At 37.5% G+C, this 101126-nt stretch overlaps 1 protein-coding gene across 6 annotated transcripts; it reads left to right on the top strand.

The window, feature by feature from the left end:
- Positions 1-19122: 19122 nt before the first annotated feature.
- Positions 19123-85051, top strand: Mcf2 (MCF.2 cell line derived transforming sequence). 6 transcript variants are annotated; one of them, XM_090326797.1, is made up of 26 exons: positions 19123-19279; positions 22024-22138; positions 23187-23277; positions 38221-38340; positions 39117-39233; positions 41352-41501; positions 43482-43615; positions 44606-44720; positions 48953-49072; positions 51508-51699; positions 53788-53979; positions 55867-56017; positions 57878-57925; positions 61742-61779; positions 64508-64593; positions 66579-66645; positions 67438-67553; positions 67645-67714; positions 69713-69805; positions 71560-71652; positions 72625-72750; positions 73647-73868; positions 78035-78127; positions 79141-79219; positions 79719-79779; positions 84339-85051. In XM_090326797.1, exons 1-26 carry the CDS (start codon positions 19177-19179, stop codon positions 84397-84399), a joined length of 2853 nt encoding a protein of 950 aa, XP_090182923.1. In that variant the 5' UTR covers positions 19123-19176; the 3' UTR covers positions 84400-85051. The 6 variants fall into 6 exon arrangements, with proteins under 6 accessions (XP_090182923.1, XP_090182924.1, XP_090182925.1 ...); XM_090326798.1 differs by lacking the exon at positions 57878-57925; XM_090326799.1 differs by lacking the exons at positions 19123-19279; positions 22024-22138; positions 23187-23277 and adding an exon at positions 28969-29333.
- The last annotated feature ends 16075 nt before the right edge of the window (positions 85052-101126 follow it).

Genomic DNA, 101126 nt, shown 5'->3' with positions numbered 1-101126 from the left:
TCCGAGATCTCCAGCCAGGTCGCACAAGGCTTGAGTTCCAGGCAAGCAAAGCGTTCCCATGGTTTCCCACTTTAAGAGATCCCCTTCTTCTTTATCTGAGCTTGTGTCCTCTCTAAAGCCAGCCCATATCCCTATCCCATCCGAGATGGCCGTCTAGACAGGGCCCAAGCGAGTGGAATGAGGATGAGCAGGAGGGCGCCAGGCAACTCTTAAAGCCGGGGATGCCCGTGTCAGTGGGGGCGGGACAGAAATGACACATGTTGGCGTCACACTAGGTTGTTGGGGGACACTTTAGGATTTGTCCCTTCTTGGAGCTAGCTAAGACAGCACCCTGAGGACATCTTGTGCCGGCCCTGTGCAGTGTCCCCTACTCCCTTTACCCTCCCCCACAATTACCAGTACTCGCTGACTTGCTAAGGAACCCAGGCTCGCAGGTGGTGTGCGCAGAGTGCAAAGCTGGGTCATTCTCGCACCACGTGCGCAGACTTAGCGCAGCGTACCCTCCCCCGACAAAGGACGTCTCGGCGGCGCTTCTCCCTTTCCCCCAGCTCCGGCGTCACCTGCACCTTCTAGAAAGTAGCCGGGCGAGGGGAGGGGGTGTGAAGGCGTGGGGCCACTTGACCTGTCCGTGGCCGCTGCCCAAGTTGTTCACCCGCAACTCCGAACAAGTTTGTGGGTTCCGGGAGCGCCGCGGTGCCTCGGCTGGGGTTCGGGTGGACTCAAGCCCATTGGCCAAAGTGGCGCGGTCGCAGCCGGGCGGAGTCCTGGCGGAAGCCGGGACCCCTTGGCTGTCCCCTGGGGACCATGGCGGGGGCCAAACAGAGCCTGGCAGCGCCAAGAGTAGGAGGACTGCCCTGGTCCGGAAGCCACATGTAAGAATGGCGGCTACGCGGTTCCGACCCCACTTGAGGCTGCCCATCTCGTCGAATAGCCATTTAGTCTCAGCTGTCGCCTCCGCGCCCCCCGCCCAAAGCCCCCAGCTGGATCCAAATGGCTGCAAGCTGGCGCAGGCGATTCCGCTGCGGGTGGATATGGCCGTGGCCCTGCAACGCATCCGGATCGCTGACAAGTATGGGAAAGACTACCAGGACCTCGTGAAAGAGGCGTACTTCCCAGGTAAGTCCAAACCACTCGTGGTCTTCGAACTCGCCACTGGGCTGCCTGGTCTGGCTCTTCTCACCCGCTCCCTCCCCAGTCTCCCAGGCGAGTGCACTTTGCAGGTTGATTTACTCTTGGCCAGTGTGGTGGCCCAGACTAGAGCCTGCCTCTTGTGTCTGCCAGTTCAGGCTCCCTAGCTTTCTCCCCTGATGCCTTCGCTGATGACACAGGAATTCATGCTATCTTCCAAATCTCTATTCTGAACCCTACACCCGAGCTCCCGGAGGGGTAACAGCCCTGAAACGGTCCCTCACGTGGAAAATGGGTCCTGTCTTTTCTTTTCTTTTCCTTTCTTTCTTTCTTTCTTTCTTTCTTTCTTTCTTTCTTTCTTTCTTTCTTTCTCTCTCTCTCTCTCTCTCTCTCTCTCTCTCTCTCTCTCTCTCTCTCTCTCTCTCTCTCTCTCTTTCTCCTCTTTCCTTTCTTTTTCTTCATTCTTTTTCTTTCCTTCCTCTTTTTCTTCCTTTTCCTTCCTTCTTTCTTTTCTTTGTCCTTCCTTCCCTTCCTCCCTTTTTTCCTTCCTTCCTTCCTTCCCTTCATTTCCTGCTTGCCCTCTCTGTTCCTTTCCCTCTGCCCTTTCCTATCTTTCCGTTTGCCGTGTAGGGCCAAGTGAAAAATGCGCTGGGCTTTTGCAATCTGCGGGCTTGCCTTTCCAAGAGGGGGAGCCCAGGTCCAATCAAGCACTTTTTCTCACCAACTGTATCTTTACAACGTGGCTCCATCACTTTTCTGTCAGTCCAGATCCTTGCTACAAAGGTAGACAAGCAAAGTCACAAAACCCTAGTGACACTCGCTTCTCTTTTTCTTGTTGTTGTTGTTAAGCCCTGTGTGATTTGAAGCCTGTACATTGACCAAATGTGGGAATTGCCCAGCCCTGTAGCTGCCTTGGCAGGGATGATGCAGATTCTCTCAGGGCCCATTCTAAACTGGGTAAGGGGCATTTGCACAGTGCTATAGCTGCTGGTCTTGTGAGTCTTCTGCTCCCACAAATGTTGTGGCTTAACATGTGGTGTTTCTTGTTAATATGTTCTTTGGTATTGAATAAAGCACAGTTGGTGGCAACTTTTTCCAAGTGGGTAGCCACACACGTGTTCCAATGTGGCTCCTTCCAATTTGGAGGCTACATGCACCTCTTTGCTTAAGCTATACAAAACAAATTAATGTTTTCTTTTTCTGGTTAAGTGTTATTTTCTACATGTAATAATAAAGCGATGCGATTGTGGAGCACAAAGGCCTCTTAAGAAGAATTTAAATGCTTTTGGGAGGCTACAAAAGAACCTCATATACACTTTCTGTACAGAGCAGGCAAGTTCTTTTGTGTCTCCTTTCCTCTTAACTCTTGTCTCTTCCTGAGAGCTAGAAACATGCTCCTAAGAAGTAATGTGGCCTTGGACACACAAAAATGGAATCCAACTCAGTGTTTCACATCCCTATTGCCAGCAATTTCATGTTTCTAGAGTTCTCTGATATTTCATCCTCCTCAACATTTCTTGGCTCTTGTGTATTGGCTGCTACATCACTATGGCAATGATTCAAGCCCCTGTGACTTGCATCTTACTATGCTCAGTACTTGCCTCTATGTCCCCACAGTGTGCCTTGAAAAGAATTATTCACACAACACTGACTGACGGGCGTACACAGTATAGGGTATTTTAATTTGGTTATTTCCAAAATGGATGCTTTGCTAATTTCCCAATGCTGGTATTGAACTCCCGAGAAATCTTCTTGCTTCTTTGTTAACTGGGACCACACAGGGCCACCCTCAGCTTAAAACTATAATCTTTTTTGTTTTTGGTTGGTTGGTTGGTCATGGGGCTTAAACTCTACACCTGTTCACTTCCCCTGAGCTCTTCAGCTAAAGGCTAGCACACTGCCACTGGAGCCCCAGTGACATTTCCGTTTTTCTGGTGGTTAATTGCAGATAAAAGTCTCAGGAACTTTTGTGCCTGGGATGGCTTTGAACTGTGATCCTCGGATCTCAGCCTCCTGAGTATCTAGGATTACAGGTGTGAGCCACTGGTGTCGGGCTAAACTGTAATCTTTTTTTTTTCTAAACTGTAATCTTAAATATAAAAAACAGTTTCATATACATTCCAAATGTTCATCTATTGGGTTTGTAGAACTTTCATTGTTTTCACCAGTCCTGGGCTTGAACGCAGGGCCCGAGCACTATCCTTTGGACTTTTCTCAAGGCTAGAACTCTACCACTTGAACCACAGCACCACTTCTGGCTTTCTTCTGTGTTTGTGGTCCCAAGGAATCAAATCCCGGTTTTTGTGCCTGCTAGGCAAGCACTCTACCACTAGGCCAAACTCCTGGCCCCAAAGCTTTCATTTTCGAAACAAAACTTTCTGAAAGAACATTTATCACCTAATTTCATATGCACTTGAAGGATTTGTCTTGGGCAGACAGGAGGGGATCTTTGGCTTTGTTTAGGTATGGGGAAAATCCAACAAGAGAGGGAAGGATGAGTTATTCCATGATTTTAGGCAAGGGGTTGGGGTAAGGTCAGTAGGGAGCAGGGTATTTCCCCACAATGGAAATAAAATGTGCAAAGACAAGCAGAAAGGATGGAGTACAGTACATTTGGAGAACTGTAGATATTATTAAAATGCTTATAGACCTATCATACTAGGTACTTGGGATACAGTTGATGGGAAATCACATCGAGACTATGATTTCATGATCAGCCTTATTTAGAAACTATAAAACAGCTGACCTGACAGAGTGACACAAATTGGTCATTTTACCACTAGAAAGGCTAAGGCAAGAATATCATGAGGCCAGGCTTTATAGTGACACATTGTTTCAAACAAGTAAAAAGAAACAAACCAAATATTTCAAGATGATTGGTCTAAAATTCAGAAGGGAGAGGAGAAAAATTTGGAGAGTAATCAGCAGTCATATCATGCCAACCTTTATAAGCCTCATTAAAGAGTAAGCCAAGCTCCAAGAGACAATTAGTGCATGTTTTCTTCATATGCAGAAGATCAATCTGCAATACATTGGGACACGATACTTATACAGGACTCAAGACATTCACACACAGTGAGGTCCAAGGCACATTTTTTTCCATCATGGGGCTTGAACGCGGGGCCTGGGAACTGTGTTCTGAGCTCTTTTGCTCAAATCTCATGCTCTACCACTTTGAGCCACAGCTCTACTTCCAGTTTTTGAGTGGCTAATTACAGATGACAGTCTCATGGAGACTTTTTCTGCCCGGGCTGGCTTTGAACCATGATCCTCAAATCTCAGCCTCCTGAGATGCAAAGAATTGTATCTTTTCTTGATGAAGCCAGATTGCCTTATAATAGAATTATTTTTGTGTATGTGTGTGTGCGCGCGCGCTATCTACAGCACTGACTAAGGGACTCCTGAAGGGATGGGTTGGCCTCATGTTTCTTGGGCACTAGTTAGCAGTGGCTGTTTTTCCTCTTTGTCTTTCCGTGTGTGTCTCTCTGTGAGCTGTCACTTGTGGCTGCTGTCAATTCTTTCTACCACTCAGCCTCCTCCTCTGGCTCTGTCCAACATTGCTGTCTTTCCAATATTAAAGATGAAGATAATGAAACTTGTTAAAACTATCTGATACATAGGAATAAATACATAATGAATAGGGAGATCCTTGGGAAATCTATTCCTGTGAACGCATAAGAATTTTCCTACATGAACTCACTGATATTTAGGTTTTCTTTCTAGCTCTTACCTGTACTGTGAATGGCCAATGCAGTTAAATTGAGTTACTGGTTAAATGTATAAATTGAGCAATACAGCATACACAATTGTAATATCTTCCATCCTTATAAAACCAACCAACCAAGCCTAGACCTAGTGAGTTATGCCTATAATCTTAGTTGCAAAGAAGGATGTGATCTAGAGGATCATAGTTTCAAGGCCAGCCCTGAGAGAAAAGGTTGGGAGACTTTATCTCCAAAACAATCCACAAAAAGCTATCCAGGAGGCATGGCTGTAGTGGTAGAGCAAGAGTAGAGCAAGTTAGCTGAGTAAATATGAGGTCAAACTCTATTACTGGTAAAAGCAAAAACAATAAGAAACCAAAACCACCACCACCATCATCAACCCCAGCAAGAATGTTGAGAATTTGTCAGGAAATGAGAGTGTGTGTTATTTCTGTGTGTGTGTGTGTGTGTGTGTGTGTGTGTGTGTGTGTGTGTGTGTGTGTTCGTGTTCTTGAATTTCAAGGCACACCTGGAATTGCTTGACACCAGGAGACATTTTGTTCTTAGAAGTTACTCACAAGAATTGAAAGCATGCAGAGCACCAATGTTCGCCACCTGTAATCCCAGCTACATCAGAGGCTGAGATCTGAGGATCTCACTTCAAAGTTAGCACAAGCAGGAAAGTCCAGGAAACACTTTTCTCCAATTAATCACCAGAAAGGTGGAAATGGAGTTGTGCTGCTAGTGGTCAAGCGCTAGCCTTGAGTGTAAAAGCTCAGGGACAATGCCCAGGCCCCAAGTTTAAGCCCCAGAACCTGTCCTTTCTTGGCATCTTCTCAAACCTCCCCAACACTCAGTAAACCACGGCATCTTCTCTGCCACCACAGGGAGCCTGGGTCCATGAGGAGAAAAAGGCCATCTACCTGTTGATCATGTTCTAGAAACAGCGATGACAGGCTCCCAATGTCACAGTTCCTACTTTTCCATCATCACTCAGACCTTCCCCTCCTTATTACTTCCGACCCTCAGGAGGTGACCTTGAGGAAATGCTCAAGTGAGACTTCAGGGGTTTCTGGGGAGGGATTCAGGGCTAAGGCTTTGTGAAGGGAGTGTTCATAAGTGCAACTGAACATGAAGAGGCCCCAGGTGGCTAAGGTAGAGTGAGGGTTTGCACTTATCTATGTTAGAGTGTGTGTGTATGTGTATACACATGCGCATATGAGAGAGCCCCAGTGCAACTGGGTCTGGACCATGTAGTTCTTGCTGATTACGTATACCCTTATTCTAGTGAGACAAAGATGCCTCTGGGTGTTTTGTGGAGAATACGCTGGAGGTGACCCAAAGGTGCAAGTTATGGACTGGTGAGGATGCTGCTAGGGTTTTGCATGTCAACTGGAAGCTGAGATGTGAAGGCAAAGATGGTGTGCAATAATCCCATGCCGGATATAAGTTCAGGATAGAGCCAAAGGGGTTTGTTAATGATTTGGATGTGGAGAATAGAAAGAGAGAGTCAAGGATGAGGTGAAGATTGGGTGTCAGAAGCAGCTGATGGCAGAAAGTTTCATTAGTGGAGCTAGGGATGGCTGTAGGAGGACAAGGTTTCTCAGGAAAATCATGAGGATAGAAGTTCATTTCAGGACTTGTAACCTTTGGGCTCACTATTAGATATATATCCACAAGACACAGCCACAGTCTGAGCTTGGAATATAAATTTTAGTGTTATCTGTCTTAAAGATCCTTAAAGCCTGGATGAATTAGTATGAGATCTATCTAAAAATATCATTGTTTTTGCCCCATCAGTTAAGATTTGTGGGAGATCTGTGGCTCTTCCCCAAGGCAACATACATTTCAGGAGGGAGGAACACACAAATTACCAATAGGGCTTCCAAGTGACACATTATGGTTTGTTGTTTAAATGTCTGTGCTGTCAGCTTGGTTGACAAGTTGATTTGACTCCTGCTCCATGGCTCCCAGGCTGGAGCCAACTTAATCTCTTGGCAAGGGGGTGGAGATGTTGGGGGTGATTTTTAAACCCTTCACACATGGGAACTGTTCACTCTAAGATAAGTAGTCTTTCTTTGTGCATAGCAAATTTTGTAGTGTAGTCATGTATGGAATAACTGCAATGACTCTTTTTCAACCTCATTCTTCCTTCAGTGAACTATTAAAACAGCCACAATTGCTTTCTACTGGACAGGATTTTGATTCAATTACTTCTGTAATTTTCAACAATGATATATTTTTTTCTTTCAAATAATCATGCGTCTAATAGAAAAAAAAACAAAGACTTAGAGCAAATGGGGATGGGGAAAGATGACCATTTTATACTCAGAGAAGTTTCACACATGTAAAATAGCTCAATTTTAGCCTTCTAAGGTATCCCAGACAGTAAATATAGTAACAGTTTCATATAGTGAAATTTACTCTACGCAACAGATGATCTCTCTCTGACTTTTTGTCCAATATTTCTGTGAAATAGGAATTAATATTATTGTAATTTCTTTCATGAAAAAGTTAGCTGGTCATAATCCTAGCTAATCCAGAGCTGGTGATGAAGATTTGAGGCCAGGTTGGGGCAACAACTTTAGGAGACTCCTAGGTCACCCGGTAGAAAACTAAGGAGGGTAATGCTCACAAGGCTTCCCACCTATCAGCAAGTATAAATAGGAAGATCACAGTCCAGACCATCAAAAGCATGAAGTCAAGACCCTGCTCAAAAACTAATGAAAATAAGAAGGAGTACTGTGGCTCTGGCTCAAGACTTAGAGTTCTTGCTTAGTCAGCATGAGACCCTGAGTTCTGAGAGCAGTACAAAAAAAAGCTGTAGGAATGCAGTCTATCTATGTAAATCCAATAATGAGTAAAGCACGTGCTTAACAATCACAAGGCGCTTGGTTTCATCCTTAGAACCACCAAAATAAAAAGGAAGAAAGAAGGAAAAGGAAAGAAAGAAAAAGGGAAAGAAAAAGAAGGAAAAAAGGTGGGGGGAGAAAGTTATACTTGGAAAGTTGCTGGGAATGAATACTTTTATTTTTGCAGCAATTGATATTTACATTCATGCATTTTGTATTTGGAGAATTATGTGTGTGTGTGTGTGTGTGTGTGTGTGTGTGTGTCTGTGTCTGTCTGTCTGTCTGTCTGTCTGTCTGTCTGTCTCTCTGTCTCTCTGTCTCTGTCTCTGTCTCTGTGTGTTACTATTGGTCCTGGGCTTGATTTAGAGGCTTCCCCCCGCCTCAAAGTTAATGCTCTATCACATGAGCCACAGCTTCATTTCTGGTTTTTATTTTATTTTACTTTTTTTGTTACTGGGGATAAGAATTTCACAGACATTTTCCTGCCTAGGATGGCTTTGAGTGGCTAGGATTGCAGGTATGAGCCCAGCTCTAATCAACCTATTAAATATATGTAATTCAATGCTTTTTAGTATTATCATAGAAATTTTCACAACCACCATGATCTAGACATAGAATATGCCCATCATTCTGGAAAGAAACCTCACTAATGTGTTCTTGTAGTCACTAGTATTACAACTTGCTCTATGTATACAAGTGCCTACTGTAGATATTTCACATGAATAGAATCACAGGGTATGTGGCCTTTTACACTGTCTCTTTTACTGAGCAGAGCATTTTCAAGGTTCCTCCATCGTTCTATGGTATAACTGAACATGACTTTGTTTTGTAAATATATCATATTTTAATTATACATTCGAAGTTACTAACTACTTAGATGGTTTCTGCTTTTGGGCTCTTATAAATGATAATGTGATGAATGTTATTCCACAGGACTTTTATGTTTTCATTTCTGTTTGGTGTATGTCTAGGAGAGGACATTTTTGGCTCACAGAGGAACCATGTGCTTCATCTTTTTTTATTTTTTTTTGGCCAGCTCTGGGACTTGAACTCTGGGCCTGGGCACTGTCCCTGAGCTTATTTTTGCTCAAGGCTAGCACTCTACCACTGGTGCCACAGCTCTACCTCCAGCTCTTTGTGTGATTAATTGGAGATGAGTCTTACCGACTTTCCTGTGCAAGTTGGTGTTGAATGGCAATCCTCAGATCTCAGCCTCAGGAGTAGCTAGGATTACAGGTGTGAGCCACCAGCAGACTTGGCTAGTGTGCTTTTTAGGGACCTCCCATTCTCGTTTCCAGATGAGTCATACTGTTTTACATTCCCTTCTTCCACGTTCGAGTGTTCGACTTTCCTCCCATCCTTTCTAGTATTCCTTAATCTTTCTTTTTTAATGCTCAAATCTCATGTATGTGTATTTAACAAGATATAGTCATTTAAGAAAGATATTCTGAAAAAAGAAAGATATTCTGAGTATGGAGAGATAGGTGAATAATTGTTGCACTGCAAGGACAAGTTGAAGATTTATTGCAAGCAGTCAAGTCTTTGATGTGCTTTATGAATGCCATAATATAATACTTCCTCGTGCTTTTATGCCATTATCAGGCCTATCTGCACTGTGGTCACTGATTTAACCTGTGTCTTTTAGATTGCAGCCATCCTAATGGGTAGAAATAGTTTCTCTTTGCATTTCCAGAATGGCTGTGTTTGGGGAACCTTTTCATGTATTTATGGGCCCCCTGGATATTTTCTTTGGATAAATAGATATGAAAATTCTTTCCCTCCTTAATTTTAGACTTTTTAAGATATTGTTTTGAGGTATCTGTATTTTCTGGATTTAAAAGGGATTCTTATCAAATATTTTATTTGCAAATACCACCCATTCTTCCGTTATATGTATTTACTTTCTTTTTTCCATGGAGCTGTCCATATTCAGTTTTTTTTGTTATATCTTTAAAAAATGTTTTTATATTGGCCAGGAATTTGGCCTAGTGATAAAGTGCTTGCCTATCATGCACAGAGACCCAGGTTTGATTCCTTGGCACTACATACATTGAAAAAAGCCAGAAATGGTGCAGTGGCTCAAGTAGTAGAGTTCTATCCTTGAGAAAGCCCAGGGACAGTGCTCAGGCCCTGAGCTCAAGGCCCAGGACTGGCAAAAAATGTTTTTTTATAAAGGTGATACACAGAATGGTTATTTCTTTCTTTATAGTTCCTTCAAAGCCCAAATGTATTTTTTAATTTGATGAAGTCAAAATAATCTATTTTTGTAGTGTCTGTTGCTCGTGTGGTCTTAAATATTGGAAAAAAGTGTTTTCTAATACATAGTAACAAAGGATTACAATGATGTGGTTCTCTTAGAGTTTTAGCTTTTATACTTAAATCTCTGATCCATTTTGAATTGGATTTTGTGAATAGTGTGAGTCAGGAATTTAACTTCATCCTTTTGCTTGTATGCAACTTAACGTCTGGTGTCATTTGTTGGAAATTATGTTTTTTTGCTCACTGAATTATCTTGGCATACTGCCTTCAAGTATATTGACCCTAAATAAAAGTTTATTTCTTGAGTCTCATTATATTTCACTGGCCTATCTTTAAGTCAGTCTTTTTTTTGCCATTCCTGTGGCTTGAATTCAGGGCCTGAGCCTTGTCCTTGTGCTTTCTCAAGGCTAGAGCTCTACCACTTGAGCCACAGCACCACTTCTGGATTTTTTTTGTGTATGTGGTAGCCAGGAATCAAACCCAGGGCTTTATGCTAAGTAAGCACTCTACAACTAGGCCATGCTCCTCGCCTTTAAGTCTGTCTTGATCATTGGAAACTTGTGTAAAAATTTGAACTGAAAAAGTGTCAGTTGTTCAAGTTTATACTTTATCCAACTTGTTTTGGTTGTTCCCTGTCCCTTGCAGAATATTTTAAGATTAACTTATTAATATCTTTGTAAAATACCAGGAAACTAGCACTTTAAAGGCTGTGGAGGGGAGCAGAGGAATGAAGAGAAGAGGAGGAATATTGCAGTCACTATATTCAATGCATATCTCATGAACTTAAAATTGAAGGGAGGGTAATGGTTTCGGGGGGATGGGGGAAAAGGATGAAAGGGATGGCATGGTTCAAGATGCATTATATTCATAAACAGCTTTGTACAACTACTAACAGTTGAGAAGACGTATAAAAAGGCTGGTTAGAATTTTGCTAGGAATTATATAGAATCTGTGTTTTGTTTTTGTTCTATTGTGCTGCTGGTGATTGAACTAGGATCCTTGCTTGTATTATACATGCCCTCCATAGTTAAACTTTATTCACATTCCTGAATCTCCATTTATTTGTACAAATTACTACCTTCCATCTATGGCATTCTTACATTTAAGGTACTATAGAATTCCTTACTGTAATGATTATTTGCATTTTGTTCATCAGTGCTCATATCGGATAGTTATTTATCGTTATTTTGTCATGAATTTGGTAGAGTTATAAGATATTAATTCAGTCCTATTATAAAAATTATTCTACAGACATTTCTAGGCTAAATATAAAGTAATAAAGGAAACAAATGAAAACAAAAAATAATGAAACACCATTGACTCTGTTTCTTTAGTTTCCATGTCTAATATTTGGCAGGCAAGTCTTTGGGATTGAGATAGAGTGAACTAGAAATTATACCACACTGACCCAGAATCTGCAAAGATCTTTGCAAGGTTGAACAAGATGACAGGTAGGAGATAGGTTGTACTGGGCAAACAGACATTGCATCAGCTAGCCCTACAGTGGAATTGTATGAACTTGAGAAGAAAAAGATTTACTCATTTTAAAGTTTACATATGTTAAAGTCATCTGAGTGGGTAATTCTCTATACAACTCTTTGATCCTTTTCAAAATTGACCTCTCTTTTAGAATTATGTGTATTATATTCATTGTGTGCGATTGCTAGGGTATTTATGGAGATAATGGCGCCTTCTCCTGGGCTAGAAAAACCCGCTGTCTCCCCTCTTGCTTTTGAATCTGAAGAGAGATGAAGGAAAAGGTTTCTTTTTGGTCTCATGCTGGTGCTTGAACTCAGAGGCATAGGTATTGTTCAGAAGCTTTTAGTTTGTTTTTCTCAAGGCTAGTGCTTTACCACTGAGTCACAGCAATACTTCCAGCTCTTTGGTCATTTATTGGAGATAAGATTGTAACAGACTTTTCTTCCCAGGCTAGCTTTGAACCTTCATCCTCAGATCTCAGTCTCTTGAGTAGCTAAGCTGACAGATAAGAGTGCTGGTACCCTGCTAGCTTTAACATGAAACTTAGTTTTATTTTGCTAATACAAAAGTCTTCAAGTCTTTCATGGCATATACTTATTGCAGAATAAGGGATTCTGTAGTTTGTTCTACTGTTATCTAATGAGAATTCGTTGTGTTCTACTGTTATCTAATGAGAATTCGTTGTGTGATCATTTTAGAATTACTCTTTTTGTTTGTGCCACTTTTTTAAGTGTCAAGACAGCACTTCAGTTTGTTGTGCATGTTAAGTCATCACTGTTTACAGATGATATGAAGTATTTGTCATTCAGATTGAAAGGGAGAAATGATATCCGAGAATGCCATCTGCCTTGCAGCAGGATTTAAGACATACAGCAAAACCTAATTTTGTCTGTCCTACGCATTAGTAATAGGGATCTTTTCAAGAGATGATTACTAAAAGTATTATTGTTAAGAATTTAAGGTTAGACAAATACTGAATTTTCCTAAAAATGTCTGTTTAAGAGTTCTTGATATGGTTTGAGAAGAAACCGATTATCAGAAGAAAATGAATGATTATAAGGCTATATATGGGTAATCGTTTTCATTCTAAATGTTAGGGAACTATAGAGAGTTGATAGTGTAAACACATTTGTCTGCTTAATATACAGTATCTACAGGGAACTCAAGAAACTAATCCCCCTCAAATCCAACAAACCAATCACTAAATGGGCAAGGGAACTAAAGAGAAACTTATCAAAAGAAGAGGTTAAAATGGCAGAAAAGCATATGAAAAATGCTCATCATCCGTGGTCATAAAGGAAATGCAAATAAAAACAACCCTAAGATACCACCTTATCCCAACAAGAATGGCCAAGATTTTGAACTGAGACAATGACAGATGCTGGCAGGGTTGTGGAGAAAAAGGAACCCTACTACACTGCTGGTGGGAATGTAGACTAGTTCAGCCACTCTGGAAAGCAGTGTGAAGGTTTCTTTTCTTTTTTTTTTTTGCCAGTCCTGGGCTTGAGCTCAGGACCTGAGCACTGTCCTTGGACTTTCTCAAGGCTAGAGCTCTACCACTTGAGCCTCAGCACCACTTCCGGCTTTTTTCTATATATGTGGTACCGAGGAATCGAACCCGGGTCTTCATGCATGCTAGGCAAGCACTTTAACCACTAGGCCAAACTCCCGGCCCAGTGTGGAGGTTTCTTAAAGAACTGAAAATAGACCTTCCCTATGATCCCGCCATACCACTCCTGGGCATCTCCCCTGAACATCATAACCCAGGATATGATAAGGACACCTGCTCAGCTATGTTCATCTCTGCACTATTCACAATAGCCAGGTGATGGAAACAATCCAGATGCCCTACTGGAGATGAATGGATACAGAAAATGTGGTATATATACACAATGGAATTCTACATAGCCAACAGACAAGATAAAATAATGGCATTCGTAGGGAAGTGGATGAATCTAGAGTGAATCATGTTGAGTGAGACAAGTCAAGACCTAAGTAACAAAAGGTGCATGGTATCCTTAATATGTGCCTATTAGATCCAAACAGTATAAGAGCGAGGACTCAATATTTGCATACCCAATGCTATGGACATGGTATTCAAAATAAAAACACAACTACATAGACATAAAAATCTATGACTCTATGGACATAATGTTTTATTACATAGATAAATATGTATCTATGACATACAAACCCTCAGCCTAATTTTAATTATGTTCTAAAATGTAAGTGCCAGACATTTTATATAGAGATACCCTTTTTGAATACTTGTTTGTTAAATACATCATTTGAAATATGGTGTAAAATTCATTGTTAATAAATTCTTTAATAAAAAAGCATTTGTCCTTCACACTGGCATTTCCTACTAGACTCTGATGTGAATCCTGACAGTGCCTGGCAGTGGACTGTTGTTCCATGTGAGATTTCTGAATGAGTTATGGTAGAAATGATAGGCTCTCAGAGTCTGTCTCTTCATCTATATGATAGTGTTATAAGCCAGGTGTGGTGGCTCACACCTGTAATACTAGCCACTTAGGTGGCTGAGATCTGAGAATCTCAGTTCAAAGCTAGCCCAGGCACAAAAGACCATGAGATTCTTATCTCTCATTAACTACTAGAAAGCCAGAAGAGGCATTGTGACTCAAGGGGTAGGGCGGTAGCCTTGAGCTGAAGAGCTCAGGGACAATGCCTAGGCCCAGAGTTAAAGCCCCCCCCAACAACAACAACAACAAAAAGATATGGGTATAATATCCGCTTGGGGTATTATCTCTAAGACCAGTGTCTGGCAAATGCTAAGGGAGTATATAAATTAAGCCCATTGTTAATATGTGAATTTTTGTTCTTTAGTGTGCATGTGTGCCAGCCAGTCAGTGCTAGAGCTTGAATTCAAGGCCTAGATGCTGTTCCTGAGCTTTGATGCACAAGGCTAGTGCTCTATTACTTTGAGCCACTGCTCTACTTCCAGTTTTTTGTTGAATAGTTGGAGATAAGAGTCTCATGGACTTTCCTGCCTGGGCTGGCTTTGAACTGTGATGTTCAGATCTCAGCCTCTTGAATAGTTAGGAATACACATATGAACCACTAACACCTAGTTGCTTGTTTTATTTTTTGAGGAGAAAACCCAAACAACCAACCATGTATCCAGACCAATAAATCACCAGCCAACCAAAGGAATACTCAAATAAGTATCAAAAGCATTATATATTTAACCCATACCCAAGGATTCACAATGTGCCATGTGTATTTGCTGAGAAATATTTATAGTATCCTTGCTCTTTCATTTTTTGATTGTGAATCTTTGATTTTGCTCAGAACATCTATCCAAGAATATGATATAGTAGGTGCACAATAAATATTAGTTTGAAAAGTAAGTGCAAGATATACTTTATGGAATGTAAGGTTTACCTTTTATCAAGATGATATATGTCAGTGCTTCTTCAAGTGACACAATCAAAATAAAACAACTAATTAGATGTTTCTCCTCTCCTCCCTGTGAACTGTCTCAATATATTAGCTCAATCGCTTGTTGATTTTAAAAATTTGTATTTGAATTCTGAACTTAAGTCATCATTTAAGCAACTACATATTCTATTACGATTACCTTTAGTATTATAGAAGATATATTAGTGATATGTATATTTACAACATACGGTCACGACAGTAAGAACCTGGCTCATTCTTTCTTATCATACTTATAAAGTAGATAAATTGACAAACACTTTTCTAGCTTTCTGTTTTTTCAGTTTTGAAGCTTTTCCTATTTGATTTTTGCAAACACAAGGTTTTCCAATAGAACTCTCAAATAAAGATCTAGGGTATTTTAAAGAGCATTTGTCAGATTATCTAGTGAGTTACAGACCTTTATTCCCCCTCTGAAAGTAGACCTTTTGTGACTTCACAATTAGTAAGCAGAATGCAGAAGTTTTATTTGTGAATAATTGAACTTCCCTGTGGAGAAACTTGACAAACTTTCTATGAAATGGGTATGTGATGAACAAGAAACACCATGTAATGTGGACTTTGTCCAGTATTGATGAGCTAGCCTTGTTATATCTATCTTTACCTCTATTCCTCTCTCTATACATACATACATACATATATATATATATATATATATATATATATATATATTGCTGGTTGTAGGGCTTGAACTAAAGGTCTGGTTTCTATCCCTGAATCTTTTTCTTTTACTCAAAGCTATAACTTTCCTACTTGAATCACAACAATACTTCTCACTTTTTTGCTCGTTAATTGGACATGAGTTTCATAAACTCGATTACAGGCTGGCTTCTAGCTTCAGTTCTCAGATCTAAGCCTCTTAAGTAGCTAGAATTATAGGTGTGAGCCTGGAGCACCCAGCCTTTGGCAAGGGTGCCATTTTTGATGCCTTGGAGTAAAAGTGTTTAAAGGGTCAGCAAGAGAAACATTATAAACAAGATTTGTATTTCTGTGGAGATCTGTGTGGAAATGCAAGAGGGTCAGAGATAAAGCAGGATGGAGCTCAGTGTCACGACCTTTATTTATTTACTTTTAAACAAATCTTGATCTTGGTTTCTTCCTCTTTTCATGGCACTTGGTTTGAACTCAGGTCTACATGCCAGTCCCTCTTCGTTTCTTTGTTCTTAGCATTACGTTTACCTGGTTCTTAGTGACTGCTCAGTGACAACCCTTGTGTCTTTCCCTCAGTCTATTTCAGATCCAGAACATGATGTTTTTCTAAAAAGCCATGATACCTTTTCTTTTTTTGATAATTTTTTATTGTAATTAATAAAAGGGTTGTATGATATTTGCCAGATAGAAGGTGCATTACTTCACATACATTGATACCCTTCCACATGTCTTGGTTCCCATTACCCTCCCTCCACCTCCCCATCTTGTTTTCCCCGCTTCCCTATCCAATTTCAAATAACCAAATACAAATATATCCGATATATCAGACAGCTTTTCTTTTAACTTTCATTTCATCCCTTTTCATTAGTCTAGGATGTGAATTTATTGACCCAGTTGTGGGTGATGTCTTAGGGGTTGAATACACCCATGTGCAGTGTTCTGTTGTGCTGTGTCTTTTCTGGTCGTCTTGCTTTTCCTTTCTATGATGCCTTCTCCCTCCCCCTTACATAATACTGTCTCCTCTCTCTCTCTTTTTTCTTTTCTCTCTTTTCTCTCTCCCCCCCTTCCTCCCCTCCCCCAATCCTCTCCCTCTTCCTCCCTCTCCGTCTCCCTTTCTCTTTTTTTTGTCTTGATCATTCTCTTTCTGTAGTTCTATGGAGTTTTAATTTAACATACCCATTAATGAGGTATACTACATCTTGATCAATGTCCCCCTTTCATTGCTCTCCCCTTATGTATCTCAACCTCACCCATCCCCTCAAGTTATTTGGTTCTCTTTTTATTAGTGCTGGTCTTGGGGCTTGAACTCAGGTGCTGGGAGCTGCCCCAGAGCTTCTGTGCTCAAGGCTAGTGCTCTACCACTTAAGTCACAGCTCCACTTCCAGTTCCTTGGTGGTTAATTGGAGATAAGAATCTCATGGACTTTGCTACCTGGTCTGTTTGTGAACCACAATTCTTAGATCTCACCCTCCTGAGAAGCTAGGATTACAGGTATGTGGCACAGGCATCTGATTTTGAATGTTCTTTTAGTTAAGCCATAGACAATTCCCAGTTTGGGAGGTGTGGAGAAAGCTGTTTCTAGTCCTTTTTCTATCAGCCTTCTAGTATGTCTCCATGGCACGTGTGTGTGTGTGTGTGTGTGTGTGTGTGTGTGTGTACGTGTACGTGTACGACACTAGTTGTTATAAACATATTCTTTAATGTAACGATCAATGAGTATATTTTTCCCTGCAATACATCAAGTTTCTATGCATATGTTAATTGGAGTTTTTTTTAATTTTATGTTTTATTGTCAGGGTAATGTATAGAGGGCTTACAATTAGCATTCGCCAGATAGTAGGTGCATTACTTCTCACTCATTCATAACCCTTCTCGTGTTTTTTAAGAATTAATGTTTTTTGCCAGTCCTGGAGCTTGAACTCAGGGCCTGGACACTGTCCATGAACTTCATTTGGTCAAGGCTAGAGCGCAACCATTTGAGCAACAGCTCCTCTTCAGGTGTTTTGGTTGTTAATCGGTAAGAAGAGTCTCACACACTTTCCTGCCTGGGTTAGCTTTGAACTAGGATCTTCAGACAGGTCTCAGCTTCCTGAACAGTTAGGATTATAGTACTAAGGCATTGATGCCTAACAAGAATTAATTTTTATATTCTAACCAATTATAGGTTTCTAATTGATAGACCTATGAAAATAATAGTGTTAATTGTGGTAAAGGTCTGGTAAATAGATTCTTTGTTCCAATGCCTGGTATGACTCATAAGGACTTGTTTAATTCCCTTGAGAAGGATTGTCCTTTACAGACCACATCTATCAGGTATGATTCCATCATTCAGCGGGATGATGTGGTACCAGTTTGACACCATCAGACAAAGACTTTGAAGGTACTTTTTGTTTTATCATAAAGTGCAAGTAGAAATTATAGCATCAATAAGAAATAGGGAACCACAGGCAATAAACAACAATCCAAAATATCCTGGTTCAATGACCTGTTTTCTTTTAAAAGTTTATCCTTGTTCATGGACCAAAGACACAATGGAGTTTGACTTTTGATCTCTGTAGCGTTCACTAAATTTGAATACTTTTAAGTTAGAACTTAATATCTGAGACAATTCAAAAATATTGAACAATGCAGAGATAGTTTCATTTCTAGTGGTTAAAAATGTGTTCATATGCCACTGTTTATTGAGTACTTGCTCTTAATAGCAGCTATTTCACATTCTGTTTCTATAGAATATTTTTTCTAGTGTGTGTGTGTGTGTGTGTGTGTGTGTGCGCGCGTGTGTGTGTGTGCGCGCGCGCGTGCACCAATACCAGGAGTCGAACTCAGGGCCCCATACTTGTTCTTGCTAAGCTTTCTTGCTCATGACTGGCACTCTATGACTTGAGCCATGTCTCCAGTCTTGCCTTTTTTCTGGTTAATTGGAGGTAGATTCTCTCCAATTTTTCTGATAGTAATGGCTTTGAACCATGGTTGTCCAGATTCCATTCTCCTGAATAACTAGGATACAGGCATGAGTCACAGCATCCAACTTTGTCATAACTAATCTTTTGATGGAGAGAAACTCACAAAATTAGGACATTTTGGTTCATTGAAACTAAATAATTTGTCCATATTTGTACAATTAGTCCCTATGCAACAAGCTGTATATGAATCCACGTCTATCTGGCTCAAAAGCTCACATACTAAATCACAACACTGTACTCTATCCTCCATCTATGATGTATAACATGAGATGATTCCTACATCAGGGTTATTTTGAGGATCCAATAAGACCTGAGATCCTAGTGGTGCTAATAAAGCTTTGTAGCATGAATGACACCGGCAGGAGACAATGTGCTACAATGTCTCCAAGTGTCTTACACTACATATCTCCAATGTGTCCACCTTTTGAATGACCCCGGATATCCCAATGTTTCATTTGGCCTTGACTTTCTGGTGAGTAAAGAGAAGTTGTGCCGCAGAATTAGATTCTTAGAAGTAGGTCATTGGTTCTGGGTGCCTAGTGATATTCTTAGGAGCCTTCATTTCCTGCAGCTGAGGGCAAACAGATTTTTCTTGCAGTCTGTAGACACCAATATGCAAGAGCCCAAGTTGCTTTGGGGCTCCATTAGAGAGTTTGTGTGTGTGTCAAACTAATTTTTAACATGGATGTTGTGTCCTCTCCCTTCTCTGTCAAAGAAACCACGGGGAACCTCAAAGTAAAGGACATCGGTCATTTCTTACTGCAGGATATCGCCTTCCTTTCTGGTAAGTAAACTCTCTTATATTTAAATGGACATAACTGTATAAATTGATGAGAAGACTGCAGTTTGACCTTCTAAATAGCACTCTGTTCTCTCTCTATATAAACATTTATGTGATTATACTAGTTTGAGAGGCATTCTTTTATTTATTTAGTTATTTTTTGGTGGTATTGGGACTTGAACTCAGAGATTCGTGCTCTTGCTTTGCTTTTGCTCAAGTCTAGCATTCTACTTCTTGAGTCACCACTCCATTTCTGGCATTTTGGTGGTTAATTGGAGAAAATAAATGTCTCCTGTTTGTCTACCTACCCAGGCTAGATTCAAAACACAATCCTCAGATCTCACACTCCTCAGTAGAAGAAATAGAGGTGTGAGCCACCAGGACCTGGCTGGAGTAAAAGTTTATAATTTTGTCAGTGATAACTTCCTCTTTTAGGAACTATATATATCTTTTCATTTAATATTGTAGTTTGCTTAGATTTTATATGTTCTTTTCCTTAGAATGCTTACCAACTTCTTTACCAAACATATGCTTTTATAAATAAGAAATATATTAAATTATATATTATATATTATTTATGTAACTCAATCTATGATATGCTCTACCTATAGAGGTGCCTTGTGAATGGTGCACAAAATGTTTAGAGGTCTATAGTTTGCCTTTTGAGTCCTTGAAAACTTTTTGATAGGATGCCATCATTATCTATCAGTATCTTCAACCTGATCCTTAATTCTAGAATATCATTTAGTGAGCATTTATAGTTGTGTAATTTAGTACTTTTCAGTAGTTTCATTTAAAAGATAATTTGGAGCTGGTCACTGGTGAGTCACATCTATAATCCTAGCTATTCAGGAAGCTGAGATTTGAGAATTGCAGTTCAAAGCAGCCTGGGCAGGAAAGTTTTGAGACTCTAAAAAAAAAAAAACCCCAGAATTAAAGGTGTGTCTTAAATGGTAGAGTGCAAGCCTTGAACAAATGGGTTCAGGGACAACATCTGGGTCTTAAGTTCAAGTCCCAAGACTAACACACACAGAAAAATGATAATTTGGGAATGAGGACTATCTCTGAATTTTTTTGGTAAAATTAAGGTAAATAATTTATTTTTCTTTCCATGTACACTCAAGAATAAGAATCTTGCATTTCTTGGAAGTAGTTTTCTTTTTTTTTTTTTTGCAAGTCCTGGGCTTGAGCTCAGGGCCTGAGCACTGTCCGTGGACTTTCTCAAGGCTAGAGCTCTACCACTTGAGCCTCAGCACCACTTCCGGCTTTTTTCTATGTATGTGGTACCAACGAATCGAACCCGGGTCTTCATGCATGCTAGGCAAGCACTTTAACCACTAGGCCAAACTCCCAGCCCCAGTAGTTTTCTTAAATAAGCAACAATTACATTCAAATAAGCAACAATTACATTCACATACACAATATCCATGTAAATATTTTGTGTACATTTCTATCAAACAGTGTGAGATGTGGGGAGTAAAATTTGTGGTTATCAGTTTTGCTTCATATATTTTATAGCATTGTTAATAGGCACATAAACATTTAGGAGTATGTCCTCACTGCTAAATTGACAATATTATCGTTATCAAATGAACTCTACTGAAATTTGCTTATCCAATATTAGACGGTATTAGCAAAGTATATCATTTTCCTTTTTAAGTACAGTTGTACACTTATATTTAATGTGTTTCTCATAGGGAACATAGAGTTGGATCTTGCTTATTATCCAGTTCGACTAGCTTTGAGTTTTAGAATTATATATATATATATATATATATATATGTATATATATGCCAATCATGGGCTTGAACTCAGGGCCTGGGCATGGTCCTTGAATGGTTTACTCTTACCAGCTTACTAATTTTATTGTAAAATATCCTATTTCTTGTTTTTTTCCTTTTCTACTGTCTTTCATATTATATCTCATTTACTATTGTCATATACACCAATATATGTGTACATTTATACACATACATTTGTTTTTACATATTTTAATACCAAAAACTAATTATAAATAAATTTCATTATGTTATTTACATAGATCCATCTGCATGTGAAACTTTTAATTACTCATTTAGAATTAGGCCCATAACCCTGATATCAAAATAGTTATTTCTCAATCTTCATTTATTTTTCTACTTGAAGGATCAACTGTTTAGCCATATTTATTATACGCATTATATAATATTTTCTTCTGACTTTACTAATTCATTTTCTTCTCTTTCTATTCTTTATTTTAATTTAGAAAGCACTTTGCCACCTCTTAAACTTAGTAACATGAGTTTGGTGCCATTTTGTTTTAGATCATCATTTTGGGACAAATTATACTTAGGATAGATTTGTTGACCTAAAACCATTTTTTTTTTTTCTGGTTGGACGGTTGCTCGTGGGGCTTGAAATCTAGGCTTGGGTGCTGAGCTCTTCAGCTCAAGGCTACTGTCCTATCCCTGGGCCTGGGTGTTGTCTCCGAGCATTTCAGCTGGAGGCTACCACCCTATCCCTGAGCCACAGCCCCACTTCCAGTTTTCTAGTGGTTAATTGTAGATAAGAATTCTCAGTCTTTTGTGCCTGGGCTGGCTTTAAACTGAGGTCCTTAGATCTCAGCCTCCTGAGTAGCTAGGATTACAGGTGTGAGCCACCTGTCCTAGCTAAAACAATCTTTTAATCACCCTATTTAAGTATAAAATCTATATTCTTATTTTATTGTCTTACAAATTGTCAATTGATTATTTTTTCTATCCTTTCAGGTGGCCGTGGAAAAGACAATGCTTGGATCATTACTTTTCCAGAAAATTGCAATTTCAAATGTATACCAGAAGAAGTAATAAAGAAAGTGCTTACATATCTGACATTGATTGCAAGGTGCAGCATTTAATTATTTTTAAAATCTTTGTTTTATATCAAATACCTTTGTGAATGTCATAACACAAATGACTTAATATAGCGATTGTTGTTACTATTGTTATAGATAAGTACATTTGATTTCTAACTATATAAGAGATATAACAGAAAGCGAAGCTGAAAGCTGTGTTGCTGTAAAAATTATCCACAGTATCTATGGAAACAACAGTAGAGATCTGGAAGTAAAAGTAGATGACTGATGTCATGGAAGAGAATGTAGGCTAATGATGATGAAACATGGAAACCTTAATTTGCTTAAAAGGAAATCTTACTAGCCAAGACTGAGGATAGCTATTCTTTATTTTGTCCAAGGATAGCTAAGGACACCATTTTAAATGGTTCAATAATTATATTGGGAGATACAAGAAGAAATACATTAATACTAAAATAACTTGAAACTAGAGTACGTTATGATATATACATATCTTGGGGGTGATTTCTCCCAGGATTTAGAATCACAAATCTATTTTTTTTTCCTCTGGGTCATGGGACTTGAATCATGAGCCTGGCCACTGTCACTGAGCTTTTCAGCTCAAGGCTACCACCCTACCCCTGGGCCTTGGCGGCTTTATCCCTAAGCTCCTCAGCTCAAGGCTACTGCCGTACCCCTGGAGCCACAGCCCCACTTCCTGTTTTCTTGAATTTAATTGGAGATAAGAGTCTCAGGTCCTTTTTTGTGCTCTGGCTAGCTTTGAGCCTTGATCTCAGCCCCCTGAGTCATTTGTGTTATGACATGAAATTGCAATTTTAAAAAGCCTGAAGTGAGGCTGTGGTTCAGGTGATAGAGTGGTAGCCTTGAGCGAAATGAAGTTCAGGAACACTGCCTAGGACTTGATATCAAGCCCTAGGAATGGCATTGGAAAAAATGGACTCTGTGATGGTTTCTATATCTAAATCTGGTTTTAGTTAAGCATTAAATTGAAATAACATAAAATACTTATATATATATATGTTTATAGAGGACTTATGTTTCTAGTAAGAGAAAGTATTAACTTCTTTTATCTTGTAGGGAAAACGGGTCAGACTTACGATTTACCATTATTGTGGATCGAAGGTTAGATACATGGTCTTCTCTCAAAATCTCCCTTCAGAAAATCTCAGTAAGTCCCATGCACTGTACACTGACTTCCTGTTTTTATTTTACATTATACATACTGTTTTGATGACATATTTTTTTTTGCCAGTCCTAGGCTTGAGCTCAGGGCCTGAGCACTGTCCTTGGACTTTCTCAAGGCTAGAGCTCTACCACTTGAACCTCAGCACCACTTCCGGCTTTTTCCTATGTATGTGGTACCAAGGAATCGAACCCGGGTCTTGATGCATGATAGGCAAGCACTTGAACCACAAGGCCAAACTCCCGGCCTCGTCATATGTTATTTTAATAACAAGAGATACAATAAAAAATAATGAGATAATGAAGAAAAAAGTACAAAGACAGTTTTGGAAGAGAGAAGATAAAATCCCTACCACTAAATTTTAGTGGGAAAGAGTATATAATTAGTAAGTCGTTCAGTTGATGAGTGAGCAAAAAACTCATGGTTGTACTACATGTTGCTTTTTTTTTTTCTGTCGGTTGTGGGGCTTGAACTTTGGGCTTGGGCACTGACCCTGAACTCTTCAGCTCAAGGCTAGCACTCTATTACTGTGAACTCCACTTCTGGTTTTCTGGTGGGTAATTGGAGATAGGAGTCTCATGGACTTGCTTGCCCTTGGCTGGCTCAGGCTCAGATCTCAGCTTCTTGAGTAGCTAGGATTAGAGGTGTGAGCCTCAGTACCTGGGTCTTTTTTTAAAAAAAAAAAACTTGTATTCTTTTCTTTAGGTGACCAAACTGAATTTGAAGTTAGGGCCCTGTATTCTCATTTGGCTTTTTTATTCAACACTAATTGGTATTCTACTGATTGAGTCCACATTCAATTTTGGTTAATTAATCAGAAACAATTTCATGGACTCTTTTCTTCCCCCAGCTGACTTTGAACCACAATCTGTCTCCAGTTTATCTAGGATTACAGATATGTGCCACCAGAACCTGGCTCAAGGCATAGTTTATGTTTTTTATTTTTGTTGGTCATGGAGCTTGAACTCTGGAGCCTGGACGCTGTCATTGAGCTCTTCTACTCAAGGATAGTGCTCTACCACTAGAGCCATAGCAGCATTTCCAAGGTTTTTTTGTGGTTAGTTGGAGACAAGAATCTCACAGAGTTACCTGCTCTGGCTGGTTTTGAACTTCTATTTCTAGATCTCAGCCTCCTGAGGAGCTAAGATTATAGGTGTGAGCTAAGTGGTGCCCGGCTAAATAAGCATTTTTTTTTGCCAGTCCTGGGCTTGAGCTCAGGGCCTGAGCACTATCCTCGGACTTTCTCAAGGCTAGAGCTCTACCACTTGAGCCTCAGCACCACTTCCTGCTTTTTTCTATGTATGTGGTACGGAAGAATGGAACCCGAGTCTTCGTGCATGCTAGGCAAGCACTTTAACCACTAGGCCATACTCCCGGCCTAAATAAGCATTTTTTTATAAGTATTTTGTTGCACATATATCTAGATTTATTTTCCAAGTCTAGAGTAGCAAAGTAAGTCACCTGTGGTATGACATATCTGTCCTACTGGAATCTTGTCCTCAGCTTTCCAAGATCCTGAGAGGAAAAAAAAATTGTTTCCTAAAAACAAAACAAAAAAACACAAAAAAACGGCACATTAACAAATAAAATCATGCCCACATCCAGGATGTCTTTAGTTTTATTAGACTTACCAGGATGCAGTGACATTTCTTGATCTTTTCCTTTCATGGAAGAGGAGGGAGATGATGAGCTTTACGGACACCTGTGAGCTAACAAGGTTGCAGTTGTCTGAGAAAGTTTCATGGGGCCCACTTCTTCCAATGTATCCAAGATGGTGGGAATCACAATGACTTTTTTTTAATGATTTTAACATCATTAGCTATTTAGATTTCTTTCTTTTTAAAAATGTTTTGGCTTTTTAGCAGTTTATTTTGTAAGAACAAAACACAACTTGGCAATATGTGATATAGTGGGAAAGTAAACTTGTACTAATTTTAATGGTTTTATAAAAACTGTACATTACTTAGGGTACCAGCTGATTTTTTTGTTTTAATTTAATTTTTTATTGTTGGGGTAATGTATAGAAAGGTTACAGTTACATTTGTCAGGTAGTAGGTACATTTACTTCTCACACTTTGAAACCCCTTCTCATGTTTTTATCCCCATTTCTCTCCTCCCACCCACTCCCAAGCATCTTGTTACCCCCCTTCCCTTTAAAATTTCAAATAAACAAATAAATGTATATACAATATACCAGGTAACAAAGTCAGATACTGTAACAATATGAGATTAACTGTAAGGGCAACAAATGAGAAGAGAACTAACATAGTACATTAAGAACAACAGTCACACCAGATAAAGCCCTGTTTCCATATCCTAGAGACCCTTTCAGTTAGTTTCATCCTATTACCTTATGTTTCTAGGTTTTGAGCTATTGTGATCCTCTGCTAGAAGAGTCCTGCATGTGTACCAATTATTACAAATAAGGGTAACCATCTAGCCTATGTTCCTTTGAGTCTGGCTTACTTCACTTAATATGATTTTTTCTAAGTCTTTCCATTTCCTTACAAATGGGGCCGTGTCGTTCTTTCTGACAGCAGCATAGAATTCCATTGTGTATAAACACATCTTGTTGATCCACTCATCAACAGAGGGGCATCTGGGTTGGTTCCATATCTTTGCTATGGTAAATAGTGCTGCAATGAACATCACATATAAAAGATAACAAGGTAAAATATTGTAACAATATGAGATAACCAAAGGATGGCAAAAGAGATGAGTGATAACAGTACATTAAGGACAACAGTCACTCATTATATGGCTTTTGTTTCCTTGAACAATGTCAAGCCTATCTTTGCTCTCTCCCAGTTTTTCTTCCCCCTTCCCACCCACAAGTTGTATAGTTTTTTTAAAAATAATTTATTAACATTGATTTTTACATCATATTCCAAATGACATATTTAACAAACAAGTATTCTAGAAGGGAATCTCTATATACAATCACTGGCACTTACATTTTAGAACATAATTAAAATTAGGCTGAGGGTTTGCATGTCATAGATACATATTAATCTATGTAATAAAACATTATGTCCATAGAGTCATAGATTTTTATGTCTATGTGTTTATATTTCCAATATCATGTCCATAGCATTGGGTACGCAAATATTGAGTCCTTGCTCTTGTACTGTTTGGATCTAATAGCCACATATTAAGGATACCATGCACCTTTTGTTCCTTTGGTCTTGACTTGTCTCACTCAACATGATTTGCTCTAGATTCATCCACTTCCCTGCAAATGATTTGCATTTATTTTATGGCCAGAGATGTGGAGCATTTCTTCATGTGTCTATAGGCCATTCTTATTTCCTCTTCAGAGAAATCTCACTTTAAGCCAGCTGATTTTTTTTATACATTTTTTACATTTTCTATACAAATGGTTTGAATATAGTGCATAAACTAGGCTCCTGTCTCTTTAAAGATGTAATGTTTCTTTATTGTAAAAATATCCAAAATACTTCATTACATTATTTTATATTTGTTTCTACTTCTAGGGCTTGAACTTAGGGCCTTGGCACTGTCCCTGATTTTTTTGCTCAAGGATAGCATTCTGCCATTTGAGCCACATCTCTACTTCCTAGGTGGTTGGACTTCTCAAGTAAATATTCTTTTTTGGTTAATTTTCATCACTGTGCACTAAAAATATGCTTGGACACAAAGCTGGAGTCATAGTTACACAATCTTTTCCAGGTGGTGTCCTTTGTATCTGCTGCTTTCTAACATTTTTGCAATGGCTTGGCCACACAACTAAATTCAGTGATTTTAGAAAACTGCATAATTTCCTTTGAAAAGGACAAATCTATCCCATAGCTCCATATACCATTGAGGTCAGTGGGATAAAGAATATTAAAGGCCATTTTCCATATTGTGGCTTTTGGGATTGGTTCTTGGGCTTGTTGAATAAGTAGACTCTGTTTTATGTCAATAATCAATTCCTTTATACAAACTGTAACACTTAATGCAATAGAACATTTCTTTTCCTGCTTAGCTTTTGTTTGGGGGCCAATACTGTACTTGCTTGATTAAATTAATTTCATTGTCTATCTGGCACAGGGCACCAGTGTTTTGTTTAAGTTTCACTTTTCCATTAAGTAGGCTGCTTGAAATAGAGTTTATACTTTTGCTAAAACAGAAGTACAAGATTTAGGTCTTGACCACATCAAAGTGAGATCAATAGTAGGACAGTGACATATTTTTTAGGGAGTAGTACTCTTTTGTTTTCCCAGGACTGTTCATAATAAGTAAGCCCCAACCATGCTTAGTAAGTGTCTCAGAGCTCAAGTGTTTTTATTTTCCTAAGTGCCAGACTGAAGTGATAGGCAAGAGTCAAGGTCCACCTCTTTGTTCATGCTGAAAAGTATATTAATTCAACCAGAAGTGTTTGGAACTGTTTGAAATAAAGGTATTAATAGCAGCTAATTTCAAGAGCAAAAATTAACATTCAACAGGGATTTCTGGTGAAAGTAACCATTGTGTAGACAAGTGTAATTTTTTGTCCTTTCCTTTCTCTCCATGTATGCTTCCTCTTACTCCTTCCTTTACTCCCTCCATTCCTTCTTTTCTCCCTTCCTTCCCTTCTTCCCTTGCTCTCTCTCCCCTCTCTTCTTCCCCTCCCTTTTTGTGTTTCTAGGGAATTGAACCCAGGACATTGGATCTACCACTGAACTCTTGGCCACAGTGAGAAATATGATGATTTGAACTTAGGGCCTCTGACTTCCTAGGCAGAGACTTTACCACTCGATGCTTACTTTTGAATTTTTGTGCAGGGCTGGTCTTAAAACATGGTTCTTCCTGTGCCATCCATATATCTGGAATTGTCATGCTCAGGTTGTTGGCTAAAATGGGATGTTACCTTTTTGTCTGTGCTGTCCTTGAACTGTAGTCATTCTGATCTTTACTTACCAAATAGCTGAGTTTACAGGTATCAGCTACCATACCTGGCCAGCATCAATTTCTTGAGACAATCCTTTCCTATGTAGTTCAGTATGGCTTTGAATGTGTGATCGTTCTGCCTCTGCTTTCTAAGTGCTGAGATCACAAGCATATACCATCATGTCTAGTATATTATTTTAAGTAAGTATCTGTTATCACAAAATTCAATTTGATTGTAATTTCCAGATTCTAAAATAAATGACCTAAGTTAGGTTATACCTCTTAATTAATAAGGTAGTAGAAAAATATTGTTGATTGCAGATAATATTATACACATTAATGAGGCACTATATACATACAGTACAATGTTTGTATATGTGTGTGCATATATATTTTTCAAATTAAGGTAATTATCAGATGTATCATCTTAAAAATTTATCCTGTCTTTGAGGTGAAGAAGTTCAAAATCCTCTCTTGGAGCTGTTTGGGGAGGGCTCAGTGGGGAGGAGGTTAGTTTCAGAGAAACTCATAGCCATAGAAAGTTCACATATTCTATTCTTTTTAGATTATTATCAGAACAAAAATTCATAAACAAGTGTTTCCCCACGCTTAGATCCAGAATCAACTATAAAAAATACAGAATTTAAAATTAAAAAGTCATAGGCCTGGGGAAGTTGAAAGGAAAAAGATATCAGTTAATACTACCTTCACAAAGATTCTTAGCAGTCCACCTTAAATATCCAACTGCGCAGTGGAGAAAAAACCAGTCCCATCCAGATTTCTCTTCCTAGGAGAGGGGATTTTTTTCCCCTCCACACTTAGGACATGCCTGATCTTCTGGAGCAGTCCAGCATCAGCTAATCCACCGGGTTCAATTAGGCTAAGTAGTTGGGGAATGTGTCAACTCTGAATTACAATGAGCAGCAGGAAAGGAGCTGTCAGCTGACTAATCAGGGATAGTGGATTTTTGTGCAGCACTGCTGCAGCAGTGGTAATGGAAGCAGCTACACTAGCTTTGTTTGGTGGAGATTTCTGGCTGCCGTTTTTAAATACCACCCAAGAAACAGCTCATATTTCATCAGTGAGGCATTGACAATTGGAAAAGAAGAGTGTAAAAGATGGCAGAAGCGAATCCCCCGAGAGGCAAGATGAGGTTCAGAAGGAATGCGGTAAGGGCTCTGTCTGCAGTTCTGCCAAGCCTATTCCCAAGTTCAAGTGCAGAGATGCCGCAGCACCACGGTGCTCCAGCACATTACTGCTTGAGTGGGGCTTTTAAAGACAGATGGTGGGAATGGAGTCTTGTGTTTGCATGGATCACATTAATGTAGTTTACGGAGACTGGCCAAGGGTAATTGAAAGAAGTGGAGGAGGTAGAATATTATTCCACAATCTAAATGTCATCGAGTTTAGGAGAGAGCATTGTTAGGCATGTCATGGACTGAAGAGCGTATTAACAAATTTGAAACATTTGGCTATGTAATTTTAAATCAGGAGTTAAGATAATACCTAGTAAAAGCATTCATGCTTGCTTTGCCTGTGGTCCAGTGGAGTGTAGTGGATTCAGAAGCATGGATCTGGAGATGATTTCATCAGCACTTAGGAAACAGTCTTTGGGCATTACTATAGAAGCAAAAAAACATTTAGGCATCAGTAAATGCTGTATGATCTTTATGGCTACAATTTGTTTCTGAGTTTATACTTTAAAGGAATGAAATATTATTACCTTCATTTTCTCTTCTCTTTCCCCCTCCCCCCCTCTCAATTTGGTCAGTTGTGGGGCTTGAACTCAAGCCCTGGGTGCTGTCCCTGAGTTTTTCAGTGCTCTACCACTTCAACCACAGTGTCATTTCCAGGTTTTTGGTGGCTAATTGGAGATAAGGGTAGCAGGGAATTTAGTGTCCAGGCTGGCTTTGAACCACAATCCTGAGATCTCACCCTTCTGAGTAGCTAGGTTTACGGGTGTGCATCAGACAACATTTTTCTTTCTTTTCATGACAGTCCTGGGGTTTGAACTCAGGATCTGAGTACCTCTTGTGAGTTTTTGTGCTCAAGGTTAATGCTCTACCACTTGATTCACAACTCCATTTTAGCTTTTGGGTTTGGTTTAGTTTTGTGGACGACTCATCACCTGGGCTGGCTTCAAACCAGATCTTAGCTTTCTGAATAACTAGGACTACAAGCGTGAGTCACAGGTGCCTTTTTTTCCTTTCTATTCTTGTTGCATTAGTCATAAGGCCTGACTCTTTCTCCTTTCCTTTCTTTTCTATTTTTTGTGTCAGTGGTGGGTCTTGAACTCAGGGCCCGAGCACTATCCCTGAACTCAAGGCTAGTACTCTACCACTTTGAGCCACAACACCAACCACTTCATTTTTTTGAGTAGTTAATTTGAGATGAGAGTCTCATGGGGACTTTTCTGCCCCGGCTGGCTTTGAACCACAATCCCCAGATCTCAGGCTTGAGCGATCTGTGCCCATCTTCTTTTAAAGGAAAAGAAAGTAACTCACTTTTTATTATGAGCTGAAGTGTGGAAACCTTCCCTTCAGATAATAACTCTGCAAATACTCTTCTACAAAAAATTTCCCTCTATTCATTTATTCATGTAATAAATTACCCAGAAATGTTTTATCATGATATTTAGATATGTTTTAAAGAAATGTTGAAATAATACTAGCTAATTTACAATTAATGCCAAATTGGTCGTCTATAAAAATGTAAATAGATGGCTAAAGCCTTTTTGTTTTGCTTGAAAAACTTAATTTTATCATTAGCATAGAAAAATTGAGACATGACCCACATAAAAAGTGAGGTGGTCAAAATTTGCTGTAGTACCAAAACCTGACATTATGAATCAAAAGTAGAATAAAGAAAATGTTTCATGGTTGCTGAATGACACTGAATATGAATTGATGAGTAAATGATTTTTTAAATAAGGCCTTTAGCACACAGTATTGTTTAAAAAATTACAGCGATAGGCTGAGTGAGGCCTATAATCCTAGCTACTCAGGAGGCTGAGATCTGAGGATTGCGGTTCAAAGCCAGCTTAGGAAGGAAACTCTGAGACTTTTATCTCCAATTAACCACCAGAAAATGGAAGGGGCACTGTGGCTCAAAGTTGTAGAGCACAAGCCTTGAGCAAAAGAGCTTAGGGACAGGGCCCAAGCCCTGAGTCAAGCCTCATGATCATTCCCACCCTACCACCAACTAAATTATAGCTAATACATGACTCTATATTTGGACATAATTGTTAAAGTATCCATACATATAGTTTTCTATGGTGAGAATAGTTTTGACAGTTAATGGACAATTTGCAATGTATAAAAATGTCTGTGTATATATATTTTGGCAATATTTTGTGGAACTGCCATTAGTACTTTTGCTATGAAAGGTAATTGACTTGAGCTTTCAAAAAGTTCCTAATTCCTTTCTGCATACAGTTTTTTCCTCACTGCTAAACTTATTTTCATTTATGTAAAATTAATAAGCACAATATTATTGTGCACAGTAATAAGCATGCAAATAATTAGGGCAGCAAGGTACTCATTGAATAGACATATCTGGTATTTTGCTGAATATAAAAATAGCTTTCAGTGATTAAATAAGGAATGGAGGCTCTGCTGAGGCATCTCTGTCTAGTAGAGAAAGGACATTGTGTTCATATCATATATTGTTGGCCATGGGGCTTAAACTCTGGGCCTGGATGCCATCTCTGAGATCTTCAGCTCAAGGCTACCTCCCTACTCCTTGAGCCACAGCACCACTTTGTGTTTTCTGGCGGTTAATTGGAGATAAGAGTCTCACAGACTTTAGTGCGTGGGCTGGCTTTGAACCTTGATCCTCAGATCTCAGCCTCTTGAGTAGCTAGGATTACAGGCATGAGCCACCACACCCAGCTTCATAAGTATTTTAAAATAACTTATAGAGGAGATTTCATATGTTTGGATGTTAAGTCTGAGTTTATGTTTCTCCTATCTATCCTTGATTCTTTCCTATATTTTTTGTTGTTGGTTGTGGGTCTTGAACTATGAACTTATGTGCTATCTCAAAGCTCTTCAGCTCAAGGTTAGCACTCTGCCACTTGTACCACAGTGCCACTTCTGGTTGTCTGGTGGTTAATTGGAGATAAGAATCTGATTGACTTTACTGCCTAGGCTGGCTTTGAACCATGATCCATAGTTCTCAGACTCCTGAGTAGCTAGGATTACAGGCATGAGCTACCAGCACTCGCTTGATTTTTTTCTCTTATAAATGACTTTTCTCAAGTGTTCTGGGAAGAGATCTCCTTAAATGTACTTGGTTGGCTTAATTATGAAATCAAGAAATGTAGAGAGTGACAAGTATGCCAGATTTGAGCAGAGTGAACAGTATAACCCACCAGTAAATGGTGACAAAATGGTTTGACCTGAAAGGATTTCTGGAGTTGTACTAATCCTAGAGGCTGTGTTAGGAATAAAAGGATGGAAGTTAAAGTTCAAGGACAGTGTTAAACTTGATACTTAGTTGAAATTGCAGTGATTTTAACTCAGTTTGATAAGAGATAAATGTGACAAGAGGGACAAGCCACTAAAGGTATTGCTTGGGATTGTCTGTGCCTGAGCTCACATGACAAGCCAAGTCCTCCCACTGTACTGTTTAAGAATGAAAATGTGGCAGGGGAAGGCAAATGTGGGAGTGGCTCAGACTACTTCCACTTGAGGTCACAGAGTTTCCCCAGCATAGCCTTCACAGATAATTCTGACCATATCAATGTCAGTCATAAGTTAGCCGATCACCATTATATTCTTCTGGGATATTGTGTTATGATTGTTTCCGTTCAGTGGCCTGATGTTACAAACTGTCTTCTATATCTTGCTTCAAATATTATTGGCCCCATTTTATAGGTCAATGTCAAGTCATGGTAAAGGCAAACAATGAGTCTGTGCATTGAGGGCGTAAATGTATGGATCTCATCGTCAGTGCTTACGTTTGCTCATCTGTGAGAGGGGATAAGACCTGCCTTGCAACCATGGTATGAAAGCTCAATGTAACAGTATGTCAACGAGACTGGACATGTCTTTAAAGACTTTCCATGAAGGGTCCCCTTTTATTGTTACTGCCTTTTTTGTCCTAAATATTGAAAAGAATATAAATTAATTGTTACTGTGAGTAAGCATGGCAGTTATATGCATATATGTATATATACATAGAAATATTTTTAATTTTAAAAATATTTGTGTCAATACTAAGACTTGAACTCACAGCCTAGACACATTGTTCCTTACCTTTTTTGCTCAAAACTGGCTGGCATTGTACCACTTGAGACACAGCTCCACTTCTAGCTTTATTTTATTTATTGGTTCATTGGAGATAATAGCCTTTCTGATTTTCTACTCAGGCTGCCTCTGAACCTCCATCCTCATATCCCAGCATCTTATGTAGCTAGGATTACAGGTATGAGCCATTAGCACCCATCCATGTAAGGTATTTTGAACAATATATAACTAGATTGAATGAAGACTTACATATAGATGGATGGATTGCCTCCTTTAGCTACCTCTCAGGAAGGGTCTTAAGCAAGTTTTTTTTTATGGACTTTGATAATGAAATGACTTATCAAGTTTATGCCTATTGTGGTTGTTACTGGTCCAAGATCATGTGGCTGATAGTCATAGAGGGATAGGTGTGAGGAAAAGGGAGGGGATCTATTTTCAAAGATGGAAAGGTAATAGGAAGCTTGCTTTGTGCCAATTTCTTTGATAGACCAATGAGAGCAGCTGCACAGGCTTGAAGTAAGATGGTTGCAGCCACTATGATGTGGCTTGCATATTTTTAGTGGTGTGCCTTTAAGCAATCATATGGTGGAACTAAAAAAAATGTCTTCATGAAGCTCAAATCAGCATTGATTCATCTCTTGTGCAAAGCCTAAAAAAAAAATACCAAAAAAATAAGCAAGCAAGTAAGGCTGCCCCTTCGCTTTTTGGACAAATTCTCCTTCCCTCCCCAATGAGTTACAGTTTTAGAATGCAGAGTTTGATTTTGGGGAAAGTAGCAATTGTGCTTTTTCATGTTTATATAACCATTCAGATTACACATTCTTAAAGCAGCATACCAAAGCAGTTAGAAATGTAGTATTCTCATACAATAGGAAAGTAAAATAAGAAAAAAAGAAAAAGAAAAAAGAAAGTAAGTAGGTGTGATTTATATGTGCTGATACCATGTGCTGGTTGACAGTTCTTTTAAATCCTAGCTTGGAAGGAATGAAATTGATCAAGATGCATTATAACTCACAAATGGACTTGTTGAATTGAAACCCCTTTGTACCACTATTTAAAGATAATAGAACAAATAAACTGGATTATTTTCAGTTATACACATACATGGAAACATTTACTTAGATAAATATCTACCCATAAAGAAAAAGCACTTTCTCTTTGTACCTGTAAGTGTCACTGTGTAGTTAAATGCAAATTAATCTTGCATCTGTATAGTCTATGTGATTAAAATTTCTTAAGAATTCTCTGTACCAGCCAGGCATGTATGGCCAGCAACCACCAAAAAGGGGCATGGCTATATTATTCATATTGAATATGCATATACACATATATGAAGTGTTTTTGTTCAAAGTTTGTGCAGTGACAGAAGGCAAATGTGTTATATTTACACTCCGTAACTAAAGGCTTCACATAGACATTTGGATTTCTAGTTTTTCTTGTGAAAGCAAACATTATAAGCTTGACCCAGTTTCCCACATGACAGTATTGTTCATGAACTGAATAGTATGCACCTGCCTCTTGGATACTACCATTCCGCATAGTCCTTACCCCTTCTGATTGGTCCATCTCATTTGAAGGAAGTGTGTCAGTTGCCAGTTTTTGCCTTACTTAGGCTGTCCTTTAGTTAAACTCCACTCAGTATACATTTCCATAATCTGTCTGACACTTAGAATTGTCTCCTTTGCTTTAGATTTGGAATTTCAGCCTTGAATTTGAGCCTCCCTCCTCCCCCGCACAGTGCTTTTCTAAATACATTCTCTTGTCAGGGGGTCTACAGTCAGTTGAATCTGAGTAGTGAATTCTGTTTCTAAGAAGCTACCAGAGTTTGAAAATGTACTTAACCTTCCCAAACCTCCATGTATTGTATTTCTTTTGTAGCAGCAACAGATTTTTTAGAAATGTAGTGACTTAAACAAAAAACATATATTGTTAGGGTTTTGAAGGACAGAAGTCAATATTAGTCTCACTGGGCTGGGTTTCATCTGTAGGCTCAGAGAAGCTATTTCCTTAACACTGCACACATTCCTTCAACTGTGGCTCTGCAAACAGTCTGACTCCTCTGCTATCACATCTACTTGTCCTCTCCTCTAGACGTGGATAATCTCCTTATACTGCTCATATCTACATATATATATATATATATATATATATCCACACACACACACACACATATATATGTATATATATATATGGATGTTGTCCTTATCAAGAAGAGCACATTGCTATCATTTCTTTCCTCATGGCGGTCCTGGGCAGAGAGTATGGTAGACCTAATGACTACCACATTCTCTTTCTCACTCATTGTGAAAATAAAAACAAAATCAACTCCATGTAAGGGCTTAGCACACTATTCCTATTTCCCAGGGGGCACGATCCTTACAATAAACATTCACTAAATACAGTGTACTCATCCTTGCTTCTTCTCTTCTGTTAAAGCTTTGGCAAGTCCTGAATATGTATGAATTAACAAGTACTATAATATAAAAGAGAAATACATATTTTTGGGGTTTTTAAATTTATTTTTTATTGTAATTAATAAAAGGGTTACATGATATTTGCCAGATAGAAGGTGCATTAATTCACATACTTTGATGCCCTTTCACATGTCTTGGTCCCCATTACCTTCTCCTCCACCCCCCCCCGTCTCGATTTTCCCCCCTTCCTTGTCCAATTTCAAATAACCAAATAAATCCAATATATCATATAACAAAGTGAGATACTGTAACAATATGAGATAACCAAGGCACAGCAAAAGAGATGAGAGATAACATAGTAATGAGCAATTAGAAGTATGTGAAATGTTTTTTTTAAAGAGTATCTATGTAATGGAGTCATGGGACCTTGTATTAGTCATTTAGCACCTAGCAGTTTGGCAAGTGTGAGTTTAGGTTTGAAATAAATGAATGGAACTGGGATTGGCAAATAAAATATATCAGATTTTCATGTGGATATGGAGGACAAACAATATACCTTATCAGGTGCTCATGGATCACACCTGTAATCCAATTGACTCAGGAAACATCTGATGATGACCACTTGAACCCAGCCAGGGCAGGAAAATCTATGAGATTCTTACCTCGAATTAAACACCAAAAAGCCAAAAGTGTACCTGTGGCTCAAGTGGTAGAAAGCTGGTCTTGGGCAGAAAGAGCTTAGGGAGAGTGTCCAGGAAGAGAAGAGAAGGGGAGGGGGAGGAGGAGGAGGGGTGGGGGAGGGGGAAGGAGGGAGAGGGAGAGAGGGAGAAAGAGAAAAGTCAGAAAAAGAAAAAGAATCTGGTTTAAACTGCATGGTTTACCTTCTAAAATAAATAGTATAGTGCCATTAGTTATTATCTGTATATAGCTATTGCTCTAAATTGGCCACAGAATTTCAGTGGAGCTAACAGATTGATAAATATCAATAAAAATTCCATAAATGTCCTATAATGAAAAACTTTATAATTGCATAAAAATAAATGAAATTTTCATTTAAAAAATGCAAGGCCCGTGCTGGTGGTTCACACCTGTAATCTTAGCTACTCAGGAGGCTGAGATCTGAAAATCACAGTTTAAAACCCACCACTAAAGTCCAGGAAACTCTTATCTCCAATTAATCACCAGAAAACTGGAAGTGGCACTGTGGCTCAAGGGTAGGATGATAGCCTTGAACTGAAGAGCTCAGGGACAACAGCCAGGCCCAGAGTTCAAGCCCCACGACCTACCAAAAAATGCACTTTTGGGGGATTATGTGTTGATGAACTCAATGATCCTACTTAAAAAAATAGAAACTCGACATTTAAAATTTATATCTCTTGGGGCTGGAGTTTGGCCTAGTAGTAGAGTGCTTGCCTAGCAAAAATGAAGCCCGGGGTTCAATTTCTCAGAACTACCTACACATAAAAATCCAGAAGTGGTGCTGTGGCTCAAGTGGTAGGGTGCTAGCTTTGAGAAAGCTCAAAGGCAGTGCCTGTGCCTTTAGTTCAAGCACCAGGTCTGGCAAAAAAAAATCAATAGTATAATTCAAAACCAAAACTAAATTTCACAATGATGCTTTAGAGTCTAACTCTTTATAAGTAGGAGTGTATTTATGTACTATGAGCATGTTACAATTATTTGACCTGGCTATCTTACAAGCTTTCAAGCTTATTCCATTTAATTATGTATTTTCTGTTTTGTGTCCAGTTGAGAGCCCATGCTGTCATGTCTGTCTGTCTGTCTGTCTTTCTTTCTTTCCTTCTTTCTTTCTTTCTTTCTTTCTTTCTTTCTTTCTTTCTTTCCTTCTTTCTTTCTTTCTTTCCTTCCTTTCTTTCTTTTTCTTCCTTTCTTTCTTTCTTTCTTTCTTTCCTTCCTTCCTTCCTTCCTTCCTTCCTTTCTTTCCTTTCTTTCTTTCTTTCCTTTCTTTCTTTCCTTTCTTTCTTTCCTTTCTTTCTTTTCTTTTTCTTTCTTTCTTTCTTTCTTTCTTTCTTTCTATCTCTCTTTTTCCTTCCTTCCTTCCTTCCTTCCTTCCTTCCTTCCTTCCTTCCTTCCTTCCTTCCTTCCTTCCTCCCTTCCTCCCTTCCTCCCTCCCTCCCTCCCTCCCTCCCTCCCTCCCTCCCTCCCCTCCCTCCCTCCCTCTCTCTCTCTCTCTCTCTCTCTCTCTCTCTCTCTCTCTCTCTCTCTCTCTCTCTCTCTCTCTTTCTTTCTTTCTTTCCTATTTTGTCAGTCATGAGACTTGAACTCTGGACCTGGGTACTATCCCTCAGCTCTTCAGCTTGAGGCTACCGCTCTACCCCTTGAGCCACAGCACCACTTACAAGTTTTCTTTATTTCTTCTGTTCTTTGTTTCACAGGCTTCTTTCCCTGGGAACTTGCACTTGGTTCTGGTTTTACGTCCTACGAGTTTTCTTCAACGCACTTTCACAGACATTGGATTTCGCTTTAGTCAAGAGGATTTCATGCTCAAATTACCAGTAAGAGTATTGACTCTATGATCTTTCCTTTAAATTCATGTGAACACTTTGTACCATGCTGTTAATATTTTACATGTGCCCACATCACATTTAATGTAAAAAAGCTAAACTATGTCTTACAAAAAATGTAAATTTGAAATACCCTCAAGCCTACAGCTTGTAACTTTCAAAAAGGAATAGAATAAGCAATTTACAGCAAAACAATTCCTTTAGAATAATGTATGTTCTATGTTCTGTATGTGTATATATCTTTCTCTGTGTATATAATGAGTAAGATTTATTTTTCATAAACATGAAAGAGGGTTTTGGTTTTGAACTCCCATGAACTCCCATTTTGAGCTTGTTCAGTGTACCACGTTTTTTGTTTTGAAAAGTTACTTGGATGTTTCTATTGCTAGGAGTACATCTTTCATAAATGTGTGTAGCATTGGACAGTTCACTCCTGCTAAATTATAGCCTACTGCGCTTTGTCATTTGTTGTGAGCATAAACTTTTTTTCCACCTAAAGCATGGCCATTCGCCATGGAAAATTTTAGACAAAGAAGAATTGTTTTTGTTCCTATGGAGATTAATTTTGCTTTACAGGAAAATGTTTAGCATTCAGCTATTACCTGAAGAAGATAATACATACACATATGGTGATGGAGACAGGAAAGACCTATTATATCCACGTATAGGAGATAATGTTCTGCTGTCTGCTAAAGTTCATTTTACAGTTTAATGGAGGGAATGACATGCAGGACAGTTAATAGTGTCTTTCTTGCTTATTTATATAGGTTGTTATGCTGAGCTCAGTTAGTGATTTGCTGACATACATTGAGGACAAGCAGTTAACCCCCGAGTTAGGCGGCACCTTGCAGTACTGCCACAGTGAATGGATCGTCTTCAGAAATGTATGTTGCTTTTGCCCTTACTGTAGAGACTGTAGTTCCTTCTAGCCTTATAAGTCTACTTCTTGAAGTTTTTCTTTCCTATTTGGGAAAAACCTGATTTGGGAGTCTCCTGCTTTTCAGGTACAACTATAATTCAATATTTCGATTTTCTTCCATAGGGAATATCTAGAAATGATGAAGAGGATGCAGTTGAAAGAGAGGCCTAGGGAATAAAGAGTTTTATTCATTTCCAGCCCCTTCTGTGTCTACGTAGCATCATAAAGAAGCAAAGGGTTGGGATTGAAATCCTGGTATTGCTGATGTTAGCTCTATGACCTTAGGCAATTTTCCCAAGTATAAAATGGGACTGATAACATCTTTATTGGCCAGGGATTTTAGGAAGATTAAAGGAGAAACAAGCATAACAGTGTTTGCCTCCAATATAGTAAATTCCCCATAAATGCAATTGATATAATCAACTTCATCATCTTACTTAGTTTTTGAAATTTACAAAGAGGTAAAGCTTTGTGCTTCCCAGATTGAAATCTGTGCTTTAAGTAGCTTGTCTTCAAGTCCCAGAGATATGGCAACTGTTCTAAAAGTAATAATGGTGCTTCATTAATCATTAAATCATGGCTGTATTTTTCTCTCACCTACTCATTCAGCAGTTCATTTAATAGATTATGCAATCATTTATTCATTCATGAAAGTATATTTCCCACATTTTCAAAATCCACCCTTTAATAATCCAGAAATCCTAATGAAAACAGCAGATACATTGAGGATCTTGATAAAGAGGTGGCTGATAAGGTTTCGTCATTTCCTTCATCTTTCTGTGCAGTAGTTGATTTTGGAAATAATAACCTCATTTGCCATTTCACGGCAGAAGCGCCTTTGAAATGACAGTTTCAGATGTTTGCAGTACTGGCAATGAATTTTTGGGACAGGTTGTAGCTCAATTCCTTAGACTATCACCTTGTTTAGGATAGTAATGCTTTTCATGAATGATAGTAAATACAAAGTAGCTTTGCTGTTCTCAACTATCTTCAGAAATGGAGTTACTATCCAGCAATTTTGCCAGTTAGAGTTTGAAAAATATAAGGAAAACACTAGTCTCCAAGGGCATAAATATATCTACAGATAACATTGTGTGTGTGTGTGTGTGTGTGTGTGTGTGTGTGTATGTGTATGTGTATCTATCTGTGTGTATCTGTGTGTCTGTGTCTGTGTGTTTGCTGATAATGGGTTTGCATTTAGGGCCTCATGCTCTAGCTTGGCTTTTTGCTCAAGGCTGGGGTTCTACCACTGTGAGACATAGCTCTATTTCTGGCTTTTTGGTGGTTAATTGGACATAAGAATCTCACAGACTTTCTTGCCCAGACTAGCTTTGAATCTAAGTCGTTACATCTCAGCCTCCTGAGTAGGTAAAATTACAGGCCTGAGCCAGTAGCATCCAATAGTACATGACATTGTTAAAGGGAAGGGGGAAACAAGATGATTGGGAGGGGTTAGGGGGAGCGAAATGGGGACAAAAACATGAGAAGGGGTATCAATGTGTGAGAAGTAATGCACCTACTACCAGACAAGTGTAACTATTACTCTATACATTATCCCGACTATAATAATATTACAAGAAATGGTTCTCATGAGGATCTGAGGGATATGTCCAGAAAATTTAGAAAAAAGAAAAGACAGGGAAGAAGAACTTTTCTCAGAGGGTTAGACACAGCTTTAGTGTTGATTGCCAAAGGTAACACCCAATTTTGGTAGCAGAGGAGACTCATAGCACATATCTTCGCTGTGATACCTGCATCAAATCAGTACAATGCCTAATGTAGTTCTTTTTTTTGGTCAGTCCTGGGGTTTGAACTCAGGGCCTGAGTACTATCCCTGAGCTTCTGTTGCTCAAGTATAGTGCTATACCACTTTGAGCCACAGCACCACTTCGGGTTTTCTGGTGATTAATTGGAGATAAGTGTCTTGGATTTTTCTCCCTGAACTGACTTTGAACCACGATTCTCAGATGTCAGCATCCTAAGTAACTAGCATTACAGGCATCAGCCACTAGGGCTTGGCCTAATATCTGGGTGTTGATGTTTTGGATATAGATATCATTAAAGATTCACTGACTTCTTACAGGCTATAGAAAACTTTGCCCTCACAGTGAAAGAAATGGCTCAGGTATTACAGTCCTTCGGAACTGAACTAGCTGAAACTGAGCTACCAGATGACATTCCGTCAATAGAAGAAATTCTAGAAATCCGTACAGAAAGGTACCACCTGTTAAAGGTATGTGACCACTTCACACCTATTGTTACCTGTAGGAGGTTAAAAGATATTTATGTCTTACATTACAAAAACAATACTTGCTAAGAAAAGAATGCATTGTATCTTTTACATCTCAGTGTCTACCTTGTAAATGATGTGTTATCTTGACAAGATGTTTATTTATGAATATATAATATGTCAGAATACGAAATCTGCAGTTATTTTTAAGTCATATATTCTCCCCATGAAATGTCCTTTCTTTTGGAAGGTAAGGGTGAAAATTAAGAGTCGGATAGGTGTTCTGTTTGACATTGTATCTGTACAGGCACAGTATGAAATGGGAGAAAGAGCACTTAAAGCAGAGTCAGGGTGCCTGGTTTCTTATTTTGTCACTACCACGAGTTAGTGTTGAAACCCAGGCTAGCACTGCTCTCATTTTTTTTCACACATTACTACTGCTTAATGTTCCCAGCCTAAACAAGAATGACAAATCGATTTTGTTCTCTTACTCAATTCTATATGGATTGGTGGGTTTGGAAGGATGTGGAAGCACAATTCTGACAATGAATAAATGCTTTTAGAGTCATTTTCCTCAGAAAGATCAAGAGCTATCTGGGGTTGGAGGTATGGATCAGATATACTAGAGCACTAACTAATGAGAAAAGTGTCAGTTTCTGAGTTTGGGTCCCAGTCTCAGACCTAAGAAAAGAAACTACCTAGAATCCAAGTACCACTTATGTTTTTCACGGGAGGAGGAGGCTGGGTACACGAACAGGTTTTAGTTCTATATAAGGTATATGTCTTAGTTAATGTAAAGAAAGAGATTATGAAGATTTGAATCACAATCTGAAGGTAAAATTTTGTCCAAGAAAAACAAAGCAAAGCATAACAAAACAACAACAAAAATCTCTGCTTTCTCACAGAGGAGCCATGTCAGCCAAGCTCCGCTGAGCTTTGCTTATCTTCCCTTCTATCTACAATGGGTAGAATGATTTATGATTATGATGATATACACAGTCATTCCGGCTATTCAGTTGTTGCAAAAATAGCATGAGATAAAGTATGCAATGTACGCATGATGGTTGTTAGCATGTAGTTGGTGTTTACCAATATTAATTCTTTTTTCTTTTTTTATATTAAGGATTAAACTGAGGGCCTGACACATTCTACTACTCAGCTAGACTACCAGCAATTGCTGCACAATTGTTGCTTGCCATTTTAGAGGGTCCTTGGACCTCCTAAAGAAAATACTAGATGGCAGGGAGTAGTGTCCAGTGGTAGAGTGCTTGCCTAGCATGCATGAAGCCCTAGGTTTAAGTCCTTGTTCTCATATACACAGCAAAACTGGAAGTGGTTCAAGTGGTAGAGTGCTAGCTTTGAGGAATCTCAAGGACAGTTCTCAGGCCCTGAGTTCAAGCCCCAGGACTGGCAAAAACAAACAGAAAAATAAAGAAAGAGAAAAAGCTAGATCCTTCTAAGGTGCTTGAAGAAGGTCATGTATTTAGAAAGTCTCCTAGGATCAGACATTCTGAGTAACAATATATGCACTGTAATGTGAATTAAACCTAATGTGCAATTAAATAAGACATAAGGCAGAGAGTGTTTGGTAACAATTATGGATTAGTAAGAAGGGCTGGAAATTGTCAGCATACATTGTTATGTGTGATAGTAAGGTCATCTTTGTTTTATTCTTACTGCTTTATTTCAGCATATTACAACACTTAGCAGAATAGAATGGAATCATTTGGAACTTACCATCCATGAGAGAAGGCTAGAAACAGCATGTGTAACCTCTGGCTATAGCTAGTTTATGAAATGCGATTGTAATATCCATCTGTAAGGCAAAGACTTCATAGATCCTCATAGTTGTGGGCTATGACAATAGCTGTGAAAGCCAAGGTCATTTCTGTTGTGTGTGCCATAAGTGTGCATTCCCTTTATCTCTTGTGGTTCAGGGTACATGACTAACCAGCCGATAACTTCTGTTGTGTGTTTATACAGAATGAAATTATGACTGTCACCAAACAAGGAAAAATTCTGCTAGCAAATCTCCAATTACCCGCTGCTGAAGGAGCTATGAGTTCAAGTCTTGAGCATCGTCATCCCATGTGTGGTGACTGGCAAACTGTCAACAAGTAAGTCGTACCTTCTTGGAGTTGCTTTATTCATATGACCCCCCCGACTCCAAAAATATATATGTATATGTGTATTTGGCTTGATGAGGTGGATTTATTGTTCTCAATGTGATGATCTTCAAGTGTGTGTATTTTCCTACATATCACATCATCTCATTCTTTAGGGCTGGGATGAATGTTACTCCAGTATTTTTGCTGGAATATGAAATCTAGACTTAAGATGATAGTGATGATGATGATGATGATGATGATGGGGATATAAGTCTCTGGGGGACTTAATGGGATTAGCATGAGGGAGAGGGAAAAAGGATTTTATTGGCTAAAATGATTAAGTAATATCTTTTAGAGACAGACAGACAAACAGATATACAGAGATACAATAATAAACCCCAGAAAACACTTTAAAACTTAAAAAAGACAGGAAGTAGAAGGGGAGTTAGAGAATGTAATAATAGATATGAGGGAAGTGAATTTGTTCAAAGTTCATTTTACATACCTATGCATTTATCGCAATGAAATTACCTTATATAGTTAGTGTATGCTATTAAAATAGTGTATAATTTATATTATGTAAAAAATCAATTTCTGGGACAGGAGTGTGGCCCAGGGGTAGAGTGCTTACCTTTTATGCACAAAGACCTGGGTTCAATTCCTCGGTTCCATGAAAATGCCATAAGTGGCTCCGTGGCTCAATTGGTAGAGTACTAGATTTGAAAAAACTCAAAGATAGTGCCCAGTTCAAGCTCCATGACTAGAAAAATAAATAAATAAATAAATAAATTTATTTATTTCAGGATTTTCCTGGAATCTGTGCAGTGCTAGAAATGTCTGTGGCCCTCTAGAAATTGGAGATCTTGCTTCCAGCTTGATCACTGTTGCATCCTATTTCACTTTGTCTCCAATTATTCATGTCCAAGTTTACCTGCATATCTGCAATACAGATGGCTGCTTTTATGGATTATTTCTTTTTACTTTTTTTTCTTTGTTAAGATTGCTGATTCAAGTGTATGATATGGAAACTGCTTTTGATGGATTTTGGGAAAAACACCAATTAAAAATGGAGCAGTATTTGCAACTATGGCGATTTGAACAAGATTTTCAAAAGGTCAGTTAAAATATATTTATTGTTAGCTTTTGGGCTTTGATAGCCTCTCAGATTGGCTTCAGATTCATGGTCCTCTTGCTTCAGCCTCCAGTGTTAGGATTATTGGCATTTACCAAATTTGGATTCAAATCTTTCTTTTTTCTTTCTTTGTTTTTTCTTTTTCTGTTTTTTTTTTGTTTTGTTTTTGGTCCATCATGGGACTTGGACTCTGGATCTGGGTGTTGTCCCTGAGCCCTTCAGTTCAAGGCTACCACCCTACCAGTTGAGCAACAGCACTACTTATGGTTTTCTGGTGGTTAATTGGAGATAAAAGTGAGGGACTTTAGTGCCAAGGCTGGCTTTGAAGTGTGATCCTGAGATCTCAGCCTTCTGAGTAGCAAGGATTACAGATGTGAGTCACCAGTGCCCCCACTTTAAAATATTTCATCACACATTTCTTTTTCAGTGTGCCAGAGCTTCTTAATTTTTTTTGTATTTAGGAATCTAGTCTTGTATGATATTCATTTATACCTATACACAAAAAGGAAAACACTGTCTTGAGGATTTTTATTTTAAATATAAAGTGTTTTCAAGCTATACAATAGCTTTCCAAAGAAATAATATCCACTTCCTTCTTGTTTTTTTAGCAATATGATCTAAGGATGTCTTTATTTTTCATATATTTTTATTGTAATTAATAGAAGGGTTACATTATATTCACCAGATAGAAGGTGCATTACTTCATGTACATTGATACCCTTTCTCATGTCATGGTCCCCATTTCCCTCAGCCCCCCCCCCCGCCGCTCATGTTGTTTTGCCCCCTTCCCTATCCAATTTCAAATAACCAATCAAGCATATATACAATATATCAGATAACTAGGTGAAAAACTGTAACAATATAAGATAACCAAGGGACAGCAAAAGAGATGAGAGATAACATAGTACATTAAGGACAACAATCACTCATTATATGCCTTTTGTTTATATAGTCCTTTCATTTAGTGTCATACAATATGGCCTTATGTATCTAGGTTTTATTCTATTGTAAATCTCTGCTAGGAGAGCCCAAGGTTTCTACTGGTAATGACAAATGAGGGAAACCATTGAGCCTATGTTCCTTTGAATCTGGCTTACTTCACTTCATATGATTTTTTCTAAGTCTTTTCATTTCCTTACAAATGGGGCAATATAGTTCTTTCAGACAGCAGCATAGAATTCCATTGTGTATAAATACCACATCTTGTTGATCCACTCATCAACTGAGGGGCATTTGGGTTGTTTCCATATCTTTGCTATGGTAAATAGTGCTGCAATGAACATCGCTGTGCTAGTCATTTGGTATGTCCTTGTTTCTGGACGATCGGATAAATGCCCAGTAGTGGAATTGCTGGGTCATAGGGGAGCTCTATGTTTAGTCTTTTGAGGAACTGCCATACTGCTTTCCATAGTGGCTGAGTGAGTTTGCACTCCCACCAGCAGTGTGGTAGTGATCCCTTCTGGCCACATCCCCTCTGGCATCTGTTGTTATTAGATTTCTTGATCATGGACATTCTAACTGGAATGAGGTGGAATCTTAGACTTGTTTTGATTTGCATTTCTTTTATGGCCAGAGCATTTCTTCATGTGTCTATAGGCCATTTTTATTTGTTCTTTAGAGAAGACTCTCTTTAAGTCTTTGGCCCATCTTTTAATGGGATGGTTATTTCTTTGGAGATTAGTTTTAGAGTGATTCAATTTTTTGAGCTGTTTATATATTTTAGATATGAGTCCTTTGTCTGTTGTATGGTTAGTGAAGATCTTCTCCCACTCTGTAGGCTTTCTAGCTATGTCCTTTGCCATAGAGAAGCTCTGCAGTTTAATGCAGTCCCACTTAGACAGACTTTATCTGATTTGTTGTATTTCTTAAGAAAGTTTTGACCTGTGCCAAGGGACCTAGTGTATTTCCTATTCCTTCTTGTAAAGTTTTCAGTGTGTCTTTATTTTTTTTTTGGTAGTCCTGGGCTTGAGCTCAGGCCCTGTGCACTGTCCTTGGACTTTTCAAGGTTAGAGCTCTAGCCCTTGAACCTCAGCACCACTTGCAGCTTTTTTTTTCTTTGTATGTGGTACTGAGGATTCGATCCTGGGTCTTAGTGCATGCTTCGCAAGCACTCTACCACTAGGCCAAACTCCCGGCCTAATGATGTCTTTTTTTTATGAGTACCAGTACTAAAGTTTTAAATGAAGACCCCCATGCTGTCTTCTGTGTTTCTTGCTTATGGCTGGTACTCTGCCACTTGAGCCATGCCTCCAGTCAAAACATTTGCTAGTTCATTAGCGAGGAAATATAATATGTTTTTCTGTCTGGGTGAGTCTTTGAACCTCCATCTTTCAGGTCTTAGTTTCTTGAGTAGCCAGCATTATAGGCATAAAGTACTGGTGACCAGCTCAAATATTTTTTTCTGCTCCAGGAATTTGTTTCTCACAGATGAACCCAAATCATATTTAGCTATACATGATTCAGAAGATGAAATTTGTTCTAGGTGGATCCCTTGGATAACTACCTGCCACGTGTGTGTTGTCTTTGGGATATGGCCATGGTCTCTAGGGAAAGTCATTTTACTTCTCTCTTATTTCTGAGCTGCTACTTTTTTGCTAATGGATGGCTGACTTGCATGATATTTCATTGGTTCAAAAAGAATTTAAGTTTACAAGGGCTATTACATTGTGAATACAGAACGTAGTGACCACTAGCCATTTTCTTTCTTTGAGTCAAAGAGCCTTAGAAATGCCAGATTATTATTATTTTCTATTAAATAATTTATTAACATTGATTTTTACATCATATTTCAAATGACATGTTTAACTAACAAGTATTGAAGAAGGGAATCTCTATCAGATTATTTTTTTAAGTTTATTGTTATTCTAGAGGTGATGTACACTGGGATTAGAATTCCACGAGTCAGGTCATGAGTCCATTTCCTTTCGTACAGTGTTTTCTGTTCCTCATTCTCTCCCAATCCCTCCCATCTCCACCCACAAGTTGTATCATTCACTTTCATCAGTGTCCAGTGAGCTCCACTGCTGTACTTTTTACCTATTTTCCCTCGTGTTTTGTGCCTTACCCCCTACTGCAATACATGCATGTGAATATACTATACATAAGGTAAAGAAGATAAACATGAAAAAAACAAAAAGTCTTGTTTCAATATCTTGGAGTTTATTTCAGTATTTATATTATTTTATATAACTATGAAGAGGTGCTTTGGCATTGTGCCTCTCTGATTGTCTCCTAAGAATAACATCTTTTGGCCTCATTGTGTATGAGCATCTAGAATCTTGTATTATTTTCATATCCTAGTGCATATCAGAGAGGAGATTGACCTTTTGTCTCTGTGATTTTGGCTTACCTTGGTTAGTGTAATTTGTTCTAATTCCATCTATGAAATGCTATATTCATGAATCATACTTCCTTAATGAAAAAAGTAGTTACAGATTGATCCTTCCAGTATTTTTGTCTCTCTTCCCTCTCCAACCCAGTACCCACAAAATTGCCCTCCCTCCCTCATGCCAGTTATCCATCTCCTTACATGTGAATTACTATACTTGCCTTTATGCTCACATCAGCCTGGACTGTAATCCTCATATTTATGCTTAGTACATAGCTGGAATCACAGCTGACAGCCACTTCACTCAGCTTTTTGTTGATTTTGATAGGGTCTCAGGAACATTTTTGCCTGGGCTGGTCTTATGCCAGCCACAATCTTTCCAATGTCAGCCTCTCCAATACCTATGATTACATGTGTTGGCTCTTTTGCCCAGCATGGAAATTATACTTGAGCAGATTATCATTTTGATGAATGAAATAGCTAAACATATTTTCTATAAGTAAAAGCATATGGATATGCTTGTTTCATATCATTTCCTGTAAAACTTGATCATTTGCTGGGTGCTAGTGGCTCAAATCTCGAATCCTCGCTATACAGGAGCCTGAGATCTGAGGAGCATCGTTTGAAGCCAGCCTGGGCAGAAAAGTTCGGGAGACTTTTTTTCTCTAATTAACCAACAAACAGCTAGAAGTAGTACTGTGGCTTCAGTGGTAGAGTGCCAGCCTTGAGTGAAAAGACTCAGAAACAGCACTCAGGCCCTGAGTTCTAGCCTCAGGACTGACACAGAAAATCAAAACCAAACAAACACAACCAAAAACTTGATTGTTATTACAGGAAAAAGCAAGACAAGCTATATAGTTTTAAAACCTTTGGTTCTTGTTTTTAGCTTCTAGTTGAAATTGAACATCTATTGAAACAACAATCAGAGCTGGGCGATGTAACAGGGAATATAATTCAAGTCAAACATAAAATTAAAAAACTGGAAAGCTTGGATGAAAAGTCTGAGGTAAGAGTGCAGTTTTTTTGCTGGTCATGGTGTTTGTGGAGGGTAATATTTTCAGTGAATGAAGTAGTAGAAACCCTAACTATGCTTAATCTCTCAACACATCTGCATGAGTAGAGCAATGATATTCTCTAACTTCTGTTCCATTTCCTGTGGTCCCAGGTTAATACCACAGGTGTATTGTGTAGCCTCTGAAATATTGCTGGGAGCTTTCAAGCCTACTTGTAGGAACAATAGCATAAATAATTTTGGAGTAGAAAAGTATCAAGAAGAACACTTGGCTCAGGTGTCAGTGTCTCACTTCTGTAATCTTAACTTCTCAGGAGGCTGAGATCTGAGGATCATGGTTTGAAGCCATGTCAAGAAGAAAGAGTCTAAGACTCATCTCCAATTAACCAGAAAAAAGCTGGAATTGGAGCTGTGGCTCAAGTTGTAGAGTGCCAGCCTTGAGTGATAAACTATGTGAAACCACCAAGGCCCCACTACTAGCACACATGCGCACACACATACACACAAACACGAATAACACTTGGGATGTTACACATATATGTGCATGTGTATATATGTATGTAATATATATATAATATAAATGTGTATAAATGAACCCTGTTTGGAACAGTAGTGGCAGAGAGGAACAATGGGGTTGTGATGAAGATGATACTGTGTGCATGTATGGAAAATGACAATGAAACCTCCTCAAATTAAATAGTGATATTCAAAAAAATGAAAAAGAATTACATGTGCTGTCTAAAATGGTAGTAATGATTGACCTTTGTAGCTGTATAACTTTAGTAAATTACGTTCTAAGCCAAGTGTCATTGTCTATAAATTGGAAGTATAATTCGTATTTTGTATAGTATTTTTTTCTACCATTCTTGGGGCTTGAACTCAGGGCCTGAGCACTGTTCTTGGGCTTTCTCATGGCTAGCAGCGCTCTACCACTAGAGCTACAGCACCACTCCTGGCTTTTTCTGTGTATGTGGTACCAAGGAATCAAACCCAGGGCTTTGCACTTGCTAGACAAGTACTCTACCACTAGGCTACCATACCTACACCTATATTAGAATTTATTTTGATTTATGTGTAGCATTTAGCCCAATACCTGAGTATACAGTCTGATGCCTTCTTATCTTGAAGTATGAGCTCATGGCTTTAATACTGAATAGACTAAAGTTAACCACCTGGCTTGTATATAAGAGCCAGGCAATGTTTTTCTGGCTATGTTCTTAGCAAACAAATAAATTCATGGGTGATTCCTGAACATGCAAAAGCATAAATTGAGAGTCATCACTTGTAATGTAATTTTGCATTTCTAGAATTTTGCTTGTAGATCATTGTGATTTTGCTGCCATTTATGTATCTCTATGGTATAGTAAGAAAAGGCAAATTGGCTTGAAACTAGAGACTTTATGTTTTTGTTTTTCACAAAACAAAAATTGTCATCTTAAGTTTGGAAAGTAATGCACCCATTACCTGACAAATGTAATTGTAACCCCTCTATGCATTATCCCAACAATAAAATACAATAAAATTGACATCTTTACCATTGATAAGTATTCAATTCAGTAGGGTTAATATACTCATACTATCAATATATGCATATGTACTATATATGTGTACACATATATATGTATATATATATATCACATTCATACTAGGTCTCCAGAAGTTTTCCCATCTTATGAAACTGCAGTTCTGTAGCATTTTAATTTTAGCTTTCCTACTGGTCTGATAGATGGCCTATTTTTAAATCTTCTTTTAGCTTGCTTTTTATTTTATATTGAGATTAAACTCAAGACCCCACATTTGGGAAACACTCTTGTCTCTCGATCCATTCCTCCTAGTAATTTTGCTTTTGATATATCTTATGACATTGCCCAGACTCTATCAATACAAGATACTTCTACTTCCTGAATAACTGTGACTATAGGCATGAACCATGTCTTCTGACCTTATATTTTGCTTTATTACACATTTTCTGAACTCCAACTGTGTTTCGCTCAATACTTCTGGGGGAGTCAGTAGTTCAAGAGTGGAGACAGTGCTCCTAGGGCCCCTTTTAATGTGCTCAGATATGTTCTCAAGTGAATGATGAGTGGTATGAAATACATTAGCTTTCCTTTCCCTTGTGTTTACTTCACTTGATGTATGTGTTTCACTTCTGAGTCTGTATAGATCAGAATTAGCAGATCTTGTCTACATTCTGAGTGGGATGAGATGTTTGATTTTCAGTTTTTGTTGTCAGAACTGTGTAACATTCTGATAGATGACTATCTGTACTGTAGCTAATTATTGCCATTGAAAGCTTTTGTTGTAACTTAAAGAAGTATGATGCTAAGTTGTATGGCCATATATTCTCCTCCTGCTCTATTTGTTTCTTTTTCTCATTTATATGAACAGATTATGCAGTCATTAATGTCTTTCTTTCTTAATATTAGGCACTGTTAACAAAGACCCGGTGTGTAATATTACATGGCCATCAGCTTGCAGCAAATCACCATTATGCACTTGATTTAATTTGCCAGAGGTGCAATGAACTACGTTACCTATCAGATGTTTTGGTTAATGAGATCAAATCAAAAAGAATACAACTCAACAGGACCTTAAAAATGCATAAACTCCTACAACAGGTAGTATGATGAAAATGATATATTTCTGAAAAACAATGCCATCCCCCCCCCCAAAAAAAAAGGTCCTGCTTGTGTGACATGTCTTACCCTTGTGGTTTGTGATACATTTTGTGGTTTTTTTTTTAGAGGTTAGGGTCTGATGTAGTTTTTGTGTTTAAATTTGTAAGAGGTCTTATGGTCTAAGCTTGATTGTTTTGCTCCCCTCCCTCCCTCCTTCCCTCCCTCCCTCCCTCCCTCCCTCCTTCCTTCCTTCCTTCCCCATCTTTCTCACTTTTTTTCTTTTCTTGTTCATGGGACTTGAACTGTGGGCCTGGGAGCTGTCCCTGAGCTCTTCAGCTCAAGGATATCGCCCTACCCCTTGAACCACAGTTTTCTAGTGGTTAATTGGAGATGAGAGTCTCACATTCTTTAGTGCTTGGACTGGCTTTGAACCGTGATCCTCAGATCTCAGCCTCCTGAATAGCTAGGATTACAGGTGTGAGCCACCAGTGCCCAGCTGTTTTTTTTTCCTTTGTGGTGGTATTGTTTGAATTCAGAGCCTCAAATTTGTTTAGCTTTCTTTCTGAGCTGATACTCTGCCACGGGAGCCATGCCTTTAGCTTTGATTGGGTGGTTATCTTGAAGATGGAGTGTTTTGGACTTTTCTGCCTTTCCTAATCTCAACCAGTGATCTTCTGATATTACCTTCCTGAGTAGCTGAGATTACGGGGTCAGACATCAATGCATGGCTTATGGTCTTACAGTCAATGGTCCTATGTAGTATTCATGGCAGATTCACTCTACTCCCAATTGTTTCTTGTGAATGGCATGATCTTGACAATAATGGCTTACTTCCTATTTTTAGTATAGCTCTGTAGCCTCTGTTAGTGATCGTTTGTACACTTTTAAAAGTTTAGTGTGGGGATGGATGAGAATGTTGAAAAGGGTAACATTGATCAAGATATATTGTATTCATAAATTGCTTTATTAAATGGAAATGTACAGGTCATTAAAGATAAGTTTTAAAAAGTCTAGGGAATTTTGCTGAAGCCTGGAATTCCTTTCTCATTTCATAGCACAGCACTGAAAATTAAACAGTGTCTGCAAAGTGTTATTCCATGGCTTGTGGGTCTGAATCCTTTTATGACTTGGCAATGAACTTGAAAGTCATCCCTTAGATCTGTTTTTGGCAATGGAATATAGAGTAGGAACAATGATTTATAGGCATCATATCTGAAGGTAAACAGTTTAATATGAACCTTTTCTGTTCAAAATATCTTTATTCTTGTCCTTGACAATCATTAAGCACTGATATTATACTTTGTATTTTGCTAGCACTTTCATATTTCAGCCATTGATTTGAGGAAAATAACATGGAGCTGAAAGTGTCAGTGTTCAAAAAATGGTGAACTCCTGCTGTTGATTCAATTACTTGCTATGAAATCAATGCATCGCTTTCCAACCTTGGCTGTGCATTGACATTACCTGTGGAGCCCTGCAAAAGGATCACTGTCTGGCTTACAGCCCAGAGCTACTGAAATCAGAATTTCGGAAAGGGAGATCCCATTGGTTTGTTTGTTTTCTATTTGCGTTAGTACAGGGTTTGAACTTAGGGCTTTGCAAGTTCTTGGCTAGTACTCTACTGTTTAAACTGTCTCCAGCCCTGTCACTGCTGGTTATTTTTAGAGTCTTGCTTTCTGTCTTGAGCACATGCCTATTCCATGATCTGCTTTTAGTCTTCCTGTTGCTGTTGGAATCACAGGTGTATATGTGTTCATATGTTTGTTTGTGTGAGACCTTGTCAATCTTTCCTCCATGGAGATACAGTCTCAATGTTGTTCTCAGCAGCTCACCTATCATAAGATGACAAGACACTTTCTGCACTCAGCTGTGAGTTGAGAAGGGAGCCCCTAAACTTTTTTGCTCCAGGTTCAGTCTCCCAATTACATAGGATTACAGATGCTAGCACCCCCGCCCTCCGATACGTTTTGTTTGTAGTGGCTCTGGAAGTCGTTATGGTAGATGATGTGAGGGCTGGTGACTGCTCTTTTAATGGCAACCTGTTTTCTCTATTTCTTCATGATTCTTTTCTCTTGATTTTCTCACCAGGCTCGGCAATGCTGTGATGAAGGTGAATGTCTTCTTGCTAATCAGGAAACAGAGAGGTTTCAGACTAAAGAAGATGCTCTGAAAGCTCTTGAAGACATCAAAAATTTCATTGAATCATCCTTGCCTTTTATCAATTATGATGCTGAAAGTCTAGAGTATGAATTTGATGTATTTTTATCTCCTGAACTCAAGGTAGGGGGTGTTGTGTTTTTTTTTTTCCAAAGAAACAAATTTTTTAAAAATCTAGTTGGGGGCTGGGAGTTTGGCCTACTGGTAGAGTGCTTGCCCAGCAGGTACAAATACCCAGGTTTGATTCCTTGGTACCACATACATAGAAAAAAGCTGGAAGTGGTGCTGAGGCTCAAGTGGTAGAGCTCTAGCCTTCAGAAAGTCCAAGGACAGTGCTCAGGCCCTGAGCTCAAGCCCAGGACTGGAAAAAAAATCTAGCTGGGCACCAAATTCCTCATGCCTATATTACTAGTAATGCAGGAGTCTAAGGTCTGACGATTATGCTTTAAAGCTAGCCTGAGCAGGAAAGTCCAGGAGACTCCGATCTCCAAAAAAATCAGGAAATAGAGCTGTGGATCAAATAGAACACTAGCCTTGAGCAAAAATGCTCCGGGAAGGGCTGAGAGTTTGGCCTAGTGGTAGATTGATTGCCTAGCATGCACAAAGACCCAGGGTCAAGTCCTTAGTACCACATACATAGTAAAAGGCCAGAAGTGGTGCTGTGGCTCAAGTGGTAGGGTGCTAGCCTTGAGAAATCCCAAGAAGAGTGCTCAGCCCCTGAGTTCAAGGCCCAGGACTGGCAAAAAGTGCTTAGAGTCAGTGTGCAGGCCCCAAGCTCGAGTCCCAGGCCCAGATTACATATACACATAAAATTACTGTAGTGTAAGGATTTCCACTGTCATGGACAACTTTATAGCTGGTTGCATGTACACAAACCTCTTTGAAAATTAAGGATAGGGTCTGTGTCAGTCGCCAAAAATTCTGAAGGTTGTGCATGGGTCTGCTTTCTATATAATAAAGAGAAATTTTATTTTTGATCTAAAACTCTATTATCTTTAAAGTCTTTATATATATACATATATATAATAAGCTCTCACATATATTTTTGGGACATCCTTGGAGAAAGACTCAAAGATCTTTTATAGTTGGGCCCATAGCCAGAGCACTTCTTCTGAGATATCTTTCCTTTGTCCTACAGTGGCCACATGGAGATGCTCTGTGGCTGTGTACCTGGTGGATGAAGGGATAACAGAAGGATCTGAGTCTTCTTAGGGAAGGGAAAAGTGAAAAGAGTTGATGTGATCAGGGTGGAGAACTATAGGTAATCCAGTAGTTTCCCCTTGGAGATCACAGGGATGATTCCCTATATTATAGCTAAGAGCATGTGATTGTGTGTGCTGGGGAAAGAGTGAGATTAAAGCAGAAACAAAATGCATAGATCCTAGGCAATGATCCAGAAAATCAGGAACATGAGAGTGACAATAACCATATAATGGTCTGGAAGCAACTAGGCTTTACTGTAGCTTCCGTAACACATCTAAGAGGAAAAGGAATGTAAATTATTCAGGTGGCTCTGAAGAATGTCTGGTTATAACATGGAGAACAATAAAGAAAATGCAATGACAATATTATGTGTCTGACTTTTTTTTTGCCAGTCCTGGGGCTTGAGCTCAGGGCCTGAGCACTGTCCTGGGACTTTTCTCAAGGCTAGAGCTCTACCACTTGAGCCACAGCACCATTTCCAACTTTTTCTGTGTATGTGGTACCCAGGAATTGAACCCAGGTCTTCGTGCAAACTCCCTGCCCCTGACTTTTTTTTTAAGTTAAGGAATTTCACATGCTGAAGAGGAGGGAGTAATGTAAGTTCTCCAGGTATTTTCCTCTCAGCCAACCTGCTTGCTGCTTTGCTTTTCAAGTTGTTTCCATTGAGATGTTTTTTTCTATGCATATATGTGAAGAGACCATCTGCTGTCTCTTATTTTCTAAGCTTCTAGTTATATTTTGAACTCTAAACTGACTTTGTGATTAAGTGCCACAGTCTGACCCATAATATTCTTATGCTACCAACAGATTCAAATGCAGACTGTACAACTCAAGCTTGAAAATATTCGAAGTATGTTTGAGAACCATCAGATGGGATTCGTGAAACAGACACAAAAGCATGTGAGGTCAATACAGTTTATAGTTCCTGGTCCCGAAAATGCAAGCAGATCTAAACATGGTAAAGTATATTCATCTTCTCTATCTCTTATGATCTGGCTGTAATTTAATTTGTTACTTTTGGTGGAAATACCGAATTATTTCTTTAAACAGATCAAACTTTTATTTAAAAAATATTTAGTCATGTTTAAAGGCTGGTGTACAAAGCAGGCTTTAGTTTGGGAGTATTGGATCCTCAAACAACAAACAATTGTTAAGCTGGGTGCTGGTGGCTCATGCCAGTAATCCATGCTATGCAGCAGGCTGAGATCTGAGGATCATCTTTTGAAATCAGCCTAGGCAGGAAAGTTTGAAAGACTAAGCTTCAATTAAAGCTAGAAGGGGAGCTGTGCCACCAGTAGTACAGTGTCAGCATCGAGAGAAAAAGCCAAGAGCATCCGGGTTCAGATTTCAAGCCTCAGAACCAGCAAAAAAAAAAAAATCACAATGTCAACCATATAAGGTGAGGGCCATCAGAAGGCTAAGTGCTTTAGCCTGAGAAATGAGTGTGAAAATTATACCTGCATCAAATTCCCACTTTTCTTCAGCAGATAAAGAGAGAACATGAAAATGCTACATATATTCATATGCACACACAGACACACATAATTATTAGTATATTAATAAACTGCTACTTGTTTTTACTTGCTTTTAGTATATAAGAGGCATGGATTACCTTTTTGAATTAACTGTTGGTAAAAAGGATAGTTTTGTTAGTGATTTCTTATTTGAAACTTCATTTGTTTTGTTTTGTTTTGTTTTTTTTTTTTTGCCAGTCCTGGGCTTGAGCTCAGGGCCTGAGCACTGTCCTTGGATTTTTCTCAAGGCTAGAGCTCTACCACTTGAGCCTCAGCACCACTTCTGGCTTTTTTCTATGTATGTGGTACCGAGGAATCGAACCCGGGTCTTCATGCATGCTAGGCAAGCACTTTAACCACTAGGCCAAACTCCCGGCCACTTCATTTGTTTTTAGTCTATATTTTGTGTGTCTTTGTAATTGTGTTGGAACAACTCTGAAAATAAGATGGACCTAATGTCCTAAGGGTTTTCTTGAGATGTCTTTGGGCTTGTTAAGAGGGTAATCTGATCTTTGAGATTTTAAGTAGTGGAATGGGGGATGCCGTGCTCAAATTCTATTTTTTTGACCATACATAGAATCAGAAACTTCACTAATATGGGATTTTGCTTTGAAATCCGAGAAGGCTTGGGCCAGGGATAATGGGCGTAAATACTCAACTCCTGCACTAAATAGTTTTGATTGGAAAAAGGGTATGGAAGTAGATTATTAGGATAAAATGATGAAAGTTACAGTAGTTATGAAATATTTAAACATGCCCCCCAAATAAACTTCCTTATATGAATAATATTGACTCTATTGAAGATCTATATTGGCAGGAGATTGAAGATACACTGTGAATATAAAACATATTAGTAAAAGGAAGACAACAGTAAAAATTAAGAGAATAAAACCCAGCTGCTCTGAGACTATACATAGTATATAGTATAGGTTGATAGTCATAAGCGAAGACAGATTGAAGTTAGATTTGGATTCCTTTATGTGCCTCTAGAAAACTTCACTCAACCTTTCCTAATGTTAGTATCCTTGTTTATAAAATCCTGACAATAATACCTATCAACTTCAACAATTTGTTGTGAAGACCAAGGGTAGACGCAAAACTGTCCTGTTTACAACGTCTTTCTTAGTTATCTTTTCTTTCTTTCTTTTTTTTAAAGATTATCTCTTCACCTTAGGCTGTCAGTCCAGTGTTCATGGCCTGTTGAAGTCTTTGGCCACCCAATTTTGTTTTATGGTGTTATTTTGGTGTAGGTTTTTTTTTTTCATTTTGACATTATTTAATGGCTTTACACTTTCTTCCTGCAGTGGGAATTGGATACTCTTTCTTTCAAGCTTGTAAACTTTTTTTAAAAGGTACCCATTTTATTATATTTATTCTCAACAATACATCTGAATTTGTGAGCGTGTGAAAAAACAGTTTGGCATCTAAAAAATGGGAGCTCGCTGCAAGTGACTCCTTCCTCATTTTTTTTCATAAAAATTATCTCTTCTTTTTCCCCATTGAAAATCACTAAAAAGTAGACTATATAGCTAAACTCAATATCTTTTATACAACAACTGAAAACCAAACCATGGGAATGGGTATCAATGTGTGAGAAGTAATGCACTTACTACCTGGCGAATGTAACTGTAACCCCTCTATACATTAGCCCAACAGTAACATAAAAATAAGACAAGTGGTGATGTTAAAACACAAACTTTCATTCATTTGAAAGACTCTCATGCCATCCATAATACAATTATACCATTTGTTCAAAGAAGCTTGGCTTTGCTGTGATTGAAGACTGCCTAATATATTTATGAGAAGAAAGCTTAATGAATAAATGGATGGAGAAAGGATTTTATCTATTATCCATCATGGTTTGTAAAGGAAATACAAGCATTATTTATTTTACAAGCCTTGTTCATTTTTCCGCATTACTCTGAGTGAATTCATGAGATTTATTATGATTTTCTCTAGACCATTTTAAGACCTTTAATTGCTATGCCAAATATATAGAATATAACTAAAGTACAAAAGCATGTGTTTCTTTATCATAAAAATGAGTCAAACTGTTTTTTGTTGTGCTTCTGTTGTTTTTTCCTTTCCTTTGCATTAAATGGAATCCTTCACCTAACACAGTGCCTGCCAAGGGCGGGAAGTAACACATTTATTGAATTAAGCTTGAGTAGAGATAGAAGAGAATTTATGAAGGGACAGAGCCAGTGAGGGATAAAACAAAAGATGTGGCTTGAGCTTGCAATATGTATCTCCAGTCTAGACCTTTCTCTTGCCTCCAGACTGAGCATACTCAAAAGGCATGTCTCTTGACTGCTAGCCTCTTCCTCATCTCTTACTGACATTGATTGCCCAAGTTGCCCAGGCTTGGGAACTTAGTTCCTCTTCCTGGCTCCTACACCACCTTGCATTATTCAAAATGCAAGGAGTTCTATCTCCTGTAGGTTTTTACCTGTTAACTGTGTTTCATATGCATGTCTTTCTCTTGCTCAATATTGTGTTAACTCAGGGCTCATGCCTGCTAGCAGTACTCCACCATTTTTGAACCACAACCCAACTCTTTGTGCTTTTAGTTTCTTTTTAGATACGGTCATGGGTTTTGTTTTTTTTTTTGCCTGTCATAGCAGCCTAGTCTTTTGTTTCAATCACAGATTTCTGCCAACATACTTGGCTTATACGTTAAGATGAGATCTCCCTAATGTTTTTGCTTGTGCTATATGATTCTCCTAAGTAACTGGGATTATAGACATGAGTTAACATGCTCGGTTTACATAGCATTTTTCCATTGCTATTATTGTTTGCTTTTTTTTTAACAGTATTTAGGGCCAGTCACTCTTGATTAGTTTTATTTGTTATTTTGTCAGGTCAATCGTTTCATGGGACTTGACCCCTAGGCCTGGGTGTTTTTCTACAGCTCCATTTTCAGCTTTTTCCTTGTTACGGAGCTGAGTGTTTTATGCCTGAGTTGACTCTGAACCATGATCCAGAGATCTCAGCCACCTTAGTTAGAATTATAGTAAGGACCCACTAGCACCAGACCCCATTGCTTCTTTTTTCAGTTGTTGGTGGTCATGGGGCTTGAACTTTTAGCTTGGGCACTGTCCCTGAGTTCTTCAGCTGAAGGCAACCACCCTACCCCTGAGCCTGGGTTCTTCAGCTCAAGGCTAGCACTCTACCACTTTGAGCCACAGCCCCACTTCTGGTTTTCTGGTGGTTCATTGGAGATAAGAATCTTTCATGGCCGGGGGTGGGAGGTGCTTTTCTGCCTGGACTAGCTTCAAACTGTGATCTTCAGATCTCAGCCTCCTGAGTAGGTAGGATTATAAGAGCCACCAGCATCCGACTCCGCATTGCTTCTTAATACCCCTTTCCAAGAATATGTTGTCACTAGTGACCCCAACAATTGTAGCAGTCTCCCAATTGACTCATTGTCCTTCCTCACATTTCCTATCCATTTTATTTATCTTACTGGAGTCTCTGTAATCTCTTCCTTCACTGACCTTGCCCCATTACTAGCTGCTATGTTACCATGACATTTGCTAGCAATTGGTCACTTCTTTCAGATAAATCTGTTCCTACCCTCTTTCTCCAACACAGCCCTACTCACCGTGGGTATTCACACTGTGTGACAACAAGCTTCTCTGCTTCTTCTCAACTTCAATAACTTATCTGTCTCACCTGTTAGACTTGGAAGTTCTGCAAGGTCTGGGAATGTGGTACATTCTTTGTATAAACCTAAACATGGAGAGTGACAGTGGCAATCATTTTCTATGTATCTACATTATTGAGTGAATGTAAATGTACATTGCTTTTCAGAGAAGATATGTTTCTCGTATGTTATGCATTTGTTTGTTTTGTGTTTCAGTGTATACACGAAGAAATAGTTGGTAGAACTAAGAACCATTTGCAAATTTACTCTCAAAAATAAGTAGTTCTCTGTATTTCAGGGCTCTGATGTAGGACACATTAGTATTTATTGACAAAATGCTTTTATATGATATTTCCTACTACATCAAATATTTATATATGGTGATAAGCACTAAAGTTTGTACATACATATGTGTTTTAATAAGTAACAGTGCAATAGACAGCCTAGACAATGTACTGCCCATCATGTCCTTTAGCGTTCCTGACACTGGCTCCTTCATCTAATCAGAGAGAGGATTCATGTAGCCTGAGTGGTCACTTGTCAGCCGCCTCCATGATTAGGAACGTAATACATTCCTTGCTTGGTTCATACTCTTTGCTTTTTAGGAATACGGGCTTCTTTCATAATAATACACAGGCTCCCTATGTGTGAGCTGAATATGTTTAAATATAAAAATGGAATCTTTAAGGTTTGTTTTCGTCACTCGTGGGGCTTGAACTCAAGGCCTAGGAACTGTCTCTGAGTGTTTTTGCTCAAGGTTAGTACTCTACCACTTTGAGGCACAGCTCTACTTCTGGTTTTCTGGTGGTTCATCAGAGATAAGAATCTCACAGACTTTCCTGCCCAGCTGGCTTTGAGCCATAATCCTTAGATCTCATCTTCCTGAATAGGTAGGGTTATAATCATGAGTACTGGTGCCTGGTTTAAATCTTTAATTTGGATTTTTCTTTGGAGGTATTCTAACATGTTTTGAGTTATACAGTGGTCAGTGACTTGTATTTTGACAGTAAACTGTATGGATTTCAATACTTTCTGTCCTTCTTGAACTTAACTTTGATTTTTTTATCTACATCATCCACAAGATTTTGAAGGTTAAATAAAATATATTCATAGTGTTTAGATCAGTGTCCTGTGTGTAGTATGAAATAAATATTTGATGTTCTAATTATTAGGATAAACTTGGATTAAAAAATACTCTTTGATCCTTTGATGAGGTACAACCCACTTAAATGCTTATGTGTGAGAGTGAATACTAAACCTGCAAATACTCGTGTATACTAACACCAGGTTCCCAGTGTACCCAGCACTAAGTGATTGATGGCTGAGAGGATGGGTGAATCTGCAGGAAAGAAATTGAAGTTACATAGATGATTCTAACCAATCACTGTGTGATTTAAAAATAACTAATATAAGCAGGCTTGTAAATTAACTCTCTAATTGCCTCATTAATATGCATGTGCTTCCATTAAAAATATGGACATTAAATGTGGTTTTAAACTCTCCTCTTATATTCCTCTACCAGGGAAGAAGACTTGGAGACAGAATCAGAACTCTACAAAAGTAAATATCATTACTTAATTCAATATTACCTTATTATAGTAGCTACAGAATTTACTTGGGAGGACTGGATTGTACTTTTATTCACTAGAATGATACTGTGCATTTGAAAACCAAATTCATGTCAAAGAAAAACAATACCAAAGAAAACTGCTGCTACATTGGTGTCTAATTTCAGTTCTGGCAGAGTTCCACATGCTTGTAACATTGATCAAGTCCTGATCAAGTTCAAAATCATTGCTATAGAAATGTGCATAGAGACTCCAGATCCTCCCTCTGACTTCTACACACCCAAATAATACCACAGTGTTTCGTGAAAGGAGCCTCCTTTCATGAGTGAGTCCTAGCCTACAAATGTGAAGCTGAGACAGAAATCAGGTTCTGAATGGCTGTGCAAAGACTTCTGCACTCTGGCCTCAGAAATGAGGTCCATTCATCTCTTATTATATAGTTTGATTTTCAGTTTCTGCTCCCTGTAGTCAACTGTGGTCCAAAAATAATAATAGAAAAATGAGAGAGAAAGAGAAGGGGAATGAGGGGGAGGAGGAGGAAGAGAAAGGAGGGTGGAAGAGAGAAAAAAGAAGGAAGGAAGGGAGCAAGGGAGAAGGGGGGCATATTGTCCTAACAATTACAGTATATAGATGTAATATTTTATTGTATTATAACTTAGTATTAATGTCTTATACTATCTAATATATATATGTAAGTATATGAAAAGTTATCATAGCTACATATATACAGGAAAATATCTTAGTTCATAGAAGGTTCAGTACTAAATCCCTGTGGTTTCAGATACCAATTGGTGGTACTGGAAGTATTGCAGAGGATAAGTAGACAGGATGGCTGTATAAACACCTTTCTTCTTACTAACCTGTGATTGGATGGTTACAGCAGAGAATACTATCACAGTTGCAAGATCATATATGTTCTTTAGTGTTCTTAATGGTAGAGTAGGATAAGAAAAAATTTGCAAGGGCTGAAAGTTTGGCCTAGTGGTATAGAGTGCTTGCCTAGCATGCACGAAGACCTGGGTTCAATTCCTTAGTACCACATACATAGAAAAAAGCCAGAAGTTGTGCTTGGCTCAAGTGGTGCAGCACTAGCCTTGAGGAAAAAGCCCAAGGATAGTACCCAGACCCTGAGTTCAAACCCCAGGACTGGAAAAAATAGGAAAAAAATCTCCAAGATGTAATACAGTATACCGTATAGGACCACATTATAACTAGACTGCCTGGCTTTTAACGTAAGTTCTAATACTTAGTATATACTATTGGAAAAGTCCTTTGGGTCTTAGTCTCCTTGTTTATACGGTAGGAAAAAATAATCAAATACTGTGTGGCCTATGATAATGTTCTAAAGTTTTTATACTACTAGCAGGTTAGTATAAGGCTGGGTTATAATGTTATATAGCTACAAGTTTTAATTTCAAGAAAGAAAGAAATGAGTGCCAGATTCCATAGTCTTCATATGTTTTCAATATTAGTTTCGGCTTGTGACTTCTAACATTATGATGAATTGATTGTTATATCCATTTTGAAAAGAAAGAATAGAGTGTTTTTCATGTCTTAGTAGCCCTGGAAAGCAGCATTAGATTTTATTGTATTCAAGTGTATGGTGATACCACCAAGTCATTATGAAAAGGATAAATTATGTTGTTTCTCCTTTCTTAAATAATCTAAGGATGCGTGTAATTATTTTCTAGAAGTTTCCATAAACATTATGAAAGCTAATAGTCTATTTTTGTTCTTCTCTGAATAAACTATTTATTGGGAAAGTCAACTTTTTTTTTTTTGGTTTTACTTACCAACCCCTGGGGCTTGAACTAAGGGTTATCCCTCATCGTTTTTTTTTTTTTTTCCTCAAGGCTAGCACTCTACCACTTGAGCCACAGTGCCACTTTCAGCCTTTTCTGAGTATTTTGTAAGAGTCTCATGGATGTTCCTGTCTGGATTTGCTTTGAATTCTAATCCTCAGATCTCAGCCTTCTGAGTAGCTAGGATTAGAGGCATGAGCCACTGGTGCCTGACGAACGTAGACTTGTTATGAATTCACTTAATCCACCAAATGTTTCAGACAAATGAAAATGTATAAAAATCAGTTAGTGTTTTGATCATGTCCACCTTTATAACTCAATGCACTTACTTCACTTCTATCTGTATCAAAATCTTTTAAAAGAACTGATATTTACTAAGTTGTTTTTCAATTTGCCTAGAGTTAGAATGTATAATGAACTTAATTTGATTTGAGTTCCTTGAAGTGGAATTGTAATTATATGGACACTTTTTAAAATTGTCGGAGTAATGTATAGAGGGTTACAGTTACATTTGTTAAGTAATGGGTGCATTACTTCTGAAACATTGATACCCTTTCTCATGTTTTGCCCCCCTTCTTCTCCCTCTACCCCTTCTAAATCATCTTGTTTTCCCCCCTTCCTTTCACTATTTCAAATAAATAAATAAACATATGTACAATATACAAGGTAACAAATTCAGATTCAGTAACCACATGAGATTAATCATAAGGGGAAAAAAGAGAAAAGAAATAACTCCACATAGTACATTGACATCAACAATCACAAAGATAAAGCTCTTGTTTCCATATCCTAGAGTTCATTTTGTATAGTCTCATCCTATATGACCATATGTACATAGCTTTTGAGATATTGTGATCCTCTGCTAGGAGAGTCCTAGATGTGCACTAATTAACATTTTAACTACTCTGATTATTTTAGGATGATGAGACTCTTGATTGTCAGAAGAGCAGCTGTGGTCCATCCTCCAGTTTGGACAGTGACAACGGCTTGGATATTCTAAAGAAGTATCCTTTGTTTATTAATGCAAACTTACATATTCATCTCCTTATTGGAGGCTCAATGTTCAAGACTTTGAATTTTCAGGTCACAGATTAAGGCTCTAAAATACTGATTGAGCTATCAAAAGTTCTCCGTTGAGGGCGAATTAAGATGTAGTCTGTTTATGTGATTTTAGGAAAATGAACAAGACCTTTTCAGAATTACATCTCTCTTGCTTTTGGAGATTAGAAAAGAAAGTGAAAGGGCTTTTTGAAGTTTTTTTTCATTTTTATTGAAATACAGTTGATAATGTAAGATGCATGTTAAGACACACAAAATATATACATTAATACAATTGATATACATTTATTAGAATGGATAATTTAAGATACACATTAACTGTAATCCGTTTAGTTTATACATCTTTCACATAGTATAGTTCTTTTTTTCCCTTTTTTGGTAAAATCATTAAGATATACTTAGTAAGCAAATGTCCAGTATACAATGTAGTATTATTACCTCCAGTTACCAGGCTTTACATTGGGTTCCCCAAACTGACTCAACTTATGAACATTTGGGAACAGATGAGGTACCCTATAGCTCCAACATACAACATCTCTTCTTTTTTTTAAAAAAAGAAGGGAAATGGAATTGATCATCAAAATATACAAGTGATTATAGGGATGCAATTTTGTACATGCTAACAGTAATCATTGCTGTGGTAACTTTCACAATTTGATATTAATATTATCGTCTTTAATCACCCTTAAATTCTACATCACAACTTTAAGTATCTATTAGTGTGAAGCATGCCACATGGAGATAAAATTGTACTCAAAGACTTTTTTTTTTTGCCAGTCCTGGGCTTGTGCCTAGGGCCTGAGCACTGTCCTTGGGTTTTCCCAAGGTTAGAGCTCTACCACTTGAGCCACAGCACCACTTCTGTCTATTTCTATGTATGTGGTACCGAGGATTCGAACCGGGTCTTTGTGCATGGTAGGCAAGCACTTCACCACTGAGCCAAGCTCGTGCCCCCTCAGAGAATTAAATGACTAAAATAAAGAAAATAAAAAGAGAATCAAATTGATTCATTACGTGAACAAAGGGAAATGAATTTTAAGTTATTATGATGTCAATTGGAAATCACATTGAAAGGATAACATTTTTTTTCAGAACTGCTAGACAAACTTACTGTAGAAACAAGTAAAATCTACACATGAAACTAGTATAATAAATATAATACATGTCTTTCAAAAATTCAGAGAATTAGCATGAACAGGGAAAATTGCTGCCTCAATACCGTTTTTTGCATTTCTGGGAAGAGAGGTGGCTAAACTCAGAAACTTTATTATCCGCCAAACAAATAAATGAATGAAAAACAAAACTGTTGGATATTTACAAATGTATTCTGTGAGTTTTTAATAAATTAATTTTAAATCTTAGAAATTCATTTTTGTTGTGTTAGGCTCTCAATTGATAAACAAATCCTCAGACATTTAGAAATGTGTTGTGGGTTTATAGAAAATTATTTTTAATCTTACTGAGTTAGGAATGTTTATTTTGGGCATTGATACAGAAGATTGAAGTCAGGGCCATAAGCTCTTACTTGATGTCTTTGAGGCTGGCTCTTTACCATTTCTGGCTTTTAATGGTTACTTGGAAATTAGACTCTTTGTTTTATCTACCCAGGGTAGCTTCAAACTGTGATTCTCTGACCTCAGGCTTCTGAGAAGCTAAGATTACAAGTGTGAGCCACCTGTAGGATACTAGAAATAATTTTGACGTTAATACCTACTAAGTAACCTGTTTTATTTCAAATGTTCCTTAGATTGTAGGTGGTACTTAATCTAACAACTACAAAATGAGTTTCAGATCTTGGTGCCAAAAATAAAACCACTGGTAGTTGCTATGCATTAACTCTTTTTACCTTAAGTAACTTATAATGAAAATTGAAACATTGTGTGATTCTGAACTACGACAGGAATTAATATGTATGGTCTTTTCGTTTTAGCCATGTTCTGAATGAACTGATACAGACTGAGAAGGTATATGTTCAGGAACTATTCACTGTGTTATTGGTGAGTGATGCAAATTGCACATTTTTTCCATTCTCCTGAATGGTCCCCACTACATTCATTAGAAATTGTTTCAGGCAATTTTCTATTTCTGTCTTAATCTTTGGTTGTCAAAGGGCAGTGGTGGATATTGTTTCTACTGTGAGCCTGTGTGTTGTTTAAGTCATTCTTGCTCTGTAGTGGGAATGGTTGATTCAGAATTAGAGAAGCTTGTTCTAGGAATACACTAGATTATTAAAATTATTCCCATGTTGCTATTTGAGATTATACTGTAAAAAAACAGACTGGGATAAAAATACTTATTTGATATGATACAGATGGCATACTATTTAGTCTAAAAGAAATCTTACTTGTAATGAAAAACTGAATGTAGGAAGTTGATGACTGGTAGGATAATTTTTAGACATAGTTTTGTTTCTAACATGGTAAAAAAACAAAACAAAACAAACAAAAAACACCTTGATGGTCAAAGGTTTTTGTGCTGGTACCGTGACTTGAACTAATAACCTGAACTGAGGGCCTAGGCTCTGTCTCTCCTATTTTTCATTCAAAGCTAGTGCTCTGCCACTTGAGCCACCACTCCATTTTCAGCTTTTTTTTCTGGTTATTTGGACATAAGTGTCTCATAGACTTTCCTGCCCTGACGACCCTTGAACCATGATCCTCAAATCTCAGCCTCCTGAGTAGGGATTACAGGCATGAGCTCTTGGTGCCCAGGCAAAGACCTGCCATTTTGTTTCCTTTAAGCAGAAAACCTATTTTATCATTGTCTAAGTATATATTTATTTTGAGTAGGGCTATAGAGCGGAGATGGATAATCCAGATATGTTTCCTCTTATGCCACCTCTTCTGAGAAATACAAAGGACATCCTCTTTGGAAATATGGCAGAAATATATGAATTCCATAACAAGTATGTAATTGCTGAATTAAATGTTTCATGATATCGTAAAGGACTGATTGAGTTCATTCACACAAATATTGTTTGTCTGAAAATTTCACAGCATATTCATGAACAGCCTGGAAAATTGCTTTGATGCTCCAGAAAAAGTGGGACCTTGTTTCCTGGAAAGGGTTAGTCTAATTTATTATTATTATTATTGTTGTTGTTGTTATTGTTGTTATTCTTAGTGCTGGTCCTGAGGCTTGAACTCAGTGTCTGAGCATTGTCACTGAGCTTTTGTGCTCCAGGCTAGCACTTTACATTTGAGCCACAGCTTCATTTCTGGCTTTTGGTATTTAATCGGAGTTCAGAGCCTCATAGACTTTTCTGCCTGGTCTGGCTGCAAACTGCTATCCTGAGGCCTCAGCCTCCTGAGTAGCTAGGAGTGTAGACATGAGCCACCAGTACCTAGGTATTTATTATTATTATTTGCCAGTCCTGGTGCTTGAACTCAGAGCCTGGGCCCTGTCCTTGGGGTTTCTCAAGGCTAGCACTGTACTGCTTGAGCCACAGCACCATTTCTGGCTTTTTCTATGTTTGTGGTACCAAGAAATCAAACCTAAGTCTATGTGCATGCTAAGCAAGCACTCTATGATGAGGCCAAGCTCTGGGCCCAGTTTTTAATTAGAAAAAAATATAGGCCACCAAAGTAGTAACTTATTCATCAGTATAAGCTAAGTTTTTTCTTAATGTTTTATTTCTGGAGAAGAAACATCAACTCCAGCAGGTACTTAATGAATGTAAAATCTTAGAATTGCAGCCAGAGGATGGGTGTGTATTTCCAGGACCTTGGTGAACAGAGTTGTCCTTTAGTTAACAAAATCACTCAGGCCAGCTTACCATTCCCAAGACTATGATTAGTATAGTTAATATCCAAGATTACTGATTGTCCTTTCTTTCAGAATATTGTTTTGGAGGACAGTTTTTTTTTGCTATATTACTCAGCTTATCATTGAACTCAAGATCTTCCTGCTCTTGGCTCTCAAATGCTAGGATTATAGGTGTGTACCATAGTGCCTTTAAAGATCAGCTCTGTTGATATTAGAGCCAGTTGGATAGAGGAGATTGTTGAAAATTTCAAACTAGTTATCTCATAAAGTGTTTTCCTGTTGAGAAAAGGATAAACCTAAGAAAGAATTGTGTCATTTTTTTCTAAACATATTCTAAATATATTTGCAGTACAAAAAACAACTTCCCCAACTTCTTTACACAACAGTAGTCTACCTTTGCTTGGGAATCGAATACATAAAGACCACACTACTCATTAGCTCTTCTACATATACTATACTGCCTTATGTGCATACACCATTTGTCTCCTCAACTTGAGACACTTAGGCAGAATCTATGTCGTATGTGTCTTTATATCTCTCATACAGTTAGCAGAGTTCTTGGCAAGTAGTAGTGGCTATAGACATGTGCTGAACACCTACTATGTACCAAGCACTATCCTAGCCAATGTGAATACCAAGCCAAAGGTCATTTAGCTAAAACCCCCTCAGGTAACATTAATTGTGTCAGTGATGAGTTGCGCTCTGTTAATTATACAAGGTGTTTAATGGGAACCCAAACAAGGAGACATTTTCTATAGACAGGAAGTTAACTGCAGCTCTATTGAAGCAGTGACTCATGGGATGTAAGGTAGAGAATAAGATGATAGCCCAGTACTTGAGAGTTAAGGGACAATTATTTGAGAGAGAGAAAGTTACAAAAGTAGATGCCTACATGCTTAGGATGTTGTCCCTGGCATCAACCAAGGACCACAGGTTGTGACTTGAAAGTCAGCTACAAATTTTTTCACTAGAGACCTGAGAGTCTAATAGCGTCAAAGAAAAAGCATATTTCTCAGTACCAATTAGGTCATAGTAATGACTGTTTATGTGGGCAGCCCAAATAGCACAAACTCTCCTCCCTGTGACTCTCAAGCTCGCTCAGTGGATATTCTGCCATTTACTTAGATAATGCTTTGTCCTTCCAGTAAGTCAAAAAGGGTGTGTTGTTATTAGAATATAAATATTGCACATCACATTTTCTGTAATACTTGCCCTTGCCCTGTCCTGTTCAGGCTTGCTTTATAACAAATATTTGCTTTCACAAATCAGTAATGTGTGCAAATTTGTTCTTTATCACAGAAGGATGATTTTCAGATGTATGCAAAATACTGTCAGAATAAGCCCAGATCAGAGGTAATTTGGAAGAAGTACTCAGAATGTGCCTTTTTCCAGGTATAGTAATTATAGTATTAAATATATTTTTGAGAAGGTATTAGAAAACTACTTATTAATAGCTTCATTCCCTGCTTTGAGTACATTATGTATAAGTGAAAGAGCAGCTGTGTCCTCTCCAAGACTCTGTCTCTGTCTTGTATCTCCCTGTCAGAGAGATACGTACATAAACATATATTTGCAGTTCCACAGAGGAAACTGCCCTTTAAAATATTTGCCTCTATATCTCCAAAAAACATGCCTATCTTTTTCCTTCCTATCATGGAATGTGAAGATTTAGATTTTTCATTGCCCCATTCCCCATGGCCACATGTACCTGTAATGATTTCTGTTTTTACTTATTCCCTACAATCAATTTTGGGAGATTTTTGCAACAAAAAAGCAATATACCCCTATACCTTTTAGCAGTTACTTCTTACCTCCACCACTCCCATCCCTGCAATACTAGATAGCCACTAACCTGCTTTCTTTGTCTATATAAATTGACCTTCTATGGACATGCATATTCATTCATATATATGGAAACATGCATGTTTTCATTTGTGTTTGACTTCTTTTTTCTATATATTTTATTATAATGAATACAAGGGTTACATTATATTCACCAGATGGAAGGTGCATTACTTCACATACATTGATACCCCTTCCCATGTCATGGTCCCCATTTCCCTCCCCCCACCCCCATGGCTCATGTTGTTTTGCCCCCTTCCCTATACAATTTCAAATAACCAGTCAAGCATATATACAATATATCAGATAACAAGGTGAAATACTATAGCAATATGAGATAGCCAAGGGACAGCAAAAGAGATGAGAGGTAACATAGTACATTAAGGACAATAATCACTCATTATATGGCTTTTGTGTCTATATCCTGGAGGTCCTTTCATTTAGCATCATACTATCTGGCCTTATGTTGTGTTTGACTTCTGAAATTTATTTATCATTTCTTTTTGTTGCCAGTCCTGAGGCTTGAACTCAGGGCCTGGACACTGTCCTTGGACAATTTTTGCTCAAGGCTAAGACTCTGCTACTTGAGCCACAGCACCACTTCCAGCTTTTTCCTGTGTATGTGATACTGAGAAATAGAACCCAGGGCTTCCTGCATACTAGGCGAGCACTCTACCTCTCGGCTACATTTCCGGACCCCTATTTATCAATATTTGTCTAAGTCCTGAGGCTTGAACTCAAGGCCTGGATCTGTCTGGCCTCTCTGGATTTATTTGTACTAGCTTTTCAATCTTAAAATTTAGAGTTTTCTATCTCTTGAAATACTTTCCACCCTTCAAATATGGTTGGTTATCATTTTCACATATATTATATTTTAGAATTGTATAAGAATAATTTTTATTTTTACAAATGTATGTTGCTCACAATTCTAATTTTCATTTGTATGTATGCTTTCCCCTTGACCTCCCTTGCTCCTGACTATACTAATTTCATTGTACATAACTGAACATGGAACTAGCTAACTTGAGAAGATGGGTGGGGTTGGAAAATATAAGAAGGATGGAAGGGGTGATGTACACTAAAATATATTGTACTCATAAATTGATATGTTGAATTGAAACACCTTGATACAACTACTTGAAAATAATCAAATAAACTCAAATCAGTCGGATTGTTCTGATACATGTTCATTTAGATGTCAGAAATATCCATGAATTGGGTCTAATGAATGACTACGTAGCATTTTCATAGGTACAAGTTTTAATTTAAATTTAAATTGGTTGGTATTTATTCTTTCATGACAGGAATGTCAAAGAAAATTAAATCATCGACTTGGTCTGGATTCCTATTTACTCAAACCAGTGCAGCGCATCACTAAATATCAGTTACTTTTAAAGGTGATTACCTGAAATTTTTCTGTTTTCTCTTCTTCCTTTGTTGTTTTTTTTCCTGTGTGTGTGTGTTTTGGTCTAATATGGCAAATCCATTTAAAAGGAAGTTGCTTAGTAAGAATCAATAGACATCAGATCCAGAAGAGGGAAGGCTGGTGTTAGCAGCCAGATTTGTGTAGTGTGCTCATTTCTGTCATGGTGGCTGTCACACGATGTAAGCATATGTGTCAGTGTGAGACTATCTGGAGAGCTAAGCTATTTAACTCTCCATACAGGTTGCATTGATTTATGCTAAAGGTTTTGTGAAAGACATTTTCATATTGTTAAGAAGATCTAAGTATCTATTTCTTGGTGTTGAAATCATATAATCTCAATATCCATGGCCTTCTCCATGAATATTACAAGTGGAACTCTTCCAGTGTAATATGAACTATGCCTAAAACATTATATTAAATATATATACACCATAACTTTTGTTACTGTGTCTTTCCCTATGTGTTATACATTGCATGCATCATGAATAACACCAATTATTCTATATAGAGTAGAAAGTCATGCATAATTGTTTTCATAACCTGTAATGTGTTGCTAGGTTGCGTGACTGTGTGTGTGTGTGTGCCTGTGTAAATGGCATTAAGGTTAATCCTTAGGCCTCGGACATTCCTCTGCTCTATTCAGGAGACTCTTTCCTTCATCACCTAATAATCTCATGTGCCTTAATAGCTGTTGTTCTTCAGTTCCAAAAAGCATTGAATGCACATTGACTTAAACTGCTCAATTACTTTTCTGTTTATTGCCTCTCCAATTTCAACAGTTATTAAGTATATTAATAATATTTCAAAGAGCATATGAAAGGAATGAGTCCAACATGTGACATTTATGTTTGGATTCCTCCTTGAAAACATCTTTTCCCTAATTTTTTAAATGTTCTTATTTTAATATTTACCAAGTATTGTTTCATTCATGACATAATTTCAGGAACTATTAAAATACAGCCAAGACTGTGAAGGATCTGCTCAACTGAAGGAGGCTTTTGACACAATGCTGGATTTACTGAAGTCAGTAAATGATTCTATGCATCAGATTGCAATAAATGGCTATATTGTAAGTGAATTTTCATTATTATTGGAATGTCAGTGCTAAGTATGGCATCATCCCTTACTTACCATTATAGAATCAATTGAGAAGTAATATATACAAGAAGCAGATAGGTGAAGATTGAAATATAAGTATTATTACTAATAATGCTGAAGGAAAAATTGGATTCAGGTAAGGAGACAAATAGATTTATGTCATTCTCATCTTCACAGCTGCTCCCAAGTTGATATCTATGGAGATATAGCTCAAAGGAATGCTTGGGTCACCTAAGCAGCCATATTGTTCTAGAATTGCTGCTTACTCTTGTTGGTCTACCATAGAAATGGAAGAAAAGGTTCAAATCTGATTAGTGGCCTGACATATGTCATACACCAATCAGGGGCAATCAGGCAGAGATGAGGTGGGTTACCATAGCTAAAATATCTTCACATTGAGACAATAGGAAGTAAAGGAATAGGAGATCTCTTTTAGGTCCCAACTCTACAGCATTTTTTGTCACTTGTGAGACTGGAACCCTGTGCCTGGAGGCTCTCTTTAGCTCAAGGTTACTGCCCTACCCCTTGAGCCACAGGACCACTTCTGGTTTTCTGGTGATTAATTGGAGATAAGTTTCATGGGCTTTATCGTGCCTAGGCTTGCTCTGAACTGTGATCCTCAGATTTCAGTCTCCTGAATAGGTAGGATTATAGGTATGAGCCACCAAGCCCGGTTCCTATAGGAATTTTCTACATAATGTGATTCATGGCGTGTTGTAGGATAAAACATTGTAATGAATGCATTTTAAAAATGCAAAATGTATTTCAGGGTTTTAGTAGGTCAAGCAAAACTGCAAAATGTTTAATGTCACGGATCTGAATGTAGCTCTGCTTTGTACTACTGATGGGTTTGATTTTCTATTCTAGGGAAACTTAAATGAACTGGGCAAGATGATAATCCAAGGTGGATTTAGCGTTTGGACAGGACACCGGAAAGGTCCGACAAAAATGAAGGATTTTGCAAGATTCAAACCAATGCAACGCCATCTTTTCTTATATGAAAAAGCCATTATTTTTTGCAAAAGACGTGTTGAAAGTAGAGAAGATGCTGATCGATACCCATCCTATAGTTTTAAGCACTTTTTGAATGTAAGACAATTTAAATTATGTAATGTATATTATATATATGTATTATTTGGCATAGTTAATTCAAATGAGTAAGTTTTATACTTTAGCTGCACATGTCCTGTTTTAAAGCAAGCTTCATCAGGCACTCATGGCTCACACCTGTAATCCTAGCTGCTCAGAAGGCTGAGATCTAAGGATCTTGTGTGAAAGGCAGCCGGGACATGAAAGTCTGTGAGACTCTTATTTCCAATTAGCCACCAAACTATCTGGAAGTGGAAGTGTAGATTAAGTGGTAGAGTACTATTCTTGAGTGAAGGAGCCAAAAAAATAATAGCAGGACCTAAGCTCAAGCCCCAGTACAGGTAGAAAAAGTATAGGTAGAAAAAGAAGCAATGTTAAGTAGAAGTCTTATATAGAAATCAAGTAAAATGTATCCTTCATGTTGGGCCTGAGAGGAGAGTGCAGAATTTGAGTCCTCCCATTCCTCCCTCAGTGCAAGGCTAGGCATTCTCTTAAGGATACATCTTGAAATGGGAAAGAAATGTCTTGAGCTTCCTATGAGTACTCCTTTAGTAGGACTATTAGGTGGAGGTCTTGAGGGTAGGGAGGGGGAGGAAGTCCTGTATTACAGGAGACCAAGATGAAAGCCTTTCTTTCTTTTCCTTATTGCAAATGAGAACATTTTACATAGAACATTCCCCTTCCTTTATGTTCCATGTTACTTATGTACTTGGATGCCTAAAGCTACTCACAGCCAAATTTTCTTTGTACTGTTTCTGTTTTCTCCTTTGAAATTCTTTTATTTTCTCTTATTATTGAAATTGTCATTCTGTCCTAATAATAGCTTGGTATTGAAATTAGAATAGTAGTTGGGGAAGTTATTGGAATTGTAGTCATACTTCCATCTGCTCATGCCATCAGAAGCAAGGATCATCAAGTTGGGCATAGTGGTTCCCTTGTAGAACTTTGGAGGCTGAAACAGTGTAAGTTTGAGGCCAACCTGGGCTACACTATGAGACTAGCCCAAGATAAATAACAGGATGCCATCTCATAAAAACAAAGAACAACCAAAAAAGAAAAAGAAGACATTCAAGATTCACATGAGGCTGTAATTGGTTAATGTGATTTTTTACAACTAATTAATATTATCATTCAAGTTAAAACAATGTTATTGTTATTACAAAGATGATGTACAGAGGGGCTACACTTACAGGACAATGGATAATGTTTCCCCTTCCCTTGCTCTCTCCCGGTATTTCCCTCCCATCCTGTCCCACAAGTTGTGTAGCTCATTTTCCACACAGCATCTAGTGAATACTCTTTCAAATTTTAACTTGCAAAAGCAATGTACCATTTGTCATAGAACAATTACAAAAGACAATAAAAGGATTACCCTTAAATACCCATCCAGTAATTTCTTGTGAGCCTGCTCTTTTGTAGTTGTCATTATCAATGTATTGGAAAACTGATGAAATTTACAGCAGCACTTGGAAAGAACAATGTCTTGTAACAGGATTGAGATGATAATGTGCTTTTGATTCTCTGCATAGGATATAGTCCCATGCCCTTCCCACTGTCTTATTTTCTTGTTTTACTTATAAATCTATAGTACCTTTAAAAAAAAGTCCATCTGTTTTTTCTTAAATCAAATTTAGCCAGTTGCTCTATTAATACCACAGTCTATTCTTTAGTCTCTAGATTTACAATGGTTGTTTATGATTCAAATGAACTTTGATAACCAAGACATTGCAATAATTTCCTATAGGGTTTAGGTCTTTTTACTGTCTATATTATATCTTTTGTCTTTGGGTAGGTACTTTCCTTTTGTATGCATGTGTAAACCAATTCACTTCATTTGTATCTATGGAGTCATCTCCTTCCTAATGTAGAGTTTCTCACTTGTATTGATTTCCTCTTTTGCCTTCAATTTGACATAATAATGAGCGTACGAGCAGATTTTTCTCAGGTTTAGTAATGGAAGGAAAGAGGGACTTTTGAGGTGATGCAGTCAGGTGAATTGAGACTACAATTGTTACCATGGAACCTGAGACAGATATAGGACCAATTTCATTGGAAGGTAGACATAAGGACCTAGTGACTTATAGGATATAGGAAATAAATAATATATTTGAAGGAAGAAAATTGTTTTGATTCTTTTCGATTTTCCCAATAATGATCAGTTATCCCCTTTTAGTTTGATTCCATTTATTATTTTTCTTTCTTGATTTTTGCCAGTCTTGGGCTTAAGCTCAGGGCCTGAGCACTGTCCTTGGACTTTCTCAAGGGTAGAGCTCTACCACTTGAGTCTCAGCACCATTTCTGGCTTTTTCTAAGTATGTGGTACCAAGGAATTGAACCCAGGTCTTCGTGCATGCTAGGCAAGCACTCTACCACTAGGCCAAACTTTTTCTTTTTTTTTTTTTTAGAAAATATGCATGTAGTATTACTGTCACATGATAACAGATTTCTTGAACAACTCAAAAAATAATTTCATCAGTAATGATGTGTTGCATGTTAGTAGTTAAAATAATAAAAGCAACTCAAACAAGGGAAAAAGTAGAAAATTCATACTTTGAGAAGCTCATATGATCTGAATAATTAATGCATGCTATTTAGTCCTTACATCAACTCTGAAATAGATGTTCTTTCTACTTTATAAAGAAAGAAATAGAACTTCAGAAAATTGGAGCAAATTATGGTAAGATAAATAGCTAGTAAATGGTAAAGGTTTCTAGCCCAACTCCAAAGCTTGTCTACTTTCTAACTTATCCTGCTATTAAGTCAAAGCCATGCAGTGACACAAAATTAATTTTTAAATAGATGTAAGATGAACAGTACTCATTCCATTTTCATGTTTAACAGAAATAGATTAGAAATGTATAGTAGGAACATAAATATATTGGAATCATTTCAAAAGTAACTTCCAACTATTTTCAAGGTATATTTCAGAGGCATTTCCATTCTATTTATAAATATAGTCACATTATTTCTCCTTTTTAAAATAATTTTTTATTTCAATGTATAGAGGAGTAGCAGTTATATTCGTCCAATAGAAGGTGCATTATTCTCACACATTGATATCCCTTCTTATGTTTTTGTACCCATTTCCCTCCCCCACCCCCTCCCATTATTTTTCCCCTCCTATTTCAAATAAACAATTAAACATCTGTATACATTATTTCTCCTTTATATAGGAATTTCGTTAGCACTACCTTTATTTCTTAAAGTTTTAGGAAGTGTCATTTGAACAGCTCATCAGTGAAATGTAAAACAGGATATTTCTTCAGACAATTAGGTTAAGATTAGAAGAAAAGAGGAGAGGCAAAAAAGTAATAGAGGAGAACATATAGTGGAATTTCCCAGCACCTTAACAGAAGATGAAAGAAAACTGGAGCCGGGCATAGTGTTTCATGCCTGTAATCTTAGCTACTCAGGAGGTTGAGTATCAGCCAAGGCACTAAAGACCATGAGACTCATCTCCCAATTAACCACCAGAAAACTGGGAGTGGCTCTGTGGCTCAAGGGGTAGGGCGGTAGCCTTGACCTGAAAAGCTCAGGGATAGTGCCCAGACCCAGAGTTCAAGCCACACAATCGACCAAAAAGAAAAAAAAAACTAGAAAACACTGATATATGGATGAGAAAGTTCTGGTAGAAAAGAAATAGTGTGTACTGAAGTTTTACTGAGTGATGTATTGGTTTCTGTAGAAGCTAAGTGATTGGTGAAAGTTCTATGATCTCCGTGGACCCGATTGCTTTTTCCTTAAGCTGTAAATTGGATTGTTACAACTTTTCACAATCTAGAGCTGACTAATACATTTTTAATTATCCATTTAAATTAATTTCTAATGGCTTTTTTCACTGATGTTTAATTTTACTTCACTGGCAACTTTGGTTTAATAGTGTGTAGTTAATTTCTGACAGATTTCTCAATCTTTAATGGACTTTTTGGTGTTAAGATTTACCAGAGTCGTGTCAATTACTGGCAGTTAGTGTGCATTCTGAACTATGGAAACAGTTACACTTAACTACTTTGTCCTATAATAATACTTGTCCTTTTTAATCACTGAATGTAAAATGTATATTTTGCCCAAGTGAAAATGTATGTCGGTTTCATTTAGAACATAAATGAGGTAGAGCTAATGTAAGATCATATTAAACTGTGTTAATTGTGGCTTCTTTCTATTAGATGGATGAAGTTGGAATCACAGAATATGTGAAAAGTGATAACCGCAAGTTTGAAATCTGGCATGGTGGGAAGGAAGAAGTTTATATCGTACAGGTTGGTTATTGTAAAGTTACTTTAGAAATCATAGTCTATGTTAAGATGAAAATCCTGTTAACAAATAATTTTGGTTACATTTCATAAAAACTCACTCTTTTCATGTGGCTTTTAAAGCCCTGATCAAATATGCTATAAGGTCTGCTGTGTCAGAGAGAAGAGAAGAGCAATCAGAATATGCCATGATATTGTCATCAAATATTCAGTAAATCTTGATACTGTGAATTGTGTTTGATCCTTGTGCTGTTGTTTGTTGCCAATGCTCACTGCTCTTTATTTATTTTTTGTTGGTTGTGGGACTTGAACTCTGGGCCTGGGTGCTCATTGCTTTTTGATTGTCGTAATTCTTACTAGAACCTATAAAATATCTTTACTTGCTTTACAACATAACAAATCTCATTTAGCAAAGTTTGTAAGTAATGGGAGTATATTTATGGAAGTTTTTATGCTTATTTTGCAAGCAGTTATATTTTGGGAAAATATTGGAGCTTCCTTTATCAAGGTGAAACATAAAATTCTGTATATTTTTAAAGAACAAAGAGAAGGGCCAGGAGTTTGGCCTAGTGGTAGAGTGCCTGCCTAGCATGCATGAAAACCCGGGGTCGATTCCTTGGTACCACATACATAGAAAAAGCCGGAAATGGTGCTTCGGCTCAAACAGTAGAACTCTAGCCTTGAGAGAACCCAAGAACACCACTCAGGCCCTGAGTTCAAGCACTGAGACTGGCAAAAAAACAAAAAAGAACAAAGAGAAAAAAAGGAAATCAATTGTATTTCTTTGAATCATTGCTATTACATTATCTAAGGCTCATTTCAGAATATTTTTTCATTGTGCTATTTTCACTATACCTTATGTGCTTGCTAAAGATTAGCTTCTTAGAAGTTTTAAGGATTAAATAGCTGGAATGTGAATATGGTATTTTAGAGTGTAGATCATGCTTGATGTAATTACATTTAGGCTAAAATCATTTTTGTAATAGGAAATATACCCTCCCTTCCTTCTTAATCTTTAGGCTAAAAGTGTAGATGTGAAGATGTTATGGCTAAAAGAAATAAGAAGTCTTTTGTTGAAGCAACAGGAACTTATAACAGGTAAATTCAACTACCTGTGACAACAGAAAGCACAATAACAGCCCCTTAAATCTTATTCTGTGAATCTTTTTGTTTTGAATATGGGAGGTATTAACTTTCTTTTATTTACATTACAAGAGTTTGTCAATCTAATAAGCAGAAGACTAAGACTCACAAAATGAACCCTAGTTCTTGAGAACCAGTTGCGAAGCAATTGACTTATCATTTCCCAGTCCTTCCCAGGAGAAGGCTCTGGTTAAGTACTCAGATAATCAATGCTCAGTAAGATTGGAATAGGGAACTAGATGTCGTTCTAAACTTGGAGGGTTTGAATACATATTCCATGGTTTGTAACTTTCCTTGTTGCTTCAAGTACCTGAAAGTCTGTGTGTGTATGAGAGAGATAGTTAGAGGGGGAAGAGAAAGAGACAGAGAGACAGGACCCAGAGACATTGCCTTCAAGGAAGTAGGAAGTGTGGCTTCTGAATGATGCTCATACAAGCTTTGTTTTCTTTTACAGTTAAAAAACGGAAACAGCAGGTCACAGAGCTTGGTAATATTTCTCCTCAGCACAATGATGAGTAAGTGATAACTCTGCAAGAATTATCAGTCTTGAAATTTTCTTGTTTCCCTAGGTAACGTAAAACAATGTAATTCAAATATCTCAGAAAAAAAGCCAGTCTACCATTTTAGCAATAAGTCATCAAGTAACATAAACACATGCTTTCTCAGTTCTACCATTTTATGGAACTGGAATTATCACTGTAATTCCATAAATATGGCTACACTTAGGGCTTTCTCTTTAGTGTGTGTGTGTATGTGTATGTGTATGCGTGTATGCTAGTCTTAGAAGTTAGACTCACAGCCTGGGTACTGTTCCTGAGCTTTTGTACCCATGGTTGGTGCTCTACCACTTGAGCCATAGCTTCCCTTCTTGCTTTTTGGTGCTTAGTTGGAGACCAAAGTCTGGTGGACTATTCTGCCTAGGCTGTGTTTGAATGGAGCTATCTTCAGATCTCAGCCTCTCAATAGCTAGGATTAGGATTATTAGGCATGAGCTGGTGCTGCCTATCCATAAAATATCACTTATTTTTATATCTTACTATTTGAGAAAGCAATAGTTATATCGTAAATGAGTTCAGGAAAGTAAATGGGAACATAGCAATGCCCTCTAGAAGGTCAGTGAGGCAGTTAGATAAGTTCAACTGGAGGGAAATACAAGTATGTGTTACATCCAATCCATGATGAGATTCAAGGCTGCGCACATTTTGATCTGCCATTCATTGCTAATTTGGAAATTCTAAGAATGTGTTATTTTCATGTAAAGAAATTAAAGTCCACCTATTATATAAGGTTTCATTTGTTTTGTACATACAATACAATTCTGATCAGCATTAAGAGCAGGGGTTATCTATGATTGGTTCCTGGACCAGTAACATTAGCAGCATCTGAGAATATGTATGGAAGGAATACTCTATGGCTTTCTCTACCCTTTATGAATTAGAAAGTCTGGGTGTGCACCCCTGTCACCTTGAGTTTTACCCAACTTTCTACATGATTCTGATCCATCCTCAACTTGGCAACCTCTTCAGAGAGGACGTACTGATGAATAGCACATATAAACTGGCTTTAAGGAATGCACGCAACACACATCTTTGGTTTCATGACTAGAACTGGAAAATTTATTTATGAGAACTATATTTGAAATTATTTTAACTAATATATTTAGTCTAGCAAATATCCACTTGTTAGTGTTGTGCAGTGTTGGACAGAACATCCAAGATATACTCAGCTCCTAGCCTCATGAAGCTTGGAAGGTAGAAAGAGAAATCACCGTAAGCAATTAAATTCAGTGTGGTGATGAAGTTATGGCTCAAGTCATAGAGAACTTTTCGGTCAAGTGTGAGGCCCTGTCATCTTCCATAAACTACACAAAACAGCCACAAGTGGTGCTGTGACTCAAATGGTAGAGTGCTACCCTTGAGCAAAAGAAGCTTAGTAACAGCACCCAGGCCCTGAATTCAGCCCCAGGATGGAATATCTATCTCCTTGAGCTACCGTAAGGTAGATGAGTTTCCCTCTATTTGACAAGGAGGAAGTGATGGACCTTTTCAGCGTTCACTTATCCATTTAAAGGTCAATTCCTTCAGGCCATTATGTTGCAGACCCTAGAGCAGTTGAGAGATCCTGGTATGTATGCCTTCATTTCACAGCTAAGAAAACCATATACCTGAGAAGACTTGACATGCCTTTTCTATAGTCAAGTAAATTCTGTAAGTTAGTAACCTACATTACTAAATCTAAATCAATTCAAGTTTTATAAAAAATTAAGAATCTCCTAAATGTAGGCTCTTATTAGACAATATGTGACATTTCTCTGAAATGTCATTTTAAAATAGCATAACCTAATTGACAATTTTGTTATACCAAGCCAGTTACTAATCTCAGTTCACTGGAAGTTGGCTTTTGAATATGGCAGTGTGTTTTCTTTCCTGGTAGTGAATCAGCTCCTTTAAGTAAGTGCTGTACTCAACAGTTATTGTATTGTTTGGACCAAGTCATCAAAATTTGAAGAAATATCTAAAGAGTGTCAGGAATGGGCAAACAACTGTTTGTGCTCTATTTATGACAAAGAGAAAGATAGATACCTAATAGATAGTAATGTCACAGTAAAATAAAATTATTGCATCAGTTTTGTTGATGAGGACATAGGAATATTTTTGTTAACATCCTTAAGAACATTAGGTATATTCATAGCCAAAAGGTTTGAAGCATATCTTATAATAAACTTTCAGTAAGTAGTTATTTAAATAGAACCCAATTCATGTGTCTATGGAGCATTTTTGAAGTTGATAGGATTAATCAACCTTTGAAGATTTCTACAAAAATGATTACTGTTATGTTTTTATTTCATTATTTTTCTTATTATTGTTGAGTACTGATACAAGGAAACCTCAGTTCAACATATTAATTTATGGATATAATGCATGTTGATCAATGTTATTTTAGGTTTTACTTTGAAATATAACATTACAAGAAGATAACAAAAATAGTACAGAGACTCTTCTGTAACCTTGATACAGCTTTTCACAATGGTAGCAGCCTGCAAAAAGACAGTATATCACAATCTGAAAAATGATGACAATACAACCCACAGATCTTACTCAGGTTTTCTACATTTCCACACACTTTTGTTTGTGATAAGTTTGTGGAATTTTAATCAGTGATGGTTTCAATAAGGTAAGATAGACTTAGAGAATAAAGAAATTATAAATACATTTTAGAAACAGTTTGGACTGCAGATCAGAAAATATATCAAGTAATGATTATATGTTAAAAAAAAGATTGAACCAAATATGGGACATATACTTTTTGCAGAGTCTCAAAAAGTTGCCAATGAAACCCAAATCTCAATACAGTAGAGCAATAGGGTGCCCTATATATTTGCAGGAGGGTAACTTATGAAAAAAAGTGTTTTCTAGAAGAAATCGTTTGCAAGGTTTTAAGATGTTACTGTTTAGGGCCAATCCCTACTTAATATGAAGCCATGGACTGACAGGATAGATGCGGTGCTTTTGAGTTGACTTCTCCTGTGCCCTTCAGAAGAATCAACTTATTTGGGGGCTGAGAGTTTGACTAGTGGTAGAGTGCTTGCCTAGCATGCACGAAGACATGGATTTGATTCCTCCGTTCATATACATAGGAAAAAAACCAGCAGTAATACTGCGGCTGAAGTGGTAGAGTGCTAGCCATGAGAAAGCTCAAGGACAGTGCCCAGCCCTGAGTTTAAGTACCAAGACTGGCAAAAAATATAATAATGTAATGAATTATGACAAAACTTCACAGAGTGGACTCTGGCATGGTTTTAAAGAGTAATATGTTTCCTTCTAATAATACAATGACCATATACTTATTTGTATGGTAATTTCTATTTTATCAAATGATCTCTTAATTGACATGATCAGTATTATGACAATGACTTTATTACTTCTAATTTATAGAGGAGGAAATAGGCTTAGAGCTGGCCAAAGATTGTGTATAGTTAATTGTAGTAACCACATTTCAAATATGTGAACACTTCATATTCTTAAAACTTGAGAACCCCAAAGAACTTATATTTATGTAGATTATGTCTTTTGATATTTATTTTATTATAAATTAAAACCAAGAAAAATTTATTTATTTTAAATTAAGCCCATTGTAAACTTGCACAAATAATATTTTAATTAAAATTGACCTTTTTGAAGCAAAAAAATAGATTGAAATTTAAATTCTTTTGTAAATCTCTTTAACATTAGCTATGCCATATCAAGTAACTTCTAGAACGTTCCACCATTTATTTGTAAGAAAGAGGGTATACAAAGAGCAAATAATGCCTAATGTAAATTTGATCTTTCAGATTTTTTTGTCTATTGAATTGACTCTCAGTGATCTACCCTCCCACACTTTGAGGACTGTTAGTTTAGAATAATAATAAATAAATATAAGATTACTTAATATTAATCAAGGATGAATTGGATGTGAGCAGTTTGTCCAGGTGTGAATAAATGATCAAAGGAAGCCAGTTTGCATTTAAACGTTTGCTATCGTATCATCGATCTGTGAAGAGGTCAAAAAGAACCAGCCTTAAGTAAGCCGGAGGATCGCGGTTCAAAGCAAGCCCAGATATGAAAGTCCATGAGACTCTTATCTCCAACTAGTCACCAGAAAACTGAAAGTAGTGCTGTGGTTCAGGGGGTAGGGTGGTAGCCTTGAGCTGAAGAGCTCAGGGTCAATGCCCAAGCCCAGAGTTCAAGCCCCATAACAGAACAAAAAAAGGGGCTAGGAGTTAAAAATCAAAGAGCATTACAGTGCATTACAGTGTGCTTCCCAGCCCTCTTCTCCCATCAACAAGAAAGTTGGGATGAACTGTTATTCTGGCATTATTGTTTTGAATCAATACAGGAATAGGCCATGTACAGTATCATACACTTATAATCCCAGCACTCTAGTGGCTGAGGCTTGAGGAGCTTGAGTTTGAAAACTGCCCAGGCTATTTAGAGAGTTTTAGGCTGGCTTGTATCATAGAAAGACCATGTATCAAAATCTAACTGACGAGTGTAGCACCCTGAGAAATAATGGATTCCATTTTTTCTTGTAGAGACGGGTGTTCAACATGGATCTCTTATTTTGATGAAGCTACTCTGTCAAGTAGCATGTAACTCTTTCCTGCCTGCTTCTCAGATTACTTGGAAAAAGTACTGCTCAAAAGACATTCAGCCAAAATGATGTGGATGTTGCTTTCAGGTTAATTCCTTTGGACATGCAAAAACAAACAAACAAAAACAAACCCACACAGCACATAATTATTTTTTCTTTGATATTTAAAAAAGTTTTAGTTATGTTGCTGTTTATTTTTAAAAATTGTATATGCAATGTGTAAGGTACTGTGCTGGAGAAATTCTCATCTCAGAATACATTTGAACTTGAAAGTAGTTTCTTCTCTTATCTACTATGTAACCAAATGCAATCAGTGTGCCTTGGATTATTCAGCTTATTCTGAATTAAATTAAAATGGCTGCAAAATGATTAAGAGCAAGCAAAGCACAATATTATGATTTAATATGCTTTAATTGGAATTAGAACTTGTGTCCATTGTACTAACTTGTGCAAGATGATGCACAGTCCAAAAATCCATTTGGAGACAGTGAATTTTGTTAGAGCTATTGCATTTTGTATCTACTATCATTTTCATGAGATTAATTTACAAAGAATTGTATTTAAAATGTAATATTTTCATTTCTTTTTTTCCTCTAGAATTGTGCTTATAACTCATGTAAAAAATTAGTTGTGCACCATTGTTTTTTTGTACATTTCATGCTGTAATTCCTTTTTCAAATAAAAATGAAATCAGGTTATAGAAACGTATGTTCTGCTTTTATCTTTCCATCACAAAACACACCAGTTTATTGTGGCTACAAAGTTGAGACCAAACACATTTACCATCAAAGGGAAGAGCGCATACATCATGTCATAGATAGCGGGCAGTTATTCAAGTGGTTTCTTCAATTGAATTTTTCCTTTGCTTTTTCAAAACAATTGTACAGCCCGGTGCCAGTGGTTCATGTTGGTAATCCTAACTATTGAAGAGGCTGAGATCTGAGGATTTGAATCTAGTCCAAAAAGCTGAATGTGGAGCTGTGGTAGAGCCTTGAGCATAAAAGCTCAGGTACAGTGCCATGGCCCTGACATCAAGCTCTAGACAGGCAAAAAAAACAAACCCCAAATCAAACACAACTTTATACTCTCCAGGTAAAGATAAAGACTTAGTAGATTGTATGAAAGGTAGTTCAGAAGACCTTATAATTAGAAATGGAGATGTCTTTCATTTTTTTTCCTAATGATGCAGATGATAGCTGGTAGTTGTGTATGCCATTGTTTGATGATTTCAGGCTGGTTTTCCGGAGAAGTTAAAACAATCTGTATATTTGTTGTATAGTGTTGAACAACAGTGATACCACAGTGATGCCTCCAACTATAGCTCACTGGTAGAGGCACTAACCTTCGGCAAGTGAATGATGCTTTGGAAGAATTAAATGCCATGAGTTTGCATGGTGTTCTGTCAGTAGCTATTGGCTTGAATGATTTAGTGGATATATCTTGGCCTTTGTAATGGTTCCCAGTCACATTCCATTTCATTCTTCACATATCTAATGAGTAAGTGCACAAGACTGTGCTTTACCACTTTGGGATGTAACCACAACTCTCTATATCAGTTCAAATATTGACTCTTTAACTCTATCATTCACCAGTTACAAAGATGGCTCTGCCAATATACTTTCTTTAGAGAAAAATCTAAAGCAGGAAGAAATCATTGTTTAGAAACATTGAATGGAGCTTCCATAATTATTTCTGAAATATTATACGAAATAATTCTGTTTTTCACTGTGCCAACTTTTGGAGCTGAAATGCCATCTGGACCATGTACTCTAATCCTGAAGTCTATGTATGATGGTAAAAATTAATGATGAATCCTTATAGTATTAAGAATTTTTTTCTTTATTATTTTTAATCGACAAATATGACACTGGCATAGAAGAAGCACCTTTTACAAAGATGTAAGTGTATGAAGTTAATTAGGGTTTAATTTTTCTTTAGTATATTTATAACTATGAATAAACATGTAAATTTTTTTTCTAATAGGTTGTTAGGACTGAAAAAGTTTTCAGATATTGTAAGGTCGTGCAAGAGATCCTTTAGTATGAGATACTTTGGAAAATCTATTGTAAAACCAGTCTCATGGTCCAAAAAATTGCTATAATAGTGTTATATTTTTACTTTTTCCTAAGAATGTGTTACTTCTGTATGGTGTGTTTCTGCTGCATGCACATATACAATCACTTATACCTCTCTCTGCAGCCAAGTTATGTATGAGGGAGAGTGAATCAATGAGGCACTGCCATACTGCTTTCCATAGTGGTTGAACGAGTTTGCACTCCTACCAACAGTGTAGTAGTGATCCCTCCTGGCCACATCCCTGCCAGCATCTGTTGTTATTAGATTTCTTGATCCTGGCCATCTAACTGGAGTGAGGTGGAATCTCAGAGTTGTTTTCATTTGCAAATCTTTTATGGCCAGAGATGTTGAACATTTCTTCATGTGTCCATAGGCCATTCTTATTTCTTCTTCAGAGAAGGCGCTCTTTAAAAAGTCTTTGGCCCATCTTTTAATGGGATGGTTGTTTATTTGGAGATTGGTTTTGGAGTGGTTCAATTTTTTTAGCTGTTCATATATTTTAGATATGAGGCCTTTGTCTGTTGTATTGTTAGTGAAGATCTTCTCCCACTCTGTAGGCTTTCTAGTTAATTTGCTAGCTATGTCCTTTGCCATACAGAAGCTCTGCAGTTTAATGCAGTATGGCAGTTCCTCAAGAGACTAAACATAGAACTTGCCTCTGACCCAGCAATTCCACTACTTGGCATTTACTCAATCGTCCAGAAACAAGGACACACTAAATCCACTACCACAACAATGTTCTTTGCAGCACTATTTACCATAGCAAAGATATGGAACCACCCCAGATGCTGCTCAGTTGATGAGTGGATCAATAAGATGTGGTATTTATACACAAAGGAATTCTATGCTGCTGTCAGAAAGAATGACATTGTCCCATTTGTAAGGAAATGGAAAGACTTAGAAAAAAATCATATTAAGTGAAGTAAGCCAGACTCAAAGGAACATAGGCTCAGTGGTTTCCCTCATTTGTCATAATCAGTAGAAACCTGGGCTCTCCTAGCAGAGATTTACAATAGAACAAAACCTAGATACATAAAGCCATATAGAATGATGCTAAATGAAAGGACCTCCAGGATATAGAAACAAAAGCCATATAATGAGTGATTGTTGTCCTTAATGTACTGTTATCTCTCATCTCTTTTGCTGTCTCTTGGTTATCTCATATTGTTGCAGTATTTCACCTTGTTATCTGATATATTGTATATATGCGTATTTGGTTATTTGAAATCGGATAGGGAAGGGGGGAAAACAAGATGAGGGATGGGGTTGGGGGGAGAGAAATGGGGAAAAGACATGAGAAAGGGTATCAATGTACGTGAAGTAACGCACCTTCTATCTGGTGAATATAATGCAACCCTTCCATTAATTCAATAAAAATATATGGAGAAAAAAGAATGAATCAATGGGAAGTAAACTAATGTTCATTTCTACTATCCCAACATTTAGTATAGAAAAAAATTATGTAAACCATTTGTGTCCTTATCATTCTTCTTCCTTACCTAACTGTCTATGAAAAAAACAGCACAATGCGTGCTAGTGGCTCATGCCTATAATCCTAACTACTCAGGAAGCTGAAATCTGAGAATGATAATTCAAAGTTAGCCAAGTCAGAGAAAGTCCATGAGATTCTTTTCTCCAATTAATCACCAGAAAGCACTAAGTGGAGCTGTGGCTCAAGTGTAGAGAGCTAGCCTTGAGAAAAAAACTGCTCAGGGACAGGGCTTTGTTCACACTAGGCGAGCACTCAACCACTAGGCTATGCCCCCAGCCCAAAGAATAGATTTTATTATTATGCACATAATTAATATTAAATACAAGTGTTGGTGCTATTGTGTTAAAATTCCCGGTAACATTATTTCTAAATGAATCTAACAGATCAGAATCACTTTGTTTACAACTGTCATTTATAACATGAATGCAAAAGTAACTATGCATTGAACTAAGGATGACTGAAGGATTAAACTGAACATTTACATATTGGGTCATAGAAAACCCATGATAATCTAACTGGGTCATCTCTTGAAGTAATAGTTTGGTTGGATTATTTAGTAGTGAATTATTTAGCCTCTTTTGTCAACAAATAAAAATATTGACATATATCTATGCTTAACAACTTGTATATTGTTATTGTCAAGAGTATATTGAGGGGTTAGGGATTTAGCTCAGTGGAAGAGCACTTGCTTGCCAAGTGCAAGCCTCTGAGTTCTGTCCTTAGCTCTATTACAAAAAAAAAACTATTTGATTTCAAGACTATATACTGTTATATAAAACAAGTCTTAATTTAAAAAAAATTGGAGTCATATAGTCTCTTAGTAATAAGCATGTCTTAAGTGTTTGAATATCAAAGAATATCAATTTAAATTGCATACAATATTAAAAAAGCACATGAGAACTCAGAGTAATTTCAAATTGAGTGAAAAACAACATTTTTGTGACTATAGTTAGAGAAGGAAATGTATAGCTTTAATTACTCACTCTACACACTTAAAATCAGTGTAATTCACCGTATTAACATAATGAAGAGGAAAATTATGTATAGTCAGTTCAATAAATGCAGAAAAGCAATTTGCAGAACTCTACCATTATTATAAAATCTCTCAGCAAACTAGAAATAAAGACCATTTCTTCAGCCTGTTGCTGAGCTAAGACACAAATGAAGAATGGCCAGATATATTTAACGGGGAAATATTGGCAGATTTTCTTCTAAGATTGGAAGCAAGTCAAGAATATTCATTCTGACCATTTGCGCTCAGTGAATTTTTAGTTCAAAAACTGAAGGAAAAAAGATAACACTGTCCTGATTTCAGTTTATGTACAAGAACATAGGGGTCTATGTACAATAAGACACAATTAGGACAAGGCCATACTATATAAAATCATACAAATAAATTGAAATTCTATGACTTAACAATGAGAATATTCAGAAATCAACATTTATGTTAGCAACTGATGTGCAAGGCTATTATAGGAGAAATTAGAAACAGTTACTACAACCTATATAGGATGAACTAAAAATAGTAGATATACCATGCTCATAATTTGTATACTTCATTGTTAAGAACTCTATCTTCAATGGATTTACCTATAAAGTCAATGCAGTTCAAAAATCTCATCAGACTCTTCTGAAAAAAAGTATAGAAAGAAGTTTATTCTAAAATGTATATAGAAAAAGCAAATGGTGTAAAACAATGATATGACAATGTGAAAGTTTTTACATACCTCATTTCAATATTCGGTATAAAATATAGTAGTGAATGCACTATGGTGTGTGTGTGTGTGTGTGTTCTCAAAAGAGATTTTAAAGATCCACATACTGTTCTTACTATTTTTTAAATGTTTTAAAAATTATGTGTTTACTGCATACAATATAATTTGAAGCTGTAGGTCCTGACAACCACATAATGTTATATAAAATCTTTAAGACAGTTTTTTTTTAATAGGCTCAGGAGACTGAGCTCTGATGATGGTGTTTTGAAGCCAGCCTTGCCAGAAAAACCAGCCTTGGAGACTCTTATCTCCAATGTGTTACTCAAAAACCCGGAGTGGCAATGTGGCTCAAGTGGTAGAGCCCTAGCATTGGGCACAAAGAGGTTCAGTGACAGTGGCTAGGCCCCAAGTTCAAGCCCCACAACTGATTAACAATATTTTAAAATAAAACCGAGCAAGAACGTGGCTTAGTGGTAGAGTGCTTGCCTTGCATGCATGAGACCCTGGGTTCAATTCCTCAGTACCGCATAAAGAGAAAAAGCCAGAACGGGAGCTATGGCTCAAGTGATACAGTGCTAGCTTTGAGTGAAAAGAAGCCCAGGCATTGAGTCCAAGCCCCAGGACTGGCAAAAAAAATAAAAAATTCAAGCCAGGTGAAAAGAAGGCTCTTTTAATAATTGATCATGTATAGCTAGATAGAAAAGAAATGAGCCTCCTTACCTGTACTTTATATACACAAAATTTCATCTTGGATTTAGCCATGTTTTTAAAGAGAAAAGCCAGAATCATAAAACTTCTAGAAACAAACAGGACAATACATTCATGAACCATAAAAGGATGTCAGATACAATAAGAAACATTGCACATGAAGAACGGAGATTTTTTTGTATATTATTTATTTTATTTTCTGATCATATTGCATTAACAAGGATTTTTAGTGAATACTGAAAAACATCTTTGCTTCTTGCTGAATTCAGTGTAAAAGCCTTTTTGTTTCTTACCATTAAGTAACATGATAGTTCTAGCTGTTCGTTGATAATTCTTTTTTTTTCATATATTTTTATTGTAATTAATAGAAGGGTTATATTATATTCACCAGATGTATGTGAAGAATGGAGATGTTTCAGCCTTGAGAAAGTGATATGTATGCTGGGTGTAGAGGCATGCATATGAAATCCCAGAATCCCAGCTACTGGAGAGGCAGAGTAGGAAGATCTCAGTCCAAGTTTGGCCCAGGCAAAGACACATCTTTAATACCAGCTGATATAGGAACATTGTATGGCTTCAGTAATGGAGTTTGCTAGGTCTCGAGTTCAATCTCCATAACTGAAATGAAAATTTACGCATTAGACTAGGACAAAGTCTAAAGTGGAGCAGTGTTGTTTTAAACATGTTGAAGAGCTAATTGGTACTCATGCATTACGTTATCCCCAAGCAAACTGATTACATGCTAATACTTGCAAGAATTAAGTTTGAAAATACAAGACAGGGGTTGGGAGTTTGGCCTAGTGGTAGAGTGCTTGCCTAGCATGCATGAAGAACCGGGTTCGATTCCTTGGTACCACATACTTAGAAAAAGCCAGAAGTGGTGCTGGGGCTCAAGTGGTAGAGTTCTAGCCTTGAGAAAAATCCAAGGACAGTGCTCAGACCTTGAGCTTAAGCCCAGGACTGGCAAAAAGAAAAGAAAAGAAAATATAAGCCAGACATAGTTGGACATTCAAGGAATCCCAGCACTTGGGAGATTGAGGCAAGGATATCCCAAGTTTGAGTTCCCATTTGGGAATCATGAAATGTATTTATTAGAAAATAGTGACCTCTATTGTGCTCATGTCAAAAGTATATTTATTCATCTCACTTGCAAATAGTATTGATATTTGTGTTCAACATAAAAAGTACTCATGAAGATTTCCTTATAACTTTTAGAGCCTTGATTTGAAATAGCCAAATATCCTCACACTTAATGTAGGACAAAGTTAATTACATTAAGTTTTAGTTAACTAATACAGGACATTTAAAATTACATATTTGCTTAGCTTTCATTTGAAATGACTCCATTGTTGTAATCCCAGTTGAATTAGGGCATTTTAGCACCTTTTGAAATTACATGGCAGCAGCACAAGTCCCTCTTCCTCTCTCCCAGGCATTTTGTGGGTAGCTATAAGTTTGGGAAAAAAATCACATGGATTTCTAGTTAAATTTTACAGTAGTGGGGTATTGCCCTTGCTAAACAGACACTTTTCTACCAGCTTCTTTCTTGTGACTTTCTCATGTTTTATTTTATATGTTAATTATTATTAACATTAGTAGTTGACCAAAGGGTTTTTTTTTTTTGTCAGTCCTGGGCTTGAGCTCAGGGCCTGAGCTATGTTCTTGGACTTTCTCAAGGCTAGAGCTCTACCACTTGAGCCTCAGCACCACTTCCGGCTTTTTTCTATGTATGTGTTACCAAGGAATCGAACCCGGGTCTTCATGCATGCTAGACAAGCACTTTAACCACTAGGCCAAACTCCCGGCCTGACCAAAGGGTTTTTAATTCAACATGTCAGCTTATGTGTATAATGCTTGTTGATCAGTGTCACCCTTTGAATCATTCTCCCCTCATTCGTCTCCAGCATATCCATCTCTTCAAATAACAAGGTTTTCTTTTCTCCTCTCTGATTTCTCATTATATTCTTTTCATGTACTGCTAATGAGATTTGAGGTGTAATGTCTAAATATACCATTTGCATCCTAAGCATTTATTTCTTAGTGTGGTACGCATAGGTAACGGGACAAGATCTCACTGGTCTCCTTTCTTTAAGAAAGTTTTACGTTAGATATCATTAAAACACACATTACTCTCAGAAAACATGCATGTGTAACTTATGTTGAAATGACAAGATAATACTTCTCAATGGAACTTAGTATTAGAAATTATAGAATAAGCAACACTTTTAGCTTTAAAGGTCACTGAAATACTAACATTATTCTTTAAAATGTCACTGGAGTATTAACATTATTCTTCATTAGTTTGGATCTGTAGCAGTGAGTAAAACGAAGAAATTCAGTTCCTCTGGAAATGTAGGAATTGAGGTAACAAATAAAATCTCTTTTGGACAATACCCTATTTTTGGAGATTTTGTGGCCTTGGTGCTGTTCTTTTGTTCAGGACTAGCACTCTACCACTTGAGCCACAGCTCCACTATTGGCATTTAGGTACTTAATTAGAAATAAGAGTCTCATGGACATTCCTGGCTGGACTGGCTTCCTAATTTGATCCTAAGCTCCTTAGTCTCCTGACTAGCTAGGATTTCAGGTGTGAGCCACCAGCCCCCAGTTTTACTGTATTTCCTAAAAGTGTTACAAACAGCAATATAGTCAGCCTGTTGCTACACTGCCCATGACATGCACAGAACTGTGTGAGTAGTGAGGTGGACTTTGTCATCCCAGCTTGTTCCACTCTTGCAAGATGGCATCATTCCTTTGTTCCCCTAAGGTGAAAGAACAGTGCTACTTTCTTTCCAATTGAAGTTTTTCATGCCATCTACTGAGAGTCCATCTGAAAATCTGAAATCATCTTTTTGTTTTGTCAGTCCTGGGGACTGAACTCAGGGCCTGAGCACTGTCCTTGGGCTTTCCTCAAGGCCACAGTTCTACTAGTTGAGCCACTTGTACCTTTTCTCTGTATGTGGTACCAAGGTAAGCACTCTACCACTAGGCCAAACTCCTGGTCCCTGAAATCATCTCTTTTGTGTATTAATAAGAAGATTGAGTTAAATGTTTTTTGTAAATTTTCAGTAATTAAAATTTTAAAGACGGGAGATGTAGCAATAACAAATTATCAACTCCTTTGTTGATAATTTATTTAATTCTGTGTTATCTATATGACTATTATGTTCCATAAAAGTTTGTTTCTGAAGGAACTCTTTTGCCTTTGGATTGACATTTAGGATTGTTAGAGCTATATTGTGTTTCAAAAGATCCAAACCTACAAGTTTTGATGTGTGAAAGCTCATATTTTATACATGCAGATTTAGATATAGATGCCACAATGTTATGTTAATACTTGAATTTGCAATAGAAATGTTCCTATAATAAAGCTCTACTTTGAGTGTCTTTATAAATATCTAGCAAAAGTTTTCTTCAGTTGCATTTCATTCTAAAAATCTTTAAAAACACATCAATAAATGTCGTTCTTTTAAATATGTAAACACTGTGACCACTTCTTTTGAAGTACATGGTCAGTTGTTGCATGTAGTATTTAATTTATATTTGGGGTATTTTATAATACAGATATATTATGTAGTACTTATAGATAGACTGTTTTATAATGAAGACAATAGCTTTCAATTTCTGTCTTTTGAATAATAGTTTGCCAGTTAGGCTATCAAATTGACATAATGAATGCTTCTCTGTGATGTGTAACTATGTGCAATTTATCAGAAACTATGTGTAATTTATCTTTCAAATAACTATGTATTGTGTCATAATCACAGAGTATCATAATGGGACAATTTGGATGGCAAAGCAATTGCATTTTACTCAGATATCTGCAAATTATATATGTCATGTCTAATTGGTGGAAGTCATGATCAGTTTCTAAGTAATTCATGAAAAGTGTCTATACATTTAATATTGCACTTAATGATATTGTAACAAGAAAATGAAATTAAAGCACTTTTTTGCCAGTCCTGGGCCTTGAACTCAGGGCCTGGGCATTGTCCTTGGGCTTTCTGAAGGCTAGAGCTCTACTACTTGAGCCTCAGCACCACTTCTGGCTTTTTCTATGTATATGGTACTAAGGAATCGAACCCAGGACTTTGTGCATGCTAGACAAGCACTCTACCACTAGGCCAAACTCCCAGCCCTTAAAGCACTTTTTAAAATTTAATGTTGTCAGGGTAATGTACAGAGGAGTTTCAGTTACATTCAAAAAGTAGTGAGTACATTTCTTCTGGAACATTGTTATCCCTCCCACATTTTTCTCCCATTTCTCTCCTCCCCCCCACCCCGCCTGCCAAGTTGTAAATTTTATTTCTAACAGATTGTCTTGTGAGTATTGCTATTACATTGGTTCCCCCTTTGTCATTTAGCTCACCTTTTTGTTGTTCCTCTTTCCTAATTCAAATAAACATATATACAAAATACAGTGACAAGGGATAAACCATAGGGTAAAATAAAGAAAGAAAAAAGAAAGAAATTCACAGTACATTAAAAACAACCACCACCAAGGAAACCCTTTCATTTCTATATCCTGAAGTTCATTTTTCTTAGCATAAGCTTATGTGGTCATATGCGCCTAGCTATTGAGCTATTGTCAAAGCACTTTTTTTTTTTCTGGACATGGGGTCTAGGCCTTGTCCCTGTGATCTTTTGCCCTAGGCTAGCACTCTATCACTTGCACCATAGCAATACTTCTTTTGCTGTGATTAATTGGAGATAAGAGTTTTGTGGACTTTCCTTGACAGGTTGGTATTAAACTGAGCTACTCCGGTCTCAGCCGCCCGAGTAGTTAGGATTGCAGGCCCAAGCCACTGGCACCTGGCTCAAAGCACTTTATAAATGTACTGGTCCTTGCTGGGTGCAGTGGCTCACTCCTGTAATCCTAGCTATTCAGGAGCCTGAGATCTGAGGATCAAAGTTCAAAGCCAGCCTGAGCACAAAAGGACCTGAGACTAGTCTCTCCAATTAACCTCTAGAAAATGGGAAGTGGGCCTTGGCTCAAGGGTAGCGTGGTTGCCTTGAGCTGAATTGCTCAAGGACAGGGCTCAGGCCCAGAGTTCAAGTCTCATGACCCACAAAACAAACAAACAAAAAACAAACTGATCCTGCGGTTAGGAAACTGAATTAGGAGTTAAAGTTTTTGATTGATTATATCTCCATGCAAAAATAATTTAATTTAATGGTATGAAAGTACACGTTCTAATGATTTAAGACAACAGTAACTTCAGTAGATAAAAATGTACAGTTACTATTTTGAATGCTTGAATCAATGTACAGTGAATGCTATGTCTGTATATATTTGCAATGCAACTTCACTATATTAGTTTTATTGGGCTATAAAAGTGTGTTACTGTAAAACATAGCACCAATTTCCCTTTAAGTTTTCAAAATTTAATTACATTGTAAATGTATTTACAATGTAAACGCAGTCGCATTAATTCCACATTAAAAATATCCAGTCTTAAATTCCTTCATGCATTTGTTTCACTTTAGCATAGTATTATTTATAGTTGAAGATCTCCTTCTCATTTATTAGTGGTGCACTATTAAAGGAACCGTAGGACTTTTCAGATAATTTTTATCTTTACTCTAGCTTAATGATTCTGGGAGCAAGACAGACATACAGACAGACACAGAGAGAGACAAAACAGAAAGATAAAGAGACTGGCACAGAAACCCAGAGACAGACACAGATACAGAGAAACAGAATGATGTGAAGCAAGCCAGGTAAAAATCTTTTTGAAAAATCTCCTTTCTCAAACCTACTACACACTAATAAAGGCAGTTTGAAGATTTCCACACACTGAAAAAGTCTGATTTCATATAATAGAACTTGCACAACTTTGGGACTCACCGAGCTACCTGGTATTATGTGAATTTTCAATTGCTTTTTCGAAGGTCTCTTCAGTTGGGAAGTCAGGACCTAATAGTCTTGTTCATAGCCCTTTTGGTAGCTAGAACTTATATGTTAATATAGAGTGGCGACAAAACTTTTTGTGTTGCTTTCATTGAATCTGCCATTTTTAAAACACAGATATTGTTTTGGTATCTTTGTGACCATCTTATCACAGTTTAGGTGCCCCACTTGAGCTCTTTTGACAGAGTGCCATCAGTGAACTAGTTAATCAATAACAAATATGTCTCTAGGCTACTCCATAAAAATTTTAATGGGTATTCAAGTTTTATTTCAGGGTTGGCTGTAGAGTAAATATTACTGTTGATATTTCCAAAATATGTATGAGTCTCACAATATGCACTGTTGTTAAGTAAAGCCAGTATCTGGACAATGATATTGTCTTAGGCAAAAAAAAGTTTGTTTATTTTAGAAAGTGTAATGGAGAAGGAATCCTCTTTTCAGTGATTTTGTTTGGAATGTTGTCAGAAATAAATCCAGTCTCATAATCAAATTTTTTTCTGAAAAAAATCAGGAGTACTAGACTATAGAAGCCTTCTTACTGGAGAAGTGGTTAGTGGGTTGTCTCAAGTAATTGATTGATTGATTGACTGATTTGCCAGTCATGGGGCTTCAACTCAGGCCTGGGCACTGTCCCAGAGCTGCTGTTGCTCAAGGTTAGCACTCTGCCACTTGATCCACAGTGCCACGTCCTCTTTCTCTATTCATGTGGTACTGAGGAATAGTATCCAGCACTTTGTGCATGCTAGGCAAGCACTGTTACCACTAAGCCACTTTCCCAGCCCAAGAATATCATTTTGATTATAGTTTAATATGCCTATACATCAATTTGGAATGGTCTGTTTCCAAGGGGGCATATAAGTCAAAATGCCAAGGAAGAAGTCAATGTTAAGGCCAAAATCTAAACTCTATATTTTGCTCTATGTGTTGCTTGAAAAGAAATGAATAAATCTCACAACTGGGTTGCTGTTTTTGTCCTTTCCACAGCACTAAGGCAGTGTGGAGTGAGCAAGAAAAGGAAAAGGAAAAAAAATGTCAGCTATATTCCCTCATAACTCAAAATGCAATTCCTTTAAAGTTTATAGCATATTAAATTATATTTGCATCTGAACCTATCACTATTTGTTGATGACCTGCTTTTCACATGTATAAGTGACCACATCAAATTCTGGGGCAAAAGTTGCAGCATATATTCACCAAGGAGGACCAGTGATATGGTACTGAGAGCTGCCAATAAAGTTGGAGCTCCTGAAGGTAAATCCTGAAGCCAAATGAAACTTTTTAATTACCCCCAAACAAATCTGTGAAACAGTGTGTTTCACAGATCGACCCAATAATTTAATTACTATCAAAATAAACAAGTACAACAAGTCTAGAGAACAAATGGAGTTCCTATCATGGAGCAGGAAAGGAAAATAAAGAGAAAGATTTGCAGCATGACAAGAATAGGATTGTTTATCCTGGTTAATAGTTTGTGGTATAATGTGATCATGAATAAGTTATGATAAAGCAAATGAAATAAAATATTAAGTAGGCTATAATTTTGCAACCATAATAAATATGACTAAAGAAGGGAAATCCTTTCCAGGAAGTTATATATTTTAGTCTGAACATCTTACTTTCTTTATTACTATTAAATAGCTATACAAAGGGGTTATAATTCCATAGATCAATTTATAAGTACAATGCTTCTTGGTCATTGTCACCCTTTTATGTTTTTTCATAGTGTACATTGAATACAATGACTGCATTTGATCCCCTTTTCTCCATCCATTCTTGTATACCCCTCCCTTTTGCCTCTCACCTGAATATGTTTCGACCCCTTAGTATTCATTTTGATAAACAGTACATTTTTTGTCCAAAAGAATGGTGCTTTTGGATTCCTTTCCTATGCATAATATCCTTTAGGCAGTTCATTTGTGTGTAAATACATTGAGTGCTGTCTATGTTATCATGCCTAGAAAACATGTGTCATTTGTCTCTCTGAGCCTGGTTCATTTCACTTAACATGATTTCTTTTAGGTCTATTTCCCAGCAAATGACATTGTTCTTTTCTAATGGATGAGTAAAATTTCATTGTGTGTATTCAATGCATTTTCTTTCACTCATCTATTGTAGGGCGGCTGAGCTATTTCTACAATTTGGTTATTGTGACTACTTCAGTAATGAACATAGATGTGCAAGTGTTTTTACCATATTCTTACTCTTGGTAGATGATCAAGAGTGATATGGGTGGATCATAGAGAAGATCCTTATTTTTTTTTATCAGTTGGAGGGCTTTTGTGCTCAATGCTACTACTCTAACACTTTGAGCCACATTGCACTTCCCCATATTTATTTTTTTCTTGTCTAGAGCTGTTGTAAGGAATTTGCATTCACACCAACAGTGCCTTAGGATTCTTTTCTTCTTGCATCCCTGCCAGCATTTGTTGTTGTTCAAATTCTCCATGCTGACCGATCTAACTAGCCTGAATTGGAATCTCAATGTTGTTTTGATTTGTTTTTCCTTTGTAGCCAGGAATGTTGAACATTTCTGCATATGTTTCTTTGCCATTCTCCCCTCTTCTTCTGAGAAGTCTCCCTACCTCCTTTGCCCATTTATTGATTGGGTTATTAATTGGGGGGGTGTTCATTTCTTGAGCTTCAGGTATATTTGGGATAATAGGTCTTTGTTGGATGTATTACTGGTAAAGATTTTCTCCCAGTCTGTTTTGATAATTTAGCAACTATGTCCTTTGCTGTGTAGTAATTTTTTATTTTGATGTAATACCATTTGAGACGTTTTTCTCCTATGTCTGCTTTGCCCCTGGAACTCGTTTCAAAAACTTCCTTACTATGCCTATACATTCTAGTGCTTTTCCTACTTTCTCTGGCAGTACTTTCAAAATTTAGGGTTTGATGTTGAGTTCATTGAGCCACTTTGACGTTGCATTGGTGCCAGGTGACAAACAGGGATCCACTTGCAGTTTTCTTCATATGGATGTCCAGTTTCCCCAACACCAGTCATTGAGGAGGTTATCTCCCCCCCACAAAATTATATATATATATATTATATATATGTATATATATTATATATATGTCACTTATTTCTGGATGGTATACTGTCTTCCATTTCCTTGGGGGCCTTATTTATGTCATATTCAAGCCAATTTTTTTTAAAATTACAGCTCTGTAGTAGAGATAAGGTCTGGGATTGTGATATCACCAGCATTGCTTTTTTTTTTTTTGCTTAAGATTGCTAAATGACTCTAAATGAAAGGACCTCTAGGATATAGAAACAAAAGCCATATAATGAGCGATTTTTGTCCTTAATGTACTATGTTATCTCTTATTTCTTTTGCTGTCTCTTGGTTATCTCATATAGATTTCTTTTTTTTTTCAGTCAATCCTGGGGCTTGAATAAAGGTCCTTGGCACTGTCCTTGAGCTTTCTCAAGGTTTGTGTTCAACCATTTGAGCCACAGCACCACCTCTAGCTTTTTCTGTGTCTGTGGTACTGAGCAATTGAATGCACTGTACCACTAGGCTACACTCATTCTAACTTTTGTTTTTGGGTGCCTGTTGTGGTGCCTGTACTCAGGACCTGGATGATCTCTCTTAAGAGGTTTTTGTTTAAGTGTGTTGCTCTACCATACTATGGCTCTACTTCTGGCTTTTTGCTGGCTAATTAGAGATATGAGTCTCACAGGCTTTTCTGCCTGGACTGGGTTCAAACTGGAATCTCCAGATCACCATCCCCTGAGTAGCCAGAATTATGGTTGTAAAGCACTGACATGTGACTTTAAAACTATGCTCTTAAGTACACACCTCAAACACACAGGTGCCAGAATTTGGTAGGATGTTCTTTGGAAGAGGAAAAGTAATTGGAATGAGTCTATTCTCCCAGAAATATGATAAGATATAAATAATATAGTATTTATATTGCTATAAAATATGAAAAACAGATCTTAACAATTTAGAATATGAATATATATATAAGAAGTATATGAACTTTCTGATACCAAGGAAAACCAAATTAATATTACCAAAAAGTTGATAGCTACCTGTGAAGATAAAAAAGAAAGGGAGACTGAGTTGAAAGATATGGAGGTAGATGGGTGGGGGTAAGGAAGAGGAGTAGATGAATGTCAGTATTTGGCTATTCACAATGCTAGCTTTTCTATATTTTACTTTCACTAACATTTCACACTGCCAAACTTTCTGCTTACTTTAATTCAGTGCAAGAAACTTGGAATAACATGTCTTATCCCCTGATGATTGAAATGTAGTGAAACTGTATCAACTTACCTTCCATAGATCCCTGTAGGATTTTCTATTTTTAAGTTTTAGTACATGCTGACTGAAAATAACAGTCAAGAATGCTTTCCCACGGTTGTTTTTTTTTTTATAGATATCTACAAATGACTGAACAATAATAGAGGCATGACAGAAAACTAGACATAAAATAACTCTTCATGGATTTATAATGGGTGAATGTGTTGTGTGGGAGAAATATTTCCACTTTAGGAATGCTGTGTGTTTTTATAACACAGAATGATTACCATTGACAATTTGAAAGCATTTTTTAAATTCTTGGTTTTTCTACTTCTGGGATATTCTGTATTGTATGTGTGTATATGAATTCAGGTCCTGGACTCTGTCCCTAAGTTTTTGTTCTCAAGACTAGTGCTCTACTATTTTGAGCCACAGTTCTACTTTTGGCTTTTTTGATAGTTTAGTAGAGATGATTGTCTCGTGGACTTTTCTGCCTGGGCTGGCATCAAAGAGCAGTGCACAGATCTCAACCTTCAGAGTAGCTAGGATTACAAGTGTAAGCTACTGGCATCTAGTT

This window comes from Megascapheus bottae, chromosome X (assembly GCF_031878675.1).
Source record: "Megascapheus bottae isolate mThoBot1 chromosome X, mThoBot2.hap1, whole genome shotgun sequence".
Classification (NCBI taxonomy): Eukaryota; Metazoa; Chordata; class Mammalia; order Rodentia; family Geomyidae; genus Megascapheus; species Megascapheus bottae.
This window is presented reverse-complemented; position numbering and strand designations above follow the sequence as displayed.

Bases quoted from the DNA above. Each gene is read 5' to 3' on its own strand.
- Mcf2 (XM_090326797.1), top strand. From the start codon at position 19,177: ATGGATGTTGTGTCCTCTCCCTTCTCTGTCAAAGAAACCACGGGGAAC. The intron at 43,616-44,605 runs GTAAGTCGTACC...TTCTTTGTTAAG, and splicing joins GACTGGCAAACTGTCAACAA to ATTGCTGATTCAAGTGTATG. The intron at 57,926-61,741 runs GTACCCATTTTA...TTCCTCTACCAG, and splicing joins TTGTAAACTTTTTTTAAAAG to GGAAGAAGACTTGGAGACAG.